The 113,951-nt window shown below is 42.3% G+C and overlaps 1 protein-coding gene across 2 annotated transcripts; it reads right to left on the minus strand.

Annotated features, from left to right (window-relative positions):
• Positions 1-296: 296 nt before the first annotated feature.
• ssbp4 (single stranded DNA binding protein 4) lies at positions 297-86,073 on the minus strand. 2 transcript variants are annotated; one of them, XM_075485178.1, is made up of 17 exons: positions 85,916-86,073; positions 75,594-75,666; positions 71,030-71,091; positions 62,102-62,186; positions 23,299-23,388; positions 11,929-12,012; positions 9,281-9,407; positions 9,079-9,146; positions 7,652-7,716; positions 5,646-5,691; positions 5,523-5,558; positions 5,332-5,386; positions 4,077-4,147; positions 3,811-3,889; positions 3,384-3,412; positions 3,188-3,289; positions 297-1,025 (listed from the first exon to the last, which is right to left on the minus strand). In XM_075485178.1, exons 1-17 carry the CDS (start codon positions 85,969-85,971, stop codon positions 945-947), a joined length of 1,209 nt encoding a protein of 402 aa, XP_075341293.1. In that variant the 5' UTR covers positions 85,972-86,073; the 3' UTR covers positions 297-944. The 2 variants fall into 2 exon arrangements, with proteins under 2 accessions (XP_075341293.1, XP_075341294.1); XM_075485179.1 differs by having other exon boundaries at positions 933-1,205.
• Positions 86,074-113,951: the final 27,878 nt, after the last annotated feature.

Genomic DNA, 113,951 nt, shown 5'->3' on the forward strand with positions numbered 1-113,951 from the left:
TGTCCTGAAAGTCAGCTTAGGATGTCACCAGAGCCATTTTTCTCGCAGTAAAAGACAGCCGTGAGAGGGTTTGCTTATTAAGACGCGATAGCTAAACATCCGATCATCCATGTGCATCAACAGACACTTTGTACCACAAGACAAGCAATGCTGGGAACAACCCTCTACTTTTACTGCATGGCTAGTTCAATCTGAGATACTAACACCTCAGCACAAATCACTTCAGCACAGGAGGACAGTCGATTATCCTGATTACACTTCCTTTGAAAACATTTAGGAGGCAAAGACACAAACTATGAGTTGGGAGGAAGTTTTATGGAGAGGTATGTGAAGTGAGACTAACCGCGACAAAAACAAACACAAATAACAAATAAGTTCAGATCATGTAAACAGAAAATCATTGTGCATTTCTCGAGTGTGTGCTTATTCTGTCATTGTTGATGCTGCTGCTGAGATAAAATGTGCCCATTACAGGAAAATCATAACTACATTAGTAGAATAATATCAATTATGAAAATTAGAACAATGATATTATCATCAACAACCAAAAATACAAACATTTAATTAATGAAAACCACTCTTGCCCGACAATAACACATATCAGTTCATATTTTTTTGAAGAAAAAAAAAGAAAAAAAATCAATCCTGCCACAGGATAAGAGTTTCTGAATGAGGGTGTTCTCTCCCCGTCTGAGTCAACAGCTGCGTATCCTCGTAATGTATGATCAGCTTGATACAATGGTGGGGTCGTGGTGGGGCAGAGCTGAATGAAGAGGGAAATCTTGATTGCACCTGGATTCCACCCACCAGGGTACGTGCCGGTTTTGGGAAAGTCAGGCTCTGGGCAGGTTCAGGCTCTCACTGTTCTCGGGCCCTCTCGATGGAGCCCCCGCAGGCGAGGAGAAGAGGAGAGGAGATCCTTCCTGCTGCTGCTGGAGGCCCTCTTAAGCTCTTACACCCATTTTACAGGCGTTGGGATGCGGGGCCTTGAGGGGAGTCCTGCTTTCCAGGGGGATCCCCAGGGGCTGTGTGGCACGACACACCATCCACAGAGAGGAGGAGGAGGAGGAGCGAGGGAAGGAAGAGGGTAATGCAAGACGCACCGGGGTGAATGGGGGGGAGGGAGGTTGAGATAAAGGGAGGATGAAAAAGTAAAATAAAAGATAAAAAAAAAATCACACACTCATCGTCATGTTGGGTGAATACTGTAAAGAGAGAGAAGAGAGACGAGAGAAAAGATAAGCCAATACTATATTAAATTTGTTATTCTACAGTTTTAGATGAAAGAATTACAACTGCTTGAATCAAATGCCATTTCCAGAACACCAGCCGTTTACAGCAAACATTACACCCAGCAGTTAACTCTCTTTCCTTCTTTTTTTTTTTTTTTTTTTTTGTTACATGCGAGTAAACCAAGCAGGCAGCCCAAGGAGAAAATGTTAAAGAGTTTCAGTTCATCACAGTTTATCGCCTCATCTCTCTCCATGCATCAGGGAAAACATATTGCGTGTTTTTGTACATGCGTGTGCTTGGGCATGCTGCGTTTCCGTGTTTGAGTTAGGCCGAGCTTGCATACGACAGAAAACGACAAAAAAAAAGCACTAAATTTGTTCAGCCAGATTGGAAAACTGTGGAGATTTTGTGGCAGGTGCGAGTAAAATATTAGACAGCTCTGTCTCAATTCTCTTTTTAGATCAGTGTGAAAGCTAGATTTACAAGTATATACTTCAACCTAACAGCCCTATTAACCTATTAGACCTGAAAGATTTTGAACACGTACCCCTTAGCAAATTTAGAACCAAGTGTTGCCATGGTAACAACAGTAGACACGACTTACTATTCATTCATTCATTCATTCATTTTCTATGCCCACTTATTCCAATTCAGGGTCGCGGGTGGGGGGCTGGAGCCTATCCCAGCTGTCATTGGGCGAGAGGCAGGGTTCACCCTGAACAGGTCGCCGGTCCCTCACAGAGCCACACAGAGATAAAAAAACGAGACACACAACCATGCACGCTCACACTCACTCCCAGGGACAACTTAGAGTCACCAATTAACCTGACATGCGTGTCTTTGGATGGTGCGAGGAAGCCGGAGTACCCGGAGAGAACCCACGCATACACGGGGAGAAAATAAACGAATAAATGAAAATAAAAACAACAACAAACAAATTTCAAAAGCCTCAGACCAAAACCAGGAATCCTAAAGTAAATTTTCCAATCAATAACAAGTGTTTTCATCTTTCAGTTTCTTATGGCTCAGCAATCTTTTTAATACATTAAAGTTTTGGTACTATACAACCCTGGACAGATTTCCCCATATTGGGGATGCCTTAAAAATTCTAACAGGCAGAAATCTTGGGAATGTGTCCAATTTTTGACATAGAGCTCTATTGGTAGCGACGGTAATCCTGTGGGAAATGCTCTTCTTTGAAGTGAAAATGCTAGTCTCTGCAACGGAAAGGCTATGAATGCTATTTTACTGAAAGGAACCACAGACATTAGCCACCTGACAAGACCATTTTGCTAAGTATACTAACCATATTCATCTGCATATTCCATTGCTTAACAGGCCAAGGCTGACCGTAAGGAAGCTCAGCTGTCACATGAAATGGTGGATTACCCTGTGGACCATTATGAGGGCATTTCAGTTCGGTGGTCTCTGCATTTTATGTGGATTTATCATAGATGGATAACACTGTGACAACACTTTGCCGTGAAATTACAAGTGAAGACTATGAAGCATTGAAAAAAATGCCCCTGTGGTTCAAGTTAAACTTGTATAGGTTCAGTTGGGTATTTCTTCAGCCTCTTTCACCTATTGGTCGAGCCCAATAGGCGAAAAAAAGATGTCCTCGTGAGCCTGCCCTCAGGCAGGAAGCCTCAATCTTCCTCTGGTTGTGAGTACTTGTGTGTGAACGTTCAGGTTGTAACAGCAATTTGTAATTTTATATCAACATATGCAACTGCTTCAGTTACAATGCCCTGAAATCTTCCTGTTGATAACATACTGCTTGCAGAGATCTACGCTGTATAGGCGTCATTTTGCCTAGCAGTGGGAGAGGGATTAAAAAAATTATAATAATCCATTTAAAATTCCTTTTTTTTTCAGGAATCTTTCAAACCGAAACTGAACAAACTACAAAAGGCAGATGTTGTATTGAGCTGTGTTGTGGTATGGTACTCACACTTTCACTTTGGAATGGGTTTAAAAAGTTGCCTGCCATCTCGCCGTCATCCCGCGGAGTGCCGGGAGGATTGTTCATGCCTGCCATATTATTGGGAGAATTCTACAGCACAAATAAAAGAAACCAATAAGACGGATGGACTTCCATAGAGAGAGAAATGTGTCCTGTGTACAGACACATAGTCAGTCAGTCTTACCTTTGGCAACCCATCCATGTCACCAGAGCCTGCGATTAGAAACAGAATGAGAAAAAACATTTACATTAGCCGAATCTCAGCTCACCTCTGCTGCTAATTCAGTGCCAGAAAAGGATATCCAGTTCAAGTGGAAGCAACCTGCCCCCTCACAAGTAATGGCCTTTAATTAAGCTATTTGTTTCAGATACAGATGGGCAATAATTTCACTGGCTTCACCGATCCTGTCTCACACATCTACAGGATCGATTGGCCTGCTCACTGCCCCACTAATCTGTTTTAGCTTTGATCAATAGAAAGTTGGAGGAGAACACTTCCTGAATCTGCCATCAGAGGGCAGAGTCTTACTTCCACAAGCCTGAGATCAAAGAAAGCAGCAGGTCTCAGTGAATATTTTCAGGAAGTGCCAGCTACAAACAATGGGACTCACCTAGTGATCCGTTCATATGATGCTGCTCCATGGCACCCATTCCACCCATGGGCCCATCAGGACCCGGTCCCATAGGGAACTAAAGGAAAGCAATCATTTTCTTTAATATAGTTCAATTGTTAGACTCACAAATTTGCCTCAGGGGGTCTCAACAACATCGACAGAAAGTCTCAGTTTCTTTTCAGGATTTTCTAACGTGACTTGGTAACACATTACACATTAAAAAATACCTTCAAGCGAGTCAAACGTAGACTACAAGCACTTACATTCGGTCTATTTCCACCTGGACCGATGGGGTTCATCATTGTGTAGATGTTTTCACTTGAATTTGTGGAATCTATGAAACAAGAGCAGTACGACGGTTGAAATGGGAAGACTGTAACGCTGGTCACAGCAGCAGATAAACTTTCACACTGATACCCCTGGCTGTTTTCAGAACAAGCGTGCAAGTTTTGGGAGAAAAAAATCATTAAATGGTGGGGAATGGTGACAACTGGGGAGAAAATGAAGGCAAAGGTCTGTCTTTCACTTGACATTGTTGCACCTGCCGACATGTGCGTAATGTAAGTACGTAATGTTAGCGAATCTGTCTATCGAGCAGACCGCTCACTGCTCTCTGCAATGTCTGACAAAAGAAACTCAGAATCCCTTATTCCTTTGATAAGGAAATTAGATATGGACACCCTGGCAACACCCGGTACATGCTGTGTCTTGGTGTGTGTGTGTGTGTGTGTGTGTGCGTTTCCTGAAAATATTGAGAAGGACGAGGTGACCTTGCTCTGACACTGCAGACAGGACGTTGCAGATGAGAAAGATGAAATAAAAACAAATCAAAAGACAAGAGTTAGAAATGGATACAGCATGTGCAAGGTGCTGGGGAAGCCTCGCCCGTCAGTGTCTCTGAATGTCGCTGGTGTTGTCGTGACTGAAAGAGGGGGAGCAAGAGTGAGGTGTGCATCTTTGTGGGAGATTTGTGCGTGTGTATGTGTGAGCGCACACTCTTGGCGACTGCAGTGGAAATATGTTTTTTTTTTCCCTCCCAGTGTACGTGTGAGCAGTGCTGCGAAAAGGTTGCCCCGCAACATATCACAATGGAGTTATGTATATAAATAATAAATGGGGGAAATAAAAAGAGGCTCTGCACAGGCCAACAGGAACAGAGCATCTACAGGATATCAGCTCATAGTGTTTTGTTCTCAGCCAATCCTCCACAGAGACAGTTTATTGATGGGTCAAAGCTGAGATGATTCAGTCTGTTGATTGCAGACCAACATGCCTCTGCTTCCCTTCAAAGCAGGTGTCTCAACTATGATAACACACAGCGAACAACACTGGAATATTTTTTTTACCAAACGTCTTAAGTGAAAAATGGAGATTTTCATGAAAAAAAAAGAAAAAAAAAAAAGATTAGAGGCGGATCTCTGTGTGGGAAAACCGATTTGATGTTTGTTAGATAGACCCTCCTTCAGTGAAGTTGGATAAAAGACGAAATCAAAAGGCCAACTGAAGCATATAACTCACCTCCGGGGCTAGGCATGATGGGAGTTCCTGGTGGGCCGCCTCCCCCTGGAGGGCCCTGAGGGGTGAGAGCAAGAGAAGCAGAGACTTTGAGTGCTTAGTGCATCTAGATGGCAGCGTGCCTGTTAGATATCACAGCATGACAGGTAATTTATGGCCCGCGGTCGAACACGAGTTCATGACAGGACACTTACCACGTAGTTGCCTGGAGATGAAGATGAATAAGCTATCTGCGGAGGGGAGAGAAAACATGAGGCACAGTTATCCCAAACACAGTCAGGCATACTGGAAAGAAGATGTGAGAGAACATGACTCACTGAGTTGGTGTTGGGGTTCGGCCATGGACCTCTTCCACCAGGACCCCTGGGGAAACCAACCAGAGAGAAAAGGAGAAAGAAATTAGAGGATTTCTGTCATATACCACAGTTTCATGTATCACAGCAGCTGCTTCTCATTGCCTACATGTCTCTTTTGATTATTTGAATGCTAGGTTTTTATCATAAACTCAATCTATAAAATGTTGTTGACAATTATTCTTAAGAAATGAATGAATGAATGAATAAAATATTACATGTTGGTAACATAGCACTAAAGCTATGGGTACAAACATTCCTAATTTATCATAACCAATGACACCATAAAGCAGTTACCCAACTTTTCCAGTTCAGCTTTTATTCAACGTTTTATTGTCCATGGACAATAAAAGTTTTTAAGAAAAATCCAACAGGAGAATCCCTACTTTAAGATTAGAATTAAACTAAACCATATCTTCTTCTACATTTCCTCAAACTCTCCAACAGTCTGTCAACTCATTTCTATTTTCTTTTTAGTTGTTGTTTGCTTATTTAGTTAATTTTTCTTCATAATCTATACTACAGCAATACCATTTCCCCTTTGGGACTTAATAAAGTTTTATTCAATTCAGTTAAATATTTCAAAAGAAAATTATATCTCACAGTTTCCTCTTAATTTTTTCTTGTTGAAGGTCACTTGCAGTCTCACCAGTGGCTGCTTTTACAGGTATGCGCTTCATTCTGGTTCTGCATGATCTGAGTACAGCCTTCAACAACTGATCACAGACTTTAACAGACAGGCAGAGGTACAGGAGGGCGTCTATGTCAAAGCTTTGAAGTGGTTTTCAAGTATTTCAAACAGGGTGTGCTGTGTCTATCGACAACCATCTCTTTTCATCTGCACGCATAAAGTATGGTGTGCGTCATTGGGTCAATTCTAGGTCTGATATTATTTTCCCAATACCTCCAACCTCTGAGACATGCCATCTGTAGCATCGATGCTTGTTTTCTTTTTTAAACAGATGGCACTCTGTTGTAGCACTAAATACCAAAATTACCCTGACAACATTCTGAGTTCTCTGCATGCCAATGTGATGAATAAAAGAAAAAGAAAAAATGACCTACAGCTTAAAACCAGTAAAACTGAGAAACTGGTAATTAGCTCAGAGCACAGGTCGGGTCTGTCCTGGAATCACTAAAGAAATGCTCGGAAGCAAATGAGTCTCTCCGTTGTTTTTTCTCTTAAGTCTGAAACGTGGCAGACAAAAAGATCTCTGTTTGTTCATCTTTCTTCTTTCTGAGAAAATATACTGGGCAGTTCATGTACACTGACACAGAAGACTGTTTCACATCAGCCATCCTGGTGGGCTTGAGGAGGTGCCTTTAAGCACTTCTCAGTCACCATATCATGTCCGCACAGATTTAAGACAAATGGTCTGCGATCGGCATGACACATGTTGAGCTGGATGAAAATCAGTACGGGAGGAGGGCCAGATGGAATCTGCCAGACCAAACGAAACATAGCATCACAGACTGGTCTTAACTTTTAAGCAGAACAACAAAAAAAATAAAAATAGGCTCAATCTCGTTTTTATCGTCTTGAAAATACTGAAGTACAACCCTCTATAAACCCCCCCAACCTGAGCCCGTCGGTTGAGTTCTTTCTGTTGATGCGTAGTTCTTCTTCCATTATTGTTGAAAAGTGAGAGCTCAAGTGGGATTTGTTGGATTTTTCTTTCTGATACTTATGTCTCTGCAAAGCACTGTGACTTGTTTGTGAATGATGAGTAAATAACATATACATAACCCAGGGGACCTTTGGTTCCTGCTATGCAGGCTTTTGCTGCATCTCCAGATTTAAAGGAACCGACCTGGCGAATAAAATGTTTCTAAGCCAATAACAGCTGCTAAACTACACAAACAAGATCTAGAAAAAAAAGGGTGGATTTTCGTTTTAGCGATCCTTATTTTTTTTTTCAAAACAAAAAGAATACAGAGAGATAAATAGAGTTTTTCTTCAGTCTACTAACATGTTCATGCCTGGCATCCCTGGCCCCATGGAGTTTGGAGGAGGCCTCATTCCACCGCCATAGTTCTGCACACAGAGATGGACACATAATCAGTACAGAGTCTCACACCAGCTCAGTCTAAAGCAGGGATCTGAAACTCCGGTCCTCGAGGGCCGCTGTCCTGCAGGTTTTCGATGTTTTCCCTGCTCCAACTCACCTGATTCAGATTCAATGGATCTCTTCAAAAGATTGTTAAATTCTGCACAAACCGGCTAATGAGACATCGATCTGAATCAGGTGAGTTGGAGCAGGGAAAACATCGAAAACCTGCAGGACAGCGGCCCTCGAGGACCGGAGTTTCAGATCCCTGGTCTAAAGGTTTGAATCTTAAGAAGGTCAGCAACGATTATGTCTACCACTAACGAGTGTTTAATTAAGTTCATGCATGAGTGTGTGTGGGCTGGTGGGAGTGGGCTGTGTGTGAAAATGGACAGCTGCGTGTGTGCGGGTGTATGCCTCTGTGTAGTCAGTATATGCTGTGTGTTCATACCCTTCTCTGTGTACTTGCATGTATGTTTTCATGGCTGCCCAGTGGGCGGGATTGGCTGCTGCTATACTGTATGTACGTGTGTGTGGGAGTAGGTGGGCAGGCCACAGAGCGTCTCTACTCAGAGGAAGAGTTTTGTTCAGCAGATGATTACACTTGTCGAGCAGATGCCACACCAGCTGCTGGAGCGCTCGCTGCCAAAGTCACCGAGCCAGGGTGGCACGGAGAGGGGCTGAAGGGCATAGGAAAAGTGTGTGCCTTTGTGTCCTTGTGTGAGGTGATGCAGTAGTGTGCAGTGGCAGGGTGAGGAGTGAGGCAGCTGTCTGGTAATGGTAATTTGAAAGAACACTGTTCTTTGAGCTTCTTATGTACTACAATAAATCACATTTACTAAAACGAGAGTGATAAAGGGCATGCTGCCAACTCTGGCTCTCTTTTTGGGAAAATGTGTCGGTGGTGACTTGCTCATAGCAGCATGAGTGTTCGGCCTCTGTTTGTCTCTCGAGGTGGGAGTCCGCAAGCAGCTTTCAACATGTAGAAATGAAGTTAGCGGAGGGTCAGCTCTGGTCAGAGCCAAGCTAATTATCAGAGCGCCTCTGACATTTAAAGGCAAAGTTATGGGGCCGGCAAAACCAAAATTTCTCTTCCCCAGAGGAATGTTTATAAGCTGCTGGTTTGACATTATAGCTGTTTTTATGGAAGCCCTTAATGAAGGGCAACCAAACATTGGGCTTGCTCATAAACTAACAGTTCGAGCACCAAATGTTGCTTTGAGGCAGCAGTTGCACAGTGGATTGGTAGTATAGTGCTGAGGGATACCGCTCCATGTTGTAACTTGCTCTAGTAACATCGCTGTTTTGTTCTGTATGACTTCCATGTCCTTTCCTTTGTTATAACCTACCTGTGGGCCCATGCCTCCCATGCCTCTGGGGGGATTCATTCTCATTGGACCTCCCATGTTTGGATGTCCTGTTTCGGTACACAGAGCACATTAAGATGGCAGCACAATTCTGTTCAACAACTATTCTGTTAATAAGGGAGAACATCTTTATACTCAGGAGCAAATATAAGATGTCTTCACAAGGTGAAAGGTTTGTCTGTACCTTGAGGTCTGGTGGGGTCCAGGCTGTTTGGAAGTAGGGGCTGTGACCCGGGGATGCTCCCAGGAGGCTGATTTGGCATACGAAGGGCGGGTCTTGGGCCACCTGGGTACCGCGGAGACATGAAAGGCTGCAAAAAGGATGGAAACGGCACATGATTATTTTTCCATATTTCTATTCTTTAAATGAATGAATGAATGAAGTAGGTGTAAATTCAATAAAAAAATTAACTACCGAAACATCAGAATCATAAGCATCTAATTATCTCATTCATCGCAGCTCAAACAGTCAAAAATCTTCAGCAAGATGTGAGTGTCTCCAAATTATGTAGAAATGTCTTATATTGTTTTGTTTTTTTTTACATTTCAGTACAGGCTGTAGCGGGGGGATACATTTTGGATGGAAAGACGAAGGAAGCATGGAAACAGGCAGAATCTGTAGTTGTGAATATAAAAAATATTTCAATCTAATTTGAAAAGAAATGATAGAAGTGCCGCAAAAACAATAAATCTGTAATAGAATAAGAATATGAATGCAGTGATGGGAGGTGGGACTTCTCTAAAAGCTCACAAAGTGCCCACAAAGATAAAAAAAAAGACTGTGTAGCTTTTGTCCACACTAGTAACTTGTCGCCAGAGGAGACTAATCTGGTGTTTTCTGATCAAGTTGTAGACAAAGTCTTGCATTTAGCTTTGTTTCAATGTTGCAGGTTCAAAACGTGGTTGTGCACCCGTACTTTTAAGAGCAGGACATGCTGTAGTGAAACAGCGAAAACAACTCAGAAATTTCTTTAACAGATTTACTTTTTTTCACGTGGCAGCACTGTCATTCCATGGTTCATTAGTATAAAAACACCAATGCTAAAATAAACCTCACCTTCACAGTTATACTGACAGTAATAATTCATAGAGAGGTTTTGTCATTTCACTGTTGTCCATGGACATAAAATTGAGATGTAATGACAGTGAGCACTGCACATATGAACACCACAGTGTGCATGTCTCAGCCTGCCGAAGTCATTATCAGCTCTGCATCAATTTCAACTTCGAATTCTAGTTTAATAACTTCCCATCCCAGTCCAGTCCCACCCTTTTCTTGGTGTTTTAAGATGGACAAATGTTTAAATGAGATACCTCTCTATACCTTTTGGGTAACTTTTGGGCTTTCAAATGAATCTCTCTTAAATAAATATTGGAATCATTCTAAGATCGTGATGTTAATTCACATTTTAACTCAGGATATGTCTGTTTCATTACCTGCACAAATCTGCTGTTCAGAAACAAGAATACCACCGTCTAAAGCAGATCAGATTTTTCTCACATTACCGGCTAACTGTTGGTCTCCATAAGCCCTGCTTCCATTTCTAGGTAGCGAAATAAGGCAGAAAGGATCAAGAGAACCTGGCTCACTGCATCTGTCCTGCTATCTGTTGGGGCTACAACCTTGTATTCCAGCAGGGGGAGCTATTGTGTCGAAGAATAATGTGCTGCTGTTGCGTATGTTATGTTTCCCATGAGGGAGGGGCCTGTCATGACTTCTTGGAAAGTAAGACCTCAGGTGGTAAAAGCCATTAGGAAAAAGGTAGATAAGTGACAGATAAGTGAGGGTTACACACAAACACGCAAGACAGAGGGAAGACTGGGAGATGCAGGAGAAAAACAGCAAAAACACAGGGAAGCTCAACGAGAGCATATAATAGTTATACAGGCTAACACAAAACATCTCGGGTGTGCCTATTTTGTGCAGCTCCACCGTCTCCGCTTTACCAGAGAGCATCTCTAAAAGGACTCTGATCATGTAGTTCGATTTCTAACAGAGACTTCAGAAACATGCGGTATGTTCGAGCAGAGCGGGGACAAGAACAGGCTGGCCGGGACACATATGCAGAGCCAGCACACAACTAGTGAATAATGTAAAGCATCACAGACAGATGGTTTGCAGAATCACCTATGAGAGTACACTGCTGCAACTACAAATACGCACATGCACTGAGCCATATTTCAGTGTCAGATGATCAGAATTAGTTTTGAACTTGATCCAACTGTTTTAGTATCAAGGGGTAGGAGCATGCTGATTTGAAGGCTGACTGGATAAGAGGTGTGTGTGTCGTGGAGCATGAACTGCAGAATAATGTACAGATCATCTTCACACAGAGATAAGCACAGACGACACAGATACAACAGGAGATAGCGTTTCAGGGGTAATTATATTCTGCATGTTTAGCGTGTCAGTGTGTTTGCGTGTGTGTGTTTGGGGCAAGTGGAGGACGACTTATATAATTATAATAAGTGTAAAGGGAGAGGACAGACTTACTACATAGTGTTTTCTTTCTCTACACTCTCCTCTCTCCTCCTTTGACCATGTTGCGGTGGGTTTGTGCACAAAGAGCAGAACAGTGTCAGGCTGTGCTGCAATATTAATGGTCTATTGATGGACTATGGGATGGTGAGTGCTGGGCTGAGGGAGAGGGGAGGCCCTCCAGATGCACCTCCGCTCCTTACAGCTGGGCCAACACAGCTAAATTATTCATCCAATCCACAACGGTGGATGCGGCATGTCCTGTCTGCAGTCTGAACACTGCTGTTATGTGAGTGAGTGTCGGCTGAGAGAGCTGAGAGGGAATGGAAGGGAAGTAACTGTTTCCGTCTTACCTGCCCATGAGGTCCCATCATGGGATTGCTGGGGTTGTGTGGAGGGGGCTGTGTGTGAGGGGAAGGCTGAGATCCTGGAGGACCCTGGAAAACACAAGATATGAAGATATCAGTGGCGTGCAACAAGAATGTATCAGCTGCTGCCCAAAGCTGCTTGAGAGTGAAAAACAACAACTAACTTACAATAAACCCCTTTTAATACGGCACGACGAACAGAACAGCTTTGACATCCACCCTTGAATATTTGCCGTCAACTTGACACAACAGAAGTATTTAGAATTTTGTCAATTTGTGAAACCGAGTTCACTAAGAATAAAAAGCAGTTTAGACTCACCTTGCTGTTATTTAGAAGTTTCTGAAACTTGTTTAGGCTAAAGGTTGCCACCAAAGCAGTTTAACTAAATCAGACCACGACCGACACATTTACCTGCTCATGACATGAGTATCATCAGATGTCTAATGATGCAGCAACCAATCGCAACAGAGTAGAGTCCCTCTAAACCCTCTAAAGGCTAATCTATATCCAACCATCCAACACTGATGGTCTAGTATATGTGGACATGAGTAGAAATTCTTGTTTGAAACGAGCAGATTCAGGAGCTTAGAACTATCTCTGGTATCTGCAAGACACCTGGTTGTTTATTACCAAACTACTATTTTCCTATTTGATCCCAGCAAACTGTATATATCATGTTCTGCCACTTGCACATTCTAACCAGGTGTAATCCTTCCCATAAACCAGAGGCTTTCCAGATGTGACAGATGAGCTACATGGTGAGTAAAAAATTAAAAAAAGTGTTTCTCACATTGGTACTATGTGTATTCCAGCATTTTACACTTGTATTAAAATGTGACTGACATTGCTGTTGAAAAAAAGACTGAGAGGTGCTTGTGGACCTTCAGCTGATCCATCTACCGTTCACTGAAGCCTCATCAGAAATGATCTCCATGGAAGGGTGGCTGTCAAGAAGTCTTTCTTATGGAAGGGAAACAAAGAGAAAAGGCTGAAGAATGGCAAATGACTCAACAACTGGACTGAAAATCAGTGGCAACCAGTCTTATGGAGGGATGAATCCTCCCCAGATCCTAGACCTCAGCAATATTAAAGCAGTGTGGAATCATCTTGACAGAGAACAGAACAAAAGGCAGCCAACAGCCAAAGAAGAGCTTTGGAAAGTCCTTCAAGAAGCCAGGAGAAATATTCCTGAAGACTACTTAAAGAAATGACAAGAAAACCTGTCTAACAGGGTTCAGACTGTGTTGAAAAATAAAGACCAAATACTGACTTTCAAGCTTATTAGAAATGAATAAACCCTGTTTTTGCTCCATATACTGTATTTCCATGAATATTTTCACCTTTTCCAGTTTAGTTTTTTTAAAGAAATGAGGAGTGGCTCGAGACTTTTGCACAGCATTGAGTTAATTCACAATCTAAGTGAAACTTTAAAGACAAAGCTTTGAGGAAGTGTGAGAGGCAGGGTCATATGATTCTTTTTTTTAAAGGTAGGAATGGGGGTGGGCAATATTTATATCACAATGGAATTCAACATTCAATTGTTTTTGAATTGGCTCTATATGAATGAATTGGATTATTTTATAAATAATTATGATTACAATGAATTGAATTCCAATTGGCTTGAATTGGACTTTATTATCTAAGTGCCTTGAGATGACATTTGTTGTATTTGGCAAAAGCAAAGCATACCAGTCGAGGGGTACTGGGGTGGCCAGTCCATTCCATGTTTACTGAGGATTCATGAAGCTGCTTTTATGCTGGAAGGAGATTCACAAACATTTAGCCGCTATTTCTAGGGTCAACATCTAAAGTGGGACAACCCTGGTAGGAATTTGGTATTGAGACTTGTAATAGCGAGCAAAAGAGCAATCATAAAATATTGATAAACTCAGAACTGTGTACAGTGGATGAGAGCACAGACATAATTCATGATACACATGTGATGAAAATGATCATTTTCTCTTTAAGAATTCAGAAATAAAAACGTCATGTGACGCAGTTCGAGTCACATCAATGTAATTTTAGTTCTACATGACGGACTTCTTTCTCCTCAAAAGCTTTATTTCAGTTGCGACACATGTAAAATGTAGATCCCTCATGTTCTCCTGTAAGTTTTGTGGAAAAAGGCTGAACTTTGTTTGGTGTGAAGCATGAATACCTGTAAGTTCAAGATTTAGTTTTATCTATGGTATCTACTGACTAACCCTAACCCTTGACAGGAAACATTGAGAGAATGTTTTTTTCTAGACGTTTGTGATCAAAACAACACCTGGAACACAAGTGGCTGCTATGAAAGATACAAGACAATTAAGCTAAATAGATAGTGTGGCACTGACATGCACCAGGAGGCAGGAAACCAAACTCCAGATTGTAAGGAAGTGATCATTTGCAAACATGTTGCTTTAACTTGATGAGCTGATATAAATTAATAGAACTTGGTCTTTGTGAATTTCTTTCTGCCCCGGTGGTCAAAATGAGAGAAAAACAGCCAGCAAATGCAGCATGTCCAATTTACATATGTAGCCTATAATTACCGCACAACTATCACATCTAATCTGTTAGACCAACTGGGAGTGCATATAATAAGATTTGTCACTGACATTTCCAAAGGGCCGCACTGATTTTCATGTACAGGAATTGTTAATTGCCAGGATGAGGTCAGATCAATTCATGACGACCGCTGTGATTAACATTCAATTACAGTATGGTTGCCAAAGGATAATTCAGGGTAATTCTAACATGGTATTATTTTTCTCAATTCCACTATGATGACACTCGATCCAGTTTGCCAGAGTTTAAGCCATCCAAACACAAAATCAAGCGCCAAAGCAAGCTTAATTCTGGTCTGTCTCACGCTACAAAGAAACTCCAAATATTTAAACGCAATCAAACATCATTATGGCAGTGAAACAAAAGCCCAGACCTAAAAACGGCTCAAATGACTCTGTCACTTAAACAAACTCTAATTCGACCAACGATCGGCAAAAACTACACTTTCAGTTTGTATTTGGACAGGGACTCTCAACTTTTCCAAAATGAAACAGAAACAGAAAAAAAGAAAAAAAGAAGAGTGCTCCACTGAAGCGACACAGTGGTGAACTCTAACCTCTGTGACCCCTCCTACAGTAACCTCATCTGACTCCGGCAGCCACGTCAGTGGAGGCCTGTTACAAACTGAACATCAATACAGAGGAAGAGGACCACCCACTGCAAGACCGGGCTTATCTACTCGTCTGCCAGAGACTCTGTCAAGCCCTTTGCTATCAGGTTACGTTGCAGGTGTGTGAGTATGCGTGTGACTTGAGAGGTGATGAGTGCAAATATGAGATTATTTCACAGCTGAGAGCAGGATCTTCTTCTCTCCAGTGTTGAGTGTGTGTTATAGCAGGTCTGTAACTCACATCATGGTGAAAAGGTGAGGGATTAGAGGATTACCCATGTGCAGCATAACCTCAGACCTACACACAGGCAGGCGAGCATCCCTGGTAAATATTGTTAATACTAATATGCAGATATAGATCCATGACCACACACACACACACGCTGCTTCTATTGATTTATTGTTTAACTTTATGAACTGACATCACTCGATTAGTCCACTCATTATTCCCCAAGAAATTATAGGAGACAATTTTCAAATCAATAGTAATAAATACATATTTTAGGTGTATAGGCATCCGTGCATGTCTGCCCAAGGTAAAAAATACGCAGATGTTTGATGAAAAACAAACAGAAAATGAGCTTTTCACAATTATCTGATGCTATAAGTTGTGTTTGGAGAAAATAAGAGGCGCTAGTAGCTAATGTGTTGCTGTTCCCGTGCACATGAGATCAGACCTTTTACGTCGGAGTGACCACAGATGACTTTTAAAAACAATCAAAGGAAAACCGCTCTTAGTCATTTGTAGGTGGAAACTTTGGTGAACTCGTGGCAAAAATGGCTTGCTTCTTCACCTGCGTGTATGCATTGAGCAGGCAGCTGCACATGTTCCTCCAGTACCCCCCCTCCAACTCCAACAGATTCTCCCACCCTGCACTGCGACTCCCTCCCTGTGTGACAGCTCTTGCGGCATGGCTGGGATGACGGTGTGCCGACAGAGCCGAGCACCAGGAACCTGTGGGCGCCGCTACTGTGGGAAAATAAACACGACTGACTGACAGCTTGAAATGAGTGTGCTCCCACAGGCACACATACAGGGCTGCGGCTGTGCTGCTGTTGGTGCGACATACAAGAGTACAGAAGACTGTGGCGGGAGAGATGAGCTTGTGCATATGTGCATTAAAAAACAAATGTGGCAACTCGTTCTAAAGACGCACAGGAATTGAGCTCCGCAGCAGCAAGGCTCTCGAAACAGGTGCTTCCAATCCTTTGGAGACATAGCAGTTTACTTTTCTTTAGGCTTTCATGCTCATCTGAGAAGCAGTCAAGTTGTCACTAAATCCACTTCTTAACGGGCCCCACAGTATGCAGCTGGTCAATAATTTATGTGACGATCTGGAACTGTTTATTCAGTTGAACATACAGTGTACTCTAGATGTGTTGGCACAGTTATCTATCAGAGACACTGTGTTTTTTCTGCCACTCTGTGTGTTTGCCTGGTGTTTTGGGTGGTTAACACCAGCTGTACTGGCTCAGTCCGTCTCTCAGCAGGTTCACACTGGGGCTAATGCAGCGCTAGCTCGGTCTGACCTCAGAGGTTATTGTTGTTGCCGAGCCAGCCTGTGTGAGTGTGTCTAACAAGACACCCCTGCGGGGTCTGACTGCACTGACCCAGCTGCGGCAGTATGGTTCTGCACACAAACACACACACACACAACCCAGTTTTAGTCACTTAGGATGACGTCAAATTGACTTGTATTCAACCATCACAGCATACATGAGCACAACGTACACTTGACCTAAACCTAATAGTTTATCTTGCAGGGACCAGCTTTTTGTCCCTAAATTGGAGTTGAGACTCAATTAAGTAGCTGTGTGAACATTGCCCTGCCCCCCCCCCCCCCCCCTCAATATCACAGGTAATACATATTCTCATTCCTTCTGACACACACGTTCACACACAAACACGCACAGTGCTCCTCTCTTCTCTATAATGTGCCGTAATGGAGCATAGCTCCTTTGGCTGAGCCTCCCCAGGTCTTCCTGCTATTACATCTGAATGGGCCAGCATATGGCCTTTATGGTTGTACTGTTCTCTCTACAGGTCCCTGCAGAGACGGGGAGCGTGAAAGCATTTCAGCTGTCACAGAGGTGTACGCAGGACGAGTTTGAAAAGTAGTTTGGCTGGGGTGTGTGCGAGCACGCGGCGGCTGGTGTGGTGTTGTTTGTGTATTTGTGTAAGAGAGGGGAGGAAGGAGGGGGACATGGGGAGCGTTAAATGAAGCAATTAATAAAATCATTTTCTACCCGGCTAAGGAGATAACAGCTTGGCACAGTACCACAAACACATCAACACAAACCTCTCGCCTCCTCGCCACTCATTTCAGCTTAAGGAAGACCCACACCGCTGCTCCCGATGGACCACTAACAGAGAGATGGGGAGAAAGGGATGGAAGACGAGCAGCCTTCTGAGGTTTTCTTTTTCCTTTTGTTTATAGCTGCTAACACTAGAGGGCAGTGTGTAACTGCCATCAAGCTACTGGACACACACACACACACACAGACACACAAACAGACCGAGAGCACAAAGCACCCTGCATCACTGAACACAACAAACAAAGCCAGGAGGAAAAGCACCACACACACACACACATACACACACACACACACACACACACACAGAATGCACTCTCATTGTCATTCCTTGCTAACATTCCAGAGAGCAGCAGCGGCAGCAGTAGGTCTCCTGCTAGCTCGTGGTATATGGCACGCCAGCATGTCCGCTCACAGATAGGAAACACGCTATTCTCTTATAGTGGAGGGTTTTTTGTCCCCGGGGACAGCTGACAGATGTTTAAAAATGTAAGGGTGGTACCAAATGATTTACATGATGCGTTATTGAGCAACAGGTTTTTGGCACGACACATGCAGGACCAAAGAGGACGGGTCTGATTGGTCCACATTCACCAAGTCCAAACATACAGCCATACAGGGATGGAAGTGATAAATTACACGTTCTCTTCTTAAAAGTTCCATTTTTGTGTGACTATGGTTATTCTGAAAGAAAATGTTTTATTAGGCTTTTGAGTTCTTAAAAATGTTTACTCTGTAATAAATTGAAATGGTCAAGAAGACTGAGGGAAATGCTGTCAGGGCAAGTAAGTTGCTCATTCAAATACCAAGTTCTGAAGGTTTGGGAATAGGAAATGGACACAACAAGATCTAAATGCAGATGGCTTTTTTGGACTCTGAGGTTTACTTTGTTTACCATAAAATGTGGCAATAGCAGTGTGTGGAAACGCGGCATCCGGCCTGCACACGCATATGCAGGAAATGTTATTACCTGTAGCTGCCATCTATCTGTGGTTATAGAAATTATTAACAATATCCAATAAAAAAAACGTTCATGCCCTGTGTGCATGGCAAAGGTTCCAGGACAATCTCTCATGCCAGTCACACAAATAACTTTTACTCAAAGTTTACTTTTGTTTGGGTAGGATTTAACCGGAGTAATAATCCCTGTTTAAATTTGGAAATATTTCAGATTCTTCTGAAGTTGTCACCAAAAGTTGAGTCCTTTTCACAATGATACGTCCTCCTCTGAGCCATGATCTCACCAACTGTGAGTGACTGTGGGGCCGCAGGAAAAAGGTAGGACACAGCGATAGACTGAATGCAAAGAACTGCGACAGGTTTCGTCAGGGGATCGGTCGGAACTGGTGCTTCAATAAACTAAAGGGCGATCACGCCAAAAAAAAAAAAACAGTTCGATTTCATTTTGTTTGGTGGACATAGTTGATTTTCCAGCACGCAAAACAAAGACTTTTTTATAAAGTTTTGAAATATGAGGATTTCCCCCTCCGTTGACTTACAATTGTTTGGTCCAATGTCTGCAATGTCCCACACAAGACTTGTGTATCAGTAACTTGTTATTTTGTTAAATTGAAACAAAGAAAACGTGTCAGACATACCTCTTTACCTCAAATGCTCACCAGAAATAAAGCGGCAGGCACTTCTCCTGTGCACGTACATTCTACAGACAGTTTTCTGAGCTTCAGATTAAGCTCATTGATTACTAAAAACTTTCTATCCTCCCTTTAGTGTAGTGAGTCTATGATCATTTCTTCCTTAAGTGAGAGGATCATTCTGATATTCTCAAGTTTCCCCAACAGACATGGAAAGAACAAGTTCTCACATCTGTCTTTAAACAGGAAAAAGAAAAACCTGCGATATCAGACGCATTGTGCTGATAGGGGTGATGCAAAGTGGCTACTGTTAAATCACTGTGTAAATGCAGTGGCTGTCAATGTTTTTGACCTACTGTAAGTCTAACAGAAGCTACAGCAGACAATGGACTTGGAAAATGTTAGCAGAGGACTGTCTCTTATTCATAAGAGCCTGCCATTCAAAGGGAATCGTTAGGTATAATTTTTATTGCTGCCCTCTCAAGGATAAGCTGTAATGATAAGAGATTGTGCCTCTTCTCGTTGGCTTTTTTTCAGGTGGGAGAGAGTTTTCGAGTTTTGCTCGTACATTCCCATCTGCCTCCTACAGCGTCAGTCTTTTCAAAACTTATATTGAAAGAGCTCAAGTGGATGTGGTCAAAAAAGGCATTTTTAATGTTTTTCGTCGCTTTTTCAGACACAAGCAGTTGGTGTCTTTTGTGGTTGAACGCTGTTATAGATCACTGTTTGATTCAAAGCTGGGGTAATATGAGAACCGCATTGCGTCCAGTAAAAGCCTAATTCATCGAGGATCTAAAACAGAGCTGTACATCCTCTGGTGAAGACACAACAATGACCTCAACCAAACACTGAGCTTTGACATCTGATCTTTACAGGTAATGGATAATATCCAACACTATTCTTCAATCATGTATGTATGGGTTTTTTTTGTCTGCCCACACTTCAACTTACATATCTTTGAAATATAACTGACCAGAATGAACACCGCGATCAGCCTTATCTTTGTTGAATAAATTACTGAGAACAGATGACTTCCAAATTCACCGTGTGCTTACCATGCGTCAGCTTTGAACAGGTACTTAAATTTGTCTTTGATACCTTGGTTGCTTTTCTAATGTGTAATCAAACCTAATCCCCCTGTTGTGCTTTTTAGTGTTGTCTCTGAAGAGCAGCAATTACCTGCAGTAAGAAGCACAGCCTTTGACTTTGGATCCCCTTTTTTTGTTGGCAAAAGGAACAATTCCAGTTTAGCAGAAAGAGGCAGCCCCACCCCGGCTGCTGCTTTACAGACTTAATGGAAAGCACAGTTTTTGAGTATCTGACGTGCCTCGTGCAGATTGTAGAATCATGACAACAAAGAGAGATTTCTGAGGTTTTATCTGGATCACATACCTGTATCTGAAGAGCACAGTTTAGCCTTTTTCTCGTTTTTGAAAAACTCCTGACATCTCAGTGTCCTCTGTTGCTTTTTTCCTCTCCTCCCTGTCATTAACTCTGTCACTCTGCCTCTCCTCACTCTTTCTCCTCCCCCTCTGTCATCTCCCCTTTTGCTTGTCCTCCCCAGAGGGCCATGATGCAGCAGGAATGGACTTTTACGAAGAACAAGGATTATATACTACATGTATACTCCATATGCACTTATTCTTTTTCCTCTGCCTTCTTCTGGCTTGCTGCCTAAATCAAGGCTCTCTGCTCAGCTTGTTTTTTCACTGCAGAAGCCCTCCGCCAGACTCCCTCTGCGAGTTCCATCTATAACTCTGCATTGAATCTATGCTGCGAACTACGCTAATGACTTACACAGTAGTTTGTGTTGGCTATTTAACGTAACTCCAGTTCAATGAATAAGGGATTAGGTCACATTTCGCTTTGGCTAAAATCACTTAAACACAGAAAAGAAGGAAGATGTCAGAGAATATGGTGTGTTCGACTCCGGTCCGGTCACATGGACAGAATATTGGTCACTGTGTTAGTATCATGAGCAAGTCAGATCCAGTTACAGCCCGTTACATATTAAATTTTTGCCTCAAAGAAACATTATCCTTGAGGAAAGCAATACACCTTGTAAATATAGCATCCGAAGTTAGATTTCTGAGGGGTGGTTAGAGGGTCGGACAACAGGGTAAGCTACAATGTTACATCGTACGTGGTGAGAAGACTGAACACAGCAGCATAAGTCAGGATTTAGGACACTTGAAGAGTGGACACCCTTTTTGCCTTTCCAATTCCATTTTCCTCCTTTGTCCCTACTTTGCCCGTCATCCCTCCCTCTAGCACACTAGCACACTAACAGCGTAGGGGTCATCTATGTTAATTACCACGCCAGCACAACTCTGAACAATTTTTGCCGCAGACACACATAGGCCATACATGAACCCAGGAGTCAGTGAGTATGAATGCGTTACTGTTGGCAGCGTGTGACAAAATAATAGTCTCGAAAGACAAGAGAAACAGAGAGAGTGAGGAAATGTCATGGAGAAGGATGCCAGACGTACAAAGGAGACGGCAGAGGGGGAAGAAAACTGACCCAGAGTCGGCTGACTTTACCCAACGAAGAGCAATGAGGGTAATAGTAAAAGGCTGCTTCCCGACTTAATTTAAAAGAATAAATGTGCTGCAGAAAACTCTATAGTCCGCACTAACAGCATGCACGGCATCCATTAGTTCCCAGGGAATGGACGTCAGTTACCAAGAGAGCTAAGTGTGTCTCCTAGCTCAAGTTGAAGGATGCCACTAATTCATGCTGTTTTCCTGGTAACAGAGTGAGCTTGATTTAAGGAAATGTGATGTTAGGTTTGGGACTCATACAGAAGATTTAGCCTTAATAGCTGTGCACAGCGCAGGCATACCTTTATTTTTTCTTTTCTTTCTTTAGGGCTGCTTTAGATTAGCTGAGCAAAGCAGAGAGAGAAGAGGAGGGTCGAGAAGATTAAAGTAAAGGTAGCATCCATCCATCGCCTGTTCCTTCTACCAATTCTGTCTGTCTGTCTGCCATGCGCACAGGGTCTATTTATGGAAAGCAATGTCACTCACGCAACACCATCAGATAGCTTTCTCCCTGGCCTGCTCACTGCTCATACATCATTAACATTCTCCACGACCCTACCGCACACACGCACGCACGCACGCACGCACGCACGCACGCACACATGCTGCACAGTGCACGACATCCTGCCAGTCAACTAGTACAAGATAAAAAAAAAGACAAATGGTTTCAGTCTCACATACATAAAGTGCACAGCAAATATTCAGTAAATGGACATTTGTGCCACATGCTCACAGCACACATTTTATTCAATTATTCCTACAAGGGATAAAGTAAATATACTTAATTAATCCTTAAAGACCAAATGCCTCATATGCGTACATCCCTTTAAGATGATAACGTGATTCACTGACATTTATGTGGGGAGGATTGAGATGTATTGTGGGAAATGTATTTCTTTCCCATGATTTCCAGACTTTGCAAATCTTTGAAAACCAATGGCTGGACATAGCTTTGTATCAGCTATGCGGACAGAAAGTTTTTTTTTAATCAATCTGCTTATCGAGCTCTTGCCTGAACTGAACTGAAGAGGCAATTTGCTAAAGTTTTTTTCTAAACTTTTGATGTGTTTTATTCCCTCTACCTTCTGTAAAAAATTTCTCAAAATGCAACTGCTCTCCGAACTTGGAATGATGAGAAAAATGTTATTTAATGCGCAATCACTCTTACACTTAAACAATTATCTGCTGCTGCTAAAAAAGCAGGTTTAGGGGAATTCACCCTTTCAGTTCTCTTTTCATCGTCAGTAATTTTGTGAACATTATTGGGAATGTAGGTAGGTGGAAACTTCCATTTCTTTGTTTCTTTGTGTGTGTTTGTATTTGAGTGACCTCGCCAGCATCTGAGATGGCCATCAGCAAACAGTGATGGCAAGAGGAACAAGTGAGGCAACACAAACCAGAGGAGAAAGAGCCTCATTCTTCCTAACAATCCTAGTACCGATTCCACATTTCATATTTAAAAAAAACAACAACATTGTACTCGTGTAAACTGTCTGGATAAAGAAGCATCAGACAGAGCACCGGGGGTTAACAACCCGACAAACTGTGGAAATATGGGACGGTGGAGACAGAGAAGGGAACACATCTGGACAGGGATTAGGACAGCTAAAGAGGCTAAAAAAGGAGGAGGAGACAGAAGGATAGGCTTAATGTAGGCTAAGCGAGTGGGGGGGATTGGGGGTGTGTGATAGTTGAGGTGATGGTGGCTGTTGGTTTAAGGATGAAGTCTCACGGAAGGTTCTTACTTGAAAGAAACCTGGGGGCATGGGTCCTCCTGGCATGCCATCATTGGGTGGCATGTTGCCCATCACTGGACTGGGGGCAGCGGCCGCACTCTGAAAAGACACAAAAGAAACAAAATTTGCTCTCAATATTCCTGTTTAATGTAGCAATGCCATGTTTCAGGATAAAGGTGCTAGAATAATCCCCTGTTTGCCAAAATTAGACAGTCAAATATGATTCATTTTAAGAATTCCAACACTGATAACATTCCTTCTCAAGCAAATACAGCAATTACGGATATCTGATTACAACTGATGAGAATATGATTAGCTGGCTCACTGATAAATGATTTGATGAAAGACACAAAACTAAATGCAGATATTGTGGTTTAGGAGGAACATCAAGATTCCTGTTTGATTCTAGTAAACTAATCAGTACACTGCATCAGCAGCAGACCGCCAAACTGACAGTACATTTTCAGAATCCACTGAACTTTAAAATGGGGCACAAATCAGTCAGCTGCAGAGAGGGTCACAAAAACACTTCCCTGGGTAAAAGTACTCAAGTTCTTCCTTAAACTTTCCTCAACACTTTGATGGATTTAGCTCAACTCCAAGCAGTATTTTGGCCGATTGATGTATCATGTAAAAATGTAAATCAGTATTATAATCTTTGATTTATGCAACAGCCCTCCCTTCTGCATGCATGGTACCAATGCTTGAATGTGGACCCTAAATACATTTCGTGGTAATATTTCCTTCATCTTTCCTCTCAATTAGAATGATTTCCAACATCGAGGAGAAGACAAATGTGACACTCTCTGTTCTGGTTTTCTTCCGAGGCGGTGAAGCTGACAGTCGGCGTTCGGTCCTGACTGCTTTGCCAGAGCCTGACATTCACACTTGGCCGGAGTGACGCGAGGAAGAACAAGAGAGTTATTCAGACAGAACATTTTGAGGCAGACTATGAAGACAGTCCCAAACTAATTCTACAATGCGACTTATCTTTCTGTTTTCCTGACCTTGGGGTCACTCTCAAAAGACTGGAGAAGATGGATGGGCAAAAAAAAAATGTCTGTCAGTCAGTCTTGGCTTGTCTTAACCATAACAACAGCCAAACGTGTCGCTAAACTTAACCGAGAGGATTAAGTTCCTGAAACATAACCTTCAACACGGGCTCAGCAGATCAGAAAATTCTCATATGAATCATTTTGACAATAATGTCAATAATGCCTTTTCATCAATCATGGACTCAGAAAATGTGACCACACAACCCCTCCCCCAATGTAACTAGATCTTCATTCACTTCCATTGCAGGCAATCCCTCTTTGCCCCGGATGACCTGCACGGCCCAGACGCTAACTAACAGGCCCCGAGGCCATAAGGCAGGACACGCATTCACACACACAACACTGGTGAGAAGGTGCGAGTCGGTTCGACTCTGATCAAAACATAAAGGACATTGACATGAGTCCAAAACCACAGAAACAAAAAGAAAGAGACATATTTAAACAGGAGGAGCTGTCAAATATGGAAGGAAGGGGAGGAGTGAAGAAGAGATAGAGAGTTCTCTGAAAGGGTAGCGAGAGGTGAGACAGTGAAGAACAACACATTGTACCTCATAGTAAAAGAATACAGATAACACTTTGGTGATTAAAAATCAGATTTGGATTCACCTGAAAGGTTACACGAGGGTTATAGATTATTTTCTGTGTTTTCACTTGTGTCCTTGGATCTAACAACCATGACAACCAGCATGTTTTTCATCCTTATTTTTCATAATCTTTTTTAATTTAGCAAATCTGCAAATGTACAAACTCTCAGTTCTAAATAACTGAGACCCGGGACTAGATCTGGGCCCGGTTCAAGTGATATGCATCCAAAAGGGGTTGTGCTGTTATGTTGCTGGTCTTGGTCTTGCTCTGTGTGTCATTAGGTGTGCTACCTGTGCAGATTTGAGTGGGCTCATTGCTGGGGCCGATAATCATCACTGCAAGATAAACATGGGCTTTTGAGTCAAGATGCACCGAGTGAAATGTGAAAATGAGATGCTGCTCTTTTCAGTGGTGACTGCTTATTTCCTTGTGCGAGGTATGACCGTCCTTTATGATCTTTCCATTTACTTTGAATAAATTTTTCCATATTTGGGACTTCTACAGCAGACGTCACAAAACGAACACTGAGTGAAACCAGCTTTACGGATGGAGCAACTTTGTTGCATTTTTCTTTTTTTTTTTCTTTGTGCAAAACAGCAGGTCAAGGGCTGGTTTCAAGACCAAAGAAAAGGTTGAATTCTGAAAATTTACAGCTAGCCAGCTGTGTTGTCTCTGAGAGCATTAAGGGATCAGCAGCAGCTAAGACTAAAGACAAAGAGGATATGAGAGGAAGAGAAAGAAAAAAGGAGGACAAAGTGAAAATGAGCAAAGAAAGATGCTCGGTTAGGTGGCAGGGCATCTCAGGGAGAGGAGGAAGGCTGAATGGAAGAGGTGGTGCTGGTATGGAAGTATGTGTGGTGAGCACATGTGTCTTTGTGTGTGTGTGGCTGCCTGCCTCAGCCAGCCAACGAGGCTCCACAGTACTCAGGTGAAGCAGCAGCAAAAGGCCCCTTCTCCTAGTTGCCATGACAACCCCGACCTCAGCTCCTGCTCTCCGGTGCCCATTAAAACCCTCAGGCCGTCAATCATCAGCACGGCCAGGGAGCAGAGAGAGAGAGAGGGAAGGACGGAGAGAGAGAAGAGAAGAGAAGAGAAGAGAAAAAAATGAAAGAAGAAAGAGGAAGGAGAAGAAAGAAATAGAAAGACACAGAGTTTAAAGCAGCCTGTGGCTTTTGATAGCTGCCCGGTATGCCACAGCTATCTCCCTCTTTTTCCCTCCCAACACACAAACAAACCCGACACACAATACCAGCACCACGTTGACTCCTCACACACATCACTCTCCTTTAGCTCACAGCCTCTCTGCACCTCCACAAAGCAATCGCCAGACAAATCAGAGCCACATCTTGTGACACTGTTTCATCACATTATCTTCTCAAACCAATTTTCATACAAGATTTCTCCTCTCAGCTTCCATTTTTAAGCAATGATCCAACTTAATTGCTGCATAACATCCATCCACGCCTCCTTCAAACTGAGAAGAGCTTTAAAAAATGTGTTTCTATTCAAATTATCAGTCCATTTTTCCCTCTATCTGGTATCTTCTCTATGTGAGGTAAATATACATTTTTCTTGCAGGTAAAGCAAGTCATTCCTGCTGTTCATGTTTCTGTGAAACAACTGAAGGCAACTTGAAAGTTGTAAGCAGTCATTCCATTTAGTCTTTTTCGCTTTCTTACTAAAAAGGTCGATCAGAGGACCCGTGCCACTGTCCAATCTAAAGCATAAGGAAACTATACTCCAAATCTGCAATTTTAATGAACAGAAATGAGTTCTTAGGGGTTTAATAAATTTCTGGAGGGGGAGTTTAAAAGAGCAAATGAACATATTTCTCCAAATGTATTCTTCTTTAGCCTGAGGAGGAATTCCAAAAGCAGACCGATCTTGCGACAGCTCATCTTAAAATAAGACAACCCAGTATGGTGCCGACAAAAACTAATTAGGTGAATATTATGTTTGATTTAGTTGGATCGTGTTTATCAATTGAGATGGCAAGAAACCCCAGTAATGAATAAGAGAGACAAGAAGATAGCAACTGCCACCCTAAGATATCTGATGAAACAATTACTTGCAAATCAAAAGCATGGCAAACTTTCCCACCAGTCCCTTTCCTTCAACATGTGCAAGGCATTATCATGGAACATGTAGAGTATTGGATCATTTCCTTTAACATGAGGGGTTCTGCTCTGCTTTGGCCCCTGACTGGGATCCTCTTTAGCTCCATACTGGAGCCTGGCTGCAGCCCACAGACAGTGAGTGAGCAGCTCTATCTGTCCGGTGATTAGACCTGGGCTTGCAGGGGGTAATGGATCTGCTGTTATCTGGGTCCAAACAAGCAGGCCAACAGACTGCTACCTACTGGCCACAACAACACCGACACCAACCTGTTTGTGTGTCTGCGGATATGTGCGCCTTGTGTTTCTCTCAGGTTGTGAAGGATCTGTCTGACCTGACCATCCAAACACAGACACGTTTTCATAAACACATGAAAAATGTCCTCTTTGGCACCCTAAGGCTCTGAACACAAAGTTCAGACATGCAGGCAAACAGAGCCCAATCCAACTCTTCTATGAGCTTACACAAAAGCTTCTGCTTGCCTCTGCGACATCCTCCAATTTTTACGTCATTCTTTGTCTGCAACCCCAGCTGCACAAAAAAACCCTGACAACAGCTAGCAAATATTAATGTACAGAACTTGTCCTTGATGCACAAGAGCTGTAAAGAAAGGCATAAAACATAACATAAAAAAGGAACAATACTTCCTGGTGAACTAATGTCTGTACTGGCAAAAACAGGCTTAGGCATTCATGGAAGTGCCTCAAGCTCGTATGAATGCTCCATTGTGTGTGTATACATGTCGTTTCTGTGGCTTGTACACTGATTTTCAGACAAACAGCCATTTCCATCTGGCCCGCAGTGTTGTGTGTAAATCAAACCAGGAATTAGTCTTCAAGCTGCTCCTTACTGTTATTGCAATCAACCTCTCCTCCCAGCTCTCTCATTTGTCCTTCTGTCAAAGCCCTGCTTCTCCTCCTCTTTCCTCAGCTTCAAGTGTTCCAATAAGTCTGTCAGTGAAGTCAACTCTATAAAGATTAGCAGTGAAGCAGGAGTGTGTAAGCATGGCTGCCAGACGACAGACTGGTCTAATCGATGGAAGACGGAGAGATGCCGGGCTGCTGTGCCAGGAACCCCCGCTCCCAACCCAGCGACATGGAAATGCCCTCAGTGGCAGGAGCTGCTCTCTGTGCAGGCATGCACACACACACACACACACACACACACACACACACACACACACACACACATAACAGGTATGCAGACACATGTTGAGTATGCACTGAGGCGCGCTGCATATATCCCGCACACACGCATTCGCACATATGCTGCTGCCTTCCCATAGCTCCAGCAGCTGTTATGTCAATCAGGTGAATTAATTACCGGTAAACAAATCTGCTTGGGATCCCCCCACAGAACGCACACAGACAAACACATGCATACACACATATCCCTCCCTCTCACACTGCCTCTATCTCTGAAGCATCTCCTCCCAATATCAGGGCCCCAGGAGCCCCGGAGCTGCCTCCCAGCTACCCAGGCACGGCTCGGAGCTGGAAGCCCAGTGGGAAGGCGCTGTAGCTGGGGGACATTGCCCGGCTCTCACCCTTGCTGCCCCGGAGCACCTGCACTAACTCCCACTGTTACCTCTCGGGATAACCAATCAACCTTCAGCAATGCACATAAACTGCCTGACAGGAAAGAAAACACACGACTGAGCGCATTCATGTATGCACACGTAAACAAAGACAAACACCTCATAGAGCCAACCAACAAATGCGCAAACAGGCAAATCTGCTCGTCAGTTCCTGACAGAACGAAGGAAGAGACACATCCCACGTGACAGATAAAACAACTAGATGTAAATAAAGGAGAAAAAAAAACAAAAGTAATAAAGTGGTTTTACCATCGTGAAAAGGCAGACCCTACTTCAGCTAATCCAAAGCGACACTAACATGCATAAACTGAGTAAAACACACAGTGATTTAAAGTAATTTTGTAGCTGACCTCCTGACACGAACAGGTTTGTGTAAATCCCCACACACACACACAAACAAACACACCCACGTACACACTCACACACCCAGCAGCATTTATTGGCTGTGTCGGTAGTTAATGACTAAAGCTTGGCGATGGCCTGCTGCTCTCTTTAGTGATCCTTTCTAACACAGGTCCCCCCTGCTGGCACTTCTCTTTAATTACGCACGCACGCATGCACACACACACACACACACTGATATGCATCCTCCCGCCCACTCTGCCCGTGGCCTTTCACTCCATCATTAGACAGTTGGTGTTGGGTGGAAAACCACAAGAGAACCAGAGGACAGGGCGTGTTGATGCCACCCGTCCACAGATGGGCACGTACACATCGGTTTGGTGAAAGGAGGCAGACTCACACATGCACAATCCTTTCTTCCTAATTGAAGATTATTAATGCTGCTAATTAGGGGAAAATACAATTCTTGGAGCTTGGAGGCAAAAACCTAACGTGAGGTCAACAGTGGTAGAATGAAAGGTGCGTGAGCATTTGGCAAAGAAAGTGGGGGAGGGATGTGCAAGAGATGGAAAAAAAACTCATCATGCCCTGCTTCCTCTGGTGTCTTGCTCTTATTCACAGATTGCAGATGCTCAGCCCGGCAGGTCACAGAGTGCTAAAGATCAAGGCAGAGCAGGTAGATCATCCCGTGAAAGGCCACTTTGCAGGTGACGACACACACAAACGTGTGCAGTCACCCTTAAACAGTTTTGACAGTTATAAAAGCAGTAAGTGGTGATGTATGCTGCATTTCCAGGTCTATTGCATTGTTTTCCTTGTAGCTTGAATGTAAATGAGTGTAACACATCAGCTGTGCCAGGTGTTTTATGTCAGTACCTCAGAAACAAGGAGCAAGACTGTCTTTCATCGGCTGCCCTTTTACACCAGCGTTCAACAATAATACAGAGAGAAATCTGTCATTAAAGAGGCTCAGACACCCCAGCCTCCGCAGACCAGAACGCAACGCAGCCAAAAGACCAAGCAGGCGGGAGAGTCGTTATTTTCAGCCGCAAAAAACCTCAACCATCACTTTTAACTCTTCCACCTACACCTAGAAAAACTACAAGAGAAAACCAACAGGTTCACAGCTGCTGTCTGGGCTTTGCAGAACGCGATTCTGAGAGAAGCCGAGATAAAAAAAAACAAAAACTGGCAACTCAAAAACTATGAAAATCATTAGAAAAATAAAAGAAATAACCAGAGGATTGAATGGGAGCTTTCTCATTTAAGCTTCAATACAGATTTTCAACGTGTAGACAGACTAAACACACCCGCTTACACGACCTCATTCTCACACAGCCGAAGTGAATATGTACTACACACTGACATTTAGTGCACAATAATCTGACATTTACATATCTGCAGATATCTATTTGCTGTAGGTTCAGACGGCTACGATCATGTTTGCACATCGCGCTCAAACAACTAGACTGCAGCTGCAAAAGTATGAGAAACTTAAATATTTATTGTTAATGTGATTCTCCGTGTTTAAACAACAGCTAATTCTTCAATTTAGGATATTCAGCAATATTTCTGAACACTGCAGGAATTAAATAGTAAGAAAAAAAAGAAAGACTGATCAGTTCAGCCACCTCTTGAAGATGTTTGAAAGACTTATTAAATTGTAAGTGGAAGATAATAATTAGCTCAATTATTGATCTTTAGAAATAATTCTCGCAAAAGCATTCTGCGCATCCTCTTTCTAGTGAGTTTTAATGCTGAGATGGTGAAGCTTTTCAGGCCACTGAAACAATTTTCATCAGACAGATTCCTGGGCTCTGTGTTCTATATACTGTGTACCATTTTGTTTCCTCCAAGGATATTACATCTCCACCACAGGTGCTACTGAGCCGTCTTAGAGGAGCAATAATGGACAGATCAGGTCAAGTATGAGCTCTGTTTAACCTCATACAGTATTTAATACTCAAGTGGACCACATTTACTTTTTTTTTTGACTCGTGAGCACATCTACGGTGACTTATAAAGTATATGAAGTTACTACTTTTGTTCAAACAATCTTCAAGGTCTCACTTTTGTTAACATCTCTCAACAGAGAGACAGAGGTCGAGTGCTTTCTTGTAGCATTCAGACCAACTTAAGTCTTAAAACAAACAAAATGAAACAAAGCCTCCCTTTTCATTTCTATACAGTGAGTCCAGTGACGCCGTGGCAACAGAACATCTCAACCCAGTCTATCACAAGGCTAACTGTTATTTGCTTTGAATAAATTACTACATGAATATAAATGCTATAAAGAGATCCTTCCCATGGTGGATCTACCCTATAGACTTCACTATTGCGACTGCAGAAATCAGTAGCAGCTCAAATTTGCCAAAATTAGCAAATACTTTTTTAATTTTCTGCGAGACCTCCTATGGGACTATTAAAAATGTAAGAGTCTCGGGAAGCCATGTTAGCAATATCTACCTCCTCCCCTATTCTTAGGCAGTACGTCATTTTTCTTCTGCTTACTTCTTCTCTTTCTGTCATGTTACGCTAACCCAAGTGGATTTTATTCCTGCAGAGCCGAGAAGGTGCGGGATGAAAAGGAGAGGGAAGTGCCGGTGCTATATACCGTGAAGATAAGAAATAGGGAGTTATTCGGTCTGCACACATTCCACAGAGCCTACAGCAACACGATGGCCCTCAAAGCTGAGGCCAGACGTCTTTAGCTTGCAACAGTTAAAGAATGACCATATAATGCTTTGCATCATGCGGTCATAGAGAAAATGGGTTGAGAAAAGAGAAGAAGAAAGTCCAGTCTTGGAGCTTCTGACAGCAAGTTACAATGTTCTTCTGGAAAAGATAATTGCCTACGCATTTGACATTCAGTCCAAATTCACACCCGTCCACTGAGCTGAATGTGTGCCTCATGATTATGTTTAGCAAGTAACAGAAGCACACCAGACATTTAAAACCATCTCGCGCCAGTCTGATCCACTCACCCCATTTCTATTTTAAAGCGTATGTGCGTTAGTGTGTGTGTGTGTGTGTGTGTGTGTGTGTGTGTGTGTGCAGGGCCAGGCAGGAAGAGGCATTCCCAAAGGAGCAGTCCTCCTGAGCGCCAGACATTTGGGGGCTGGGCATGTGAGACATGCGCACACACACAAACACAGTCAGAAACACACATATGAGGCACACGCTACCAATTTCCATTTGTATCCCACAGGCACCGCCATGTTGACCACCTCCACCTCATGAGTCACAACTGACGAGATCAGCTTCCGATATTTTGATAAATATAGAAATTCACATGAAGCCTTTACTTCTCCCTTGCAGATACATACAGTCAGTTTGAAGAAATCCTCACAAGAAATGATAAAACGCACCACAGAAGGATGAAGCAGTCAATAATAAACTAGAATATCTTTGAACTGTTAAACATTTCTGAAAAGATTTTCATATTGATTGCAAACTGGCGTGCATCTGTTGCCTCATTTTAACAGCAGACGAATACAAATGTCAAGCACCACCTGTCCACTGGTCACAGCCAAGTTTATCCTGATCAGCTGTCCTGATCCAGGTCCTGAGGTCAGACAGGTTAGAGTTTTTAAACACAGTGGCCTTGAGGACCCGGGAGCTGGAACACCACCTAACATTGTCTCCTGCCAGACAGGAGGGGGAGGAGGGGGAGGAGGACGAGGAGGACGAGGTGAGTGGAGACAGCAAACCACATTCCCAAGACAATGGTTGGTCTGTGGAGCTCGCTGAAACTCTGAGGGCCCAGGGGCATTTTGAGAAAAGGGAGAGAAAGGAGGCAGGCAGCAAGTATGGCGGGAGAGGTGTTAGGAGGAATAAGGAAAGAGAAGAAAAAAAGGAAAGAAAGCAAAGAAAACTTGAGAGGTTGTGCGCAAATAAGGAGGAAGATGTAAGAGAAGGGGAACTGGCAAAGTCATGGGGAACTGATAAGGTGAAAATACCATCGGGGGGGGGGGGTATGGGTCTTTATGTGTCAGATGCTTCTACTTCAGTTGACCTTTGAGGTTCAGTGAGTGCAAGTGTTTCAGGTGTAAACCTCTGCTTTGTTCACAATATAAAGTCATTTACACCATGAGTATCACTGAAAGTGTCCTCGTCCGGCCGGCTCCCAATTACCCTGATTCTGTTTGAAACAGCACAGCTGATCTTTTTTTACGTGAATTCATATTCTATTCAAGTGGTCAAGTGGTTCCCAGGTAAGCAGGTATTAAGCATTTAGTTATTATTTGACTGGCGATAGGGAGATTCCTGACAGTTTGACAGCAGATCTACTCACGAACTGAATATCTTCAACTTGGCGAAAATAATAGTCATAAAACAGGTAGGGAACAGGTTTAGGGAAGACAACATAATGAAAGCTGAAGAGAAGGCCCTTCTCTTTTTTTCAGAACCTTCTTCCTTTCTTTCTCCGTTGCTTGATGCCATGTTACCCCCTCAGCTTTGAGTAGGTACTGCAAAGTGATTCGATCTCCAACCACATAATCTGGGTATGTTAGTCTGGTTTTAAGAGCTTCGATTTCCTACGATTATGGTCCGACCAACATGTTGACATACATTCTAAAAGTTTGGTTTTGGGGTGCAATATCAAAGTGTCGCCAGGTTCTCAGACAGCTCCACCCCTTGCATGCCTTTCCTGCCTGAAAAAAACCCAAGTTAGCATCAACCAAATGACAAACTCAAGACTTGGAAACAGTGATCTATAAAGTGGATTGAAGACTTCACGCTGGCTATTTCCAATTTTTATAAAAAGTCTAGTTTCAATAAGTCATCGACATCCCACAACAAACAACTTTAAAAGCCATCCTCTACTACATAGAAAAAAAAACTGATCTAAATGGCAGTGCTCCTGTAATATATAAAAAAGCCAGTTTGACTTTAGCTAAACAACACTGTGGCCCCTAAACTTCCCTGCTGAGAGCAAAGCCTTGGAAAGGAGAATATTAAGGCGTACGGAAGGACTCAAGGTTTGGACTTGTCTCATTCTTGCTACTCTGTTGATAATAGGGGAGTGCGGCATGAGATGGATGAGCGACAGAGTGTAGATGTCTATCTATGGGATGGACATCTACAATTTGGCCCCTGTTTGCACAAGGGAGACAGACAAGAAAATAAACAGCTTTCGCATTGACCTGCCACTTGGTACCGCCAGTCAACAGACTCCCAGAGTTTCAGAGTTTAACAGGGAGCTGACATGCAACGACACTTGGCATTAATGTTCTCTATATGCATTCTTGCTTCTTGAACTATGCCAGTGGCCAGAGTGGCTGGTAGCTGGCAATGGCTTCTTGTCCAAGAGACAGCGGAGTGGGGGTGGTGCTCCTTAAGGGATGATTTAAACGTCCATGTCAGTAACACCAGCCTTTCATCTTCCACGAGACGAGCCGAAGAGCATGGACAGAGCAGCTAGTTCCGTAAAAGGTCAAAGAGCCGACACTTCCTGGGTTGGCCTTGCACTGTCATTAAGACAGAGGCTGACAAATATTTACTCTGGAGCAGCCATGAAATGGAATGGTGAAGAAGGAGGAAAAGGAGGTAAAGATTTCCTCAGAACACCTCACTTTCTCTTGACAGAAGCACACATGTGGGCAGGCAAACTCTCACCAGCATCGCCATCAATAAATAAATAGAGGCTGACAGAAATATCCCCAGCATAGTCTCAGCCAGCAGTGGCACGCACAGAGAGACAAGCAGAGAGGGGGCGACAGCCGCACACACACACACACACACACACACACACTAAATGATAAAGACTAGGAGAGATAGCTACAAAGAGAAGAGAACAAGAAGGAAAAATAGAGCGATTAAATGGAAAGAGCTGAGAAACAGAAAAAAGAAAATGGAGAGATGGGAATGAAGAGGAAAAAGATGCCTCTGTGCTTTGAGTTTGCTTCTGGTCTAGAGTCAGGAGAAAGGCTTCATGGCTGAGGCGAAACATGCTTACTGTTTCGTTCTTGTTTGCCCCCACCCACCCAAGTTCCTCCTTCACCCCAGAGTAGAGCAGTCTGTGCAATGCAGTAACACACGCACACATATGCCGACCCCCCTATCTGAGCCTCTGCTCCGTCACCCTGTCTCAACCTCTGGTTCTGATTTAGAAGCAACCTCCTCTACTTCGTCGCCCGCGCCTTCTTCTGCTCAATACGTCTCGCTCTCACTCAGCATGTTTGTGTGTGTAAAATTCTGTTTCGTGCAAATGGATACACCAACACGTGTGCAAGCACAGCCTGAGACATTTAAGCCCCCTGTGCGAGTTGTGGTAACACGAACACACACACAAACACAGGCACAGACGCATGGGCAAACAGCATGGAGCACCCGAGATCATATTCGTGGAGACACATGCTCCCCATCCTCAGTGATTAGTCTAAATATGCCAGTGATCACAAAACGGCAGGAAGACCCACTACACGTGGAGCTACACACAGACGTGTGCACTTATACACAAACCATCCCCCTATCGCTCTGCTCCACCAAAAAAAAAAAAAAGAAAAAAGAAAAAATCACTCACACTTTTCATTTGCTGCCTCCCAATCCGGCAGGCTGCCAAGCTTCACATAAACATGGTGCACTGGCTTTCACAGCCCCTCTGCAGGTACAGCAATGCAAACACTGGAGAACCAAGGCTTCTGTAAATCTAATGCTTTTTCTAACAAATCAAACAAGCAGGGCATAAAAACATTAGAGGCTGCCGTTTTGCCCTCCTGGTACACATTAAGGCAAAGAAGCACATAATATTTCATTCGGAAAAAATTAGAAATGCCGCTTAATGGTGGTGCGCCTCCACCACCCGGTCAAGTATCGGTTCTCATCCATGTTTCCATTTTGCCCTTTCTGGGAGTTGTTCCTCATTCAAGTCGAGGGTCTAAAGGAAGAGGATGTGGTTTACTGCACAGATTGTGAGGCCCCTCGGGGCAAATATTGGTTTGAGATATAAGGATGTATAAACAGAGACTGATATAACTCGACTTGTTAAGCTTTGTTGTTCTTTTTTATTTTCTGCTGCATACATTATGTTACCGTTAGCCAAGAGAGGCAAAAAGCTCACAGCTCAAAACTTTGTACGTGATCAGCTGGCTTATTTCATTTTACAATAACAACCCTATTTGTTTATTTGTTCCGAAAATCTTACAACCCACAAAAACAACACGGCAGTGTGCAAAAAACGTCTCATTCACAGGCGCTTGCTTCTCTTTGCTCTCTGCCACCAGGTGAACAGAGCTGAGCTTTCAACGGGGGAGCGAAACCTCGCTCTTGTGGTGCAGCACAAAAATCTTGAAAAATCGCTAAAGCTGATAAGAGAGGATTTGCATGTGAATATAGTCGGCAAAGCTGTAATTCTTCTGACTGGCTTTGTGTCTTTGTCATTTTACTATGATGAGATCTAAACAGGCAAAGCATTCTGAGCTGGAAAGGTACAAAAGAAAGAAAGAAAAAAAAAGCACGTAGCAACTGGTCCCGAACATGCAGCTTTTCTACACATCTGGAAAGCTATTCAATTCTCACACCACGAGAAGGATTTACCTCATCTGGATGCTCAGCCTGTATTGAGTCAATGGATTTAGACTATAGGTATAAACCTGCCATTGACTGCATATTTAAAAGATGAGTTCTCCTCCCCTGCTGTTATCTGCATGTTAAACCATAACTGCATGTTACGGTTGTCTCCCTATGTGATGTTACCCCATCACTTAGAGAGACAACATCAGCCTCCAATCTGGCCACCCATGCACTGCAAACAGCATTTTTTTTATTAGAAACAGTCACACCACACAGTCGACATATGGTTTTTATTGATTTTTTTTTTATTTTTCCTTTTTGTGTGGATTACCAATTCTGTGACAGCGATTTCCTCCCCACATGAGAACATGAACTCAAACTGATTCACTCAAACAAAGTTCTACATCCAAAGTCGAGTGCTTTCCCAAACTGTAACATATCATGGAACTTCTAAACAGCTCAAATAGTTACCTTGTTTCAAAATTTGAATTTAGTTTCGACTGATATGAACGGCGAACTGGTCATGAGCTTATCAGGATGCGGCCATGCATGCACACATGCACGCACAACCTGGTCCAGCAGCTTGATACAACCCGGAGAAGTTCGTGTACACACATGCTTCTACACCCTTTAACACACATTGGCCTCTTCCTCACCCCTTCCACCTCTCGTCTCTGCCCTCTCTCCCACCTCCTTCTCCTCTTTCCACTCCTTCATATCAAACCAGCACACACTCACACAGAGCCCCATGAGGAGAAATAGGGTCGTTTGCCTCCGTTATCTCCTCTCTACAAACACACACACACACACACACACACACACACACACACACACAAACGAAAGCACCCATGCCCCTTCTCTCTTTCTACCTCTTGCTTAACTAACTCCCACTTCTCTCACTCTATCTCTTCCCCCTCCCCCAACAGCCCTCAGCCAATGGTGTCTGGGTGTCAGGCAGCTCAGAGAAGCTGTTGTCATGGTGACGGTGCTCCTGTCTGTGCTCTGTCCCTCAGGCATCCCAGATCCAGAAAGCAGCATCGTGTTTACGTGAGAGAGGAGAGGAGAAGAGAGGAGAAGAGAGAGGAGAGAGGAGAGGAGAGGCACAGACAGGAGGATGAGAAGATGGAGGAGGGAAAGAACATTTTTTCACTTTTACCAGCTTTTCTTCTCCTGTTTCTTTTGGTGTTGAGGCCCTGTATTCATGTGTGTTAAAGTATGTGTGTGTTAAACTGTATGTGGATGTGTGTGTGTCACATGGCCCTGTAGACACCAAGGCATCTCACACCCTATTCCTGGCACCTCCACCCAATATCTGACCTTTCCTGGACTCCAGCAGGCAGGCAGACACACACACACACACACACACACACACACACACACACACACACCTTGACCCCAGCGCACAACCACAGAACTTTATATGCGTACGCAAATGAACACACACTAAGACACACTAATACACACTAATACACAGACATTCATCCAAGATCATGTAACCAGCCCAAAACACTTGCACCTGGCGTGGCCTAAAATAAGGTCTTCAGGCAGCCATGTTGGAAGGTTGCGCGACGGTGACAGCAGCTCGGTGTTAATCACTGTGTCACCGAACGACACTCTCACACACACACACACACACAATCACACACACACACACACACAAAGCGACATATTTACAGTGCAGAGCATTTCCCTGCAGAGGGCGTCTGTTGCTGATCGGTCTATGCCATTATATATGCCCTAACTGTGACCCCCCGCGGTGTGCACTTGAAAACACAACTATACCCAAAGAGCAGGTGTCGAGCAATGAACACTCCAGGCGCTCACTAACATATAATGAACCCCACCAGTTCCTGTATCCGTATCAGTGGTGGCCTACTGCTCCATCCTCTTCACACTTGACTTTCTCCGCTCTTTCACGGGACAATCCGGCACATTAATTGCAATGTAAACAACTGAAGAGGCGCATCACCCCGTCAGGAGCGCTTTTCCTTCCCCTCCCTGCCCCCTGTTCCTTCCCCTCGTCTTTTCTCTAGGCGAGGTTGGTTTAAGCCCCCCTTCAGAATCAGAATCTGGACAAGCACCAGTTGGAGGCTAATCCGGCTCGCCGACTGGACCCCTCCTCTGAAACGCCACAGCGGGGGTGGACTGATGAAAGGAAGGCTGATATGAGGGACATGAAAGGCATTGTAGAGGCAAACAGAGCCGCAGACACAGCTTGCCTCAGTCCCCCGCGCTGCCGTCAGCACTGTACGACAACCCATTTATGACATTAAAACAGCACTGCGTCGTCAGAGTCGCTTCCATATGCCAAGGCTGGCATGCAACTTCCTTTTAGGTTGACACACAGATAAGACACTTACTGTTTAAACTGTGATCAGACTGTGTTCAACATCTACTTAACCAACATCCTGTTTGATCAGGGCCGAACCTCTTAAGTGGAATTTCTTTATTTCTCTCCAGTCAGTGAGGTGCGACAGCAGAATTAGCTTCAACTGAAGGAAAGAGACCTGTAAACTGTCCCTTTTACACTTTTGATTTTTTTTTTTTTAACTAAAAAAACAAAAAGGGTAAAAAGTTGCTTAGAGAGCAAAGGTAGGGAACATAAGGTTGTGGACATGAGGACTGGACTCAATGCCAACATAGCCAGGAAACTGAGTTTTGTAAATTTTACATTGGGAACATTTGTTGCCCAAACCTAACAAAGAAGAAGGCCAAAGTAAACAGTTACAAAGGAATGGACAGTTTCCTCACACTGTCCTCCATCATGAGTATTTTTGTAATATATTTCTTTTCACAATTTCCCCGTCATGTTTCCCCTCTGCCTGCATCTTGTGATCTCATTTTGCTGTTATTCCCTGCCAACTATCTAGAATGCTAGATAATTGGTTAGAGCCTGCAACGTGTCCACGAGCCTAACGAACTGTATCTTTGAAGCATTTACACATAGCGATCAAACCCAGATCACCACAGATCAAACCCTAACTTGCCTCTGATCTGGGGCTTTCCTCAACGACATCCAAAATTTGTCGGCAACTTGAAGATTGGGCTTAAACTATGTAGTGTAAACTGGGCTGTAGCTTCTGCCATCACTGCCTCACCGTCACTATCGTGAGTAATCCCTCATGGTTTGTTCATAAGGGATTACTCCAGAATAATCCAGAGTTTGGTTTTACAGTGTAAAACTGCAGCAGCCTGAAATTCATTGCTTAGCTTTCTATCCTTTCTTTCAGGCACTGGTGGCTTTTATTTGAAAGTGGTGATACAGGAAAGGCGTCAGAAACAGAGGGGTGGCACAGGCCCACAGGCCAGGACTCCAACATTAAGGAGCTGTAATGAGGACCTTTAGCCTTTATATATGGGGCGACTGCTCAAAAAGTTTAGCTACCGGGCAGAACTATGGCTAACCTCAATGTAGCCGCAGTTCACAAATTCACACCTCTACACTAACCTCTACCAGCGCCTCACAAATGGCGTTTTGCCTCTTTAGGACCACGCTTTGGTCCCCATGAGGACTACTGATCCCAACAAGGATGATGTTTATACAAGAAAAGTCCCCATAGTCATAAATCACTTTATGAAATCATATCAGGTATTACGGAGGGAGACACAAAGACAGAAAGACAGTAAAAAATCTATGGGGTGAAGCGGACCAAGAATTGGGTTACGGCAAACTGCTCATGGCAATTAGCTTTTTTCAATCCACTAAAAATTAGCTGCAACAGAAAAACCCATAACAAAAGCATAACGGTGCGCTCAGACCGGAATTTTTCGCGCGACGTGATTACATACAAAGTCAATGCAAAGACGCGAATAGACGCGGATTCGAGCCGGCAGCGTGAAAGGCGGTTTTGAGGCAGCGCGAATGAGGCGAATACGGCCACGCGAATGACAAGACGCGAATTTGCGCGAGTTCAGAAAATCCAACTTTGGCGAAATATTCGCGTCACGACAGCCTATCAGCGTTGAGATTCTGGAAGACAGTGACGTGGAGACAGATGGACAGGCGCTCCGCAGCTGAAATAGAGTCGTGTCTGGGTCAGTGACATTATCCGTAGGTGCACTCAGCTCAGAGAATTTCAGCGCCTTCTCCAGGATTTGCGTCTGGATGACGGCCGCTTCCAGCGGTATTTCAGGCGTTCACTTTTCACCTGTAGTTGGTGTCCTGCCGAGAGATCACGGCACCATTCCTCACGAGCAGGTCATCAAACTGGGTCCTGGTGAGCCTGAAATATCGCTGGAAGCGGCCGTCATCCAGACGCAACTCCTGGAGAAGGCGGTGAAATTCTCTGAGCTGAGTGCACCTCCGGATGATGTCACTGACCCAGACACGACGGCGTGTGCGTTTCCGACGAATCTCGGACTGCCACAGCAGGTACAAGGACGCGATGGTACTTATATCAGCCATGGTTGATGAGAGAATGAAATGGATAGCCCCTTGAGCGAAAATTCGCTCGTTGTTTACTCGCAAATAAGGCGAGTAAATTCAACTACACCCGCGGCAAAACTTGCGCGAGTAACGCGGTGCGGTGCTTTAACGGTAAATGCGGTAATTTAACGATAATAATGACATATTTGCGAAATTCATATCAATTATAGTTGACTTGATCAGATGAGAAGCCTCTGACTCTAACTATGCCTGCCTCACACACCCACACACACACAACTGACACCAAACCAAAGCCCTTGTCTACACCCCTACTGTCAATTGCCACATCATCTGTTCTCTTAATGTTCAAACATTAAGAGATTAAAAATAGCAATAAAAACAAACACAAATGACCCAGAGTTGACAATGACAGAGTCTTGGTACGGTGCTTGGTGAACTGATAAATTTGACGAGGCCTCAGTCTGGGCGTTAACTGTTGATGAAAGCCGCATGAGGCTCAATGACTTTGACAAGATGGAGTAACATGAGATTTTGATGTTTTCAGAGAAAAAAAAGAACCACCAAGGACGTTTTCATATTTTGTCTTTGAAACACAGAACAGACTAATTGTCTGTGAGTATCTGAAGTGAATTCTATTCATAGAACAAGACAGTAACACACACACAGGCACACAGAGGACAACTTGATGACAGATGGAAAGAAATTAGAGGCAAAGTAGCTTTAATATTCCATCTCTTAATAACAACCAAAAGCCCTTCCCCCACCTCTGGCACCGCAGTCTCACACACGCACACCATATGCATGTTTATGTGCACACAAACCGTTCTGTCCTGGAGAAAAATTCAGGACTGCTCCAGACAGAAACTCTCCAAATTCAACCCTTTCATTCTCTTCCCTTTACCTTGCCCCCCCACCCACCCCCCAACACACACACACACACACTTCTACCTTCCTTTCCCCTGCTCCCCCTCCCCTCAGTACACCCACAAACTCAGCCCTGTTGCCCTCCAGCCTCACAGCAAAGTAGAGAGCAATCCCTTGGTGGGTCAGCCAGATTAAACTGCCACTGTAATCCGCTTGGCTTTCACCTCCTTGTCCTGGGCTGAAGAGCGCGAGGGATGGAGGGATGGTGAGGAGGAAAGGAAGAGGGGCGGGTGGGTGGATGAGTGGGTGGGTGGGTGGAGGAGTAAAAGGGCAGGCGGATGGAGAAAAAGAAAAAGTGAGACAGCAAAGGAAGAGAGGGAGTGGGAGGGGTGAGGGAACAGAGGGGGAAGGCAGGGCTGGGGGGAAGTAGCTAAATGACAACAAGGGCACGAGGAGAGAAAAACAAGGAGGAGAAAAAAGGAAGGAAAGTAGGAGAAAAGCAGAGGAAGGCAGCACAGGGCTGATTCAAAGGAGTACAAAAAGGTGGAAGTGAATAATGAATCTCGTAAAGAAAAAGATATTAAGGACGAATGAGAGTCAAATAAACTGTTACGAGAGGGAGCGATGAAGGACAGTGGGGTAATCCTGGCGGCTCAGATTCTGTGGCGAATAAACAGGAAACTATGCTGAAGTACGCCCTCATTTTCTTGTAATGATGAAATTTGTTTTGTGTGAAATTTGGAGGAAATGACACATAGCCCCTCATGGCCCATCAGTTCTGAATCCTTGCCTTCGTTTTGTTGTGACCTGGAATTGTTGCTCCTCAGCTTCCTCCCCCCACTTTTGGGCCAACTAGTGTTACAACAATGAAAAAGCAGGAGACGAGTGGGGGAATGTGCCACCCGCCGTCGTTCTGTTCAGACCCTCATTGGCAGTATCGGAGACATAAACCAAGAAAGACGACGTGGATGTGAAAATAAAAAAAAAAATTAAAAGGAGAAGTTGTCGCTGGTATTGCTAATACATCAGCGAGCACAGTCAGAGGACCATTTTTATCATGTTATTAGTAAACCTGCACCCGAACACTTGTTTCACAGAGACGTCATGAATTGTGGTGTCCAGTCATTTACATCCCAGTAAAACCCCCACCACAACTGATATTTAAGACCACTCGGGAGCAAGTTGTAACCGCACATTAAAAATGATTCCCTAATAAATGGACGAGGAGATTTGCTAAACTAAAAGTTACTGGTGTTTTTGTGGGGATGGGTTTATGATCTGATGTCAGTTAAGCTGCTAAGACTTGTTTCTTAACATAAGTGGTTCACTGGATGTTAAGTGCTGATGTAAGCCTGCTGACTGGCCGCTCACTTCAGGCAGCATTCTCCTCCCCTTTCACTATGGGTGCTTTTGACCCACAGGAACTTCTTCATAGTTCGTATCCCTATTGGAGGAAGTGCCCTTTCTTTTATGTGTCGCACAGCAGGAACTCTTGACTATCGTAGTTAATAAAACTCCTACATAGGAGCAGGTACTCTAACAGCATGGCTGATACTCTTGTGACGTAACCGTTTGGGGGTGCATGACTGAGCAGATGAAAACAGCAACAGAACCAGTTATTACCAAAGGAAACTGGTAAAGATACAATGAACATTAGCCATCTAAACAAAGAGCTTAACATTAGTCTTAAACTTAAACAAGACACAGGAGTACGGACCAACCAGGATTTTTTGAGCCTTGCAGAGGGGTTGAAATTAGATTTTGATTCTTCCACCAACTGCCTACTGGCTGTAACGCCACGTCAGGGTTCTTATGTGTAGTCTGAATTCAAGATTCAAGATTCAAGCAGCTAAAATGTCACAGAAGGTCCTTCCTAGTCCCCATTTCCTTCAGCAAGCTCCTAGAACTGTTGACCACTGCTGTGGTCCAAAATCACCTAATCTCAACAGGTCCTCCAATTGAAACTAACACATTAGTCGTTCGTTGAAAACCTTTAATATGACCCATAACGGTGTCCTTTAAAGTACCAACCTAAAAGTGACGGGAAGGATTGTGACTCCTATGAGAGTTTACACATCAGAGCAGACATCAATCTCGAGTGTTTCCTTTAACAAGCTACAAAAGCCTCATAAGGAGGTGGGAGGGGTGGTTGGATGGCACGTTACACACAGCGCTTTCGATCATTTCCATAAAACAACTCAGTGAAAAGTTTAATACCGGTTAAAACACCTCGGAGTTATGTTCACTTACAACACTTAGTACTTTTGTCACTTCCAGGTTGCGCTTAGGCATTAACATGACTTAGTTACAGCTCAAAGTTGGAACTATTTGGACTTAGAAAACAGCCACGGTTAAGGCTAAAATACATGATTTTTAGAACGCAACCATAACCTTGATGGGCGCCACCTTTACAGTTCACAAGGCTACTGAATGTCACATGTGCATCTGTAGGTCATTTTGGACTGCACGAGCAAACAACCCACAAGGTCAGTCAACTTAATTTGCATGTTATCATTTTTATTACCCTTTGCGACTCGAAAACCACCTCTCTCTGGAAATATAACTGGAAAATTGCACTGGGATAAAAGTATAGTTAATACAAGAAAAGTTACTTTGAATAAACTGCAATGTAATGTACAATACAATAGCTTAAATCAAGAAAAACTTTGGTAAAAGTAAAATACACAAAAAAGGAACAAAAACATATCAACATGAATTATAATCTGTTACTTCCAGTCTCGGTTCTGGCTCTGCAAGCCTCATGCTGAATCTTTTAATCGAGGTACACTACAATTATGATATATCATGTAGGTGTATCGATACGCAGAAGTGCAAAATAAGAACGCGATGCTAGTACGCACTTCAGTCTTAATGTGGAGAAACCAAAAAATGTGAGCTTTGACTGTACTAAAAAGAAAAAAATGCATCTTTATACTTATAGTAGTTAGGAGTGGCATTATTATTTCACCAAGTCATTATATATTTATTTCATCCAAATTAAGTCACCAAAAATGATATAATACCTTATAAGTTGTGAAAGGTGGTTACACTTGTAAACAACAACCAATACCAACACTGATTTCAAATTTGACTGTTTTGATGCTGAAACAGTAAAATCAGTTCTGAATACATCAAGCGGAGCTCCTCTTAGCAGACTGTGTGTGTGTGTGTGTGTGTGTGTGTGTGTGTGTGTGTGTGTGTGTGTGTGTGTGTGAGAGAGAGAGAGAGAGAGAGAGAGAGAGAGAGAGAGAGAGAGAGAGAGAGAGAGAGAGAGAGAGAGAGAGAGAGAGAAGGGGTGCTAAAGAGTGTTAAAGTGTAGAAAAGAAATAGCATTAACAGGTACTCCCACCCAGCCCCCCCCCAGCTGACCCCCAAGTTAATCACTCTAGAGAGGGAGGGAACGAGGGAGAAAAAGAGAAAGAGAAGGAGAGCCAGGAAGAGGGAGGATATCCTGCGAGGAAAGGCTGTGATATATGAGCAGGCTACTTCAAACAAGCGGGGGGAGGGGGACACTCCTTCCCCAATAAAACCAGAGGAGGTAAAAGAGGGGAAAGAAAAGAGAGGAAGACTGAGAGAAAGAGGTACAGTAGAAAAGGAGAGAGTTTGAGGGAAGTTGGTGTTAGATGAGTCACAGAGGCTGAATGTGAACGAGAGGGGGGATGCCCCCACTAAAGGAAAGCCATAAAACCCCCAAGAGTAGAAAAAGCTGACCTGCTTTATACTGTAGCTATAGGCAGAAATCTGCAGGAGGGCTCCTTTAATGTTCAAATGAAGCCTGAAGTCAAAGAGTGAGAGAAAATTTGCATCAGCTATTCGATTTACCGGGACAATGATTCAAGATCAAATCGTTACTTATGTCATTTACAGTTTATTAGATCCCAATGAATACAAAACCTCTCCCTCCAACCAGTCTGATAAGCAGTCATTTTCTGGATTGCATTTGCTTAATTCATATGATGAGCAAATGAGACTTATTATTAAACAAGCAGACAAAACTGTAGCTTCTAAGCTAATCAGCATCTTCTTTTAAATCTCATCTCAGAATTCTTTATCTTATAATTGATTATAATCTTATAATTTTGGATAATGTTTACCCCGAAATGTCAATTTTTTGTGTTGTTTCGCCGATACAATGACTCAATGTTTTTCAGGTGCTATGAAGTCATAGTGCTTTTTACACAGAGAAATATGGTTTTAGTATCAATGCAGCTTGGAAAGAACGTCTGAGAACATCTGAAAAAAACGAAGGAGGAAAAATGCAAACCTACTGCAGCGTATCAAAAAATAAAAAACATCAGATCAGCAAGGAGAGTTTCTATTTGGGTTATTGAAATTGTCAATATCGAATATTCAAAAGTTTCAGTTACTCTACAAAATGGTTGAAACAAAGTTTGCAGTTGTTCTGGGAAGAAGAACTCCCAAGTCTGCACACACAATCACACACACACACATACAGAGTGTATATTCCAGGGCACACACGGCGTCCTACAAGAAGTGATTGATGAATTCAGGAAGGGGCTCTTGGGAAGAGGAAGTCCAGTCTGGGTCGGACTTCATCTACACATCCATCCATGGGCACCATCTGCATGCACTCACAGATCACACTGACTGAGGTCAACCCCCTCTCTCTGTCTTTCACACACACACACACACACACACAGGAACGTGGTCCTATACTCATTTCGACATGTGATACTGCTCCTCTCGGGCTGTTTACTATATAATGCCTTTCATTCACCGTCACATAGCAGCAGTGTGGCTGACACAGGAGGAGGGGGCCTCAGAGTCAAGGTGAGTCGGGCTGGTCGGACATGCTGGCATTTTCTTGTCCCAGAACCAGGGTACCACAACGGGCCGGCATTATGCTGTTTTTTGACAGCAGCCATTACGACAAATAATTGAAGAGCAAATGAAGACAAATGATATGATTGCAGAGAGCGTCCCAGCAGTCAATCCACTATCTAGGTGGTTCCCATTCAAAGCCATTGATCAGCTTTACAACCTAAGTAGCTGGCCAGGAAACTAAATGGTGGCGATCAATGCTATTTAACAGATTATTGACTGCTGACTGGTTGCCTGGGATCAAAACAGAAAGAGTGGGATGAAGAAATAAGCAAATAGAGGAATGGACTGAAAACACATGAAATTGGAATCGGTTCCTCAGCCTCGGTGATGATAAATGGGAAAGGAAAACACTGAGACAGCAGAGAGCGGGGTGAAGAAGGGAAGTCACTCGTTTAGAGTGTGGATGAATGTGCATGATTATGTGCATTTAATGAAGAAGGAAAGCACGAAAAAAGAAAAGAAAAACAAAGAAAGGAAGCAGCAGGACCAAAATAAAGAAAGCTCAGTCTGCAGTTAGAGGTGGTCCGGGCTCACACCCCCACTGCACACCTGAAACTCCACGTTTGTGCAGCTTTAAGAAAAGAAGGATCTCACCAAACATCACTCGGCTTTTTCTACTCGTCTTTGTTCAGCTGATTTTAAACGAAGCTCTCAAGTGGCGCACAAGCTGGCACATAACCACAACCGCTTGCACTGCAATTACATCCCTTTGACTGTGTGCTCCTCGACGTGCATTTTCACCATCTATGTTCACAGTGCACGAGCCAGTCTTGAAGAGGCAGTCTGCTCATCGGGCCTTCGGCTGAGGAGAGAGCTTTGTGCCTGTTCGGTTCTTCATGTGAGAGTTTTTTATTTAACGCGAATCAAAATCAAAGTGGAGGCAGATTCAGAAAGAAGAGAGTGGAAGAAACCTGCAATGACATTTATGTGTGTGTAAATGTGTGTGTGTGTGTGTGTGTGTGTGTGTGTGTGCGTGAGAGACAGGATGGAGCTGGGACCACCAATAATCCCAAACTATTGTAGTGTTTAATACACACAGTAGTGTGTTGCCATGGCAACGGGGCCCAGCTCTGGGGCCTGACTCATGTCAGTGAGTATACGTTCACGATCCGGCATCCGTGCTGCGTCCGCTGTAAAGCCTCCAAGTGAGTGCGATTGCTGTCCAGCTCCGTCTTTATCCGTGTTTCTGGAAATTTACTTTAAAGCGCACACGCAAGACATAAAGACAAAAAATAATGTTTGTGCTTTGAAACAGGGAGGAAAAAAAGTGCCCAAGCTTCAGTGAATCACTGTGTGCATGTGTGAGTGTGAATGCAGGCTCAAAAAAGGCTGTAGCAGAGGATATAGTGTGTGTCTGTGTGTGTGTGTGTGTGTGTGTGTGTGCTTGTGCCAGCATGTGCCGGTGTGTGTGAGTGTGTGTCTATGTGTGTGTGTGTTCACGCTCCCCTTGCCTGTTCTCAGTTCAGCAGAACCTCATTAATTCAGCAGGAATGGAAATCATTTCTGCATGGAGTGCACAGGAGACAGAAAGAGATGGAGAGGAAGAGGCATGGAAGGGTGGCTAAGAAGGGGGGGGGGGCACAATGAATACTCAAATTTCTTCATTTTTACTAGATATAATTTAATTTCCAAAAAATAATTTCTAAACGTACTGCACAACACAACCATTGTACAATATTAAGGAAATAATTCTTAGCATAATATTGTCTAATCACAATCACACTACTGTGGGATTTAGTCATTTGGTTGACTACTCTTGGTAAACAACACATACAGTATGTCTCAACTCAGCCTGGATTTATTCAAACCTAAATCTCGTAAGATTTACACAGCAAGTTCTTAAAAAAAAAAGACAAACAACCAAATATAGCAAATGTCCAGATGCATGCATTAATGAAAAGGCAATCTTTCTCATGTAGTAGAAGATCAGAGCAGAGCCTCCCGTCCTCGTCTCTCCATCCTGCTACCCGCCACCAGACAATATGGAGCAGACAGTAATCTGGCCATGCACTGAAGAGATTACAGCATCCAACAGAACAGTTCAGCACAGAAGAGAGCAGCTCGGTTCAGCACAGCACGGAGAAGAGCTGCTTTTCTTATACCAAGATCAACACTCTGGTGATGGTCCCAAACAACACAAAGCAGCATTCTGCAGCATATCCGAGCACACCGAAGTGACCCAACTGAAATCAGCCTCTTTACTCTCACACTCGCACACACTCCTCCAGAGCAGACTGACCTTTTCCGGGGGCAGCAGAGCACAGAGTAGTGCAGCGTAGTGGATCTCTATTTCAAATGTCACTTTTTACACTGAAGAGCTGATGTGGTCAAATCAGACGGAGCAGACGGGACACATAAAGGGAATATCTCATGTGCTGTGCTGTTACCCTCTCAAACAATTGCTTTTTCTTTGTTTTTACATGCGCACTATGTGTCTATGAACACTCCAAACGTCCAGTCAACAATGAAGCAGATATGCTGAACTATTTATCCACAGAACTTAATCATGAGATATAAATAAATGATCTGAGGCTTTTCGTCCAGACAGTGGCGTCGAGGTTGGAAGTTCACACACTGCAGTTGTTACCGAGTACGTGAAGTGGATTTTTGGATTTTCCAGCCTTCTCAGAAGTATTAACCCGAAACAGCAGCAGGGGAAGCCTGCACGCTCTGTTCTGACCTTAACGCCGGCTAATAGCTGCCGTACTACCCACAATGGCATCGAATTGCCAAAAGCAAACAAAGATGCACACATAAGAATCTTTACTGTGCAAATGATAAACTCAAAGCAGCTCCAACTGTGGGTCGAATAAGAAGCATGGACGTCTGTATGGAAAGAGACAGCACAGACACAAACTCCCTGTTCATATATTGAGATTTTACTCTGTTTTTATATAGTAAAACAGAAGTAATGACGCAGTAATTATACAGTACAGTCTAAATAAACACAAACAGCAACTCATTTCCGTCGTTATATAATTTTTTTTAATGAACTGTGTTTTCATGTGTGAGTCATGAGCAGCTGCTTGACAAACCTGTTTAAGCCCGTGAGCACAGGTCAATATGGGGTTACTTCAGGCTTTAGGACCTAAAGGTAGCTGCTCAGTGGCTTTCTAAATATGTGGAGGTCTAGATGACTAACAGACACAATATTTATCTCCATCGTTACAAAAGTATTAACTAAAAGCAGATAATCAGTTATGCTGGTGTGAGGTGGAAGAGGTTCAACTCCAGTCGAAGAGGCTATCTTTCAGTTATGAAGTGTTTTAAGACTTGCCAAAAAATGAAAAATGTATAATCTTTGACACAGTCCCAATAAAATGTATCTATTATCAAATCAAATAAATTATCAAATATTTTCATTATCCATCTGTTATGAGGTGGCTTTAAGAGTCAATAAGTGGCAGATGATTATTAGATGCATTGCTCAGAAGTAAATCTAAAACTCAAACTTTCAACCTGTACTCACTCCAGGAGAGAGGCGGCTTAAAATAGCAGTGTCCCGAGGGTAATGTTATTTCAACTGCTTAAGTTGTTTGTGAAAGCTGCTTTCTTCTTCTTCTGAGGATGAAGAAGAGAGAAAGTTCAAACGGAAAAAGTTGCCGGGTGGATAACAAAGGAGGATGGGAACAGGACAAACTGAGGGAGAGCCAGAGCCGCGAGCTCAAATGAAGGAAGATGACTTAACCCATAAGAATAAACAGACAAATGAAAAAGAAGCACGTGTTCACTTAAAACTGTAATTTGAACAGCAACGAATGAAACAGAAGCAATCAAACTGTGCAGATGGCTTCTCTCTACACATGTACCTGTTGTTCTGCATCATTGGCATTTGTTGCCCTCAAGGTGATTGTAAGTGTAAGACAGTTGCAAGTAGGAAAAAAGGAAGGACACGAATTCAGAAGGCAAGTGGAAAGTGCAGCCGAGACACTTCACCAACAGGCTTTTCATGTAATCGTAAAAGAGGTCTGTGAAAGAGCATGCAAAGCCTTTAAATCTCACACACATGTTGAGCTCTGCACATCTAAAAAAACTCACGACTCCCTCTGACTAAACTGATAAAAAGAAAACCACAAGCTGAAACCTACACATAAGCCGCCGTCATACGAAACAGCAGCGAATGTAGAGTGTTACTGTCTATCAAATTTCTGCCTCCTGCACACAGTCACTAACCCCGCCTACTTTTTGTCGCAGGAACGCGTCTCACGCGTAGAATCAATTTTTGTCTAGTTGATGCGTTATTGGCGATTTTCATCATTTCAAAATCTATTATTCGTTGTTTTGTTGCCTTTCTTTACATGATAAGTCAAAATATACACTCTGGTTTAACACTACTGAGCCGAAGCGTTATGACAGCCGCATATGTTGGTCCTTCATGTACCGCCAAAACTGCTCCCCCTGGGCACGGGGCTCTACAAGAAATCAGTAGGAGCCCTTCGAGACATTAGCAGCAGATCCTTTAAGTGCTGATATGATGCGACCTTTGCACACTAGACAAAAGGGTCAGCCAACATCCACTAAAATGCAACTGTGGTCTTCAATGAGGGAATATATGATTGATCCAACTCAGAGGACTAAGCAGCCCCATTTGTCCCATTTCTGCCACAATGTTAACAGCAGACCTGTTGCTTTTAGCCCGTAGCCCCTCGATCTTTGTTCACTCGCACTCCAATTTAAGTGTGAAAATGGTGTAGACTCCAAACAGGTGGCCGCCACTGATCAGACCTGCTCCATTTACATCTCCTAAACCTCTTTCATGACTCATGTTTCCCTACTTGGACCCACTTTTGGTCAGTAGCCTACTTCTTATCTCAGACCAAGATGACCCCACAAACTCTGCAGTTTCCAGCCGAAAAACAAGTGTTTCTTTACTGTCTGACGCTATATATTCCAAACATTAACAAGTGCCATTGTCATGAAATAATCTAGTTAGTGGCTTGATGAAGTCATGAAGTTATCATACATTTTTGGCACATTATAGTACAAACACATCTGTATAACATCCTTGAACCCTAAAGGTATATATTAGCTAACTAAGAATAGCTACAAAAATGTGGAGACAGCGCATAAAAAGAAAAAATAGGCAGGGAGAATAAGTAAAACAAGGAGGAATAACCGTGTGTAAAAGTGTAAAGCTTGGGGAGAAAAATGAATGGAAGTGATGAGATGATAAAGTTGTTGTGGCTTTGAAGACATCAAAAAAGACAACAAGGGTGCTGTCACTACTGCCGACTTTAGCTGACAGGTACTGAGAGGGAGGGAGGAACAGAAGGTGTGGTAATGAAAGCAGGAGGGATGAGGTTATCATGGTGAATAGAGGGGAGAGCTGAATGAACCAGGTGTGGCAGCAGCCACAGAGGTAATCAGTGGACCAATGGGGAGTCATTCTATTCAGAGCGAACAGGCTGCCAAAGTACCTGAAATAAAAATAATCATTACACTGCATTAAAGTCACTGTCTGTAAATATACCCTGGGCAGCAGTAAAGCATGCTCAAGGTGGCCCGTGCACCTAAACGCACACACATCTGAAGATCTAAATACACACACATGCAAACAAATTTAATGCAAATACTTCTGAGGACCTGGTCTCTGGTGTGAAAATCAGCATGACCCCTTCCCCTGCTGATTCTGAGCCTTAGTCCCATCATTAAAAAGAGAGACAAGCTTTTAGCTCAAACAAACTGTTCTCTAAATATAACTCAACCAGCTCAAAGCACGTTCATTATCCCCTTCTATAAGTTATAAGTGCTATTTTAGAAACAGAAACCCCAACAGAGGCTTGAACTGGATCTCTCTCACACATTCATTCAGCCTCTCAGCATTGGTGTCTTTGGAAAATGGGGATTAATCTGCATTTAAGGAGAATTTAAATTGCAAATAAGGCTTTGTAATTGTTTTGGTCTTTAATCCTAGCAGGGAGGGCCTCACTGTGATGCAAAGTTAAGACGGACGAACATCTCAGGCATTCATCTGAGAAAGGTCTGTGTTTGTGATACAGCAAGACCAATAAGAGGGGACTCCAACCGGCATCGTGCACACATGTACACACACACACACGTCGACACATACATATACATGCATGCACTAACACGAGCAAACACACTCCTGCAAAGGCGCTCAAACCAATAGGCTGAGGGTGGCCAGTTTATTTTGGTTGTGTGTTTGGGTGCCCAGCTGGTACTTGAGACTGGTGGACTGGCAGCGCAGTGGCAGACTGCAGACACACACATACAGACACATGCAGTGTGCCAGGAATGCACAGTGCCAGGCTGCAACGGCTGCTGGCTTCAAGCCCGCCCACTGCTACAAAGAGAGGCAGAGGGTGAGGAGAAAGGCCAGGACTGTGTGAGGGAGGGAGGAAGAAGAAAGTGAGAGTGTACAAAGATATGATTAAAAAAAAAAGAAAAGGGGAAAGAGTGTCTTTTAGATTTAATAACTGTTCTGATGTTTAATAGGATGACACTCAAACCCTGACGTGCCAAGGAGAAAACAAGACTGGGTTGAAGGACAAAGTGAGGGTTGAGTTATTTCTTTCTGAGAAAAGTTCAAATTTGCAATAATCACTCAGCTTTATTGATTTCTTAAGTCATCTCGATTGAATGCACAGCACTTGGGTTTTAACAGCTCAGCGTAGGTTATCTGAAATTTCCCCGGTATCCAAAAGGGGTCAACTTGACACGCGTGGAGTTTTTTTTACATTTTTTTGGTTTTAATTACAACCGTCAAAAGCACCTACTGTGCAGACTGTGCTCAGAAGTGGCAGCAGCCCAGAAGAAAACTTCTTGGGTTTATACAAACCCTGTTGACATCGCTGCAAGATACTGCACAGAGCTTCTGGAACCTACAAAAATCCCAGCCACCCTGCCACACCAGCCCAGAGTGGGATTTTAATGCAGGTTAGGAAAAACCCTTTTTATTTCCTCACACATCTTTTTAACTTTGGGTTTACTAAGTGAAGAATCTCTCTGAACAGAGACTAAAGCTGCCCAGTAATGACAAAAAAAAAAAAAAATCAACATTAATGGCGATTATCTTGTTAAACATTAGGATCATGATTGTTCCAGTCAAAATGAGTCCAAAAAGCTGTGTGCATCTCTGTTGTTTTGCTGACCAAAGGAACCTCTTTCCATCACTTTGGTTGAACAAAGCTTAACATTGCATGCTCTGTGAAACAGGTGCACTGTTTTTTTGTTCTTCTTTTATAATTGTGAGAAAATCATAATCTTAAATATTGAGTCTCGTTTTATCCTTAATCTTACAGCCTCATAAGTGTCGTCACACACTCGACGTCCCAGCCCAGTTGCACAGTTCGCCAAATGCACTTACTGACCTGTACAAGAGCAAGCAGTCAGCCGTGAGTTAAAAGGAAAATCAACATTTTTTGCATTAGATATCATCTGCAGGCGGGACTGGTTTAATTTAGGAACTTGACATAAAAGAAGGGGATGGCTTCTCAACTCTGAAGAGTTAACCTACAGGAGTGTATGTTTGAAGATAGATTTCGCTCCCTGGGACCTGCCTGACAATCCCTGTAACTATCATCACTGTTTTAGACTTAATGAGGAATGGCAGTAATGGAGTGCTCTGAGCTTTTCTCTGGGAGGAGAGAGTAGGGAGCTCCAGAGCTGCAAAAAAAACCCGGCAGAGTCAAATCGATTCACCAAAAAGGAAATTTACTTAGTGGAGCTGTAAAAACCCTCACACCGTTACAACAGGCCGGTCTGCCCCTTTTCTCAGGGACTTAGGATACAGAGTTATAAAAACATAAAGGACAGCACAAAGGAAAGTTCAGCAGAGGCATCATAATTGCAGTAATTTACACAGTTTTTGTGCAGGACAGTGTGTTTTTACACAATGGATAAATGGATAAGTGGATGTGGTTTGGGAGTAACCACTGTCAGGGAACTTCAAAGATTATGAGAGAGACAGCAAGTGTCTGTCTGCGTGTGTGTGTGTGTGTGTGTGTGTGTGTGTGTGTGTGTGTGAATGACTGAACGCAGTCTGGAGAAGCAGGCCTAGCAAGAGAAGCATCAGACACCCCCGGCATGGAAGGTCGCCCTACAACTTCTACAACTGACAAATTGCTCACTTCAGCTCTCCACAGTAATGCAGTTATAGTTGGCAAACCAGTGATGAATGTTGCTTTTTTTAATTACTGAAGCATAATTTATTTTCTGAAAATGACTACACTGAAGCCGAATTGGCAGAACTCACCCTAGCTTCATGGGGAAAGATAAACAAATGCCCCAAGGAGTTTTCACTATTTCCCAGAATGCTGTATTCATTTAAAGCATCCGTTTAAATTTTATGGATGATGATGTTGCAACTAAGAGGGTATTCATGGGTAACTGGGTTAGGAAAATTAAATGGAACCGAGTTGGAAATCTGCATGAGAAGAGTGAAAGTGAATGCTGCGGGGCTTGGCTTCTACAATAACTTTGCTCAGGCGGATTGATGACATTTACGCTGCTCTGGCTAGCAGAAAGCGGTGCAAAGCTAGCACCAAAAGTCAGATAAACTAGGAAAGACACAGACTTCAAACAGAGTCCCCAGTGCTTTCAGACACCACTTTCTTCCTGCACACTGATACATCTTCTTCCCTCCTTCTCCAGCTCCCTCTTGTCCTCCTCCTCGCCCTCTCTTCCACCCTCTGCCGCACGTCTTCCTGTCTCTGTCCCTGAATTGTTGTCTCCATGTTTCCACCTGCGCTTCTGTCTGCAGAACAGAGATCCAGGAGCTCGTCCTTACAAAGTTGAGATCAACCCCAGCTCAGTTTAAGCTTGCCCAGAATTAACCCGCAAGGAAGGGAATCATAAACAAATCTTTGATCCTCTGCTTCTGTCACTTACAGACCTCCAGCCGCGCACACACACCCACACACCCACACACACACACACACACAGCTTGAGGGCAGCACTTTTAGGCTTTGTTGCCTCTCTCAGAGAGAAGAAGGTATACATACACAGAGGAGCCAACTGGCCTTTTTCTTTTAGACTGTAACAACGGCAAACAACGGCACACAAAGGCAGCGTCCTTTCGCTCAGCACCCGTCTGCCTCCAGCCGGCACTCCATGCAAAAACTGGTATTAAAAGATGAAGCAGTCATTAACGGAGGAGGTGGTGGCAGTGGCAGAGAGGTAGAAAGACAGACAGAGGCAGACAGGATAGGAGACACAATGCTGTGGCATGCTGTTTGTGTGTAGGCTATATTTAAACTGAAAACAGCCAGGAGAATGTGCATGAAGAAGATATCGCTGTGCCAACGTGGTGGACTCTCGCTCTCTCCGCATCCCTCCATCCATACATACTCTGCCTATATTATGGATGTTATTATTATTCCTGCATGTCGTCATGTCGCCCCCGCTTCTCTCCTTCCCCCGAGCAAGGAAGCAGGCACCGCTGGCACCCAGCCAGATTACCCAATCAATCTCCTCTGAGAAGGAGGGAGGGTGGAAGGAGCGAGGGGGAGGAATAAGAAAGAGAGCGTGGAACAGAGAGGAGGGGAAAGAAAGAGCAGCAGGAGGGGGTTGGAGGATGGTGAGGGTGGTGAGGGTGGTGGGGGTGTTGGCGGTGAAAAAGACCTGAGAGGAACCGAAGCAGGCAAGATGGTGCAGGATGAGTAAATTTTGTCTCGAGGAAAAAAAAACGACGGGGATAAAGGCCGCTTTAAAAGAGATGCGTGGATTCAAAATGAGGAATATTGAGCACCTGGTACAGGCGCACAGTGACTCACAGTGATGAAAACACAGCATATCACATACACAGAGTCCACACAAAGGCTCGGCCATCAACGGTTGTTTACAGAGTGCAGCTCCTCCCCTTGTACCACCTGTTACTGCGGTCGAACTGAACAAATGTTTAACCCTCTCAAAGAATCCCCCAGCAACAGCCAACATTGTATCTCCATCTATCTACAGTCTGCACACTGCATGCTGGGAACACATCAGATCAGGGCTCTTGTTTTCCTCATCTTATTTATTGGATTAATCGATTTAGAGCTGAAACATTTAGCATCCCAATCTATAGGTCAACAGAAAATGCTTTTTATTTTTCATGCAACCAAGCCAAACCTTTATTTGAGCATTTGATCTATATGATACTATTCGTAATTTGATCCCTGAGGTTTCAAAAGAATGTCAAATGAAGACATTTATACAATCTTGAAACTTACTGGAAATAGTTGCATATCTGTCATCATATCATTTACTTTAGTGGACAACTTGTCCAACTTGCTTGTTTTAACTGGAAAGAAAAAAAAAATCGAAACCCTAAATTTAATCAGCGATACTGGAGTCCGAGTGATTTAAAAGGGAAAGCCACTGAAAATCTGAGTCGCTAAAATTAAACTTAACGTTTTTTGATATATGACGTTTTTAAATATCCTTGTGACCATTTCTGGTGACCACTGCCATGGCAGTCTTCATCAGTTAGCCAAAAGCTGAGTGGAGGCAGTGAAGCACTGCAATGTGTACATGCGCGTAATTTGCACGGGGGTTACGGGGGTCATGACCCCCTCAAAAATCAGATCCAGCTAATATAACCCCCCCAATATCATCAAATCATCAAAAAATATCATAAAATTCTGAATGAATAACTTTTGTTTGTTTTCTTTATTCATTCATTTCATTTCAAGATAGTATCATGTTTTAAATAATCTGTAATGTAACCCCCCCCTCCCAAACCGACTACTTGGTATTACCCGACCCAATTTCTCTACCGAAAGTTTGTATATGCACAGCCGCTGGACCTGGTGAGTGGTGCCAGAGGGTGCCAGGGATCACTGTGTGGAACCAATGTCACTGAACTGTATCTTAAGTTGCTGTTTGCTCCAAAACAGTCACACTTTTTTGGGGTTTGTTGTGCTAAGAGGTGGATTAACGAGAGTTAAATTGATGGAAAAGGGCTGTGACGGCTGCTCAGAAAGTTCACAAAGCTAGTGCAAAAGTCTTGAATGTTGTCTTGCACATACCAAGACGTTCACCTCATGTGTTCCTTATATGTGATCCTGCAAGGCGAAACCAGTCACTTTGGTAAAATTTACAAAACTAAGTTATTGTGCTCACATGAACGGCCATAAACTAAGCTTTCCAACGATATGTATATTGAGGCTATTGCTATCGCTTAGATAACTGCATCCAAAGTTGGCATGGTTCTCCTGTCACGATAATGCTAGAAGAGAAGAAAATCACCTTTTTAAGCGTTGTTGACAACTGGAATAACTGCTAATGTGTTAAATCTTCACCGGGCTTAACAGTCAAAACATATGTTTTTCCGTGAAATTTGTTCAACCCGCCCAGTTTTCCAGTCGTTTCAGTAATATCTTGTGGTCAACTGTATCAAATGCAGCACTGAGATCTAGTAGAACTAAGACTGACATTTTTCCACCGTCTGTATTCAGACATATGTTGTTAAACTCTTTGTCAGAGCAGTCTCAGTGCTGTGGTTCTGTCTAAAAGTTGACTGGAAGGTGTCATAGCAGTTGTTTTGTTTTAAAAAGTAATTAAGTGGTTGAAAAACCGCTTTTTCAATGATCTTACTTAAAAATGGGAGATTTGAGATAGGCTTGTAGTTGTTCATTTGTGTCTTGTCAAGATTGTCCTTTTTCAGCAGGGGTTTGATTACAGCTGTTTTTAGTGGCTCTGGAAACACACCCGACATTAAAGACAAGTTCACCATCAGTAACAGGTCTGACTCCTTTAATAATATTATTATTAATTTATAGCAATCTTAATGTGATAGTAAGTGGGCAATATGTGAAATCAGTTCCGAATAAAGGTGCAAGCTGCACTCCAGTGTGCCACCCTGTATTGTGTGATGTATCGAGAGTTGCATTGTGCATAATACATTTGCTGCATGTAGGTGCCAATACAGTGATGAAATTGATTAATCTTTAAGTTCTTGTCATCTGCCAATGTTGGCTAGTGCTTAAACACTGAATTTAACTGTGTCGTTATGGCATAAATAGTGAAGTGAACTGCTGCATTTACGTTAAGTAGCCTAAATCAGTAAAAGTATCGCAATGTATTTCTAACACAGGAATGGCAAATTAGCGAGCAAGAAAATGATTAAATAAATAAATAAATATGCTGCGAGTTTAACCCCCCCAATGGTAGACCCAAAGTTACGCCCTTGAATGTGTATGACGCACTTGTAGCACTAAATCTGTGCCTCTCCGCAGGCGCTGAACCCGAGCTGGCATGAATCGCAGATGTTTGGGGTCGTGACCTCTGGCTGGGGCAAAGCAAAATGTCTGCAGAAACAAGGCAGAGTGTATCACTTCCTGAAAGACTGTTTGGTCTGTGATTGCAAGAGTGTGTCACAGAAGGAGAAAACAAGACTCATTTTTCTGCCGGCTCTAAAAGAGAATCACCATGGGCGAGTGTGCGCGCCCGCACGCTTAAGTAGGCTTTCTTTATCTCAAAGCCCGTGCCTTTTAATCACTCATATTGCCTTTCTAAAGATGTGCCGCGTTCTTATAATCAAACGCGTTCCCTCAGCAAAGTGCTCTTTTGAGGAACATCCAAAATCCAGCAGAAAAAAAGAACAATAAGACGTGCGGAGCGCTTTTAAGAAATAAACAAGATTAAAAGGCAAAGTGAAGAGGCAGGACAGAAATACAACTTCAACAATTAAAATAAGAGACTCTCGGGATCGTTATGATACAGTATCATCTCCCTTACTGCGAGCGTGTATGTTCATTTGCATAAAAGTGTGGGTGTGTGATATAGACATAAGCGTTGCTACATGTGGGAGTGTTTACTTGCGAGCTTGAGTGTCTATGATAGCAGATTCACCATTCAAGGGTGAAGCCAACCAGCTACCCAGCTAGTCTGAGGCCTCCAGTTCTGGGAGCGCAGCCAGGGCTCCAATCCCACCACATTCCCCTGGATTAGCTGTCAACCAGTCCCCGGATCTGAGGATTAGCACATTATATTCCATTATCTTCCCCAAACTGGAGAGTCCACAAAGTCGGTGGGCTAGTAGGACAAGGCTGAGTAAGAGGTGCCTTCAAAGTGAGCCAAACTGAGACGAGCCAATCCAAATCTGTAACCAAGACTCTATTCTGGCTCAATGTTGCCTGGCAACCAAATTAGTTCCAGGAAACAAATAAGCAAACAGTATTTTCATATATCAATTACATTGCACAGCATTGATCCACAGAACACTAACAGCATGGCTGCCAGAGAAACACCCTAAATTATAATAAAAATAAAAAACATAAATAAAAACAATCCAATCCTGCGTTATCTTGCACACATTCTCCTTTCACTCTTTTCCCACTGAGCAACACAAAGAGTGGAGCGTGTGCGACTCCTGGGAGCCGTGTTGTTTTTCACTCTGTGATCCGGGCGCACTCAGGGGAGCAAAGGAGCCATTATCAGCAAGGGGCCGTGATAGAGACTCGATCAGGCCGTCGGTCTGCGGGGACCAGAGAGCCAGAGTTAATCAGAGACAGACAGACCCCTCATCACCCCCGGGATTCACACGCTTCGACCCTGACACTCTCTCTTTCTCTCTGTCACACAAATGCACATGCACGGAAACAATCACAAAAGCTCAAGTGCTCAGTCACACCTTCCCTTGCACTTTACCGCTGTCAGAGCCACACCCTCAACTATCAATTTGGACGATGATTGACATCTAAAGTCAGCAGCAGACCGAAGCAAAGAAAGTACACCTCACAGTACTCTTTGATTATGAAACAGCATAACCGAAAGGATACCACAAAATCCCTAATATTTTTCTCACTGTAAGCATCACAAGGTTTCATTTGACCAACTTTATTACTACATTAGGGGGACGTTAAACTCGCCTTTTAGAAATCTAGCAGTTTCTCTGATGCAACACAAACAAATCAGTTCAACAGCTGATGCACTCTGACCTTTTGAACCCTAACCCTACCATGGTCTCAATCAGCTCTTAGTCACTCATCCTCTTCAATATATCAAGTCCTAAACTTCAGTTTGAGTCATTTGGTCAACTGAGCCAATTACAGAGCTGCGGTGGTAACTGCGACTCTGGCTGATTTATACAAGCAAAGACTGAAACACGTGTAAAGGCTCCCTAAACGGCAGGAGAATTTGAAGCTAGAGGTTTGGCTATATATTGACCAGCGCTGTCAAACAGGAGCCATTAAAGAGCTGACATGCAGGTATCCAGCTGGCTTACCTCTGGAGAAAGGTGTAGGAAATTATATGGCATTTAGATTAATTAGACACAGTTGTCAGATTTAATTAACTACTAAGTTTAATTAACCATGTAATTAATCTTATGGTGGTCCAACACATGCACACACACAGACAGGCGCGGAGACACACACACATCAACTCGTGGCCCGCGCAGACATGAACAGAACATGCGCAACAAATGCAATCTGTTCGACTGACAAGCGCTCACACTTTTGCCGTCAAACCTCACAAGAGAGTTCAACTCAACGGGTGAGCAGCTACAAGATAAAACAGCCTGAGTGAAATGAGTGTGGTAAGAATAGCACAGCTAATCCAGTTCAGCTTTAACTTCTGCTCAGGTGGAACGATAATCTCGCGGCTGAAGCAGTTTTGTCCAGTCAACATCCGCACAACCACATAATCCTTTATCAAATATATACCAGCCGACGGAGCGCAAATATTTATCACAGAGTTGACAGGTTGACATAGAACACATTATGGGCAAAGAATGAGATCTATGAGTCCTGTCAGAATAGTCGTTCGCAGTTTGCAGCTCTTCAAGAAATGTGTGTGTTCAATAGGTTACTGATTGACTGGTGTAACTCTTTAGAAGATGAGAGGGTCAAAGGGGCCCAGTGATCCTGACCTTTCATCGCAGAGACCATCCCCTGTAGCCACAACAAGAGCAGCCTTGTGGCTCTGAATGTGCCCCTTCTGTATACGTGTTGTGTGTGAATGTGTGCGTTAATGTGCTCGTGTGATCGGCCAGCTGCTTTGTATGATTTGACCTTTACTGAAGCCACGAGTGGACCAATAAGTAGCCAGGCAGTAGTCTGACCTTTCACCTCTGGGAAAAGAGAGTCGCTGTGCCCGGAGGGGTCAGCGTTTCAGTGTGGCCAGCAGCTGAGTTACAGCGTTATGCAGCTGAGACAGATGTGAGAGAAATGATATCTGATCAAGGCAGAGCATGTGAAATGTTGTAGAATGCCACAAAGACTCTCTATGAGACATTCAAAATTCAAAGACGGGGGGGGGGGTCTAAAGGCTTTCCCATGAAATATACAAGTGGTGTCTGCGTTTTTAAAGGCAGGCTATTTCAAACGTCTGACACACAGTCTGTCCCATCCAAAACAGAGGCTGCAGCAGGCAGACCAGACACACACACACACATCAAGAAACACAGACATGTCAAAACAAGAACCAGCAGCAATATGTCAGGCATAATAGTCCCTCCTTTCTGATCCACACGGTGCGTGTGATTGTGTGTTCACAGGCATGTGTAAATTCTGGAAGTGTTTATGCGTGTGTCCTGCAAGAGGATTGGTTAAGTTCGCTCACATAGTCATGGAAAGCCTTGGCCTCGCTGGAATGTTCGCATGTCTCCCTCCGGTCCGGGGCAGCGCAGTACAGATCCCAGAATACACTGTGCACACAGGACAAGACAGCGACAGCAGTTAGACACTTTACTCTGTCATCCAAACACACACATCATGTTCTTAGTGTTTGTGACTCTCTTGCAGATATAATTGCAAATCCCAGATAAAGACAAGTTTGTGTAAAAAGCTTCAAAAGGTTAAACTGAACACATAGAAATAAAACAAACGCACTCACCGACATTTGTAAAGTGGAGCAGAGATTTTGCAAACGCTGTGTTCAACCATGTTCAATTACTAACAAAAGATGTATTTTGTTTGCTCTCTTTTATGTTTGGGTGGCCAACGTTTCAAACATAAACCAAGAACCTGTCAATGTCAGTATTATTCAGAAGCTCTAACAATAGCAGTATTTAATGTACGAGCAGAGAAAGACCTTTTCCAAAGTAAAATTGTGTTCGTGTAGGTTTTGTTGGAACCCAAACATCCTTTCCATCATACTGATTCAATGTCCTGAATGGACGAACAACGTCTGGTAATACTGTCTTGTATCTAAAAAAATGTGGAAAAACTGATAATATTATGATTCGAAAGAATCTGATTAAAAAGAGTGGGAGTGGGCGACGCGGCCGAAATATCATCTTTTTTTATTATTATTTTTTGGGGCTTTTATGCCTTTAATGGACAGGATAGTTGAAGAGAGACAGGAAGCAGAGAGAGGGGGAATGACATGCAGCAAAGTGCCGTACAGCCTCTGTACATGGGGTGCCTGCTTAACCCACTATGCCACGGACCACTCCGAAATATCATCTTTTGGGGAATCACCAACCACAATCTGCCTCACAATTTTCGGGCTTAGACTCGCGTGATTGTTTTGCGACAGATATCTAAGCTCATACATGAAGTGACGATCCGTGTCTCTGTGGTGACGGTCCGCTCGCCACTATTCCTCAAAATAAGAATCACCCTAATTATGTCACAACCGATCTCATTTGTATTTAGTTCAAGTTGAGTGGGAATATTTGGTCAACACTTTGATTCATTTCATTATATGATCTCGAAGCTTTCGTCTGGAAAGCAGACCATCCATGAAATAGGATCAAGAGATCATCCACTCTTGTCTACTTTGCTTGTCTTGACAGTTTGAAAAACTCAAAAGCCGTGGGCACATTTCAATCAGCGTGCAAAAAGTTTTTAGGTTTGTGAGAACAGAAACCCTCTACCCTGACATCTGCAGCAGAGTTCCCTTTGGCAACCACACAAACTTATAGTCGACTCTGAGGAGCTTTTGCTGTGAAGGACCTCTCTGCATGCTCCTCGCAGCACGCCCTGGCGACCTGCAGGTTACTGACCAATCAACTCTGATTATGTTACTTACTGCCCAATCAGCCATACTCATATAATTTAACTGGAGCGGTCCCACTCCTCCAGGGCAACAGGGGCCACCAGGTCCCACTCCAAATGGGCCCTTAATTACTCCACTGAAATTAAGTACTCGCTAAGCCAGTCCACATAAAGCAGTGCTCCTTCCTCGAAATATTGATCTTATGGACAGTGTGTTAAAAGGAGGAAATTCTTGCTGTCGTTTAAGGGTGCAAATAAACACTTTTGCATAAATTATTTGACATTTGATGAAACGAAGAAAATATTAACAGTCATTCAGCAGCCCTTATTTTCATTGTACAAGATGCTTAAATTTTTGTGGTTAATTGTTATCTCTTTAAATGCACTTATCATAAAACACAGCTAATAACCGATATCTACATTCCTTTTCACGTCCTTTCATTTTTGTTATCTGAGGGCATCAAGGAAACAGAAGTGCAACAATAGGTGTCCTAAAAATAAAAAGAACAATAAACATTAAATTCCAGCCCTGCGGCACATCGAACAAAACTTCTCAAAGCATAAGAACTGCAATAGAAGTGGGTTATTAAAGTATGTAAAGATTAAAAAACAGAGTCGGTGCCCTGAGGCACTCGGCGAGCACCGGGGTCCTTTCAAGACAAGAACGGCACTGAGGAACAGGGAGGGACTGTGCGAAGCCGGCAGTGAACACATGGTGTGTGTTGTGCTGCCCTTCTGTCGCTTGACAATAAAGCCAGTGTACATTATCATATCTATCGGTTGGTGTTAAAGAGATTGCTGCTCCGTCAGAGAGGAGCCGCAGCGAGAAGGCGCGACCATCGCAAATCCAATCAGCTCTCAGGGAAATGAAATGTGACGCAGGTTACAGTTTGTTACAGAAAAGACGCAACCAGGTGCAGGCGCAGAGGTGGGAGTGAGGTGATCTTACATCTCCTGGCCTGTGAAGTCTGAAATATATTGCGATTTGAACAGCTGACCTGCACATGTCTGAGGCCATGAAGGGAAATCTCATTCTGTGTCTCTATGCATAATCTGAGGCAGAATCATGACTGGATGAGACTAAAGGTACAACCAAGACTTTCATTACTCTGATATTGTTTTTGGCGGGGGATGACACGGGGACATTTTTCTACATAGAATTCCAACACAGAAGGTGAAAATAAACTTTGGGTGCAAGGAGGAATTACATAACTGCATGACGGGACTGAATCCAGGTAAAGTTGTCCAGTCTCATTTGACTATAAGGAAAATGTTGAGAGAGAAAACTCATGTCAGAGTTGCTGCCCCATTCCTTTCACAGACACTAATCTGTAGAAATTATTTGGAAAACCAACATTCAAATTTCAAACACGGGCAATCAACAAGAAGTCGTGCACACCCAAGTTGTAGCAAAGTTTCCATCCAATCATCGAATCATTTCAATCTAATCATTTTACCACTGGAAGCCCTTTATAGTTTCATGGGAAGTAACTGGCATTTCAGCCACACAACTCTGCATCGAGGGTGAAGAGTTTAACTGCTGTCACTCTGAAGAGACACAGCACAGATGTAAATTGCGACTCAGGGTCATGGAAACTCTTTTTTTTTTTTTTTTTTTAAATGTATTTAGATGAAAAGCAAGGCTGAAAATATGAGCCGACACTGTCGGCGCACACTCAAACACTCGCACTTTGTACCCAGAACAGAGGAGGATGAGATTAGCGTCCGGCCGTCCAGAAGAAGACAATTACTAAAATTAAATGCCATCGTGATAATTACTTGCAATTAACTGTGGCCTGACTAAGCCAGTGGTTACAATGTGCTTTTCCATTATAATAAGGAGAGTAAACAAAGGAAGAGAGCGACAGCCACACAGGCGGGTCTGCATGATAATCCTGTGTGTGTCAGTTGGTCACTCAGCAGAGAGAGAAACGGAGGTGGAGACAGATGGAGATAAGAGGGCAGACTGAGCATGAACACAGGATGAGTGAAAGAACCAGAGGGTCCAAAAAAAAAATAGAATTACACAGAGCCGACCATGCTCATCTTATCAGAACAGACTCGTCTTAATGGGACAAAATGTTGCAATCAAAGAGCGGAGGTGGGGGAGCCCAACCCCTCCAGTTGTCTTTATTACCTTGACTCAAGTAGCAGATACCCTCCTGGTAGCATCAATGTATTCAGGAAGCAGGAGGAGGCAACAACAATAATGTGACATGCAAATATGGAAAACTCCCATTAGACTGTGGCTAATAAATAAAGCATATGGCATTTTGAAAAGACTGGTGGCTTAAAAGGAACAAACAGACACCATAAGATCACATAGAAAGTTCTGTGGCTAAAGTAATTCACACATAAATGCACAAAAGCTCATGCTGGACGCTTGGTGAGCTAGTATATAATTAAGTTATATCCACATTTATATGGTTCGCCTTTTAAAAGAGCATTTTCATGCATGTGCTGTCTTACAAATCATTTCTGTCCATGATAAGATGCCTCAAAATGCAGGTTGGATGCCTATCAACCCGATATCAATAAACATCCAAGCTGTGTGAAACGCTAGTGTGGAAATGTCATGATTGTACACAGATATACACAATGATGTGGATTTGGAAGATTCTGCACTGATTCAGTGACAAAACAGTCAAGATTTTGCAGTCCACACAAAACAGGTGAATATGATCGATTTTTTTGGGCAATTTTACAGTCTTCGTAGCACAAAAAAAAGGTGTACAGTCGTATCTATATGTTGAATTACACTGCCAGAGGAAAAAGGAAGAAGCTATATTGAAGCTCTCTATGTTGGACACATTTCCGATTTCATGATCTTATTGGAATGCTTAAACTAGATAAGACACATGCTCGCAAAAATGAAATACTTTGGTGAAAAAAACCTGATACATGGCACCACATTATAAGAAACTTACAGAACACTTAGCAGGCTAAAGAGCTCTTGTTTTATGTGCTAGTGACATTTTGAACGCCATGTCCTTCTTCAGGCTAATTAGTCCAGTTTATCCTGGCCTGTAATCTGCAACCTCAAGGAATATGGCCAACTTAACTCATCAGAAAATATTTGAGAAAGCCTCAGAATCCAAATCATTGAGATGAATCTAGACGCTGGCCCTGTGATGGACCGGTGACCCATCCCGGGTGTACCCCGCCTCTCGACCACTGGCAACTGGGATAGATTCCAGACCCACTCACACCCCCGTAACAACTTAGCAAAAGTTAATTTTGCTAAGTTTGCCATATTTTGAGATGCAAATGTGTACATTTCCGCAGGTGTTATACTTTGCTCTACTGTGAGTGTCAGCTTGATGTAAATGCTGTCAACAGAGGGTGTGCCCAAGGCAAATTGTTGTTAGCGGGATGACTTAGTTTGTAGTGCTCCAGGAGATGCTGATGTACTGCAAAGGTATGTAACACACTTAAGGACAATGTCGACTTTATACATGTACCTTTTTTTTCTTTTTGGGATAAAAAAGTATACACACCAAAGCCTAGGTTTAGGTAATAAAATACCTGGTTAGAGTAGGGAAAAGCAACACGATTTGGTGTTAAACACGCATCTTACTGTACTTAACTGCAAGTTTCTCACAAACGGACACACCAGACTGCTTTGGCTGAGAAATGTACATATGACACATACTTTTGGCTTCCATAAATGTAAAAAGGCTTTATATTTTCCTAAAGACTTTGCTGAATCCAACCAAACTCAGATAACACGTTAAAAACCACAATATCTCCGTGTCATATTGGATGGACTGTAGTTTAATCACACAGTAGTTGAAGTTCCATGTTAGAGATGGATCAATGCACAAGGTAGTGGTCTTTCAAACTGGAAGCTGCTCATATTTACAGTCTAGAGAATAAAATGTAAAAACACAGTAATGGAGACAGATGAGGGCTGAATTAGGCTGGGAGAAAGAAATGGATAAATGAAGTCCCCGTGTTTCCTAAGAACACTGCAGTAGAAGAGGAGGACTACGCTCTGTTTTCTCTGCCTCTTACATGCAGGAATGTCAGCTAGGGGCTATCACACAGAGAATCCCTCTACATGCTGTTGTTGTGCTGTGGTTTAGCGTTGTGGGTGGGTGGGGTGGGGTGGGGTGGGGTGGGGGGGTTCAGTAGCCATCCAGTGAAAACTGGTTAAAGCAATCGATTTTTGGATAAGAAGGAGACAGCGGCCAAAAGAGAAGGAGCTAATGATACAATCAACACCTGCAGCCCTCGCTGAGCCTTTTCTTTATCCGTCCACCCATAACAACAGATGTGGATGAGTGACCCCCACCACCAGCCCCCCCCCCCCCTCCAACATCCCTCCCCTTACCCCCTCTTGCAGCTATGGTCTTATACTGAAGCCCCCCCTTACACCATCCTACAGGAAACAGCCATGGAGGCAAAACCTCAGTAAGGTACAGAGGAGGAGACAGCGGGGGTGGGGCTGGGGTGATGGTGGGGTCGGGGTCTTAGATTTGGCTGTTTAACACAAAAGAGGCTGGAATGCAAAGAGTTAATCCGTTCGGGGGTCTCTCTTCCGCAAACAAAGGGACGGACCTCCAGACAAAGGTTGAAGGAGGGGGAGCGCTGGGTGAGGGATAAGGGAGGTTGGTGGCTTTTCTGCCATCTGGAGCTTTTGTTTTGGAGGAGGCTGGAGGTTGAACGGGGGGAGAGGGGGGGCTGCTTGGTGGCGTAGAGGTGGACAGGGGGTGGAGAAGGGACTCCGCCTCCATATCCTCATCATACAGCCGACACCCCCCCCCCCAAACCAAGACAGTGTCCGTCTACACGTGCTGCGTGGCCCAGACAGACACTCTAGGTTGTACCACACTGGAGCCCTGCCCTCTCCGGCCTGGCTAATCATCGGTCTATTCTCCAACATGCTACGTCATCTCCCACACCACTGAAACATATCAATACAGTCGGAAAATGCGGCTTTCTTTTTTGTTTACCGCTTTCACACACATGCAGACACGTAGTGGGCCAGTCTCCCTGACCAGCCTATTTGGTTCCAGCAGAGACAAGAGCAAACCAACGCTGCACTGTATGTTTGCATATGTCCTTCTGTCAGTTTAACTGCGAGCTGTCCAATTGTGAGCTGTCAGGTTGAGAGAAGCCAGGCTCTTTAAGGACCATTATGAACCGTGTCAACAGGCTACACACTCACGACACACACAGGGGCCAGAGAGGATGAATAAATGAAGCCGCATGTTTGGGTTTATTACACTGGGCCAGCCAGGGGGCTTTGGGGATGAGCAAGATAGCATGAATGACAAACAAAGCAGGCCCTGTCAACCTCTTGTCCCCTCTCTTTGCCTCTCGTGATGCCTTGTTGAGGATTCAACCTCCCAGCTTCCCTGCCTGCCGGATTCTTTGTCTACACCAGTTCCAGCTATTCCACTTTTTCTGTCATGCCAGTTTTAATTTCTTTTTGACTTAAAAGTTTTGTATCTCTAAGGGTGACAACCGTGAAGGGGAAATCATACATTTGCGTTTCATTATTCCTTCTATTTCAGACATGGAGAAAAATAGCTTGTCAAGCCCAAAGCCTGCCGTCCCTGTTCATCCAAACAAACAGAAATATGTCCTCTATTTACCCAGCATTAAGGGATCTGACATATTTGTTTGAGGAGGCTAAAAGACAAGAACCCACATGATAATGATGGAGAGGAGTTTTTCAAACTGTGAGCCGGAGAACTGAAGGGGAGGAACAAGAGAAGAGACTTAAGGTAAAAGCCCTGTGTGGAGTGAGAGGGGCAGACACCTGTCATCCATCCAAAACAACAGCAAAAACCCTTGCAGTAGCAACAGCCTAACGAAAGTTGAAAAGGTCTTTTAAAACTCACCCCCCAGCTGTGACAATAAGTATAAAGAAAAAGAAAATCACACTCCTTCTCTTGTGAGTCGCACCTCACAATTGTGGATACACAAACATGAATAGATTCAGTGTTCCTTACACTTCCAGGGAATATCATTACCTGTTGTCTTCATTGCAAATTAACACCTACAAATCCAGTTAGAAGTCATACAAATTTGACCTTCCTTTTTAGGAGGGGTTTATTCTTCAGTCCAACCTGCGTGATGGATGATCATATAACAACTAAATGTCTCTTAACCCTCACTTATCCAGTGTCTGACAGGAGGTGTCTTAGTCGGCAATTCCCTGTCATTTTCTGGTATTCACACGCACTTCACGCCCTGATTGGCCAGCTGGGCAGAAGTGATGGAGGACCCTGTCACCTCTCTTTCCGGCTGTCTTTATTCATCCTTTTTTTTATTTAACTATTTGTGGTTCCTCTAAAGTCTACAATCCATTGCTTTAGACAGAAGGTGTTGGCTGTTATCACACTTTTTTTTAACCCCATCACATCTACTCACTGTTCCATGATGGAAAAAATGATGGACATACTTGTACTCCACCTACAAGCGTGGAAATTTGGAATGATCACGAGCCAAATACAAATTTTGGGATTTTACACCCTGTACCCCACTTTCTTATGTATCAGTGTGTGTGGGAAGCCAGAGACCAGCACCGTTACTAAGCTGTTACTACGTTACTAAGACTTGAAAAGACAAGTGACAGTGACAAAGTAAGAGTCCTCGTACTTGCAGTTGACAAGTTCTGATTGTTGTTATCAGTCTCTTCTGAGGTCTCACTGAAGGAAAAGTCTCACACTGTAATCCCACAGGAGGGTAAGTTGTTGCAGCAAGACAACAGTCTGCATGTGAGTGAGAGCAGAGGGGGCTGCTCTGGGACGAGTGGAGGAGCGCTGCACAGCATGCACACAGAAACTGTAGTTTGTGTTTGAGTTTTTCCAAACTCTGGCAACAAAATGCAGAAGCACACTTTGCACAGCTCTCAAAGGCTACCTCTGGGGACGGGGGGCACACTGAAGTTGTGGCTTGCTGTGCGACATATGAACACTCCAGTCAGTGCACTGCACTATGCATGTCATTACAACCTTGCCAAGTATGGGTACAATGGCAAAGATATCTCTGTCAACCAGTGTTTTGCATTCAAATAAAAAATATAAAAAAAATAGGACCAAGGATGTGCGTATGAAAGTGCAGAATAACTTGCTTCCAACTCAAGAACTTGACTGAGAAACATATTTCCTTGAGTGCAATGTAAAGAGGCAGCACTCACAGCTAATTCGGTGCACTTTTCACTGTAAAAAAAAACCTGCAGCATTTTGAGGTGGGAGACTTGTTGAAGATTCAGTTGCCACACTTTGTGAATCACTATAATAAGAGGATCTGTCACTGATTTTGACTTTAATTGGACAGTGAACATCTCAGAGAGAGGTTACAAAAACAGCTTAAATAAAAGACATGGGGAAGTTAGCTCACTTGTCAATCAGAAGTACACCAGGAGATGATGCACTTAGCAGCCCCTGCAATTACTGTCCCTCTCCACCCTTCACATGCCTTCATTCCTTTAAGAGTACTTTTGCAGTATAAACGTGAGCAGCTAAAACAAAAATACATCTGTGTGTGTGTGTGGTCAAGGAAGGAGAAAAAAGAAAGAGGATCTGTGTATACATACCACCACCATGAGTGTAAAAATCCTGGAGGTTCCCCAAGTGTGATGTTCTTCTCCCATCGGATCTGTGAGAAAGAAGGAGGAGAGAGGAAGAGGGTTGAGAGAAGACAGAGGAGGAGAATGAAAAATTAGACACCTCTGCATGTTTTATGCATAAAGTAACCATTTTGCTTAACGTTCCTCCCAACATTAGACTGACAGAGCGACAGTCAGACAGAGAAATAGGCCGGCGAGGAGCACGGCGATCCGCAGTGCAGTGCAGAGCAGAGATTGTGGATAAGAAACTATGACTGTCTTGAAGCAGCAGTCCTCTCTGCTGCCCTCACAAACCAGCAGAGCTCCTGCCTGTATCTGGACACTGAGATAAGATCCAGTGGCAGATAGCGGACCAACTGCCTGCTTCACACACTCCCACTGACATGACTCGACACACATAAACACACAAAGGTTCGGGGCATATATACAGTCTGAGTCAGTGAGAACAGCATGACAGCAGGAAGATTTCTTTATTTTTCTATACGTGGACGATATAGACAAAACAGATACAAGCCCTACGTTTCTATTAAAGTGTCTATTCTACAGATTTCCCCAGTGCCACTTATAATGATGTGATGTGCTGTGTGTTGTTGTGGGCCTGTTGATTTAATGCTGCTAAAGAGCTGAGTGCTGCACTGTGCAGGAGAGCATAGAGTGGCGAAGTCCTCTCGGGGACGGGAGTGTATTGTGTGTACACTATAAACCTGAGTTGAGTGTGTGTGTGTGTGTGTGTGTGTGTGTGTGTGTGCTTCTTGCTGAAGGAGGAACAGAGGCTAATTAAGGCAAAAGAGTCCAGGTGATTGTGCTCTCATTAGATGAGCAGGTGTGTGTATGTGTGTGTGTGTGTGTGTGCGTGTGTGTGTGTGTGTGCGCCTTAAGTCTACCTGGAAGTCCCTTATCTATTGAAACATGCGTGTTTCCATGTGTGTGCTGAAATACAAAATATATTAATCTCTTTAAAAGCACATATGTACAATGTAGTAAAATGTCATTACAGGATAAATTTATCTTAGTTCTGTTGATCAGCTTGTGTTTTCTGGAAATGCCTGTTGTGCTGAAGCAATGGAAACTGTATTTTCTCTGTTTTTTTTCTGATTTTGATAGCATCTTGCTACATTTCTCTTGAGTTTTATTTCTGAATTTTGAATTCCTTTGTTCGATTTATGTTGGCCTTCTTTTTTTTCTACCATGGTAATGCAACAAGTGCTTCTGTTTGCAGCCTTTACTGAAAGAGACTCCAAAACCATCTTACGTTTGGAAAATTTGCCTTAAAAACAGCTCTGGAAGACTTTATCTTCATACTCAGGATTCATCCCTGTTGTCTGTTCCCAGAAGCCGTACCAAACAGAGAAAAAAACATTAAATTATGATATTCCTTTTGTATGGAATCAAATTCAAAATTGTTGAAAATGAAAGAAGCTGAATGAATTTAAACCAGTTTCATGTGACTTCAAGGCAAATACTTTAAGTTGCGCATGTTTTAGATGATCATTTTTTTACCTGACTTGTTTATCTTATGACTTTATATTTAATGAAGGTATTCTCATTCTACTTTTGGTTTTAAACTTGATATGTTTCTTATGCATCTGTCAAATGCCTGTATGCAGAGCTTGACAAAGCACAACACATGAATGAAACCACTGAGGTACTTAATGTCGCAGGTCTGAGACAACGCTCTTCAAATAGCCTTTAGCACATCTTCGCAGACATGCCATGTGGACATGTGAACTGCGTGCGTGTGTTCATTTGTTTATATGTTGTTTTAATTCTCATCTATATTTGTGTACCTCTGGCTGCAGGCGACGCAGAACATCACCCCCTTTTCCAACAGCACAACGATAAAACTTAAATCTCTGGGGGAAGATTCACCCGCAAGGCCTCTGAAATCATCGAAGCTCGCTGCAGCCCAACTGGTTAATCTCACAGAGCCGCTCCCCATCCCTACTTCGTATTTCAGGCACCAGCTCCTGGTTGTTGGCAGCCGAGCCGGTTTTCAGCAGCATCCTGCTCCCTGCCTCCCTTCACACTATGTGCAGAGGTAACCAGACCCTGGATTATCATATCTGACTAATTCAACCATGTAAGGTGGGTTTGTTTCCTTTTCATGATTTTTTTTTTCTCCTTTTTTGAGAGTCAACAACTCACTTTCAACAGTTAAAATGAAAGCAGTCATGTTGATCATTTTTGATCAAGTTGTCTGATTCAGTTGTCTATGTTGAGTTTATTATTTTCTAAACTTTTAAAAGGTGCAGCCCATTTGAGAAATAAGGTGACATTTTAGGGAACACTGTTCTCGCTGACAGTTAGATCTGAAAAATCGTCCTTACGTCTTTGCTCTCTGACTGAAGTTACAACAGCCTGTAAGTTTCAACAGAGATGTGAGGGAAAGACGTTCCACTTAAGCAATCCACAATACAAATCTATCAAAGAATTCCTCTGTAGGTGGCATTTTCTCATCCAAAGAGGCAAACCGTCTGCTTTTATATGAACTGGGAAACATACAAAGTGGAGGTGTTCAGGTAAGCTTTACAGCTGTTTCAGCTGCGTGGCGCTGAAAGCCATCATTGTTGCAGATGCTTCTGTGAATGAACACGGATGAGGAAAATATCGCTCGATTGTTGAGGGAATTTCTAACACACCTTTTAATGTTATCCACTTTAGTCGCAACATTTAATCGCACAGATTTAATCTCATTTTGAGGTAAGTGCTAGATTAACTCAAGAGGCCAGAAGACAAACAAACCAAAGAAAAAAATCAATGCACATCTGCAGCGCAGGCGGCCTCGTCACAGTGGGACAATGTTTTTGATGACCTGTGTAGATGTCATTAAAAACAACAGGTACGCTTCAGACAGAGTGCAGGGCTGATTTGTGGAGCGGGAGTCTTTATTCAATGCTGTGAAAATTGACTGCGTCTGGCAACTTCACAGTGACAACAAAACTCCAGGAGGGGACTGCTTCTGATTAAACAAAGAAAGAGTTTGCATATCACCCATGTAAAATGCCAACTTTCTATTTATAAACTTAAGTAACCTCCAGACACAACCTGTTTTGCTATTTTAAATCCGAACCAATCCAACTGCGCAGGTAACCAGCAGTGCTGCTTGTTTTAACTGACTGGTATTAGATCCAGAAGTATTCATGTTCTTAACTCAACTAAAAGTATCAGGTGAAAACTCAGTTACAAGTCAAGCCTTGTATGAAAAACTTAACTTGATACAAAAAAAAATTAGTATTAGCTGCTAAATGAAACTTTAAAGAGAAAGTACTGGTTTGAAAGTACTGGTTTTCGTATCAATCTGATTAAATCACTATGTAATGCAGAACATCATTTATTATTACAGTATGTGACTAGTTTGAACAGATAAATCTGAGTGGCTGTCAAATGATTAATGGATTTGAACAAATCTCTCTTTTTTTTTGTGAAGTCTCTCGATCACCTGAATATTCATTCATTGAAATTATGTAGCAGGTTTACAGGGGGGGAAAAAAAATCACTATTTTGGGGAGCTTTTAACAGCTCATCTGATAAGTGACCCTGACCACATGCTGCTTTCTGTAGGAAGTCAGAAGACATAAAGGGAAGAAAACTCTGGTTCAATCTTTAACGAGTGTAACAAGTAAGTAAAACTGTCAAATAAATGTATGGGAGTAGAGTACCTCAGGTACTAAATCTGTAAGTACAGAACAGTCCGAAGCTAACTTGGTTCATTTTCAGCTCTGGTGTGTATATTATGTGTATGCAGCATACGTATGTGAGCTCAGGTGGGCGCAACAGTCTCTAACCGGAGCTCATCTAATGACATCACAGATGAACAATGTCTGAATTAAAGTTGGCTGATGTAGAACTTCCTTTGCTTGCCCTTAAAGACCTTTCGTTGTTCTGGAGTATACTACGCCGAGCTTAAAAAAGCTGATGGGCAGGAGTGTGTGTTCTGCTGGAGAAGGCCTGGACATGGGACCATTAGCAGGAAGGATGTCCATTAAGGAAAAGGATGCAACACATTAGAGACCTTACCTCTTCAACAGTTCAGGGGCCTAATATGAGGCTAATATGTCAAGCAGACCTGGGACTAATGTTCAGGTTTGCAGTTGCGGTAAATTTGGTTTAACTTGGTAGGTACTGGTTACTCTTTTCAAATGTCAAAGCAGAAAACAAACAACAACACATGCAAACAATATGTTAAACTGATCTAATTATACAGATTATGATTATAAATTAGAGCTAATACCAAAGGGTGGGTAATCACATTAAGGAGTGTAGCTAAAGCCGCGTTTATGTTTTCCCAAATGAATGAACAGGCAAAAAGATTAGACTGTTTATGTTGAGCAATTGTAAAGAAAACAAGTCTTGATTCATTAATACCTAAATTTCAACAGTTTCCTAAAGTCCAGATCCTGACTCGTAACAATTGCTCAACAGCTGCTTGAACCCAGGACAACCTGTAATGTGAATTCCATTGCTGCTCATACAATAGAAGGGGAATCACACTCATCCTTTTTGAACAGGAAGTCACATTAAAAGAACTTACCTCTGACAGGAAGGTCTGTGCTGATTTCTGTGCGCCAACATGCAGCAAATACTCATACACGTATAAAGCTAACCTGGAAGACAGGGAGAGAAAAAAACAGAAGTCAGTGCTGGGGGTCGCAATCGGGAGGTTCGAGGATTGAACCTCTCGTTTCATCTAGAAAAAACGGGCCCGTTGAGCTTCTTTCAAAACTTAGGAAACATGCTCGTTCTCATTCCTCTTCCCTAAATGAGTCACACTTATTTGACTCCAAGTGGCACATCAAACAGGAGAGTCCAACATCTGAGGACAATTGGAAGAAATTCACCACAGTTCACGTGATAGGGAGCTTGGATAAACAAGATTTTACAGTATGAAGATCATATACACCGTGAAGGGGTTGTAAATGTGTGATGTAAGGCTCTGCAGCTCTGAGCTAAAGAGCTTTGGTGGCATTGGGCCATATCCCTGTGGTTTAAGGGTCTCTGCTGTTGAAGCACAGGGACTGAAAACCAAAGTGTAGACACTGAGAGGGAGACGAACGGGGGAGATGAGGAATATTCTCGGACATCATCGCACTGCTTAGCGTGTTCATGTGTGTCACATACGTTTTTACGTCTCTTACATGAGACATAAAGATGTCAAAATGACCAAACGATCCATTTCTTTAAAAATTCTAAAAGGATCTGACAGACAGACAGCACAATGTTTAATATTAGCTTTTGAATAATTTAAACTATAAATTCTAAAATGAACATTCAGTCTCTGGCTTGATCCAAACAGCACTCAGAAATTTTAGCAGTACTGATTTACAGTGGTGTCTCCTCTCCAAACAAGCCTTTTACATTACAAGGATGCTTTTTTTGGTTATAATAACAAAACTATGACTGTGCGTCGTCGTATTTACACTGGATATGGTTAAATAGAGCACAGCGTGTCATCATTCAGACAAGCTTCATCTAGCCCTCAAAGGGTCTCAAGGAGCCATAGCCCATCTGTGACTGAGAGGTGGGAAAGGATGGTCAATTACAAGTCATGTTCATATTTACACGCAATCTTAAGCCCTGTTCACACCTGCCTGCAACTTCTGCAGGAGAAATGACATTTTTGGAAAGATCTCGCGAGGCTGCTTTTGGTCTCTGTGGCGAAATCTTTTATGAAATTATGCATCATCATAGGTGGGACAATTCAAGTTGCAGGTGAGTTGCCAAACATGCAGGAAATCCTGGTGTTCTCACATCACGACGTGTCCGTCACCTCAAAAGGAAAGGTGAAAAGTAATCCATCGAGAACTCAAATCAGCAGTCCACAAGCCATTGTGTGACATCACAGCTGCTGCATCTATCTTTTATATACAACTTATGGTCAGGACCTAATTGTGAAGGATTATTTCCTTTACCTTGATGCACATAAAGTCTTTAGGAAGATAAAATGAAATAATAACAATAATCATAAAAATAGGAAAAGTGAGCATAACATTTTGAATAAACTAAATTTCTCACTTTGTTTCCATCAATGCTGTCCAATGCAAGACTTCAAAATGAGTAGTGTGTGGCCACAATGAGGGAACACCTGGACAACTAATGTATCGGCACCCAGAGCCTTTAGCATTCCTGTGTATAATGGAAATAAGGTACACATAAGAAGTGATCGCACGTGATCACTGTAGACCCAAGTGGGGACACATTCTACGTGACCGATGCAACACGCACATTAATGTAATGTAAACTGAGCCCAAATAGTTGCTGGTGAACTTAATTCCAACGTGTTTAAACTGTTGAGGAAAGCACAAGCATCAGCTGAGGGACCTGTGAAACTCTGCCCTTTAGACATCAAGTTGAACAAATCAGTCATGGAGAGATGATCAACTATCTTTTTATCCATAACACTAACAATGAGACCGCATCATTGTTCCGTAAAGTTAAAGAAGCCATGTACATTTTTGATTAGTTTCTAAAAGAAAAAATAAAGGAAAAAAACAGCAAACACTTCAACTTTTACAGCAGAAAAAAAAAGAATTTAGTGATTTGTTAATCCAAGAGCAAGTTAAAGTGTGGTTGCTAAGCAACAAAACAGTTTGACTCTGTAAAATCGTTGATTCCCACCAAGAGCCAATATGACACATAACCTAATTGAAAACAGCAAATGTGGGGTTTTTTTTATCTGTTTTGGTAAACCCAACATTACTTGTTAATTTTTGTGATTTAAATGTGCTGAAAGGATCATTTTGTTCGCTTTGGACAGAGCAAGGCTAGCCGTTTTCTCTTTATCTGCTTTAATGCTCAGCTAATCGGCAGCCTTAAACTTTAACGAAGAGTCGCGAGAGTGAGACTGATCAATTAATCTATTTCACAACAAGACAGCAAATAAACTCATTTCCCTTTGGCAGAAAATAACCTGATCTATGAAGTCATACCATCTTTATTTCAGAGAGCAGATTGCACCTTTTCTCAACAGCTGACTCATCTTTGTAACTTGTCACTGCCATTGCCTCATTAACGCTCATCACACAGTAACTAGAGGGGATCCTGACAACTGTAGCTGGCCCAGACTTCAGAGAACTTAAGACTATTATCCCAAGCAATTCAAATACCATCACCTAAACACAACCGGCAGATAAACCCGGACACAAGTGGATCCTTTTCTTTTACCAATTCAGCACAAAAGCAACCTTTTCTCAGCCTATAATGAATCCATAATGAGGTCTGGTCTGGGCCAGAGTTAAACTACTAGATTCTTCCCACAAACATCACAGAATGTTACCTAAATATCCTCAGGACCATCTGTTGTTACAGCTGTGCCAAACAGCAGATCACCCATATTTCTCACCTGATACCAGACACAACTGCATTACCATCAATACTTAGTGTCAACATGCCATTTAAAATGAGATTTAGTGTCGGACATAGTTTTTGTTTAGTGTTTCTGTAAGCATTTGCTGGGTGGTTGATGTGTTTGTATCGAGGCATCAATCACTAGCAGGCCTGACATAAGATGGTATGTGCATAGAAGAAGTGAGTCAGAAGTAGGAGCAGAGTGCTTGTCCATAAATGTTTAATATTGAGCTCAAATGGAGCGACTGTTCTTTTATCATCATGCGAAAGTTACCAGTGTTGTGTTCAGCAACATGACCGTCACATTTAATTACGTGTTGTATGGGAATCTGCGTAACAAAGTTTTACTTTTAGTTCTAGTTTGGTTCAACTGTGCTTCGTAATATAATCATCTAAAAACTGCAATGAAATGAAGTCACTACTGCACCCCCAGTGACTATCTTTATTATAAGAACTGGGTCAGATATTAGTCATATGATTAAATAATCTTATTATTCACACGTGCAGCAAGCCATCATCAGGAAGTCAGATCGCTCCTAAGGCACCAGGAGAAAAAACTGCAGCGTTCGTGTAGCTCACTCAAGTTCATTTGAATTTGCCAACTCCCAAAGTGTGGATTATAGACGTATATCAGAGGGTACATAGATGGGACACTGAAGGAAATCATGCAAGAATCATGACACCTAAAACATAACTTTCATTCTTTTACTGCAGTTTATTCGTTGTGGAATGATCCGGCCGTAAATGCATTACCTCTGCAGTGTTTACACCTCGTATGAGCCCTGAAACTGCTGCTGATCTCATTTCATGTTGAAGATCTTCGGACAGCATCTCAGTTTGGCCGGTCAGAAGTGACGCGGGGACCCACACTCACTTTTTGATTGGGTTTTTGTCAGTCACTACGCGTTCTTCCTTAATTTGTCACATCCCAGTCACGTGGCTCTTTTTCGGCAGTTAAACTAAGATATTAGCCTTGACTACAAGTGGCAATTCCGTTTGCGAGCCTGCTAGCAGCTACATGTGCAGTTAAATTCTGCATTTTGTCCTGCCACAACAGTTTACATGCACCAGAAGAAAACTATTATGCAAGCGATTGACAGACAATTCCTCTGTTCGGTGGCATTATCAGTGAATAGTGGTGTGATATATGTGTTCAGGCGCAGTAGTGCCTACAGAGAAAAGGTGTTAAAATGCTTGTTTTTTTTGTTTTTTTTTTGTGATATTAAAATGTACCGTGGTCTGGGTTTTTGGGTCATTCACTGCAATGTTACGACACATCAGGCTGTGTTTCTGCTACATGTGTCTACAGGGTTCAGGGGGCAGGAAAGTTTACGGCAAAGCGAGGGTGGGGGTGGGGGTGGTACCCTTGTGTAACGTGTAAAAATGGGGCCCGCTTTGCTGGGTGACACACCCAGCTGCAGGCCAAAGCTCCAATACGACCTTTCTGCGCCGCGAAGATTCCCATGAGCGCTGCAGCAATGAAATTTTCATGGCAGAGCCTGGCGCGATCTGAGGGGCTCTGCGCACTGGCTGCGATGCATTATTTAAAAACACTCATTCAATCCAGGCTTCAGGGGACACCTTTTGTTACTCTCTCAGAACCAGTAAGTGTTACAAGGCTGGGAAGACGTTTTCATGCGAGCCAGTGACAAAGTTTTTGAGGAAGGATGGGTAAATGCAGAGATGGGAGGACGTATCGTACTGTAGGTGTGTTAGAGGTCAGTGCCTGAGTTCTGAACTGCTTCCCTGTGACCCCTGCACTAGTTTCACGTGTCGAACCACAAGCAGCTTTCTCATCATCTAACATTCTCTCTGATGAGGTCCACGGGTGAAGTCTAACAGAGGAATATGCTGATGCAAAATTATATGACGAGAAGTGGGAGATCAGCCTGAGTGGGTGGATGATCATTTGACCTGTGGTTGACTGGGTATCAAGGCCCATGATATCAGCCTACTGTAGTGTGTAAGTTGAAATTTGACCTTCAAAAAGCCACGAAACCAAACAGAAAAGCACAAGTCTGTCACTCCCGGTCCTTCAGCAACAAGATCACTTGCACCAGCTTTTACACCACACAGCAGTTAGGCAGGACTGTAAAAAAAAATCTACTACACCATTTGTGATCTTCCCCCTTCTTCTGGCCCTACCTTTATGCAAGAAAACTAGTACTTTGCTCCACTTCTAGGCATCAAGGAGATCTCCCCCACTGTCTCGTCCCCAGGAAACACACCTGACATTTAGCCCCAGGCTGTTCCAGCCAGCCTTCCCTTTCCTTCACTCGCCTCCAGAGACGAGGGCATCCCAGCTGAGTTTAGCCAGCTAAAGCACAGACAGTTAGCAAATTAACTTTCATGTCTTCATCTGAATAATTCAGCAGTGATAGCGGTGTCGGGGTGAGGTAAGGTATGCACGAAGGAAGTGATGGAAGACTGAGCTGGGCCGGTTACTGCTTTAGTAAGAGAGGGATAAAGACATATAACATCTCTAATTTATATTCAGTGGTGAACTGAGTGCAACGCAAATCCTAACAGGAAATAAAATGCATGTTTTTATTTCCTGAATATCAAATATTTATAAACATCCCATAAAAGAAGCGTGGATGTGACACTGTGCTGGTGAATGAGTGTGAATGAGGCTATGCATCACTTGAAGGTGAATGAGAGGCTGTTTGAGACACCTGCGACACTGTAAAGCTGTTCCACCAAAGCTTATTCCCACCGCACACACCATTTTTGTTTGCTTGGCTTTATTATGGCAGCTCCTTTGTCAAAACAAATCAGTGTCAATGAGCATGTAAACATGGATTGGCTTTAGCCATGGGTTAATCCGCACATTGTCACACATGCGCATAAAGGTATCTGCATTCACGCAAACACAGATAAACACTCCACGCTCCTCTCATCCTCACTGTGCCAACAACCAGTTTGACTCTGCATTGTCACAAACTTTAAAAGAGTCGCCTCTGGCCTGCGTGTGCGTTTGATTGTTAGCTAAAAAATAAAACATCCACAGGTTAACGTGGCAGAGGAGAGACTTCTAAAGATTCGGGATGAGAGATAATGGTGACGAACTTTGCTCATCAGTTAATGAGTAGAGCAATGATGTAACCTGCCACGAAACAATTAGTCCAAATTTTGTTTTCGATTATCACTTGACATTCACGTCATCACCATCCACGCAGATGCTTTTGTCCCTATGCTAATAGGAAGAAAATAAAACCACTTCTGAGTTGTCCTCTGTGTTACCAAACCGATTAACAATTTCAGGCATGTAGCTTCAATATTTATACTGCCTCCTTTATTTCAAGTGAGAAGACTAACAAATTGGTGCGGATGCCCCAAAAGCAGCTGACGACAGGCAGCATTAATTGACTGTTGACATATCTGAAAGAGAGCACAGTCAGCCAAAGGGTGCTGGGGGTAAATCAAGGGTTTCTTTACTTTTCGAGCAGTGTTTCTGCCTGTGTTCGTGCGCAGCTCTTTATGCTCCCTTCAAAAGCCTAGAATGCAGATGGCAGAGCCATCTGTGTAGAATCAAAACCATGCATTCAGACTTGAAGATCCCCATTAAATGGCATGTAAATACATGGGAGGAGCCAGAGGAGGATGTAAAGAAACTCGTGTTCAAAACAAACTGATTAACTTTACTCTTGAAGTTCTCTTCCCAAACGAATCTAGCATCACTTGAAATGACACACCAACACAGTGTAAACAAACAGAGTATGACTAAAGCAAAGGCAGAGCGCAAAAATCTTTTAGGAACTGAAAAGACAGCCTTTTAAAAAATGAGATGTTTGATCACGCCGCTTAACAAGACATTTTATGAATGGCACCTTTAATTAAGATACTGGATTCATCAGTGCACTTTTCAAAAAGGTTCCAGTCACTACATGATAATGAGACATTAATATTGAAGCAGCTATTTATTTATATATATATATATATATATCTTTTTACTCCACATCCAAATTAAGAAAATAATGAAAAATGTGAGAACGTTAATTAATTTCTTTGGTTGCAAGGGCGTCACTTCTACCTCTACCTTACTCATCATTATTAGCCTGTTTTCTCTTTACAAAAAGTCTCATCACAATAACGTTTCTCAAGGATCTGCTACAAACACCCCCTCCCCCCACGAGCTCCCCCCCGCTACCTGTGATCTCAACACAGCGAGGCCATGCTGCTGAATTCCACTTGTGGTGAGGCCTTGGTCGTGCAGAGGAATCCACATATGTAAGTGTTTGTGTGCCCATTTGTGTTACACTTTTCTGAACAAACACGTAGGACTCATGCCTTCATTTCAAGGGGAATAATAACACACACTCTGCACACAAAAGCGCTGCGCACAGCTTTACAAACACCCTTCAATGCACAATTGAGCTTGTATACTGGAACATTTTGTACACTAACCCTGAGATCTACAGTATGTAACTGAGGCATTCAGTACTGCAAACTCATGAGGATGTGCTGCTCTGGTGGAAAAGCAGCTGCCGATTCTTGGCCAGTAACTTTCAGAGTCTTCCGGTGCACACCTGTGCACAGCAGGCGACCTGCAGCACGGCACCAACTGCACCGACCTCACAAGGCAAAGCTGAAAGTAAAGCCGGGTTTTCCTAAGGTGCAAAAGAAACACTGACACTGACAGCATATATTGTATGTCATCCGCCTTCTTTAGGTGTTAACTTAGAGAAAGAGAGGAGAAATCCTCATGAACACAGACTATATTTCAGCTGTTCAAATATTCCAAGAATGAAGTTAAATAGCTGAGAGATCCAAATAAAGATGAAATTAGAAAATAAAGCCTGTATCCCCTATTGTATTTTATCTATTTACTTTTTTTAAATTATGTATTGAACATGTTTTAATTAGACTCATTTTTTTTCCCATTAATGATTATTTTCCTCCACAACTTCCTCCTTGTAGCAGTGATGCTCCGGGGTAACTCTCATGCCCTGCCCACACCCTTATCGTCCGACTGCTCTCAGTCCCACACGGAAAAACCCTGCTGTTGACAAATCAAATGTTTCTCTCGTGTGTTAGTTTCCACTCCTCCTTGACAATCTAACTGCGATATAGCGTCCCTTATTCAACGAGAAAAGAACACGATAAAGCAGATTCACACATCAGCAGAGCGAAGGTCCACCAATGTACTGTAAATCTGTTTTGCTTTGATAGGCTGTAATATTAGTATTTAGAGTTTCCTTTCGCGTTCTGATTTCATTCCAATTTCATTTCAGGAAACCAAGAGAGAGAAACTACATGATTAATTTGTAGTTTATTTATCTGAGGAAGCACATGACGTGACAATCAATCCTCCCAGCGCTGTGATGCCCCAGTGTGTGACTGAGTCTGCTTTAATAAGATACAAGTCCATCCGGGGCGCCCTCTTTTCATTAGCTGAATATGTTAAGAGTTATATGAATATGTAAATATGAATATGAGCTAATTCAGCGATGCATTGAAGCAGCTGTTGTCAGCTCCACATTTACAAGGGAACATGTGTTAGCCCTGCAGGGCAGGTTAGGCTGACAAGACAGGTGAGGGGAAAGGGCAAGGCCCCTGTTAGGTGTGGACAGCATCTATAAGGTCGATCATACACACACGCACACACGCAAACAAAACTAAATGCAAAAGTTGAAAGAAGAAAACTTTCTTTCAACTTGTGTGGCGGTTCTGATTAATAAGGGATGGATATAATCACAAATAAAAACTACAGAATCAACAAATGCAGGATGTTTTTATTTTTCATAAGCAGCCTTAACACAGAAGCATTCATCATTTCCAGATCCCAGAAGACTTGTAGTTCTTATGAGTTAAATTATTAATCCTCCTCCTACGCTATCATTTGATATACATGCTGCCTCTGCACTGATTTTACTCCCAATGACACATGGAACATAATCCACAGTCCCCGAACAAGCAAGTGCAACCAAAAACTGTCTAAAGACACAGCATTTAAATAATATATTTCTCCCGGCGTACTGTAAATAAACCAATGACGCTGAGACTCGCAAACAGGTGTAAAAGCAGCCTAACGCCTGCTGATGGTTCATATGCAATATCAAAGCATCATATGCCGGTTCAGAGGTCGCCCAGCCTGCTGTTCATGAAACCACATGGGACTGTTTTCGTTTAGGATTCACCCCTTTCACTTCAACGCACACGAAAACAGTGCCGCTCAGATTTCCAACCAAATGATGTAAATTCAAAGTGAAATCAAACGCTCCCCGCACCAGATGTGCGCAAAGTCGTATTCGAGGAAGCTTACTCTAAGCACACAAGAGAAGCGCCTCTAGAAAGCTTAATAAATTGAAAACGACACACAGCAGTGGATAAAAAAAACAAAAATAGGCTACCAGATTCCCTACAGAAATTCTGTTTCTATTACAGATGAGGTGCTGTGGAACCGCTCGGCCACTCAGGACTTGACAGTGTTTTTAGATTACAAAAGAATCGCAGCAGGGATCCCTGCTCACTCCTGTAACCTCACACTGTTTAATGCGTAAAAATAGCAAATTATGATAAAAGCCTGCTCTGGTCCAGTCCAAAGAAGGTCCAACTGCACTCCAACTCTCTGAAGAGGAGCAATGTCAGGGGCTGTCGTTACTATATGGGAACTATAATATTTAAAAGTTACATATATTCAACCAAAAGCAGAATTGACCATCAAGTCACATTACGTATAGAGAGGGAGGGGGGAAGTAGAGGTTTAAAATAAAGAAATCCACTGAAACACAGAGCAGAGGTTTTTTTTTTCAGCGTCATTTGACATAATCTAAAATATTTTCATTTTAACATTTACACGCTTTGGACAAAGCTTTGGACGAACTCTGCCTCTGCTATAAAAACAGCTATATTCGTGGCAGCAGGCAGCGTGACTCTGCTTCATGCGGGAGCAAAAGTTTAGCACCGCTGTGTGTCTGCTGAATGGGACAAAACTTTTCCCCTCATCGCCTGCAAGTGATTGCGCCCCGGCTTTACGCATCAAAACGGACAGCAAGCGGGCCAGAGCCAAGACGCCCGATTAAATATCCAAACACAAAACAGAAATTCATTCAAGCTTCCGGCGGCTCCATCTCTGAAAGTTTCGCGGAGACAGCCGAGCAGTCTATTGTGAATGCCACCGACACATGCTTCACCTAAATATGATGCGGCTTCAACTTTTAATGCTGCAGAGGCGTGCGCTATGTAGTATCCAAAAAATAAAACGCAATTTCGGTCTCCGAAAGGTTGAGCCAACTTAAAAGAGGTGTGCCCGCGTTGTACAAACAATATCATGAGGATAACCTGTGCAAAACCACAGTCCGGCGATGTGTTCTTGAAAGAAAAAAGTTTAAGGGACGCTAAGGTGGTCGGATGGGTTGGGGAGACGGCACGGAGGAGCGCGCCGTAGTACAGCGCACTCCTTTCAAATTACAGCACCTAGTTTAGAAAGTTGTACTCCCCTCCTCTCTCCCCTCGCCCTCATGATAAGCAGGTAAACTCTTACAATATAACGCATAATTCACTTACTTTTCTCTCGCTTGGCTATCGGAAGGGACGACAGCTCCTTTACCTTTGGCGTACATGCTGAATTCTGTTTTAAGACTTTTGCCCCACTCAACACCTGTCAAAGAAAGCAGCCAGGAAAACGCTCCATCTCCATAGCTACCCCTTTAGTGTTTTTCCTCCCCCCCTTCTCCTCCTCCTCCCCTCTTCTCCTCCTCCTCCCTCCTCCTTCCCTCTCTTCTCCCTCCCTCTCTTTCTCTTCTTGTTTTTTTTTTTTTTTTTTTTTTTACATCTCCAACATTGGCCACAAATCAGGCACAGTTTCTATTGGGGGGACTTGAAACCGTCCTCTGTTGGATTTTTTTTTTTTCCCTCTCAGTCGCTGTTCCGCTGGCCTGCTCTTCCTCCCTCTGTTGTGCAAGTGGTGGGGGTTCCTTAAAGGGAAACGCACACTTCTGTTTATGGACCTTAGGAACACGAGGAGAGATAAGGGGAGGATGGGGAAAGGTATGCCGGTTACGTCCTCTACGCTTTGGCCATCGTCCTTTTGGAAGTCTGTCAGTACTTAGCTTGTAGTTATTATTTTTAATTGGGAAAAGAAAAAAAAAACATACCAAGACTCTTGCTACAGCTTGATTCTGGGAATTTCATTCACAGTGATGTGGACTCTGTTCTTAGTTTTAGCATGTTTTTGCATAGATTGAAGGAGTTCCCATATTTAGTTGGCAGCATGATCTTGATGTTTAAGTAGTTTTGTTTCTTTAGGCTACCTTTACACGGAAACGATCTGAAACCAAAACGCAAAAGTGGCGTTTCGTTTTCACTTTTAAATCTGCATTTAGACGAGCGTTTTAGGGTGAAAATCTGCGTGCATACGGAAACGCAAAAGTGTGTGACGTTTCATATTTATCGATGCAGTAAACACGCCAGATGGCTAGGTGGCAACACTACCAAGACCAAGTCTTTCTACTTTCTATGTGACGAGAAACGCAGTTTTGCGTTTTCATCCTTTACACGGTGGCACGACAGTGGAGCGTTTTCAAGAATTCCACTCTGGAGGGCGGTTTCACTTTTTTGCGTTTTCATGCCCCCAAAACGCCGTTACCATCTAAACGATATAGTGCATCCCCAAAAAGGTTTTGCGTTTTTAACCCGTTTTCGTTTCCGTGTAAAGTGCCCCTTAGTCTCTAAGGTGTTTGTAGAATGGATGCCAAACAGGTAAACTGAACTACTGGTGTGTTTTTGTTTCCCATTCAGCATTTATTGTTAAACTGCACAACTATTCCAAACTTGGATTTACCCCCAATCAACCAAAACATTAAAACCACTGAGGAGAAGAAGATTAGAAGGTCCACTCTTGTATTGCACTCATTAACTTTATCTGGGCTCTACAAATAACACTGACGACAATATTAAGGACAATGTTTAGTTTCTGGCCCATGGACACTTTAACATAGGGAGGACTGGGGATTGGAGCACTGAGCTTCTGATAGAAAGACAACAACTTGGCTACCTTAGCCACCACTGCCTTGTTTCTCATCTGAATACAGTCCAGTGATCTGATGGAAAACATGGAGCCCTTACATTACTTTTCAGTGCCCCTTTGACACATAAAACCCACCTTGACCAAGTACGCCCCAGAACCTTGATGGTATTCCCTTCAACAGCACCAACCACTAGTGGGACTATGATACACATCGTAAAAAAAGAAGGACCCAAGGCTCCAAACTCAAAACCAAAAAGATCCACAAACAATCTCCTGGTTCTTGATGCCAGAAATCACCCCAGAGATCCACTGTTGATGCCCCAACTGGTCACAGTCGTTTTGTTGGCAAAATGCTGTAAATGTTTTTATTATTGCGGTTAATCAATGGAAGTCCAGCAGTGTGGATGTTGGGGTGATGAATCGATGTGTACTGCAGACTGTATAGAAAAGATGTACAAATACACCATGACTTCACCCATTGGTTTTTAGACTGCTGCTTTAAAGCCTCAATGGAAGTTGAGGGCCTTCCTCATAGGTTTTGGCAGAAGTGACATGCAAGTTATCGAAAGCTCAAGAGACAGTTTGCATCCCTGTGGGTAGCACTCTCTGAACTCACCTTTATATTCAAAGCAGCCACGCTTTTAATTATACTTGGCTTTAAGAGTTAATACCTCGAAGTTATATTAACACTATTCCATATAGTTATCCATCTATTCATCCATTTTCTATACCCGCTGAATCCATCGGTCGGGTCGCGGGGCGGCTGGGGCCTATCCCAGCGGTATTCGGGCAAGAGGCGGGGTACACCCTGGACAGGCCGCCTGTCCATCACGGGGCCACACAGAGACAAACAAGACAAACAACCACACACGCTCACACTCACTCCTTAGGACAATTTTAGAGACACCAATTAACCTAACATGCATGTTTTTGGACAGTGGGAGGAAGCCAGAGTACCTGGAGAGAACCCACGCATACACAGGGAGACACATGCAAACTCCACACAGAAAGGCCCCAGCCGGGAGTTGAACCTGGAACCTTCTTGCTGTGAGGCAACAGTGCTTCCATATAGTTATAATGAAGGAAATTAGTTATGGAGTGCAAAATCTGTTTATTTCTACAGTAAAACTAGGTTGGTTAACATGGGTATATATCTGAATGGACTCGCTTGTGCAGCCAAGCTCTTACAAGCTTTTACAATTTCATAGCAGGTTAACAGTTTTCTCCACCATAACCAAGTGGTTGAAAATCATTCCTTAAGTGTGCAAAGCAAGTAAACCAGCCCTGATATCATTTATAAAGCCACAATATTGTCCAAGATTTTTTGCGGTTTCCAATATCAACAATCTGTATGATTCACCCAAAATAATGGGGTGAACAATGTCTGCTGTTTAGGCATTTTTTCTTTCTTTTAGGTGCTTTAACTTGACTTGCTTGTTGGTTTGTTTCCCAGAGGAAGGGGAGTCCTCCTTAAAAACAGATTATGTTGTGATTGTGATCTTGCAAATCTAATGTGAATTCACCTGCTCCATGAAGCAATCTATACTTTTTTTCGCCTTGATTATTTATCAGAATTTAAGCCCCTAACTTGCTTTTACTCTTAGCTCCGATTTAAATAACCATGGATAAACACGTTTCTGCAGTTTCAGTGCAATATTGTTAATTGATGTATTGTCAATGTACAGCACAGATTCTCTTTTTACCTTTATGGTGCAATGAATTTTGTCCTAAAGTCCTCCGTGACATCCTTATATAGAAAATCGAAGACGAAGTTCTGTAATATGATCTTTTTTTTTTTCTTTTTTTTTTTTACTTAGCTTCATTATTTTGTGCTTCCTACAGTTCCTTTAAACATTAATTTAACACATTATATAGCTGGCTTTTTGCTGTTTCTTTCTGCAATTTCTACATTGCATGGTAAGAAAATAAACTTAATGAAAATTTACCCAAAGACAAACATGCATTTTCAAATACAAAAAGTGTTGGAGCCATTTAAGACAAACTAGAGGACCGTATATTTGAGCATTAAAGCCCTACCACAGGACAAATGGTTTTGCAACGAGAGTCAGGTAGTGTGACATATTGTTTTTTACTCAGCGGTTAGCCAGTTATTACTTGTACCATCAAACCTCATCATCAAGCTATTAAACACATGGCTAAGACCCTTGTCTTGATGGGGATCGTCTGTACAAGTCATTAGACTCTGGAAAACACTTTTTTTCCACCACTGTTCATCTATGCTGAACGTTCATGGGTAAGAAACCTGAAACTGTTTGAAAAATCTGTACAGTATATATAACTAGGGCAAGTACAGACAGACAGGTATTAGGATTCGAATTTTGGAAGAATTTAAGGGGCTTTCTAAGACCCTCATTGATATTTATGAAACTGGATATCTGCCTGACAACAATCTCTGATTAAGATCAGAGTTTCTTAATCTTTTTATTCACAACAATTGTCCTCAGACTTTGGTGTAATTGTTGCTGCACTCTGGTCAGAGTACCATGTACCACACAAGGGAGTTATTAAGAGAGACGCAAACAGCACTGAGTAAGTTCCAGGTCATGCTCACTATTATGCTGAGAGTGTGACTGTTTTGCAATCCGAGCACAGCTTCTAGCACATTTCAAATCTCACACAAGACCACTGTCCTGATGAGATCATAAGCTGATTTCTTGTTAGCTAAAAGGAAATTGATTATTACCACTCATTCCAAATGTGGCACCTGAATGACCCGAGGACATTACTTTTTCTTTTGGAACTCTTACATATCCAGCTACAATTACACAAGAGTTGTAAGGGGGCAGAAAGGAGGTTGTTCTCTTTCACTAAATGTTACCAGCGCAGGAGAACATCATCTCTGATAAGCTGCTACATTCTTGAAATGAAACAGATTTTTGGTATTTGTCGGCCAAGCTTAGAGTAAGCGGACATTTCACACAACTATTTGGATAATCTATTTCCATTTAGAGAGGAGCCTGTAGCTGAAATGTTATTTTCAATTTTCTCAACCTGTTTTTCTCCTTTGGGTGGCCCTACATTCTCTCTTGTACACAACATAGTAAGAAAGCCTGGAGTCATAAAACCATCTCTGTCCATCACTGACTGTCTTTGTCCTTAAAGGTGTATTGGACTCCTGTATATCAGCTCCAGTCGACAGCCTGCATTCTTATGTTCATGTTATGCAACAGTTCGGGTCCACATAAGATGTACTGGCTTCGTCCTGTCATCTCCTGTATGGAAAAACACAAGAGGTTGCAATCGAGACCAAAAGAGGAATTCCCCCAGCCCTGCCTTTGTGAGTAAAAATGGTAATCAATCACATGTTGAATCATTCAATGCCAAACAAATGGAAGCTTTTCTCAGCTCATGTCTTGCCACCTGCCTCAGGAGGTGCCCCAAGAGTGTGTGTCCACTGTTGTTCATAATTGCATGAGTGTTTATGTCATAAAGCTTCTTATCTAGAGCCAGTAATAAGAGAAAAACCCAACCCAAAACAACCAAACATAAAACAGAAGTGAAACCCTCCACCCTGCAATCCGTATGAGTCAGCCTTGACTTGGAGTGGGCCCCATGATCCCCTCTCAATCCATCTTTCTTCTTCTCCTTCTTAAAATCTAACCATATATAAAGGAAATAACACTTTTTCATGGGACTGGAGGCTGGACTGAGTGTAATCAAACATGTCTTTGCCCAGTTTATGTCAGTGAGTGGCTCAACAGTTCATGTCATCCTGTCTTCCATATATGTGCGACACGAAACTCCCTCCATTAATAAATTATTCAGCCACTGTTAATATGACACAAATATTCACGTCTTGGCTGTCGGTCCAGCGCTAGAGTTAAACTAATGTGTTATGGTCTTGCCTCCACAAACAAAATGGTTTTGTCATGTTGCTAGATTTGAATTATGGTCTCTGTGTGGTATTAAATACTATTTGATTCCAAAATACATTTGACATCAAAGACCACAGAAAAAACTGAGAGTGTAGGAAACTATAAAAGGTTAAGAAAAAATCCATCTGAGCAGTACAGCCTCAATAAACATCTGCAGTCAGTAAGAGATTTTTTTTTTTAACCTGTAAGCCTTTCGTTACGTAACTACAAGCAGTATATTATCCCAAATATGAATCTGTCTGTCTGCTATCATGCTTTCCTTTCTGCGTGCCTATCTACCAGCTGTTATGTTTCTCTGCCTGCCTCCGTATCTGTCCGTCGGTTTTGATTTGTATCGTTCCACTTGGTCACCAAGTTCGTCTGTGCTGTTCCCAAACAGCCAGTACCCTCCCAACCCCCTTTCACACTGCTTCATCTATCTGACACCCAGCGGCAACTTTGGGCCTCTGCTGTGGTGCAGAAAGACCATACAGTGCTCCCATAATTAGACACAAAGACAGAAAGAAGGTGCTTATTCCCTCTGTACAGCTTCTCTGCAGATACAGGTTGCACTCACACATGAAAGAAATAAAAATAGAATCCATCGACTATACCTTTGTAGGCAACCTCGTAAAAATGTTCAAAGTCATTGCAAATTTTAAAGACACCATTCAACATATTGCATTTGACATCACCAAAACCCTAATGGCTAAAACACATCTGCTTTACATTTTCCATGACTTCGTTTAAATGTGTATATACAATTGCTTCAGGTTTACCAGCAGCTAAAGGAACCTCGTCGTCATGTGAAACTTTAAGAGACGAGAGATGATATCTTTACATAGAAAACACCCCTCTTAGGCAGCCATAAGATGAAGAAATATGGTCCAAGAAGGCTAGCGTGAGCAACACATCTGTGTGTTTGAAGCCTTCAGACAGGGCAAGACAATGCACAACAGATCACTTTAAGCAGAAAGTTTTCCACCTCAGGACTAAGGCGCTAGCAGATATTTAATTTGTCACCAAAGGACTTTGCTGTTCAAAGTTCGCCTACACTACGCCGTCTGAATACTGTAGAGATCTTTGCCCACAGTCAAACACCTGAACAATAAAAAAATGGGTAAATCCCTCCTCTGTCCGTTTTTTCCAACAACAAAATGCACATCACAGCTGACATCTGGCAAAGAGTAGGAGAGATAGACCAGCTGCATATTGTTGCAACAATGTCTGATAAAATCTATGGAAATTCAGGGTAATGAGAACAGCTGTTTCAGAGATGACAGAAAGTTAACTTTGTGACTTTGCTACCACACAGCCAACAGTGCACAATGAGCTGGCTCATCTCTTCTGATTTGCAAAAGCCCTTAAGGTTTTATAGCTTTTGGATCAAATTTGCTACGCTCATTTTTTATTATTAAGATTTGACAGATACAAATAGATAAAAATTTGTGCTAGTCTGAAAAGCACACCGTGTAAAATATACCAATAGTGGATGTGAGCATTGTAAAAACAGCTTTTTTAAACCTGGTTAAGCATGTTCTTTGTTCGAATTAGGGATGAAAGTTGACCAGCCATAAGCAACACACAAAAAGTTGTCAAATACGGGAAACATTAAAGTACATCAACATCTTTTGGCACATTTCCATCTACAGCACCTTGATCTACTGGGACGTAACACAGTCTTTTGCTCAATCTTACTGTATAATGTATGTGACATACTACCAGCACCTTGTGCACTGGCAAGCTATGTTTTCTTGCGCAAGCCTAGATTGTACCCCATGGGTGACATTCGTAAGTTGTCTTTAGATCTGGCAAATTAAGTCAGTGAAAGTGTGACAGGGTTTTATTTCCTTACTCGATTGTTGGGGCAGCCACACAGGTCATACCAGCCAATAAAGAGCAGTCGATCCAGGATGATTAGCTGTATCAGCTCAAAATCTGTTCATGTTATACAATTCCACAGATTGTAGGTGGGTTTTTGTTGTTGTTGTTGTTGTTGTTGTTTCGTTTTTTGTGCTTCAGACAAATCTGTTTTGAAACACTGAGAAATGGATGTTTCATTGCTCAGAGCCACTCTTTCCTTGATCCATTTTTCTTTCCTCATTTATTCTGGAGATCACTTGTCCCCTACAGATCATGTTCCATGCGTTTTAACCCCAGTTGATTGAAGTAGGTGTGATGTTCTGAGTTTGAACGTTAGATTTACTAACAGTGATTACTATTCTTGTGGTAAAACTTAAAGGAAATGAAATACAAGATGACTGAGACAGACGGGTGGAAGATAAAAAACTTTCTAGAAAAAGTTCCAGTTGTTGAAACACACTTCTTGTTGTCACTTCTGAATGTTCACCCTTGGTAATCCTGTGCCTTTGTGTAATATCCTCTTTCTTGTTCAAAGTCCAATAGCCATTCGATATCAGTAGCTGCTTTGTATAACCCAGTTTTCAGCTGCACCTTTACTGAGTTTCACTGTTGCGTTGGTGAGATACAGAGGCAGTGTTCTCATGTTTTCTTTCAATGGGAGGTGACACAGCCCCACCACAGTATAAACACACACTTGCAAGACAACACATTTTTTAACTTGTGCATGAGGGTCCTATACTCTCATAGTGAAGGAACAAAAGGAGTCATTTTTATTGATGTAATCCACAGCTGAGATCCCGTCATGCTCTTCAGACATGGGAAGGGAAGACAATGCAAAGACAAAAAGCCAAACATTGAAAGCAGTACTAGAGGTGCAGATAGATGGATAAAAAGCTTGCTTTGCAGGAAGAATAGTTGGAAATGGCGGTGGGGAACGAGGGAAAAGGAGGATTTTCATCTCTGATACATCTCATTGATACAATGCAAGCAAGCATAGCTGCAATGTCACCACCAGTACCTCCCTATTATTTCTGGGGGATAACTGAGGAAGAACTCCTCTGAATTTTTCCAGTGCGGCTTCCTGCTTAGTTTTAGATGGGAACCACTAACAGCTAGGCCTAACCCAACAGAGCCACACTAAAATATGTGGTTTCATCCCGGCCTGCTCATTCTCTCTTTCCATCATCCATTATCCACCATGCTCCACCCTGCCATCTCCTACTCCCCCACCACCACAATATTGGCTTCTCCTTTCTCAGTTGAAGTCAAATCGGTGTAACAGTTCTAAGAAAGACGACAGGCCACAGTTAGTCCGAAGTGGGTGACAAGTGAGAGTGGCAGTGAGCTGTTTGTGTAACATGCTTTGTGGTACCCCGATTCCCTAAGCCTGACTGGGTGGGCATGACAAAATGAAGTTTCAGTCTGAGGAGGACCAGCACAGCAGTGGAAGTGAGACACGCGCTGCCTGCGACTGGCAGGCAGGCGAGGAAATTGCATCATTAGCGTGAAGGCAGTCACTACGCCAAAAACATGCCTCAGTCTAACTTGCAAAACAAAGCTGTGCCAAGTCACTCTTCTTCCTCCTCCTCCTCCTCTTCTATCGTACTTCTCTCTCCGCATAGCCTAGCCCCCACTCTGTCACACATTTGTGAATAATTCTCTGCTCCAAACTCTGCTCATGAGCACACTTGCCAGCATGCATGCCCACACTAGCGCGTGCGCATATTCTGCATCACGGTTCGTCTCTGCTGCATGTCTCCCACACGCTACTGCCAGCCAGTACAGACTACTGTGACCTCCCACTACCCTAAGGGGCTTTGTGTGTGTGCATATATGTAAGGCTGTGTGTGTGGAAGGGGGGATGGGGTATAAGCAGACGGGTAATGAGGGTTGTCACACCAGGGAGTCAGGGAGAGACGATTGTCTGCTCCTCTGTGCCCTACAAGAGAGAACTGGTATCATTATAAATATCATTCACGATCATCGCTTCGCATCACAAGCCCTTAGTGGTAAAACCAACACAGAAAAGGAAACATGGCGACTTTTACTGCAGTTAAATGCTTCACTTTATGAACTCCAACTGCTGTCGCTGATTTGGATTTTTCCAAACATAAACTTTAGAATTTTATTCAGCACCTAAAATTGAAACATCACAAGCCTTTTACAGCACAATGGACATATAAGTACAGTTTATATCAATGGGGGAAAAAAACTCAGTGACGGGTTGATGTTGTTTACTGCATTTGTACAATTTCTCATCCTGGCAAAACTGTCATGTAGAGACAGGGTCACCAAGGGGACAGAAGCTGACATGGTAGCTGGAGGTGTGTGTCATGCAAGAGGGATGGAGGGTGTAGTGTTGGGCGGGAAGACTGGTTTGTGATCCTTTCATCGCACAGAGGAGGGGTGGGGGTGGTGCTGATATGAATAATACCACACAGACAGTAAACAGCCTTTCTTAACACCTACACCAGCTGACTGGAAAATGCATTGGGTGGGAGGGAGAGAGAAGAGACATTACAAAAGAAAAAAAAAAAGACAGGACAATCAGGAGACACCTCTGTGTGAAGTTTTCCTAATTTTTTTTAAAGCTCCCGAAATAGCTTCAGTGGGGTGATGAATTTAGATCTGCCAGTGTTGTCAGTAGAGTAGGATGGAGGTATTGTTGGGTTGTCTTCACCTCCCTCCTCCTCTTTATTCTTGCACTTGAAAATCTCGATAGATAAACTCAAGAGAGCCTGTCTCCTGCATGAACCCTGCTCCTGCTTTAAACTGCACTGTTAAAATCCTGAAGAGTAAAAGAAGGCAGCGGGGATGGCTCAGTTTGAAACCACAGTGAGGAGTGAAATCAAAATGAGCCAACGTCATAGGATGCCAGGGGAATGCCGCTGCAGGCTCCACACTGAGGTGGAGGCTTGACGAGATACTCAGCAGGGCTTTTTTGGGTTATATGTGAAAAGCATCCCAATGTGTGCATTTGTGAGTCTATGGGTGAAAACAGTATGTATTTGTTTCAGGAATGTAGCACAACATCCTCTGTCTCTTTCTCTCTTCTCCTGAGATTAATTCACAGTGACTCCACCCATAAATGGGTGTTTTAAGACGTGGTGGTGTGGGGGGGGATTTTGTGTTTTTCTGTGACTTGCTGTATTCCTTTGTAATCGCCTGTGTGTCCATGTGCTTATGTTACATGGAAAGGGGGTGTAAGAAGATTCAGAAGATCCGTTGATGTGACCTAGATATCCATGTGGCTTCTTATTAGCATACACCCATATTTCACATCGCCGCACATGGGCACACACAAGCATGGGGCTGACAACTGTGACCTGTGTCACAGAGACAGCCAAGAAGAAGGCTATTTACATTATTTGCATTGTGTCCTTTGTTTGCCTTTAACCGTCTCATCACCAGAGCAGATGGCACGCTCCTCACACGCATACACTCATGTGTAAGTTGGGTGGACATGAATTGTTGTGTGAGAAACCCTTTGGCTAACAATTTATGTGCTGAAGATTTCATGACAAACAAATTACACAATTTAGCTCACACTTCAGGGAACATTATCATGCTGGACTAAAGCTTTTACAACAGATAAATGCATGGCAGCACAGAAAGCAGGAGGTAAATATATGACAGGTAGGCAATCTGATTTGAATGCATGTAAAATTGATGGAAATCAATATTGACAATGTTGTCACTGAATTTGACTACCATTCAGAAGAACTAAGTTAGTCTCCTACCCAGTACTAAGTCTAAGTCTCCCACCCAGTACTTTTATTTACAGTAGTTAATTTAGTTGAATTAATTGCAATCAGTTGGATTTTATCTCTGAAGTGCCTTAAGATGACGTTTGTTGTAATTTGGTGCTATGTCAATAAAACTGAATTGAATTGGAAAATTTTGTATTCACTTGCGGTTTTGTTAGGATAGGAATTAAAAACTGCTTGGTCTGGTTCAGGAAACTGTCAGAGCTTGGATGTCAAATGCATCCTCATAAAACGCCTCCCATATTTAAAATATTATCTTTATCCAAGCATTTTGCAACCCTCCAACTTCAATACATGCACAGTTGGTGCAGTGATTTTTGTTTTGCATGTTTTACCATGAGGTTCCAGGTTCAACTCCCAGCTGGGGCCTTTCTGTGTGGAGTTTGCATGTTCTCCCTGTGTATGCGTGGGTTCTCTCCGGGTACTCTGGCTTCCTACCACTGTCCAAAAACATGCATGTTAGGTTAATTGGTGTCTCTAAAATTGTCCTTAGGAGTGAGTGTGAGTATGTGTGTGGTTGTTTGTCTCTCTGTGGCCCTGTGATGGACTGGCAGCCTGTCCAGGGTGTACCCCGCCTCTCGCCCATTGACTGCTGGGATAGGCTCCAGCCTGCCCGCGACCCGATCAATGGATTCAGAGGTATGGATGGATGTTATTCTATGCTAATGAGAAACAATTTGAATCAAATGTCATATTATTTGAATCAATGTGTTTCTCTTCAAATGTGAACAGGCAGCTGATGACAATGCCTGAACCGGATCCTCTGATTTTTCAGCATTTAAATGTGAAAACAGCATTGAGAGGAAGAGTGGGGGAGGGCTGCGAGCTTGTGGCAGAGGAGTGAGGTGGGGCTAATTTACATATTCATATGGCTGTGTAGTTAATGAGGCAAAGGTGTGGCAGTGCATACAAGCCGTCTTAAAGCACGGGGTAGTTGTATTCTTGGGGGGGAAAAAAGGTCCTAAAAAAACTGATAATAAAACTTTTATTCGGGCAGGTTACTTTTAAACGGTTAAATTATTGCCCAGATAAGGACTTCATCATTATGCCACTCTGTGGAAAGTGTTCTCTACAGCCAATAGCTCACGGGGCATTGTCTCTTGAATCTGTACAGATACTTAATTTGAATAGCCTTTTAGCTTGTTGTTTAGCTAGACTTTACAGCAAGAGAGATACTGGTTCAAATTCCGGTTGGGGCCTTTCTGTGTGGAGTTTGCATGCTCTCCCGCTGCATGTGTGGGTTCTCTTCAGGGACTCCGGCTTCCTCCCACTGTCTAAAAACATGCATGTTAGGTTGACTGGTGATTCTAACTTGACCGTAGATGTGAGTGTGCATGGTTGTCCGTCTCTGTGTTTGCCCTGTGATGGACTGGTGACCTGTCCATGGTGTACCTTGCCTCGTTCTCTGAATTCCCAGCTCCAACTGACCCTGAATTGGATTAAGCAGGTGTAGAAAATGGAAATGAATGGAAGTTTACCGACCGTAATATTATGGAGAGTTGAAAACTGACAGAAACAACTCACAAACAAAAAAAAAATCTGATCGATTTCACTAGTTTGAAGGCAGTTGGGAGCTCAAAATACGGCCATGTGGAGCTAACGTTCAAGATCCATTGGAAATTATAAATTAGCATAATCATCTAAAAAAGAAATGTGAATCAGAAAATTGTGGCTCAACACAGCCTGGAGAGAATAGTGTCGTTGCAGGCTTCTCACCTGGGAGGTAGTGGCAACTACTGAGCAAAATTTCGGTTCCGTGTTCGTTGTAACCCTGAACGCACTGAATAAAAAACCCTTACCCTTCTGGTAATGGATATGAATTTAACCGTTTCTGCTGGTCTACCTGCATGTGAAAAACTTGTTTAGATGTGCTACTTTTGGTGTAGAAACAAAATGAGACAGGATGAATTTTATGATAAGAATCCACAGGATGTGATGTTTATTTTTGCCACAGAGTTTCTTAAAGGGACACTGTGTAATTTCTTCCCCCATCTAGTGGTGCAATTTTATTTTGCAAAGTCGAATGAATTTGCTCTCTAGCGCCTCGCGTTTTCAAATGTGCGTTGCAACTTGTTGAACTACGGCAGGCGGTATGTGTCAAGATTCTCTTTTTCGCTTTTTTGGCGACGAGGATCCCTTCTCCTGTGGCATGGCATAACTATGGTCTTCCATTGCCAACAAAAGTGCAGGCCGTTCAGGCTGGTTTATACCAGAGAATGTCTAATGACGTAGACTGGCTCTGTTTATACCTGCGTGCAAACGTGACGTCAAAATAACATCATTTCTGCTTGCAGGCCTGGCGTTGGGGAAAACGCGATTCGAAGTGCTTTATTTCCCTCTCGGCACTTCGTCGTTTTTCATAGACCGGAAGGACATGGCAGCCTCCATAGAGCTTGCCCGCTCTATGTAGATACAGACAAGTGATTCTTCGCTCAGGAGGATAAGTGAGATTGTTGACAGAGATAATTTTACACGAATGAGGACTAATTTATGAATGAATATGTTGATTTGAGCTAATAAATTACATAATATATTACACAGTGTCCCTTTAACATTACCTAAATTCTAGCTCCAAGCACAAAACAGATACCCAACACAATTATATGCAAAGCCATATTGGCAGGTGAGAATAGCTGGTTAAATTCTCTGTGAAAGTGTTAATTTTGTATGACCCAGCAACATTCAGTCTGTACCTTTTTTTTTTTTTTTTTTTTTTTTTTTAAGAAGTTCTACAGTCATTCATCCACTTTAACAAAATAGTATTTTAGCCAAAATCTAAATTTTACTTAGTGATACTGTGCTAATTAAACCCTAAACATAGCAGTGGCAAGTCAGAAAACTGTCATATGGATCACTTTTTGTCAGTTAACTGTAACAACTTTGGCAGCACCAGATCAGCAAATGCTTTTATGGATCATTTGGGAAGACACTGACAACATACTGTTTGTTGAAGACTTGCTAAAGAACAAATGAGAAGATCAGTAGCCTGCAGTTTCCATTTGGAGAGATGCATGACAAACAGTCTTATTGATGAAGCTCACTCTGCAGGGATCTTGATCACCGACATGACACTTTGGTATGAGAATAGTTTAGTATACCACAACACAGACTCTGGAATGTAAATGTAATGATTTAATAACTAACAGTGATGAGAATTAAGGAGACATGAGGGGATACTTGGAAAACAAAAACCACCAATGATCATAATTCACCGTGGTTTATTATTCATCATTGTGAATTACCAACAATGACATGATCCTCTTGTCTGTCTTTGTTCAGAATCCCTTTTTAAACACACGATTGCAACACACCAGGGGACATTCGGAAATTTCTGAGCTCGGTCCTCTGTTTAACTCTTTCGGACTCCTGAGCAGGAGGCATTCTATTACCCTCACCACTCTCACCCATTCTCCACTGCTGTTTTCTGCCTCCCTCCCTCCCACTGTCATCCCTCACCTCGTCTCTTCCTCCCTCTCCTCTCTCTGTGCAGAACAGCCATCCCCAGGACAACTATTAATCAGAGGCAGAAATGATAGATGTTTTGCTCACTAGCAACGCCATCTATTATGCTGAAGCACAGTCAATGTGCTATGCATATTTATTTCAGCAAAAAAAACAGTGGCTTAATAGAACATGCATATTTGCACACACACACAAACACACACTCCCTTGTCTTCTCTAAACAGCTTCAGCAACAATGACACAGAATGCAGACTTGAATATAACATATTTAGCTCTGCATTTTAGCCTCTGCTCGTGTTTGAGTGTCTGGTTCTACTGTGTGTCGTGGCACCTTGCAGCTACTCCAGTGCACTGATGATTATGCAGCACAGCAAACACTGCAGTCACCACTGGCATAAGATCTCTTAAAAAGTCTATAACCAGAGGCATCGATGAGTCAGATTCTGTAAACAAGTTTAAAATAGTGCATTCCACAGGACTTGAACCTGATAGGAATGATTCAATTGGAAGTATCAAACTAACCCATCATAGTCATTTCTTTCAGTAAACAAGACATTTAACTACCTAACAAAATTAAACAACCAACCAGAAATGTGGGGTCAACTATGGAAGGCTTTATTCATGCTTGGACAACACCAGCTGGAATCTTCACCTGACAAAGTGGTAGCAAAATCCTCATTTTTGACACTTTCCAGGTACAAGTTGTAGCCCCAAGCCATCAACAAATAAGGCACTTCTGGCCTCAAAAAGTTTACCATTTATTTATCCTCAGAGTTTTGAACGACCTTCCTTAAAAACTTGCTGACACCAATTTCTGATTCTCCAACCTGAGCCACCATATGGAAAAAGAAAGTCAAGCACAAAAAGATCTTTGGAGCAGCTTTACATTTGTCAAAGTACATTGCAGTAGTTGTGGACTTTTTCAAAATCCAGCTTCACAAACCTAACACTCACTGTTACCAATTGTTGATGAATTAGAAGTAATTTCTCTCCTACAAATATGGCCACTTCTGGTTCAAATACTCAAAGTTGTTGATGACCAGATACCAAACTTTAAAACTGTGGTCCATAAATCAGCAGACAACATGATCACGAATACATCCATCTTTCATAAACAGTGTGATTAAGATCTGTCAAACTGATAATGTAAAGTATTGAGATAATATTTATGTAACTCCCAGTGACAGAAGATCTCTTGGATTCTTTTCTGTGGTTCATTAACTTTTTTAATACATATACTTTTATTATTTAAGATCTTACTGGATATCTTTCTTCTCCTTATGGGAACCAGACAACAAGCTGCCATTCACCACCTTTCTCATCTTGTGGTTCTTATTAGCATTCATTTGGCCAATTTATCTTCTACTGCTTGGAAGATAAACACAGACTATATTCCATCTATTTCTCATGAAATAGATATAGAACATGAATGCATGTTGGCAGTCAACTGGATATCAGCAGTTTGCTCAAGAGCAGCTTTTAACAGGAGACAGTGGCACTAATTAATTTTCTGAGCTTGGTTAGGGCAATTTACTCAGTCCTCACAACACAATTCTCTTACTGTGAGAAACAAACTTCATAACTCAAATAACGTCATGGGTATAATGCTTGCTCTTCTTTTTTTTACAGTTTAAAAAGCTTATTCATTAGTAATGTTATCTGTTGACCTCTCAGCACAGACTAGCATATTTTTTTATTTATTTCCTCACAGTAATCATATCATCATTAATTAACTGATATTTTGTACAGTGTGTGTTTGACAAAGGAGGTTTTGTGGTAATAAAGAGGTTTATTAAAGCATTAGTATTGGCTATGAGGGAGACACAGTTGTAGACACCTGTGACTAGCCTAGCAAACATGGCACACCACTAAAAATACCTCCTCCTTGGCTGCCCACATCTCTTTACTGGCTTGATAAAGAGCTGCCTGCTTGGGAATTAATTGAATAGGCTGCTCCAAGCATGTACAAAGAATATGACACATGCTGTATGTGTCGAGCAGTGTCAGTTTTCTGTTGAGTAGGGGGGTTGGGTGAAGCAGAGTAGCAGCAGGATGGAGAGAAGGGAAGATGATCTGCTGATTTATAATACATTAAAGGTGAGGGATAAGAAATGGTTTATAGCGAGTAGATGGTTGGTGGTGGGACACCATTCTCAGTGTTAAAAAGAATTACTTTAAGGAGCAAAGATGTGCAGAGCATCTCCAATTTGTCAATAAATGCATGAGGAAGCTGTTGAAATGTTAAAAAACAGTGCTTGTCAAAGAGAGATTGGAAAGAATTTACATAATTCTCCCTCTGTAGTACATAATATTATGTGAAATACATTGCAAGGGCCAAACCGAAGCTGGACACCTGTGGTGCCCCCCACGGCATCAAGAAACCTCATTCAGCTGATATATCAACTATATATATATATATAATATGACATTTCCTTACAGACTGTCCTCTCCAACATGTACCCATGAGTCATCTCTCCATGCTGGTAGAATAATAATTAGGCCAAGATTTACTTTTAATGAATATGGTACCAATAGTGCTCATGAGGTTAACATTATGTCAAGGTCAAAGATAGCATCCATAATATGGTTGACGGCTGCATTATAAAAAGAATGTTTGTCTTTTGGATTTTTTTTAAATCCCAACATGATCTTTTTCAACCTTTACAAAATAGTTTGAATTTCTAAACACTAACCAGTAACAATCACATTGTAAAAAGAATGTATTTTAGTGTTTTAACTCTACTGAAGTAATATCATTGTCTATGTCTAACTACAAAATGACAAAAATGTCTTAGTAAAGTGTTGTCATGTTATTGGCTGTTGTGTAGTTATGTTGGATTCAATTTCCCACAAGAAAGGCCCATGTAACTAACTGCCCCAACCACACCCCTCCTTCATTCACACACGTCTACTAATGTTCGCTCATAAGAGTGTCCTTTCCACCGCTTGTATATTAGGATGCTGTCATGAGCCAGTCTGAAGGGTATGATCAAACAACCTTTACATGAAGAACATTGCATAGGCATCGCAGAGGAAGATGAGGGCACAGATACTGGACAGGCCTGCCTGTAGCCAAGTGTTTTTGTATATTTTAATGCCAAATCATGATTTCATTTTTAGCTTAGCCAACAACTTTAATGCCCAACTTTAAACTAGTAGTTTTATTACAATCTATTTTTTTATGGCCTGACTTTACTCAAATGCTTTCAGTGCCAAACCCTGTGTCAAGTACTTTAATGCGCAAAAATGTGCAGTAGTAAAACAATAGAAGTCTAAATAAAACCTTAACTCAAAATGTTGAAAATAAGGAAAAATAAAAACATCAGAACATCTGTAAGCAAGGTTTGAAGGGCCCCCCTGTACGTTAAAAAAAAAAAAAAACTGATATTAAAGGGGAACTCCGGGGCATTTGAAGCGCATTTCCATTGCTTGAGGTTGTCAAATACTGATAGTAGGACACAGAGAGGTGCAAATCTGCGCTCCCTGTGTGGAGATAGCGCTGTTCGCTCAGCCTGTCATGCGAGGCTAATACGTGGTGGCTAAGGGGCAAGAGCTAAACCTTCCACGTAAAACAACAACTTGCACACTGCAGAAACGTCACACCACTTTATAAACCATCCGACAATAAAGTCACAAGCCTTACCATCAAAACCATATGCATGGTTCTCACATTACTGGCATGGGGACGTTACAAAACAACTTTATAAACAGCATGTAACTCACCGGTTGGTTGTACGCTCGCGCATGTGAAAGCCCAAAAGAGTCGATGGACGATAATCCCATATACAAAACAATTATCTTCTCTAGAAAAACTGTGTTCAAGTATTTAAAACATTAAAACAATGTTGCTGTTTATAAAGTTGTTTTGTAATGTCCCCATGCCAGTAATGTGAGAACCATGCATATGGTTTTGATGGTAAGGCTTGTGACTTTATTGTCGGATGGTTTATAAAGTGGTGTGACGTTTCTGCAGTGTGCAAGTTGTTGTTTTACGTGGAAGGGTTAGCGCTTGCCCCTAGCCATCACGTATTAGCCTCGCATGACAGGCTGAGCGAACAGAGCTATCTCCACACAGGGAGCGCAGATTTGCACCTGTCTGTGTCCTACTATCAGTATTTGACAACCTCTAGCAATGGAAATGCGCTTCAAATGCCCCGGAGTTCCCCTTTAAGGGCTTTTAACCAAGCATCAATATAAGAATATTGATGCTTGAATATTGCTTATAAGAATCAGTATTCAAGAATAAGAATACATTGAAATAAAATCTGAATTGTGTCATTACTTGGTTTCATAAATGCCAGAAAACATAGGAAAACATAACCTATCAAACAAGAGAACCCAACTGTTCCAGACACGTACCACAAAAGTTACACAAGATACTTCACCCAGTAAACCATTACAGTTTAGTTTCATACAGGCTATGTGGGCAACCTAGAAAGAATACCTCACCACCAAGGCTAGTGGTTTAAAAACAAAAGCCACAAAAGTAAAAGATATGGGTTGTCACATTAGGTTTGGGTGCTCAAACTCACAATCCTGTACTTTCGATTTATTCATCTACATGAATCCCAATAAGTGTGATTGCCTGAAAATAACAGAGCAGTGCTTTGAATGTTGCTGCGTTATTTTCTTACCTTTACCCAAAGGATGGTCCAGTGTTTCATAGACAAAAGGAGATGATAAAGGAAGTATTGAGGCTCATTCCCTGAACAATTAGAGAGCCACAGAGAACCTTCCTGAGCACCTTTATGTCCACCTGTAACAATGGTCTGTTATAATGAAAAGTTGGTCAAGGGCACATCATTTGTCAAAACACAACGGTTTCAGAGCACAATAATACATACATACCACATACAGTAGATGTTTGTATATTTAAATTGGTAGAAAAGCACAATATATGATGCCATAAGTAGAACCCAAACAGCTGGATAGTTTAGGCCAATGTTTGAGTCATTCTGATTTTCTGATATTAACATCGGTCACTTTTTATTAAGAATATAGATATATGTGAACAAACAACATGATAATGTTTTTTTAGGGAAGTTATGGGTTATAGTTGACAAAATTTTCCAGCAGTGCATTTCTCAGACCAGTAGAAAAGCAAATCTTGACCCCACTTGACCGACTTTATCAGATGAACTCTGCTTCAGTAATCAGAGTATTGTAAACAGTTGAGTTGGGACCACTCTGCCCGAAAAGCAATGTGATGAGACCATTTTTGAAAAAAGATGCCACGCATCTTTTACTGCGTCATGTTTGGTTAAAAAATACAACAAACAAACAAAAAAAAAGGTTTTATATTGTCAGATATTAGACAGCAAATTGACCCTTAAATGTCAGCTTAAATATGTAGCAGTCAGGCTCTTGTTTTTGGCAGCCACTATAAACTTTGGCAAACAACTCAATAATTCACAGTACTATCTAATGTTTCAACTTACATTATCATATCCAAATCGAGGATGAACAACTTTGATTAATTTCAAGACAAAACCAGGCCAGCTTCATCTTCTTTAATGACCTACTCACCCGTGATCTAATTTACATGTCTGAAAATCGTCTCAAAATCAGTCATGCACTATAGACTCCAAGACTAAACTGGACGCCTTGGCAAAGCTTGACGTGAGCCAACAGTATGGAGTGTATCAATAATGAGGACACAAACCTCAACAAGACTCTGGAGCTCTGCTCAGTATGCCAGGATTTGTCCAAGTAGATAAATCAGAAATAATTGCCCAGTTCTCCTACATGGTCCAGCCACACTGAGTGGAATTGAGGGAACACAATGCAATACAATAAGACATCACTCACTTCCAAGCCCTCACGGATCAGTGGCTGAAACAATATGGAACATAAAGTAATTGTTTACCATATTTTGCAGAGAAAGACAAAGTTTCTTTGATTTCTTTTTTTTTTCCAAATCAAAGCCTTAGTTTGGTCAAGTAAAAAGCATAGATGATATCATCAGATCATCCTACTTATCATGTCCTGCTTCCTGGCTAACCCTGGTTTTAATCCTCAGATACTCCATACGAGTGACTGTAACCTCTTCACAGTTAACACTAACTACAGTCTGCAAAACCACTGGCATCTGCCTCCATGATGTCAGTCATTGGTTGCAAACAAGACAATGGTAGCAGACACAGAGAGCCTGTTAGCACTCTGCAGCGGTTCAAACTGTCAAACATGTCAAAAAGTCACAAAAGTTACAGAAAAGCCTCTGAAGGCAAACCAGAAAAAGCTAGTTTAGGTGACAGTGGCACAACAAATGTGTGTACTTTGCAAAAACCGATAGCGGTGTCTGTTTTTGCTTAAGTTCTGGGAGAAAAGAATATAAGCTCCACTTTGCATGCCATAGAAAAGCTGATTTTTTTTATGGTCTCTGCTTTAATGTCATGCGGCACTGTTAGGTCAACACGGCCTGACTGAGGGGAACTATAAACAGAAAGAGGAAGAGAGGAAGGGAGCGGGAGAAATGGTGTATGGAGGACTGAAATGGAGTGAATCACCTTTACAGGGTCCTGCCTCAGCGCTCCCGGGTGATTGAACAGATCAGCTAGGTTCAGCCTGACAGAGCGAAAGAGACGCAAAGAGAGACGGGGGCAGGAAGACAGAGATTTATCAGTATATAGGGATGTTATCCTCCTACTGTATGCTACCAAAGTAGTAAATCACAGCGAACCCCTGCAGAGTAAAAGGTTGTTTACTGACAAGGTGGTAGTAAAAACCCTTACCAAACTGATGTCATCTGTTTCAATAGGTGTGATCACAAGAAGGTCATTTGGTTAAGTCTGTTCTGAGCTCAATCTTTAAAACATGTGATTTGTCATTATCATTCAAGGTTTTTCCATCAGAAAAACAAAACAAAAGATGATAATATATTTGTAAAAGTCCTTCAAATTCAAAGCTGATGGAGAAATATATTGGAATTTCATTATGGCTGCCTGACTTCTGATTAACCTTTCTTCATTAAAAAAGTGTCTCTCTTGTTGTTTTTATCTCATAGCTGTTTTGTAGGCAAGGTAAAGAAAGCTTTACCAGCAGCCAAGTTTAATAATTCACAAGCGCTATCTGTCTGAAATCCACTCAATTTTGCTTTGAAATGAAAAGAGCAAAATAACATTAAACTATTCTATGTTTTTTTATGTGTACAAAATATAGCTCTTGAGATAACAGTAGTTTGTATCCTGGTATTACAAGAGTAAGTCCAGACCAGTCTCTTGGAGACCTCAGAAAGTATCCTCCATGTGTCTCCATTGATGAATTCGGATGAAGTTTTGCTTTCCAGCTCTCATGTGATTTCATCTATAAGGACACTGACTGCGGCAAAACAAAAAAAAATCCTCAGTTAAGAAGACTGATGGTAGGCAGGTAAATGTTTTAAAGCTTGGTCGAGCCATGTCATGTGCTGAAATGGAATGCCCATCAACATAGTATTAAAATTTTTTTTAAAAAAGGACAATTACCTGATTGAGATTGTCAATTTGGTGTTGGACGATAGCAGAACAGTTACAAAAGACTATATTATCAAAGTGGTCACACAGGTTTTAAACAAGCCAAGCTGAACTCATGTTCAGCTGCACAAAGGTCAATTTTTTTCTTGGTTAAATCTGGAGTAAAAATGACAAAATAATTCATTAAAACAGAATTGGGCTTCCATCGAGAATATTTTTCTCTTATTCACATTGTGTGTTTCAGATTCATTTGTTAACAAATTAAGGTTTCAATTACAGAAAAACAACTGAAGAAACTAAAAACAATTCAATAAACCAAACCATGATGCATAGTTAAAAACACCAGCTGAAAAAGAATACATTTCAATAACTGACTAAATTAATAAGCTTTACTACTAAATCATTGATTTTATAGTAAAGCTCTGGACCTTCGAAGATTTGAGTTTATCAGACAAATGTTTATGATCCTGACTCTAAAAGTGATTTCACCCATATTTAAACAGTATAGATTTTACACAGATATACAGACTATCTCTTTTTATTTTAACTCCTGATGGCCTTAATGTGCCATGTCGGTTATCTGCCAAAAAAATGCCTCTTAAATGAAAAACAAATACATTGACCATTACTACTTATTTTCATAATTTGCTCAGTGCAGTTGATATGGTCACGAAGCTGGTTCTTAGGTTACAGGAGAAGGTAAATTTCAGCTCATTAAACATCCAAAAGTTTAAAGAGAAATATATATTTATTCAAGACAAGTTTATAGTTTTTGAATATTTGAGTGAATATGCACATATTAAATCGGTTATGTTTTTCAATGAGGTGGTCCAGTGAATCCTGAACTGCATCTCATAGCTACACATGCCTATGCTTGGAAAGTAGTAGTGGGGTGCTTGATCACTGGAGGTAGTTGGAAAACAAACAAAAAAAAAGTGGTTCATACTCACGTGTTGTCAGGGGTACAGTTTTCTCTTCTTCCACTTGAACCCATTCACTGACAAGTTTTATTACCATAACTGTTTATTTCTGATTCTGATGAAAATATCACTCACCATACTGTTGATGAAACTCAGAGCGTAAAGCCTCTCTTTATGCATGATCATGGCTCAGTGTATATTGATTCAGACACACAGTAAACACTTTTGGACCAGTTCAGTCCACAATGATTCATACACAATGCCGTATTTGGATTTATAGTGTATAAATGTTTGACTCATCAGCAGTTTCAGGCTGGAAATTACATTAACAATCAATAGTAGGACGGTTTAATATCGCTAGAATACAGATTATATAGATAATATATTTTTGATTGTGGGCTGCATGGTGGTGTGGTGGTTAGCACCGTCGCCTCACAGCAAGGGGAGGTTCCTGGTTCAAATCCTGGATGAGGCCTTTCTCTGTAGAGTTTCCATGTACTCCCTGTGTATACGTGAGTTCTCTCTGGGTAATCCACCTTCCCCCTGCTGCCCAAAAACATGCATGTCAGGTCAACTGGTGACTCTAAATTGATCCTAGGAGTGAGTGTGAGCGCGGGCGGTTTCGTTTGTCTCTGTGTGGCCCTGTGATGGACTGGCGACCTGTTCAGGCTGTACCCTGCCTCTAGAACTCAATAACAGCTGGGATAGTCTGAGTTGGATTAAGCAGGTATAAAAAAATTGGATGGATGGATAGACTTGCCATGTCCAAACAAAATTTTCCAACCAGTAATGGTGTGTAATCAATAATCAAGCCTTTATTTACTATGATAGAAATCAAATGGTTCTTATAATTGCCAACAAGTTTTTTGCCTGCCTCCACTGAGATTTTGAAAAAATTTCTCCTCTGTGACAATCTTCTGGTGTTTATGATTGCCATCGTCTTTAACCTGCTTCTTAGATTCTTGATGTGATTTAGGTCTGGACTGAATGTTGGTACTGCTGTCTATTAATGATTTCTTGACAACTTTGGCTATGTGTTTCCAAATGATTTAACATTAGGCGGCTTAATGCTCGCTATTAGTTCTCTTACCTTTGATGTTGGTTGTGGCCCAAACAACTTGTTCATTTGAACAAGTTTGTCTGGCAAAATTAGCCCAATGTACTATATTTCTATCACCATGTTTGACGGTAGAGATGCTGTTCTTGGGGTTGAATTCCTATCCTTTCTTTCACAAAACAAAAGTCTGTGTCCAAACATCGACCTTTGGTTTCACATGACTGTAGACTTGATGAGCCTTGGTTTTCTTTTTTGTTCAGGTGCAAAGATTAGACAAGCTTTTCTATCCTCGACGTAAATGGTGAATATTAAACGCTCTGCGCTTATATTGCACCCATTTAACCTTGGTAGGTTCTACAAAGTACTTTAAAATTATTTTCTTATTTTCTTATTCACTCATTCGTACAAAAACTCATACAATGCTCTTCAAACCTTGAGCAGTGTCCAACCATTCCCTATTTTATATTTTCTATACCCACTTTATCTTGTACAGGGCTTGAGCTCATCCAAGAGACACAGTACACCCTGGAAAGGTTGCCAGTCCATCACAAGGCTAACGCAGGGACAGACAATTGTGGATATTCACACTAATATGTACTGCTAATTCAATCTCTGAAGTCACCCTAACATGCATGCCTTTGGACTGTCGGAGGAAACTGAGAAAACATAAACATGGGGAACATGAAAAGTCCCCACAGAAAGACTCCAGCTGAGGTTTGAATAAGAACCCTCTGACTGCGATGCAGTGCTAACCACTTTATTACAGTATTGCTACCAGAAATACCACGATATTCTGGAGAAGTAGCTGAGTAGATTTGAATCCAATGATGAATCTGGAAATGAACTCAAGAATGGAGCAAGGTAAAAGAAGAATTCCTGCCGCAAAGAGAAGAAATCGGTTCCTCAAATGAAAATTCACCTTGAATCAAAATGTTGGCATATGTATGAATAATTCTAGGCTTTCAAACGTGGGTAACGAAAGCTGCCTTACCAACCATCCAAATCTCATTAATTAAGATACTCTATTGCTTGTCTCTGTTGCTTTAACACACTCCTGGTGGTATAGATACTGTGAATAAAGACTCTGCAAAAAAGCACAAGTGAATTTAAGAGGATGAAATACATTCTCATGCAGGAGTTCTAGGTGAAGATAAAATAGCCTGTTTGGTGTGTAGAAAACTCAGCATTTGCTGTAGACTGTAATTAATGAATGCATCACTGTGTGATATCTATACAGACTGATAATTGAGCGACCAAATTTCTGTATCTCAAAGGATTCTTAAAATAAAAAAAGTGCTTTGTTACAGTTGTCATATATTGATATGGAAAAGACAGACATTTTTCTAGAAGTGTTGTTGAACGTTAACATGAGTAGCAGTTGGGATGGACTGTTGCCACCTCTGGCGACTCGTTAGTGCCAAGTTAATTACTACAGCTTTGGTGGAGGGGTGAGTTAGGATGCGAGGGGCGGGGCCAGGCTAATGATGGATTAGACAGAGTTTGTTACCCTGTTTCCTTTTGATAGGATTACTGCGCTGAGGGCTATATGCTGGCTGACTTTTAATGATGGTGTTTTGGCTGTTACTGGGAAAGAACACCAGTTACGAAAGTGACTGGGCGCGAAAAGAAAGGAAAGGAAAGGAAAGGAAAGAGAGAGGAAACAAAAAGAAAGAGAAAGGAAAATAAAGAAAATATGCTATGAGACTGTGAGGTTTAGTTAATTAACCTCCATTTTGCTCCCTGGCTGCTCTCTTCTATCACCTTTCTCTGGGAGAAACAAAGGGCATTTAAGTAATGTTTGAAAGCAAATACTGCTGTAAGAAAACTAACACTTCAAACTGCACTATAATCTAAGCTTAGTTCGGTGTTCTTCACCAACACAGTGTAAGAAAAAATTTGTAAAATGTTATACAGACTGAAAAATATTCTTGGAATTTTGAATTGTTGTGCCAGTTATTTCTCCATGATATTCACACCCTGTTATAATCTCAGCTCTTGACATTTTTTGTAAAAGACAAATTTCTTGCTTACAGTATTTAGTCATGTTTACCTGTCAGCTAACACTTTCACAGATGAAATCCTCCTAAAGCAAATATCAAGAGCTAGCTAATCTGTGTGATTTATATATTTTTTTAAACAATCCATCAGTGATAGTACGATGTGAAAGACATCACCAGTACCCCACAAAAAGTAGTCTTCCTCATCTGTATGGAGGTCCTGAGCCTATTTGAGCTTTTTCCATTGGTTTGTTTAAGTGTGCTTTATAATAGAGTAAAAGGCTCCATCTTTTTTCTCTGGAGACAGATGTGACATCATTTTTTTCTTTTGTATAGTTCATGTCAAGATCAATTCCCGTGTTTGTGAGTAAACCACATAAATGTAAATTATAACAACAAGCATCAAGGGTGACGTAAGCAGGGATCATGGATTCAGGTTTATCAATAGCGGAAGGAAAAACTAAAGTATTTCCATCATATGTGCATGCAGAGCAGTGCAGAAGAGAGACAAGTAAAGATACAAGCCGATAAAGCAATTAAGTGCAATAAAAGCTTCCCAGTGAGGGTAGGGTTAATCCATCTAAAAACTAAGGTCAGACGTCACCAAAATATTTGCATTTGTAAAATGTACCCAAACTAAATATGACTGTGGTATGAATCCTGGAAGCTTAGCCACTAATGGGAGGTAAAATAATCCTGAAAACTCTTTGATTTCAAAGGCAGAAGAGGAATTACAATTAATCTTATTAAATGGTCCAGTCAATATCCAGAATGTGGATTTGTTGCCTTCTTATAGCAAACTGATGTAGGTCTAACTTTGTCTGTTGTACACTTAAAGCCACTGGTAAATTGTATTTATTCTGTTCCACTGGAAATCTTTCTCAAAAGAAAAAGAATACAAATCTATGCTGCTTTCATTAATCAAGAGAAGGCTACTAAGGTTGAAGTAGTCTCCCTAAAGACTGAACATAGAAATGTGTATGCTCTCCATTGGTGGTTCCCAAGCATACGTCGACATGATATAACATTTTAAAGTCTCGTAATTATGTGGAACAATCTAGGCTGTGAGTCGCTCTTAGTTGTGTTAGCGCTGCTGTTGTTCTTTTAGCTTTGTGCTGCCGTAATAAAGACTGAGAAAGTCAAATTGGACAAAGATGAGTGCATTGTTTGCTTTTTGGAGGACAGCATATCTGTCCATCTGTGATTTAAAAAAGTGGCCATCTGTGGGGGCTGAGAGCGATGCAGATGAATACCTACGTGAAGGTATGAAACAGCTGTAAACGTTCTTGAATCAAACATTTTTAAGGCAATTCTTACCCTTAAAAGTGTTGTGCAGCAAAATCCAAAAGATCTGTGAACATGACACTTCATTACATTGTCACAAATACCCTCCCAGTACATGGATCACATTAAATTTACATTTTTTTAACCATTTAGAAAATGGCTTGGCCTCAAACACTTTTATCAGTCTCAGATTAAATCAATGGAATGAAACAACCAGCTCAAATATACAGCTCTACGGTGTACATGTCATTTCCTCTGTTAGAATTGGAAACACATTACAGGTCTGATCTGAACAATGAACTCAAAATACAATCCTGAACATTTGTTCAGTGTGGCCAGATTAATGTGGCACAGTGGATTGTGTGGTGTCATAGCAACAAAGCAGAGCTCCTCTTCTTCTGCTTCCAAAGGAAACATGAGAAGCTCCCTGCATGATCCAAAGCAACTTAACAACATGACGGACATCACAAGTCAGTGTTTGCATAATAGACGTTGGTTGAAGCTCACCCTGTCATTTCAGTCTGCTGTGTGCATCAGTGACAGACCAGTCCAGGGAGTAAATTAGCCCTCTTTGTTTTGTTTTGAGGGGCTTTAATTTTGCTGCTGTTAGAAAATTACCCATAATTGCAGCCTACAAATGCTTATCCCTCTCTTTCTCCTCTCGAACTCGTCTCTCGAGTACACTGGCTGCACATGCACGCATACACAAAAAACGCAGGCTGATTCCCTCAGTTGATAAAATGGTTGCTGCTGACGGATGGAGCCACATTTTCTCACTGTCACACTTGGACACGACGCAACACTGAGACACGCGCACATGCTTGCATGCAGACGCACACTCTCACACGTCCACCCTGAGGTTGATAATGAGACTGGGGGAACATGATTTATGTTTCAT

The sequence above is a fragment of the Odontesthes bonariensis genome, chromosome 15 (assembly GCF_027942865.1).
Source record: "Odontesthes bonariensis isolate fOdoBon6 chromosome 15, fOdoBon6.hap1, whole genome shotgun sequence".
Lineage (NCBI taxonomy): Eukaryota > Metazoa > Chordata > Actinopteri > Atheriniformes > Atherinopsidae > Odontesthes > Odontesthes bonariensis.

Bases quoted from the DNA above. Each gene is read 5' to 3' on its own strand.
- ssbp4 (XM_075485178.1), bottom strand. From the start codon at position 85,971: ATGTACGCCAAAGGTAAAGGAGCTGTCGTCCCTTCCGATAGCCAAGCG. The intron at 9,408-11,928 runs GTAAGACGGAAA...TCCTTTTTGCAG, and splicing joins TGATGGGACCTCATGGGCAG to CCTTTCATGTCTCCGCGGTA. The intron at 9,147-9,280 runs GTACAGACAAAC...GTACCGAAACAG, and splicing joins GGACCCCACCAGACCTCAAG to GACATCCAAACATGGGAGGT.